We start from the raw sequence: 144179 nt of genomic DNA on the forward strand, positions 1-144179 counted from the left end.
AACTGACATTCGGTCTTTACCTTCATTCCCCAAGTCCTGTTCAAATCTGATTCATGATAAAATAAAAATTACAACCAATGAAATCAAAGGCGAATTAAGAGCCCCCCCCCCCCCCTTGTCTGGAAAAAAAATGGTTGATTATTTAGAGAACCACTGGAGCATGATCAGAGTGGGCCCTCTCTTAGGCAGTCAGTGGGCCCCCACTTATGAAAATTTCTGGATTCGCCACTGGAAATATCCCTCTAATAGACTAGCGTTTAAATCCCAGTTTTCTAATATGGTAGCTAGGTGGAACCTAAAACTAAAAAATTTGAAAAAAATATTTTAAATATATTTCAAATATATTTCAAATGCATGTACATGTGATAATATAAATTCTCCAAATTTCACTGTATTTTCCCTTTTGATGTTTTTCAACTACAGCCAGTTTGGTGTGGGTTGATGTTTGATTGCTGTACATGTTATATAACGACATGAGATTTGTTTATATACATAATACTTATTTCCCTATATATAGCTACATTCAAATAAAATAGATGTGAGAAATTAAAGGAAACCATATGCAAATATTAAAAAAATAATTTGCATTTGTTCTGTTGATTGATAGTGGTACACATATGAAGAAATGGTGAAATCACTTATATATAGTTCTGATCAAAAGTTTCATGATAGACATGCATGGTAAATAAGTAGTAGGTTGTTTGAAGTTTGCAGCATATTCAACTTTGAAAATCTTTTTCAGGTCTACAATCCATATAAAAATCTGAATATATGTGGTATAATTTCCAATGAGACAGCTTTCCAGAGGTTAAAATAACAAAGTAATTATAGTCAACCATACAGCCTTAAAAAGTGAGAAAAAAACAGTCTAGACATGTTAAGTAAGCAACAATTAAATTAAGAAAAGTAATGGCCTGATTTGCAACTTATAAACAACTGGTTTGGAACCCTCCCCCCAAAAAAATCAAAGAGCAGATTGCTCTGAGGGATACGATTGCCGTTGTTTCGTTGACACATGTACATGTATACATGTAGCTGGATAATATTATTTTCAAAACTAATTCAACTGCACATGTAAAATAGTTACAAAATAGCCAATCCCGGATAAAAGTGTATGAACAATGCAATTAGGCCTATTGTGTTTTATTTTTGTACTATCAATTCCAAGTTTACTTTCCACAGCAGTCACTGAGACTCAGAGTGAGAGAAGGTATTTCACTTCTTATCTTATCACCTATTTTCCTACATTAATTCTAGGAGGAACCCAATTCCTAACTCTTTAAATATTTAATTTCCTTTCGGTCAGTGATCATAACTCCTTTCCATACACATTTATCGGTTTAAATTGCGATCGTTTTTAATATAATACACTTTATTGACAGAACGAGCTAATACTCGACGTATTGTTTTAATTCACGGAAGTTACTTCCGGAAGGGAGACAACTTGAAACAATAATATGGAAGACTCCATTTCGCCTGAAGGGGTGTTCTACGATGTGTACTATATTTATTTTAATTTAAATGATGCATATGATTTAAAAGTATGTAACAATAATAACCTTCAATAGCAGACATACATAGAAAAGATCCCATGAGTTAAAAATTAATTAATTGAGTGAAAATCCAGAGCAACCATTCAATCGAAAACCCCTCGAAGTCAAGAAAACTATACCCATGCGCATAATTTCCAAAAAAAACCTGGAGCAAGAACATATATTAAATGTTTATTAAACGACCTAGATAGTTCTCTATTTCTTTATGGAAGTACAATCTCAAAAGGTACCTTCATAAAGGTAAAATATAAGAAAAACTCCACTTCACTTCTTATATGACAGAAATAGATTTATCGGAATTCAGAGAACTCTCGCATTATATCAAAACTGGGAATTCCCTCTAACGTGTTTCTAAATTTAAATACTGCTTAATTCTGATCTTCCGTGTTGTCAAAAACACGCATATAAGTCAAGGGAATTATCAAACATGAAGATTATTTTAGTGTAATTTAGTTTTTAACCTACAGCAGAGAATCTGACATTGTAAACAATAAGGCAATTAAATATCATCTGGTTTCTATCTTTCATACTTTTCTATGTATGTATCTATGAAATAGTTCAGTTTAATAAAATGTAGTTATAGAAGCAGTCACGTTTATTTAGTATAGTTGTGTTATATATATAAGAACCCAAATGCAGTTATAAATACACAACAGTTTGGCGACGAGGATGGCCATTAATTGTCTTTAATTCAAAGGACTTTTCCGAAAATAATTTTCTGTGAAATTACCTTGGTTAATTAGACAATGGCAGGATATATAGGGAAAATAGAGCCGTTTGATGATAGTACAGAAACGTGGAGTTCGTACGTTGAAAGACTGGAACAATATTTTGCAGTGAACGCACTTGAAAATGAGAAGAAGGTTCCAGCTTTATTGACATTATTAGGTGGGAAAACCTATGGACTTCTTAGAAATTTGACTTTACCGGATAAACCCGCAACTAAATCGTATGACGATATTGTAAAGTTATTGAAAGACCATTTAAGTCCGAAACCATTGATTGTCGCAGAGAGATTTCGTTTTTATAAACGTTATCAAATACAAGGAGAAACTGTAAATAAATATGTAGCAGAACTTAGAAAGTTTGCCGAATATTGTGAATTTGGGAACATAAATGAATCTTTAAGAGACCAGTTTGTGGTTGGACTTAAAGATGAACAGACACAAAAGAAACTGTTAACTGTGCCGGACTTAACTTTTGTGAAAGCTATTGGAATTGCTATAGCCGTAGAGACTGCAAACAAAGATGCAATTGAGTTAAGAGGGAAATTCAACACCGAAAGTTCTGTAAACAGGATACAACGACAGCAACGTAGACCGCCACCAAGTACAACAGATAGACAGAAATCGTTCGTATGCTACCGATGTAATGGAAAGAATCACAAAGCAGATACATGTAGATTTAAAGACGCGGTGTGTCACAGCTGTAATAAAAAGGGCACATTCGTAAAGCGTGTAGATCATCCGGTAAACCGAAACAAAGACCGGCGCAAAAGAATGTTAATTCCTTGGATAATCAATCACGGGAATACACAAGTGATGAGGATGATTACTTAGGAATTCACAGTGTTAAAAATTCCAATCAGGATTCAATTTGGATTACGCCAAATGTGCATGGAAAAGAAATTAGAATGGAGCTGGATACAGGTTCAGCCGTGTCAGTAATTTCTGCTCTGGATTACGACAAGTATTTTCAAAATGAAAAACTTGAAAGTGCAAATGTCACCCTGAAAACGTATTCAGGAGAGTTGTTAATTCCAACTGGATATATGAATGTGCAAGTTAAATATAATGGTCAATGTGAAAATCTTAAATTGTATGTAGTGCAAAAAGGTGGCCCTGCATTGTTTGGGCGTGATTGGTTAAGGAAAATCAATTTAGATTGGAAAAATCTCAAGTGGATTAATAAAATTTCAGTGTCAAGAAATTCAAATGAAAAGCTGGATTTATTACTGAAGGAGTATTCAAATGTATTCCGTGAGGGAATAGGGTGTGTTGCAGATATAAAAGCACATCTCACGTTAAAAGAAAATGCTTCACCGAAATTTGTAAAAGCTAGACCGGTGCCATTTTCAGTCAAACCGCAAGTGGAGCGAGAGCTAATAAGGCTTGAAAAGGAAGGAATAATTTCAAAAGTCGACACAAGTGAATGGGCATCACCAATTGTCCCCGTTATGAAATCAAATGGTACAATTCGTATATGTGGAGATTTCAAAACCACCGTGAATCCTATGCTTAATGTGGATCAGTACCCGCTTCCGCGGACCGATGAGATATTCGCTACTCTCGCAGGAGGATAGAAATACACGAAACTGGATCTCCGTAATGCATATTTACATATGGAGGTAGACGATGAGTCAAAACCATTAATGACAATCAATACACACAAAGGACTGTATCGTTATAATAGGATGTTATTCGGAATTGCGTCAGCACCAGCTATATGGCAAAGAACAATGGACCAGGTATTAAATGGACTTGATAGTGTACAATGCATGTTGGACGACATGATTATAACGGGCCCTGATGACGAAACACACTTACAAAACTTGAAAAATGTGTTACAGAGACTTCAGAACTATGGTTTAAGGGCAAACTTGCAGAAATGTTCTTTCCTCAAGGACAAAGTCATATACTGCGGACATGAAATTAGTGCAGATGGACTCAGGAAAACTACAGACAAAGTACAAGCTGTAATGGAAACTCCGACTCCGAAAAATGTAAAGGATGTACGTGCATTCTTAGGACTGATAAACTATTATCACAGATTTATGCCTAATTCAGCAACTGTACTTAAACCATTGAATCAACTGCTAGAAAAAGAGCGAATATGGCGCTGGACAGACGATTGTGAAAAGGCCTTCAAAAAGGCAAAGGAGCTTATTACGCCAGACCAAGTGTTAACACACTACAACCCCGAATTACCAGTCCGTTTAGCGTGTGATGCTTCGCCATTCGGACTTGCAGCAGTGTTATCTCACGTTATGCCAGATGGATCGGAAAGACCAATTTCTTTCGCATCGAGGAGTCTTACAAAATCCGAAAAGAACTATGCACAAATCCAAAAGGAGGCGCTTGGAATAGTGTGGGGAGTGAAGAAATTTAACACATTTCTGTACGGTAGGAAATTTTCTTTAATTACTGATCATCAACCTTTAACAGCAATTTTTAATCCTGAAAAATCAATTCCTGTAACTACCGCCGCTAGGTTACAGCGTTATGCTATTTTTCTCTCTGGATTTACATACAACATCGAATACAAAAATACAAAGAAACACAATAATGCAGACGCATTATCGCGACTACCGATGCAAAGTGACATGAACATTAACAGTGAAGACGCAGATGATCTTTTTCACGTGTTACAAATTGAGGACCTTCCAATTACGAGCGCCGAAATTCAACGTGAAACTCGAAAAGAAAAGGTATTAGCATCAGTTTTGTACCAAGCAATGAACGGATGGGAAATAACGGACGATTCGTTAATGAAACCTTATTTCACTCGCAGAAATGAATTAACTGTTAGTCATGGTTGCCTTCTGTGGGGAATAAGAGTCATAATTCCGATTAAATTCAGGAATCGAATTCTAGAATTACTTCATAGTAGTCACCCGGGAGTGGTGAAAATGAAGGCGTTGGCCAGAGGACATGTCTGGTGGCCCGGTATAGACAGTGACATTGAACATTTAGTCAAAAGCTGCACTGGATGCCAGATAAATCAGCACGCACCAGCACTAACACCGTTACACCCATGGGAATGGCCCGAGACACCATGGTAACGAGTCCATATAGACTACGCAGGACCGTTTATAAACAGAATGTTTTTTGTTATGGTGGACGCGCATAGCAAGTGGCCTGAGGTTTTCGAAATGAAATCGATTACAGCAACAAAAACAATTGACATTATGAGACAAGTATTTGCTAGAAATGGAGTACCTGCTCATATTGTATCGGATAATGGACCAAGTTTTGCATCCGCAGAATTCGCAGAATTCTTGAGACAAAATGGAATAAAACACACGAAGTCAGCACCCTATCATCCAGCAACAAATGGACTTGTTGAGAGATTTATTCAAACATTTAAACAGTCAATGAAAGCAATGAAATGGGAATCTGGTGATGTAAACAAAAAGATCGCAAACTTCTTGCTGACGTATCGCCAGACACCACACACTAGCACCCACGAAACACCATCAAAACTGTTTCTAGGAAGGGACTTAAGATCTAGACTTCATTTGTTAAAACCAAACTTACGAAACACCGTTAGAGTGAGCCAGGAAAAATCTTGCGAAATAAGAATGAATAAGAAGGATAGACAATTTGAAGTAGGCGAAAGAGTTATTGCAAAGGACTATAGAGGAAAAGATCCGTGGGTAGCAGGAATTATAAGCGAGCGTGAAGGACCACTTATGTATAAAGTTTCAACCGACAACGGACACACATGGAGAAGGCATACAGAACAATTAAAGTCTACTCAAATGCCAAAATCGTATGAACAATCAATCGAAAACGATAACATTATAGTTGACAATACGGAGACACGCACACAACAACATGTGGCCGAAAAATCACCGGAGCAAACCAAAAACAATGAAATGTCAATGCCGCGACGAAATCCAATAAGAGAACGAAATCCACCAAAAAGATTAATTGCCGAAATGGAATAGTCAGTGTGCATAAATAGGACTTTTATGGTTACACATTATGAGGCATAATAACCCTCGTGTAATCATAATCAGACCAGGGTCTGATCTTGCATGATATTGAGAAAATATTGTAAACTGCATGACCTATCTTTCTATCTATACTCTTTATATTTGTTTTCAATTTGCTAGGTCAATTTTCATTCATAATTCTTATCACGCGAACACGTGATCACACGTTTGGAATTAGCAGGGAGGAACTATAGTGTTTTGACATTTTATGTGACTGTTTATTTTATCTTCTATTATAAATCACCGGATTATAAATACTACGCAGTTTTTAACCTACAGCAGAGAATCTGACATTGTAAACAATAAGGCAATTAAATATCATCTGGTTTCTATCTTTCATACTTTTCTATGTATGTATCTATGAAATAGTTCAGTTTAATAAAATGTAGTTATAGAAGCAGTCACGTTTATTTAGTATAGTTGTGTTATATATATAAGAACCCAAATGCAGTTATAAATACACAACAATTATGAAAAGAACATTATAGGAAAGTTGTTAAAGTTCAATCCCTTTGTTTGTTTTTACCTTTTAAAGCAAGACAATCATAAGAATCTGAGATGTTCCTTAATGTTTAGAATAAAACGATTGACGTAAGGGCAATGCTCTGAGCCACCAGTATAAGTCTACAGATTGCTTGAAAGCAATCGTATCCCAAAAATTGTTCCAATGAAGATAAAGGCAAGCCTGGAGGGGATTCATTACATTTGGAACAACTTTTCTGAAGGATGGATACGTATAAAAATTAAAATATGCAATAAGACAACTACCCACAAATGTTCAAATGACAAAGCAATTATAGGCAACCATACAGCCTTCAAAAATAAGGGAAACTGTCCCAACATGAAAAGTATGCATTAATACAATTGAGAAAAGTAATGGCCTGATTCACAATTCCACTAATAAACAGGTCGGGAACATCTACCCTTCAAATAAACCAGATGCTCCACATGGCGCAGCTTCATACTACAGCAGAGGCCGAACCCTGAACAGTTGGGGCAAGTATGGACACAACATTAAAGCCTGATACAGCTCTGAATTTGGATTGTGATCAAATAGTCAAAACAGAATACCGGTAGGTTTCTGACACAGAATAAATGTAGTCTAAGAACTTAAAACATTTAATATTAAATTGGACTTTTACCTATTGTGGTCCTTTATCCAAAAATCTTAATACATGGTTTGAGGCACTTGTCGCAGAAAAAAATCCTATATATAGACTTAGGGGTCGACCATTTGATATTCTGGGGGAGGGGGCATGAGGATTTGTTTTTGATCGGTTATTTATTTTTGTAATCTAAGAGGACAAATTATTCATTTTCTGCACTAGTGAAGCAAGATTTTTCATTTTCATTAAAGCAAGGGACTGATTATTCATTTTCACAACTGTATTTATGATATTCAAAAAACATACAATTTTTAAATGATTTGTTTATTATAAACAACATATTTGTGTTTCCTTTAAATTTTTATTTTGACATTATTTTTTTTTGCGTACCGAATGCTATAAATTTTTATTTTGACATTTTTTTTTGCATGCCGAATGCTATAAATTTTTATTTTGATATTTTTTTTGCATGCCGAATTGATATGCACGCAGTTGCGTGTTGGCATATACGGATCTACGCGCCTGGATACAATTTAATTAAATATATTAAATAACTGGGAATCCTCCCCCTTTATAAGTAGAGACAATCCATAACCTCAGAAATATTAATCTTAAATTTATATAAATGAAAAATAAGCTTCCATAAATAAAATTCAACAATGTTTCTTAAAATTGGTAAAAGCGGTATAGTCATACCCCAACATGTTGACCATAGATAGACAAACAATTCACTTGCATTCGATTCGCATTTGAACTATGTGTTTGTTAATGTAAACCGTTTCAAATGTGAATTTAACTAATTCAAATTAGTTAATGTCAATGCAATCCAATTCAAATTAGGTGTGAACCACGGGGGGGGGGGGGGGGGGGGGGGGTAACTTTGATATTTTTTTGGTAGGGGTGTGCCAATTTTGCCTCAAAAAACGTACCCATTTTAATATAACATTCACTGAAATTCAGTACCTATAGTTATATAAATATTTAAGAAAGAATGACCTATACTTATATACAATATTTAAAATATGACCCATTGCTTATATAAGCACTAACTCAGCATCACTCATAATTCATAAATATACCAGCTACCCTTAAGTTTTTATATATGAATTGACATCGTTTGGTGCACATATATTTTATCGTTATATATTGACCATTAATAATGTAAGATTCTCAATAGCATATTTATATATGATATGTAGATCATACCCCAAATCAATATACAGTTATCAAACGTAAATGCATTTTAATATAGGATGTCATTAAAAAGGAGGGTCATTTTTATATAAAATCTCGCAAAATTATGACCCATATTTTTGGCACATCCCGGTATACCCATTAATAGGAAGTTACCCCCCCCCCCCCCCCGTGGTGTGAACTCAGTATGATTGTCAGGTAGTTTCAAACTGAAAGATACTTTTAAGGGAAGGGAAAGAAACGGATAAAACCATGTGTGTTACAAACACTGTTTATTCAAGTCAGAATCCTGGATCTTAATAGTACTTTCATAATGTCAAATAAAAACATGAATATGATGCTACATACAATGCTACATGTATTTAATACCTATTAAATGACATTTATTTTAGTGATTGGTAATTAGGAAAAATCTGAAATTCAGGTGTAAATTGAGACAAACAATATCACTGAATGCAGTTTCTAGTCAAGTGACCAGCAAACATGGAAATCTACCTTTTGAATGAAAGGAGAACTCTTACATTGAAAATGAATGATGTAAATCTAGATTCTAATAATAGCCGAAGGGAGCTCACATTCACAACAGTTAAAGCATTGCTGAATTAGTGAACAAAGCATTTTTCTCATTAACTTGAAAATCCACCTATTATAATGGAAAAAACCCGAATTTTAAGACATAAATTGTAAAATTCCTGAAAAAAAGCGGTGCCGAGCATGCATGTAATTTGCTTGAAACATATTCAAAGAATAAAGTTTTATAACTTCCTAATGTCATTTCCAAAATTTATCAAAACCTAAATCTTACTGTGGATTCCTATATTTTTCGTGGATGTCAATTCTCCTGGATTGTTGAAAACTTGCATATTCATCGATATTTGAATTTGTGGTTTTAACAATCCAGACAGACAAATAGCAATAAGGTGTTTAGGAAAACATGACCTAAAACCTCCTTCATATAAGACAAAAATACATGGGAACTCATACTGAATGGTCAAATGTGTTCAATATGAAAATTGCAGTTAAGATGGTAAAATCACAAATCAGCCGTTACTGTAAATGGACTGACTTTTGAGAAAATTTAAAGGGAAATGACAGGGAAGGGGAGCAAATGCCCTTTCATTTGGTATGCAGGTTTCAAAAATAGAGGGAGAATAAGAGGGAAAGTTGAGTCATCTTTTTAGACTTCAGTTAAACTGCGACTGTAAAGCAAAATTATATCCGGGTGAAATTTGATCCGGAGGAAAAAATGTCACAGTAGTTGTTGTTATTTTGTTATCCGGAGGAAAATATTTCCCTGGGATATTTTTTCCTTTACCGTGAAATTCTATCTGGGTAGTTAACTTATTATAGTTATTAGAAAAAAACTTATCCTTTAAAATACTATGAAATAACAATAGTGTATTTGAAATAAGCGAAATTATTAAAAAAAATGTATTATAATGGTAAATAATTTCACAAATTATCCTTGAAAAAATTTCCTGAAATGTTCAAGTCAATATCATCCTTTTAAAAAGAAAATGATCATGAAACATAGGGAAGAAAAACAGAAGTAATTTCAAAGATCGTAATTGTGAAAATAATATCATGATTAAATAAGGTTAGTGTAATACATGTAAAAGTGAGTTGTTTTCAGATCTCAGTACAAATATAAATTTAAAAGTAAGGTAGAAATATAGTTGCATTACTACTGTTAACAGTACTTAATAAAAGAATTTGATTATGATGATATTTTTAACTATACAAATAGTCTGGGGACAGAGATGTAGCTACTGATTATATGGAAATCAAATAAATCATAGCATAACAATATATTGGAACAAAAGCATGTTTAACAGCTGGATAGTTTTTACCTGTGAAATGTTATCTATCTTATTAAATCAAGTTGTAAGTCATTTTTTTATATAAATGAATATATAAAAAATAAGATTCAACGAAAAATTTCACTATAAAATAGATTCAGAAATATATTATATTAATATCTTTAAAATATAAATTGCTCATAATTACCTCCCTTTGATAAATTATGCAAATTTGGTCTACCTTTGTGAAACATTTTATAATTATAGTCAGGTATATACATGTATTGATTGTGAGTAACTTACATAGTAGTTAATGGGACTCTATTTCACACGGTTCTGTGAAATATAGTACGGCAAATATATACCGGTACATACTATCCGCATAACACAGATAGATTTTCACTCCTCTGGAAAAAATCAACCTGTGAAATACCATGCCTGGAAAAAAATTACCGGGACAGATCATCCTCAGGATAAAATATCACAGAGGAATAAATAAACCGTTACACAATTACTATAATGTGTTAAAGTAGTCTCAGAGTTAAATAATGACTTATGAAGTTATGTAGACTTACCTTCTAATTTAAAAAAAAACAAAACACAATACTCAGAACTATGTCTAATTCACTTTGACTACTGATATGCAAACCTAAAAACAGAATCAAAGAGCAGATTGCTCTGAGGGATACGATTGCCATTGTTTCATTGACACATGTATGCACGGTACATTAGCTGGATAATATTATTTTCAAAACTAATTCAAATGACAAACAGACATGTAAAATAGTTACAAAATAGCCAAACCTGGATAAAAGTGTATGAACAATGTAATTAGGTCTATTGTGTTTTATTTTTGTACTGTCAATACCAAGTTTACTTTCCAGTGGGTCTCATTAGGGTCTAAGCGTGACGCGGGATTGCCGATTTTTTGTAAGCGTGAAACGTGAAAGTCAAATTATTGTGTCGTGAAAACGGGAAATGAGGTCTAGTGAGAGATGTCAGAGAAGGTATTTTATTTCACTCATTGGATCTTATATTTTATTAAGTGTCTGTTAGCGATGCGCCGATGTATAGTCATCAATGTGCTGATGGATCGTCGTATGATGTAGATGTAGATTTCAATTCGTATCTTATCACCTTTTTTCCTACGTTAATTCTAGGAGGAACCCCATTCCTAACTCTTTAAATATTTAATTTCCTTTCGGTCAGTCATCATGGCTCCTTTCCGTACACATTTATCGGTTTAAATTGCATTCGTTTTTAATTTAATACGACGTTTATTGACAGAACGAGCTAATACTCGAAGTCTTGTTTATATTCAGAATTCACGGAAGTTACTGCCGGAAGGGAGACAACTCGAAACGATAATATGGAAGACTCCATTTCGCCTGAAGGGGTGTTCAACGATGTGGAATATATTTATCTGAATATAAATGATGCATATGATTTAAAATTATGCAACAACAATAACCCTCAATAGCAGTCATACATAGAAAAGATCCCATGAGTTATAAATTAATTAATGGAGTGGGGAATCCAGAGCAACCATTCCATCTAAAACCCCTTAAAGTCAAAAAAACTATACGCATGCGCATAATTTCCAAATCAAACCCTGGGAAGATATATTAAATGCTTATTAAACGACCTAGATGGTTCTCAATTTCTTTATGGAAGTACAATCTCAAATATCAGTTTCATAACGGTAACATATAAGAAAAACTCCACTTCAGTTCATATGACAGAAAAAGATTTATCGGTATTCAGAGAACTCTCGCATTTTATCAAAACTGGGAATTCCCTCTAACGTGTTTCTAAATTTATAACTACACTAAATATAAATACTGCTTAATTCTGATTTTCCGTGTTGTTAAAAACACGCATCGAAGTCAAGGGAATTATCAAACATGAAGATTATGAAAAGAACATTATAGGAAAGTTGATTAAGTTCAATCCCTTTGTTTGTTTTTACCTTTTAAAGCAAGACAATCATAAGAATCTGAGATGTTCCTTAATGTTTAGAATAAAACGATTGACGTGAGGGAAATTGCTCTGAGCCACCGGTATAAGTCTACAGATTGCTTGAAAGCAATCGTATCCCAAAAATATATCATAAAATAGTGATTGAAAGATTCATAACACTTTGAAAAGATAATTCAGACACGTGTTACACGGTGAGCATGTTTGTTTACAAATAATAATGTCACGTGATCGCGCAGACCTCACATGTTGCATCGCCCTTACAATCCACATACACAACCCATTATCATGCAAACATGCAACGTGAATGTGATTGGTTATCAAATAATACAGAAATAATGCATGTACAGTTTATGAAGAAATTAGTTAATCAAATAGATCGATTTTCACTTTTGACACGAATAGGTCGGGTTGACATTTTTGTCATCGGGGATAATATTGAGATAAATGGGATAAAACTGACGGTCAAAAAGGTCTAGAGAAGCACATCAGTAGAACCTTAACATTAATAAGTAATACTTACCAAAATTTCTATAATTAATAAACTATATAACTGAAATTTCACAAAGATAACGGTAAATAATTTTGATGGTGGTGGTGATGCTGGTTAAATTGGCGCGAAATAATATTCTTACTCCTATTGCTTTACGTAAAAAAAAATGTATAGAATTGAATTTGACTAAAGTTGAGCATAAAAAAAACGTGAATATGCAAAAGCCTGGTAATATATTAATGATAAAGTGTGTATAAATTTCCGTAAACGAATTTACCCGTATACTTCACTAAGAATTACATTTGAGCGCAAGGAGATCTATTTTGTGAATCGGTTTATATAACCCCGGTTGAACTCAGGGTCGTATTAAGGGAATTTTTTGCGTTGCTTTTAAATCATTGAGGCCATCTATTTTTATTACGGGTTTCCATATCTTTAAATCGGAATTATAGAAAAAATGGAATGTTGTTAGCAGAAACAAAACAGAAATGATGAACACTGCAACATTTTCAGCAAAACATAAATAGGATGGAGGATCTGTGTATTCACATTATTTGTAAAACTCTCCTTATTCCTGTGAAGCGTGTGCTTTACATCGAGGCTTTCTATGCTTATCATCGACGCCACAGTACTTCAACCAATCAGACAACGTTTATTTGGGGCATTCGACCTATTTTAACTCGGATTTTGGAATTTTTTAATCGAAATTATAGAAAAATGGAATGTTGTTTGTACATATAAAATAGAAAAAGATGAATACTATTAGCTAAAGCAAGTTTAGATGGGGTTCTGTGTATTTACATTGTTTGTACAACTCTCCTTACTGATGCCATATTTTGGAATTTCCGTGACCTAAATGGTTCGCGAAAATTAATATTTTTATATATAGTATAGTAACTATCATCAATAAAATATCCTATAGGTAATGTATGATGTTGAAAAATAAGTTCGCCATGTATATTTTTTTAGTAAATTGAATTGTTAAGCCTCGGTCACACCTTACCGGATAGCTCGTACGGACGCCTAACGGATAACTTTTTTTCAATCCGTTCATGTCCGTTAGACGTCCGTTATTATCCGTTTGACGTCCGTCAATATCCGTTGCATCTCCGTTAAGCGTACGTTTTGTCCGTCGACGTCCGTTCTGTCCGGTGGAAAATTTTGAACATGTTCAAAACTTTGAACGGACGTCCAACGGATAAAATGTCCGTTGAACGTCCGTTTTGTACGAAACTCGTCCGTTTCGTTTCCGTTTTGTATCCGTTACATGTCCGTTATACATCCGTTGGAGGTCTGGAAGATAAATTCAAAGCCTCGGTCACATCTTAAAGCCTCGGTCACACCTTACCGGATAGCTCGAACGGACGCCTAACGGATAACTTTTTTTCAATCCGTTCATGTCCGTTAGACGTCCGTTCTTATCCGTTAGACGTTAGATAAATTCACCAAAGGACTTCTACCGGACGTTTAACGGATAAAACGGATGTTGAACGGATGAGAAACGGACTTCTACTGGACGTATAACGGATAAAACGGATTTTTAATGTAACTAAACGGATTTCTTATGACAGGGTTGAAAATAAAGTAGAAACATGCGTGTCATGTGGGGAATATGGGGAGATTATCATACCAGATCTCCAAACTCATTCTTACTTACAGTAATTTAAACAGTGTATATTTTAACGGTTTTTCTAAACGTTACCGCATACGAAAAGAACTATTTATATGGACGGAATTCGAGAAAGAACTACAAAATTCAATAAAGACTAAAATAACGAAAGCACACAAGTATGTTGAAAAAAGAATAGGTGATATAAAGGAAAATAATAACAGTTTAAAAAAATAGACTCTATCTTCTTTAGATTACATCCAGAACATTAAAAAGGGAAAAAAAAGGTCGTCATTTAAGGGCAACCACTCCTATAAAGAGACTACATACTACAATAAAATGTCTTATTTGTTGTTCTTGTCTTGCTGTTCGTTTTTGTTATTATCTACCGTTTATGCAAGGACACCAAACATTTGTAAAAATCATTAAAGAGCAAAAACTCCAATTTTGAACCGTCTAATGATTTCGACCATCGAACAGAGAAAAGCGCTACGGATGCATATAACGTGTTGTTAACCTTTTTATTATAATTAGTTCAACATTCTAAACATCTCTGCTACGTCAGATTTTCATTGTTCCTGGCGGTTTTAAAAAATTATCACCAGCATTTTATCAACGTCATTTACGATACAAATTGACGGCTGTAACGTCAACTTTTATACTTTATCAAATCGTAAAATGCAATGTCAACCAGATTTACACTATAGAAATTTGCCATATACTGATATGACAAAGAAATCGACAGCAGAAAACATGTTTATATCATGCTCCAAAGTTTAAACTGCATAATTGCCAAAACACACTGTAATGGGTCGAACAAAACCTAGATCAGAAGATACAAAACAGAACTTAAAACATGCCCAACAGAATTGGTTGCCCTTTCTGTCAATCATTTAGGCGTTGGACACAAGAGTAGTTGCCTTCAACGATGACACATCCATTGATAAGAGTTAAACCAGAATTTCAGTGCATACCACATGATTTGAACATTAAACATGACGTAATCAATTGAACTTTCAAACTGCAAACTTTGCTTAAGCCTCGGTCACACCTTAACGGATAGCTCGAACGGATGCCTAAAGCCTCGGTCACACCTTACCGGATAGCACAAACGGACGCCTAACGGATGAAAATAAAAGTTGTCCGTTGACAAAATTGTTATCCGTTGGGAGTCCGTTGATGTACTGAACGAATAAAATGGATGTGCAACGGATGCATAACGGACACACATCGGATATGCAACGTACGAGAAACGGAAACGTACCGGACAGAACGGATGTCGAACGTACATCTAACGGACGAGTACCGCATAAAACGGACACCTAACGAAACGGATGAAGAAGATATACGGAAAAATCACTGGCGACAATAATATATTCAAAATGTTTCTGTGTTACTGGTTTTGGTTTTTTCTTCAAAATTCCGCCAAAGGGCAGTGTCTGGCCTGAATAAGAACTGCTTGATTGTGAAGACGTGCCTATACTCAAAGATCGATTATGAATAATAAGAATTCATGAACCTTAAGAAATCTGACATACCAATAATTGGTATTTCTGACGCAAAATTTATCCGTTTCAGATCCGTTCAGCGTCCGTTTCATCCGTTATACGTCTGTTAGAAGTCCGTTTCTCATCCGTTTTATCCGTTAAACATCCGGTAGAAATCCGTTGGTGAATTTATCTTCCAGACCTTCAACGGATGTATAACGGACACGTAACGGATACAAAAAGGAAACGAAACGGACGAGTACCGTACAAAACGGACGCCTAACGGACGTTCAACGGACATTTAATCCATTGGACGTCCGTTCAAAGTTTTGAACATGCTCAAAATTTTCCACCGGACAGAACGGACGTCGACGGATAAATCGTATGTTTAACGGACATGCAACGGATATGGACGGACGTCTAACGGACATGAATGGATTGAGAAAAAAAATTATCCATTAGGCACCCGTTCGAGCTATCCGGTAAGGTGTGACCGAGGCTTTAGGTCAGTACATCAACGGACTCCAAACGGATAACAATTTTGTCAACGGAAAACTTTTATTTTCATCCGTTAGGCGTCCATTCGTCTTATCCGGTAAGGTGTGAATGAAATGATGAACTGATGCTGATACATCTATTTTACAAAAACTCCAGATTGAAAATCAGAATAAAAAAGTGATAAGCTAGAGTTGTGTTTTTAAAGTTAGTCAGTATATAGCTATTCTTCATCTAAACTGATTCCAGCGTTTTATACAAGATCGATATTTACTGGTTATGAATATTGCAAAAATGTTGACATGATACAAAGAGAATATTCCAGATTCCTCTCATACTTATGTACCAAAATATACTTAGGTAATAATGTGACTCTTTAAAGATTTGCGTGTTTAGATGTGACTCCAGTCATTTTACAATTTTGAAATACGTCAATATTTAAATTTTGTTAATTTCACATCACCAAAATAGTTAATTTGTAAACGGTTTCTTCAAAAATTAACGTTTATTTTGTTTACCACATAAAAAAACATACACAAAAATGAAGTGAAAGTATGTTCCAATTACAGCTAGTCAGACGACAAAAAAGAGTACTAAGAAATGATCGGTAATCAGAAAATGAAAGAATAAAATCATAATTAATATAAACTTTTGAATTTGAAATGATCATGTTTTATCCAGTGTCCGGAATATTTGTGTTTCAATGAATGAACAGAAGGGTAATGCATGGTCAGTACAGTAGGTAACATATCGCTGTGTCACTGATGGGTTTTAAAATATGTCTAATTAGACTGCTAGTTATATTGTAAGGGAGCTACCATTTGATTTTTATTGGGGGGGGTGGGGGGCTAGGATGAAATTTGAAAAAAATAGGCAGGACAGGAGTTTTGAGTAAAAAAAAAGGTAGGATGAGACAATTGCCACAAAAAAAGTCAGGACGACAATTTAGGTAAAAAAAGTCAGGATAAACTAAAAAAAAAAAAAGCAGGACCAAACAGAGTGAAAAATAAAAAGGCAGGACAGAGATTACAGCTAAAAAAAAAATGCAGGACGCAAAATCACTGCTTTACTTTATACATAGTCGTACAAGATAATCGCATAGTATGGTATTCACATTTCACCCGTTTCTTAATAACGTCGAATCATGCGAGCAGGAGTTGCCTTTTAGGATATCATATTCGTTACAAAAAGAACAAAATAAAAAAAATACGTATTAAACATGTATGATATAGGGAAAACGGTACTATTTATTCTGTCAAAGGCGACAATACTCACATTTTCTAGATTTACAACTTTTAACAAACTAACCTGTATAAAACAGTTATGTGTGGTGTTACAAAATGTAGTATTCTGTTTTAAAAATTAAAGTCAAATAGTATCATGACCAACTTCCAACGGAGCTTGTTTATGTCATCCATGCCCACCTTCAATTTACACCAAATTTATGAAATTTCTAGAAAACATTTCAATAGGGTTCAAAATTTATATTGTAAAAATACACGCTGCAGTTATTGCTCCTAAGTTGACTTCTTTCATCTGCCTTGGGTCAACAAAAGACCAACCTAATGATGTGGTAAAATGTAATAGTAACGTTTTCCCTATAGAAAGACGGACACGTACCATATCTGTTTTTTTTTTTTTTTATTTGTTCCGTTCACACAATGAACGAAATATACCGTTGCAAGGGATGCGTATACTATCGTTGGTGAATGAACCTATTTTTTTTATTGCACTACACATTAGACGCTAACAGTTCTATAGAATTATGCACTACTTGCATGTCTTTACTTAAAACTTAGTCTAGCTTAAGATTGGCATATAAGTAAGAGCTTAAGATTGGCATACAAGTAAAGACAGTTATCCTGTCTACCTTTGCTGCTGAACGTAGACCTCTAGCTATAGATGTCCTTTGGTTGTGTTTGCAATAGTATAACAAATATCCCATGGGACCAAAAAATAATCCCATTGAATTTTGCCAAAATTCCATGGGGTAATGGGCACTGTTCAGGGATTTTCCCCTTTCACGTGTGATATAAAACATCTTATGTTTTTCTAAATCAAATTGCAAAGTATAATATTTAATAATAACAATAGAAAAGCAATGAATTTATTGAATCCCATGTAATTCTGCACATGTTGGTTATAAACATAAGTCTGTAGCTCTAAGGACAGGCGGCGGCGGATTAGCAAATGAGCGTTTTGCAAATTAAAAGTGTCCAGTGTTTTGTATTAATTGGATGCTGTTTCATTGACGTATACAGTACATTCCTGTTTCCAAAAAGGCTGTCTTTTTTACCCTGCTTTAAGGAGAGGAAAACTGAAGGTATGCTGAGCCTTTGGTGTCTTTCCTTATTACCAGTATATATAATGCATTTCATATATAATTGACAATGCAAAAGACAATTAATAATAAGGCTTTTGTTGAGATACTCAAAATGTCCTCTTGCTTTATAAAAATACCGAGTTTTATTAATTTATAGTTATGTTATTTGATTATCACCAAATGCACTAAGGAAGAACTTATAATTTTTGGTAGGTTATGTCATTATTTTCTAATAACAGTAAGAACAAAATTAAAAAGAAGATTTCATCATGTATCACGTTCTATACATGGCAAGGAAAAAACCTGAAGCGTTTCTTTCATCAAACCGTGAGTACATTGGTATTGGTTGGAGTAAAACAAGTCTTTGTCGTCTCTATTGAGATTTATTTGTTAAACATTTAAAATTATTTATTCATAAAAAAACAAACGATAAAATTCTATATCATAGAACAATTTCTAAGCTTATTTGGAGATAAACTCAATAACCACCACATTTAGCTGTTGGATTATTCCTCTTTGACTAACTTTATGCTAGAAAATATAAACTCAAGTGGTTGATAACGAAAGATTCAGAAACATACAAATTACACAAAATGTAGAAGAATAATCGTTAACTAAAAAAAAAAAAAAAAAAAAAAAAAAAAAAAAAAAAAAAAAAAAAAAAAAAACACACACACAAAAAAAACACAAACTTAATACCGGTAGTGCATATTTTTTTAAGTAACATAATAGTGGTTCGCACACAAATAAACAATTTTAAAGAATGATATTATTCAGGACAAGAGGACACAGTGAGCAAGGTAGTGATAAATATGACTAGACGTGGTTTAAACCATGAGTACTAATTTTATTTAAGAATTGAATGCTTCTTTTTGTAAATTTATTGGGGTGTAAAAGCGTTGACCGAAGTACATTTTGTATGAAGCGCGGAACCGCTTCATTCTAAAAATGTGCGCACGGTCAACGCTTTTACAACCCTATAAAGTTGCAAAAAGAAGCATTCAATACTTATAATTACATTTTTTAGCTATGATCATGAAAACACGAATTTTATATATTTTTTTATTTAATTCACCTGTGCACTTTATTGTTGGACCACGTGTTATCATGAATAAAAAGTTGTATTGAGCAATGCAACTGCTAACGGAATAACACGTGATGTGCAGTTAGCCAATCAGAATAAAGTATTATAATGAACCATACATCTAATGTAATTATATAATAATATAATATAACATAACATAATAGCGGTTCGCACACTAATAAACAATTTTAAAGAATGAAATTATTCAGGACAAGAGGACACACTGAGCAAGGTAGAGATAAATATGACTAGACGTGGTTTAAACCATGAGCACTAATTTTATTTAAGAAGTGAATGCTTCTTTTTGTAAATTTATTGGGGTGTATTGAAATCATAAATAACAATAAATCTTAATATGTATATACCTGTCTTTTTTGTTTGTGTGTGTTTTTATTATCTTTATTTAATTAAGACTATCTTGTACAGTAACAGGGAAATATTGTTTGAAACGTTATATCTGGCAATGATTCTTTGACGTTTTATATAAGACTATAGACAGTTTGATTTAGAAAAAATGCCGACATAGCTAGATAATACAATTAGTTATATAATTCCGATCACAATTCTATGTTTATATTCTTGTTTTTGTTATAAAATGCATCAAATAACATTATTACAAACCTAATCTTGAATTATATAAACATTTTGGACATTTACCTGTGACATCACTTTTGTGGTGTTGATCCAGTCGTGTGACAGACAGTTCGTTGTTCTGTTGTGCTATTTTTGTGTGCTGTCCTAGGTTCTTTTATGTGTTCGTTTTAATTCTGTGGTTAGCATGTTGAAATGTACTATTCTATTGTTTATTTGTGTATTTCTGTGTCCTGAATGTTCTTGCATTTATTTGTACAATATTCCTGTCATGTAATGTTGATATTTTAGTGTTATATTTTACATTGTCATAAAAGCGCGAGGTTTGGTAACAAAACAGTTCAACACACCATGTTTTTCCTAAAATGTCCTTTACCAAGCCAGGAGTATGGCAGCTGTTATCTCATAGTTCGTTTCTCTGTGTGTTGTATTGCCGATTGTTTTTTGTTGCACTTCAGTGTTTCTGTTGTTTCGTTGTTTTTTTCTTATAGTTGATGTGTTTCCCCAAGATTTGTTTTCTCTCAATCGATTTATAGACTTAGACTTTCGAACAGCGGTACTACTGTTGCCTTTATTTATCTATTAAATTTATTTTCAATTTTATAATTTATTTATTTTTTACATTAGAAGACCTTTTGAATTGTTGTTATTTTTTATCACAATTACATGCCGGGGAGAATAAAAACAGCAGTAAATGCGAACGAACAACATGTATACTAGCAATATTTTTTATTCGTTTAGGCCTATACATTTTTCAAGCAGTGCTAATGTAAAAGCTCTGTACTCATTTCTAAAGTGATTTGTGTTTTATGGGAAACTACGTATACGAATCCGCTAATCTAGATATAGACTTCAAACATTGTTTCACAGATACACATAGGAAAGTAAACTTGTAACCATACACCCATTTTGCCTGTACCTTTAGAATTACTTGTTCCAACTACAAGTTGTCACATTTGTTTTTTCCTGGTCCTTTTAGAGCTTGCTATGCGGTATTGGTTTTGAACAAGGCGGTGCGGTGACCTATACTTTCTTATATCCACTAATATGGTCTCTGAGGGAAAGTTGTCTCATTGGCAAGCATACCACATCATTCTCCTTATTTTTCTATGAAGCAATGAAGATAAATGTCTTACATGGTATCACGCATCCTTGTGCATTTAAGTCAAAAGGTCGATACGACTAGACACCATAAATATACAGGAATAGTTGTTGACGCGTTCGTTTTATCTATATATTTCCTCACTTAATAACAATCAAAGCTTATCTTAATTCTATCATCGCTAAATCGAATGGATATATAGTTATCAAAGGTACCAGGATTATTCATTATTTATTATGTCTTTTTGTGTCGGGATGTATAAGTACCCAGCCACGTCAACTTGTATTTTTGTCTATCTGATGAGTTAAGCCTTTTTTAACTGATTTTTATAGTTCGTTCTTATGTTGTACTGTTATACCACTGTCCCAGGTTAGGCGGAGGGTTGGGATCCCGCTAACATGTTTAACCCCGCCACATTATTTATGTATGTGCCTGTCCCAAGTCAGGAGCATGTAATTCAGTGGTTGTCGTTTGTTTATGTGTTACATATTTGTTTTTCGTTCATTTTTGTATATAAATTAGGCCGTTAGTTTTCTCGTTTGAATTGTTTTACATTGTCTTATCGGGGCCTTTTATAGCTGACTATGCGGTATGGGCTTTGCTCATTGTTGAAAGCCGTACGGTGACCTATAGTTGTTAATGTCGGTGTCATTTTGGTCTCTTGTGGACTGTTGTCTCTATCTTCTATTTTATATTATTATTTTTTTTTACACCAGACACCCGTTTCGTTTATAAAAGACTCACCAGTGACGCTTGAATCAAAAATTTTAAATAAAGCTAATTGAAATACGAAGTTGAAGAGCATTGAGGACCCGAAATTCCGAAAGGTTTTACTAACTATTTTTAATAGAATATAAAAGTCAGAATCAGGAAATTGAACAACGGTCGACTCTATGCACGACATTATAGTAGTTGCTTCATTAAAATGGAAACTTTACTCTTAGAAAGTTGAAATAAAAAATGTAACATATATATACATGTAGGAACAATGTTGTAATTAACAAAGAGGGTTCGTTGATGTCAATATACATTCTTTGTCTAAATTGTCCCTGTCATTTGTTTTTTTTTTTTTTTTTTTTTTATCTTCTTCTCTTTTTTTTTTTTTTTTAAGTTTTACAGTGCAAATTTAATATTTGTCGATCTTAAAATGCCATTATCCATCAAAATACAGAAGTAAATATCCAGAACTTTCATATGCCATTCTAACAGTTGTGCACGAACCATCAATATCGCTAAAAATATCACAACACTTGTAATGGCTTCACACATCCATTTAGAGAACCGGCATGGATATTTCTAAAAAAAAAATGTGCACTTATTTAGATCTATCAAATTCAATAAAAATTTGATAACCATCGAGTTGTACAGAATAGCACTTACTAATTTATGTTAGGTGTTATCTTGCTATAGGCAAGCTATTTACCTCTATTCAATAGTATTACCCTCATTTTTAGAGCATTTGGAATGTCGTTAACTTCACCCCTTTCTACTCACTTCGCATAACCTACCTGTTGAATCCATTGTTAATTTGTTGTTTTCCAGGAAATTTATTAAATTGTTGGCGGTGGATCATGCGGTTGACATATTAGTAGAAAACAGGACAAGGTGAGAAAACCTCAGATGAAAACAAATGACGAACAACAGACAAAACTGTGAGGGAAAAAGACGCAAGAAACTAAATCTTTAAAATAGATATAGGAAGATGTGGTGTGAGTGCCAATGAGACAACTCCCCATCTAAATAACAATTTATAAAAGTAAACCATTATAAGTCAATGTACGGCCTTCAACAAGGAGCCTTGGCTCACACCGAACAAAAAGCTATAAAGGGCTCCAAAATTACTAGTGTAAAACCATTCAAACGGGAAAAACCAACAGTCTAATCTATTTAAAAAACGAGAAATAGAAATACACAAATAAACTATCGAAACAGAGATATGTCTCGCCTGTTAGCAGAAATTCCGGCTGAAAAAAACCTCAACAACAATCTGATGGCTAGCAACATTGCTAATTAATTCAAAGTTATTGGTCCATGACCGTATAGACAGGGCCTCGAAAGGATCGACACAATGAGATATCGTGAAAGTAATGCCACTTTACAGAAAATAATGTCATAATATTAAATAATCCCTTTTAAACTGACAAAAGCTGAAAACGTAACTATTGTCACCGGAAAAGAGTCACAGGCGAGACAAAAAACCAACAAGAACAATCATGGTATGTATTTTAAAGCCGAGAGTTATATCAGATAAACATGTCACCATCAAATTTTAATTTGAGTTGGAACTTCACGAGTTCAGGTAGACAGAAAATATACAACAGAAAATGACAGTTAAAGCTACAGAATCCGTCTACGGAAACAAAACCGATTCCGAAATAGCAATCTAGCTAAGACAACTTGAAGGTCACGGGAGTCATTTGGGCGTCCACAAAAAACGTTTAACCCCGCCACATTATATGTGGGCTTGTCCAAAGTTAGGGACCTATAATGCAGAGGTTGTCATTAGATAGGCAGAATAGCACATACTATTTTAATTGATGTGTTCTCTTTTTACAGGGAACTATCTACCTCTAACTTCATCCCACATCGCATAACCTACCTGTAGTATTCATTGTTAATTTGTTGTTTTCCAGAAAATGCATTAAATAGTTGATAGTGGTTGTTGATATAACAAAGAAGACAATTACCGCAGTTAAATCATTGCACCTAAAACTTTAACAAAGCCAAAGAAACTGTATCAGAAACTAAAACATATTGGTAGAAAACAGGACAAGTTGAGAAAACCTCAGATGAACAAATGACGAACAACAGACAAAACTGTAAGGGAAAAAGACGGAAGAAACTAAATCTTTTAAATACATGTTATTAGAAATACACGAATAAACTGTCGAAACAGAGATATGTCTCGCCCGTTAGCAGAAATTCCGGCAGAAAAAAAACCTAATAACAATCTGATGGCCAGCAACATTGCTAATTAATTCAAAATTGTTGGTCCATGACCGTATAGACAGGGCCTTGAAAGGATCGACACACTGAGATATCGTGAAAGTTATGCCACTTTTTAGAAAATAATGTCATAATATTAAATAATGACAAAAGCTGAAAACGTAACTATTGTCACCGGAAAAGAGTCACAGACAAACAACCAACAAGAACAATCATGATATGTATTTTAAAGCCGAGAGTTCTATCAGATAAACATGTCACCATCAAATTTTAATTTGAGTTGGAACTTCACGAGTTCAGGTAGACTGTAGACAGAAAATATACAACAGAAAATGACAGTTAAAGCTACAGAATCCATAAACGCAAACAGAACCGATTCCGAAATAGCAATCTAGCTAAGACAAGGAATGTCACGGGAGTGCCGTTTGGGCGTCAACAAAAAACGTTTAACCCGCCACATAATATGTGGGCTTGTCCAAAGTCAGAGGTCTATAATGCATAAGTTGTCATTTGTTACTGTATAATTAACTGCATATTGTGTTTGTATTTTCGTTTCTTAATTTGTATATAAATCAAGCTGTTAATTTTATCGTTTTAATTGTTTAACATGTACTAGCCATTCCTTAGCCTTATGTTTAGCTAGCTACATATGGATGCGGTATGAGTTTTGCTAATAGTTGACGGCCGTACATTGCCCTATATTTGTTAACTTCTACGTCATTTTGATTTCTAATGAAGAGTTGTCTCATTGGCAAACATACCACATCTTCTAAATTTTACAAGGAAGTCGATATGTTTGAAATGTAACAACTTCCTTGTCTAAGCAAGATTACTGTCTGAAATAATTTAACTTGAGTACTTCAATGATGATTCAATTATAAAATATAAACATCATGCGCATGTGACTGGTACATGACGCAAATTGGAATGAATTCCCTTGTAAACAATTAATTTTTGGTACAGTTATATATTCTTCAAAATTTAATGTACTTTCATATATATTTAGTTTGTAAGTATGAATCCTTGTTTGAAGTAGATTTAGTTTTGTCTGTGGTATTTTAGAATTATGCTCTGTTGATAAAATGTGAGGGTGAATGTGACTGTCAGTGCTTCAGTGCTGGCATAAATTACTAATTATATAGATATATATATATATATATATATCTGAGGTTCACCGTTGATAAATTATGAAATCATGCATCGCACTTAAAAAATTAGGTTCCAACTCCCTCATGCAAAGGTAAATTTATCTGAATTTGGCTTATCTTTAAAGATCCCTTCTGATCATACACCTACTAACATTTCAAATTGTAAGGTTTGAGCGTTCCGTATAAAGGTAAATTCCGAAAAGCGCTTTAGACACTTATTTATGAATTGTTATTTTCATATTAGATGGTAAATACTAAATATCCAGTGACAGTGCACCCTTGTAGCAAGGCAGAAAAGATAGCATTGACGTCATTTTGTTCCCATTGTGCTAAAATAACTCTTTGAAGAAATCTTTTTCATAAGAATATAGAATAAAAGTTAGAAGTAGCGGTGCATAATTTATATTACAGTCGAATTTGGCATAAATGGGCAAATAAAAACAGGATTAAGGCTACTTTTTACGTACGTGGTCGTAAGTAACGAATATATAAACTGCATCGGTTAACAAAGTCATGCTGGTTACCGTAAACTTTTCAAAGTTGTTGCAGTATCATATTTATCATTAAGAACCATAAGCTCCGCACCTTTTTTGTTAAAGAAAGACGAAAGATACCAAAAGGGACATGCAACTTAGTAACTCGGAAATAAACATCCGCATGGAAAAAAAGAAATGGACAAAAAGACCAAAAACAGTTTATAGAACACATCAAAGAAAATAAAACACTGAGAACAAAAAACACCACTAGAAACCGATTGTGATCTTGGGTTATTCGGAATGGTAAGCAGATCCTGCTTGACATATGACAATCGTCGTGTTACTCCTATGCTATAAAATATGTTTATGTTATATAAAGTGATTAAGCATCACGTAATAGCGGATTGGTAATTTACTGTTATCTTACACTAAGACAACTACAAATTCAATAACCATTGGTCATGCAAATTTTCTAACCATATACTCTAACATGCATGTCAAGATTTGAAATTGAAACAACGTTGTCAGTACAAAGGATAGACAATATAAAAAAGAAGATGTGGTATGATTGCCAATGAGACAACTGCCCACAAGAGACCAAAATGACACAGACATTAACAACTATAGGTCATTGTACAGCCTTCAGCAATGAGCAAAGCTCATACCGCATAGTCAGCTATAAAAGGCCCCGATAAGACAATGTAAAACAATTCAAACGAGAAAACTTACGGCCTTATTAATATAAAAAATAGGTTGTTACCGGTGTAAACACCATATATAATGATACATGTAAATAGGAAATAGAATCGTGATTATCGTATCAATGGGAATTATGCAGACGCTGTTGATATAGTTATATGATTAGATTACTGCAGCTGATGTTAATGATTTGTTTTCGCAGCAGAAAAAATTCATTTAAAATAAAACTAACATATTTCGTACTTTGCTCATTCATTGCGTTCGAATCATATATTATTTTTCAATCATGCCAATTAAAAACTCAGTGGCGTCTATCTGGGTCACGCCCCGGTGCGGGATTTTCTTGCTGCATTAAAGACCCATTGGTGGTGGCCTTCGGTTGTATTCCGCTCTTTGGTCCGGTTGTTGTCTCTTTGACACATTCCCCATTTTCATTCCGATTTTATACCTTACCTTTGTCGCTGGTGTTTTGTCTTGTATTCAATCAAGATACAAAATTCTATAGACCAATTACATTGTTAATTGGTATCTTATAAACATTTCGTAGTTAGCGGTGAAGCTCATCAATCTTTTGGTCATTAGTCTGCCAATTTAAGTTTGTTTTAATTCTGATTACGTCTACTTATATCCCGTCTTCTAATTCTAAAGTTGTTTTTTTAAATCTTAAACCTTTTGGGAACAACCATTAATCTGTGGGGTGTGTGGGTATGGTCTTTTGTTCGAGTCAGAATTATTTTTCAACGCAATAAATCAAATTAAATTTTTAAAAATTTAACACTAAGGTAATTCAGAATATTTTTGTTTCCTTTTGCTTGAACAGAATATTTTTTTTCTCTCAACAATTTGGGAATCAGAATATGTTTATGGAACAAAAACATTTTGGGAGAACAGTTACGTGATAAGCATGTTGATTACACATCTAGCACAAACAAATAAATACAATGCTCTATATATGAGGATTTTTTATCAACAAAAAATGTGAAGTATGAACAAATATGTTGGACAAATCTTAGATATGTTATAAGGGAGCTTCCATTTAATTTTTATGGAGGGCTAGGATGAAATTTGAAAAAAATGCAGGACTGGGGTTTTGAGTTAAAAATAAAAGTCAGGATGAGCAACTTGCCAAAGAAAAGGCAGAATTGCAATTTATGTAAAAAAAATCAGGATAAACAAGTAAATAAATGCAGGACCGAATAGAGCGAAAAACAAAAAGGGTAGGACAGAGATTACAACAACAAAAAATGCAGGAGAACATTTTTCATCATTTCCCCCGCCTTAAAAATCAAATGGTAGCTCCTTAACTGATATCTGAAAGACTTTTCTGTCCTTTTTTATTTATTTTGTAGTTTTCATCCGTAACACGATCTTCTTCTTTAATCTTAAAAGCCTTTAAAACAATTTGTCCTCCCTGTAAAAAAAATTACCTTGTCGCAAGTTAGATGTGAGTATTGTATATTTCTTTATTGATAACAATAAACAATAGAGAAGCAATCGCGTTTTTAACAATGTTACAAAGAATTATATCGAGGACTAACATTACTGTTACAAGGTTCGTAGAATGTCGCACAAAACTTAAAGTCGATCAACTCCATTCAAAAATATATCTTTGTATAAAAAATACCACGTACATGAATAACAATCACACTTCTGTTAACAGTTTATCATCATTAGTACATAAATACCAATCACACTTCCGTTAACAGTTTATCATCATTATGTACATACACAACAGTCACACTTTCGTTAACAGTTTATCATTGGTAAATAAATAACAATTACACTTCCGTTAACAGTTATTCAACATTAGTACATATATAACAATCACACTTCTGTTAACAGTTTATCGTCATTAATACTGCGTCGATTTCCATTCATTCTCAAAGAACCTCTAGCAATGAGTGACAGACGTCGAACGTTACTATCTTCTATATAAAATCCTGGAGTTATACAACATGGACAGAATAATTCCTGAAAGTTTCTCCAAAATATTGTGTTAAATATACAATAAATAATAAAATTAACACCGGTATTTATTAACAATAACAAATCTGTGATTTCACGTATGCCGCGAGCTAAATAATTTTCCTCATAATACCCGAGTCCAAGACACGTAGACATAATAGCATCTGGAACTATACAAATAAGAAATACTATAATAATAACAATCAACATCACAGTAATTCGGTGTTTCCGACGACCAAGTCTACACCGTCGTATTCCGTATAAAATGCAAGTATTTAGAATAATGAGAAGGAATAACGGAATGATGGAACGTACAAAGTAATGTAACCAATTAAAGGTTTTAGCAAATGTTTCATTTGCCCATAAATCTGTTAGATGAAGATCGTAACTTATACTCTGCGTAGTATTTTGTAAAACTTCTATTGTTTTATATCGCATAGCGTATGGAACAGAAAATACCATCATTATCACAAAAACTGTTGTTGATATTGTTTTGGCACGTGATATTGAACACAATCTTTTAACTCTAGTCGGATGACACACATAAATGTACCGTTCAAAGGCAACGGATACGGTTAACCAGGCAGAAACACACAATGATGCATTGAATATATAATGAGCGTAAGGATATACAAATCCTAAGGCTTTATTTCCGGTTGACGGATCTACTTCTGAAAGTAGTATAACAAGAAAGTAAAGAACATCACTGAGAATTTTAATGCAATCAGAAATCGCCAATGAAAGTAGATATATATTTGTAGATGAACGCATTTGTTTTTGACACATAACGATTATTCCGAGGATATTTCCAATCATACCTAGAACACATACGGTTGGGAAGAATATCAACCCTGTCACAAATCGGGCTTGATAATAAAATTCCTTGAACTCAATTGGCTGTTCAGGTTGATTGGCCACTACACAGTTTTGACATCCCATTGTTGTGATTGTCAATGCCTCCTCATCTTATAACTGAAATAATAATAAAAAAAAAAATGATATTAAAACATAACTGTACAATCGTTTCAGCATATCCCTATGATAAAATATCATATTTTCTTTTTGATCAAAACGTCTTATATAAATATATGTCTCTTGTAATTTGCAATATATTAGCGCAAAACTAAAAACACAATAGCAATTACGAGTAAACATCGTCAACAAGCAAAACATACAATTACATGTCAAAATGCAACAGACGGCATATTATATGTTATTCAGGTCTCAGACAGGGTATATACTGTGACATTCCCGGCTTAGAGTTTATATCCCCTGAGCCGAAGGCGAAGGGGATATAAGCCCTAAGCCGGGAATGTCACAGTATATACCCTTTCTGAGACCTGAATTACACATATATTACGGATTACCCCTGACTTAATGTTATTTTCCAGTGCAGGTATTTGTTGACAACACATATATATTGAAAAACCCAACCTAATATGTTCGGCATACGTGAAGGATTTTCTAATTTGCTGTGAACATAATTTTATCGTGTATGTAATAATTTATAATAACACTTTTAACATTAAATTTAAGTATTAAAAGTGTAAAATGCGTGATTTTGTATTAAAAATGTATTATTGACTGAAGCACGTCATTATTTTCCCTCTGTGAGCCTCTGACAGTCTGATAGCTTTTGACTACGTCACATAGTAACCGGTGTTATGATGACGTTTTTGAGGTTCCAATTGGGGATAAAAACGTCGTATATACCCCGGCAGTTTCCTGAATATATACTGACATCTCTGTGTTGTTATCCAATCACAAACCTCGACACATTTGTAATCCGTAATATATATATAACCATTTGTGATGACTGAGTGGAGATGAGTAAAATGTTGTCATTCCCTTTAAAAAAAAACATTTTTATATTGCTCACCTTTTTCAAAACTTCTCTCAAACATCATTGGTTTAAAGCAATCATTACAAAATATAGAATCATATATATATATATATATATATATATATATAAATCTAACACATGACGACGAAGTTAAGAGAAAGCAACTGCCTAGCAACGTATATGACCAATTTTGGTATTATTTCAATAAGACTTAGTATTCTTTAAAGATTTTGTCACGTTGGTTTCATATAAAAAATGTGTTCTTAATTCATTATTCATAAATATAAGATTTGGTATGATTGCCGATGAGACAACTCTCCACAAGAGACCAAAATGACAGAAAATAACAACTATAGGTCACCGTATGGCCTTCAACAATGAGCAAAGTGTCTATAGAAATCATGCTACTTTTAAATCAGGTTTAGTTTTCTAAATTAAAAGGACTTATCGAGAAATTTATCTTACGATCATTAATTAAAGGCATTCCTGCTTCAATTATGTCTTTGTTAACATTTCGCCGCAGGTTACAATGTTTCTTCATTTAAGTGACAAGTCAAACGAAGTTTTACTCGGTAAGGTTTCTTCATTATGAAGTATTTAAAGGGGAGACCAAAATACCACCATTTTCTACATTTGAAAATGCCTGTACTAAGTCAGTAACAGGACAGTTCTTGTCCATTCGTTTTTGATGTGTTTTGTTATTTGATTTTGCCATGTGATTTAAGAGATAACTGTATTGTATTTGAAGCTTTAAGGACGTCCATCGGTAGTTTTACTGTCGCAAATTTAGTTTACCTGGCGACGCGGAGCGGAGACAGGTAAACGGGTATTTGCGACAGTAAAACTACCGATGGACGTCCGCAAAGCTTCAAATACAATACAGTTATCTCTATTCTAATGCAAAACAATTTTATTATTAAATTTCAATCATGATTTCAGTGTAAAATCTTCATTAAAGAAAATTCCGCGAAAAGATGTTATCTTCTTTGGTCCCTACACTAGGCGACGTCATGGGTATGCTTCCGGCGTCAAACATAAACACTGGGCGTTTTCTGCCTTCTGTGTCGCTTCAGAATGTAATAAAATTTGATAAAAAGAAGATTTTTAGGTGCAACATGTGAGTTTTTTTGGCTTATTATTGTAGAAATTACATGTCAATATATTCAGCAATTCAAAATGTCGGCTTCCTTAGTTACAGATAAGGAGATAGAGAATTTTACGCTTACTGTCATCCAATCAGAACCATTGTTACAAAATAATTGCATTAGAATATGGACTTTCCGATTGGATTTTCCTCTGAGTTCAGTATTTTTGTGATTTTACTTTTTATTATATATTGATATGATTCTGTTTATATTCAGTGTAGTTAGACAATATCGAAAAACTTATCGAGCCGACGCTTTTACCTATGCCTAGGACGCCAGTTAACCTCTTTGCTATTATGTCATCTCGATGTGAACAAAGAATGACCACATATATAAATAAAATGTTTATTTAAATTATTTTGAAATACTGTAAAACAAAACCATTTTTAATGATTTGTTTACTTTATCGGCTCTGTAAATTAATTCGGAATTTATCGATCTTCATATTGTACTATCGTGTATAAAAGGGGGAAGTGTAAACTAGTCTGGAATATGCAAATACAATTATAAAAACAGGAACATGTAAATTATAACGAAAAATATATTATAGACGATATGTCGCAAATTATACATTAGTGTTTTCACCCGTACAATGGTATTCCGTTTAAAATATTGCATTTCACGTATTTAAAAAAAAATCTGTGTAACTTAAAACATTACCAATACGAAAACTTAACACGAAAAAGAAAAGCCGAATACGTAAAATAATTAAGGAGACGACCATTTAACTTTCATGTAGGAAAAGGGGTCAGCAAAATTTTGAATATTAATACCCTGGACTGGTAATAGAGCTGAAAAAAATAAGCCTGTATGAGACAGAATAAAAATGAATGTTCTGCGACACAAAATGCAATTATCAATCGTGCAAATATAGTCGTTTACGGAAATAATAAACATGCGTGGCAACAAAAGACAACGCATAGTCGATCAGAAAAAAAATCCTGCTGTCCCCTCAATCAGAATATCAAATGGTCGTTCCCTTAGAGCTATGCACGATCGAGTGAGATACATGTACATGGCTTAATTTTAAATGATTTATTGAATTTTATAACAGCAAATTTCAATAAAACAATATCCGTTAAAATTGAAATTTGATTCCAGCGAATGTATGGGTATTTCCGTTTTGAGAAACAATCTGAATCAACAAAAATCACCGGACTTCTTTCTCTTAAAATAACATCATGATAACCAAGCAATGCCTTTGAAAGCTTTAAAATAGTAAATTAAAAAATAAACTGTTAAAACATTTTATAAATCATTTAAAATTAAGCCATGATGTATCTCAATCATGTAAAAATACTTGGCGTACATTTACTATTGTATGATTTGGAAAACTTTGTAACAGCTATATCCGTATTTAAAACCGTTATTTGATTTAAGTAAAATATATGAGTATTTTCATATATTTTTTTTAATAATCAGGAACGCCAAAAGTCATCCTTCTTCATTTTCCTTAAAATTACATCATAACCATTTATTGCGTTTGAAAGCATTTACATGTAAAATTACTATATCGAAGAACCAAAAAACATTACATGAAATATTTTACAGTTGTGCTCTCAACGACCTTGGACAACATATACCGGCAAAATTCCCTAAACAATTCTATCATGCAGAAGCCATTTGCTTCTATTTTTCTTCAAATTTTGCAACTTTTGTTACTTTTACGTCTTTATAATCAGATGGCGACAAATCTGAACAAAACAACTTCAGTGCATCAAACAAAATTACAATTCATTACCGATATGGTATTTAAAAACAGTTACTTTCGATGTTTATAGATTTTAATAATGTATTTTCTGTATGAGGCAATTATGAGTCTTTTGATACTTTTTGATACTGTATTATATTTGCTGTATACTAGTATACAAATTCGTAAAGCATTCCTCGGTACCATGTGTATCGCAACTTTAACATTCACAACCTTTGACTATATTTAAATGTTGACTGTTAAAAGTCTTAAAATACTAAGTTCATTCATCAGAAAAATGCAGAAAGATCGATAAAAAACAATATTTCAATATTTGCTCTAGATTTGTCTTTATGTCATCCAACAGATTCTGTCCATATTTCGTAAAATTCAATGCTATTTTGACAAAGATATATTTATAAAGACGGGAAAAAAACTTTAACCACAGACAACCTAAATGCAACGCCACCGACTGAATATAAGATAGCTATTATGTCGCGCTTCCTTAAAGGGGTCAGCGGAATATGAATTTGTACTGGTAATGAAAATAAAAGTAATCTAAAGACAGAAATTGAGCCTTGTATCATGCCACCAACGGACCACTTCAAGATTTGTTTTTTTTAACGTACAAAAAGCACAGTATTATTACATTACACGGCCATATTCCGACCGGATGTGACTGCATGTTTATACATCTTGAACAGATGAACGGGATGAGTGGTGCTACCTACTGGAAGTCCAGGTACTAGCACTCTTCCCAAGTAAACACTTCATAAAGGGGCGAAAGATACCAGAGGGACAGTCAAACTCATAGATTGAAAATAAACTGACAACGCCATGACTAAAAAAATAAAAAAAAACAAGCAGACAAATAATAGTACACAAATCACAACATAGAAAACTAAAGACTAAGCAACACGAACCCCACCAAAAACCGGTGGTGATCTCAGGTGCTCCGGAAAGGTAAGCAGATCCACGTGTGGCATTAAACTAGTTATTTCGATCCTTTCGCCACATGTTTTTGCATATGTATAACGGCGAGAAAGTATATAAGTATTCGTATTGCTATGCGTTTCTTTATTCTGAAATGACTGGAGGGATAGGAGCAGGGTTGAGATCTTACAAAACATGTTTAACAACGTCGCATCAATACGTCTGTCCCAAGTTAGGAGCATCTGGCCTTTGTTAGTCTTGTACGTTTTTTTTTAATTTTAGTTCATTTATATGTTTTGTAGTATAGTGTGACGTCCATTTTCAATGAACTAGTACACAATTTTATTTAAGTACCTGAGGTCCACCTCCAGGTGCGGGATTTTCTCGCTGCGTTGAAGACCCATTCGTGGCCTCTGGGTGTTATCTGCTCTTTGGTCGGGTTGTTGTCTCTTTGACATATTCCCAATTTCCATTCTCAATTTTATCAAGAACAACTTACTGCTGTCGGACATGGTTTGTCACGGACACGACGGATAACCGGAATACTTTTAGGCTTCCGAATAATCTGTCTGCAACAGAATAAATTTTCAGGTTGACATTCTTTTAAAACAGTATCGTATAAAATAATATTTAAGTATAAGTGCATTATTAATCAAAATAGATTTCCAACGTCATATAAAGTCTCATATATATAAAAAGTCTTGACATTCAATACGAATCAACACTTGTAATACAGTCTGTTAGAGGACAAGCCCTTTGATTTGTAAGATTTCACCAATATATCACTTTAAACCAAAACAGAATGTTATTTCTATTTCCATAATGATTTCTATTCCACTGTAATGAAATTGAAATTTATTAATCGGTGTAATTTTACTCCTATCACGAATACTTTTGTGAATAATTGTACATATCAGGTTTTAACTTCGATATAAGACAAATTGGCATCATTTATATAAATGGAATTTTAAATAGAAGAGTGAATGGTCTGCCTAAAATAACAGTCTCACTGATTACTAAACCATATTACTTTAATTTTTATTCAAAGGAACCGTATATGTAACAAGTGATTATTTTACCGAGATGACGTTGTCTACCGTCACTTGAGCGTTTTGTCTCACCTTAACTCACCTTTCATAATTATGTAAAATACTGAGTTAAACAAAATTACTACTGAGAACGATGATTGTCGTCAATAGAATCTTTTTAAAGAATGAAACGTCACTGTCGTTTTTTAAGGATATTTTTTAAAATTTTCTTTGTAATCCTTTTGTTATTGTGTTGTTTTTTTGTTGTTTTTTTTTTGTATTTTGGCTATTACTTTATTGTCATTTTTTTCTCTCAATCTCGTGTCGTAATCGTATATTGAGTGTGGCAGGTCGTCGGTTAGATTGTCAGTCGGACGGAAACAAAATATAAAAACTTAAAAAAATTATCTTTATTTACAGCTTTTCCATGACAAAATACTGAACGACTCAGAAATGTAATATTGTGTCCTATTTGAGGGACTGTCTTTATCATGTGGGCTTACTAAATCCGTAAAGGTTCTATAAAACATCAAAATTGTTTTTTAAAAGTTTCATCCTTTATATCCCATCATTTATATACTGTGATACAAAGACTGACAGATTTTTACAGATCATAGCTTTTTTTATCAATATTTAAAAAAAAATACCCATAAGTTCTCTAATGCTTAAAAAAATATTTTGTTTACACTCCAATACTTTATCCCAACAGACCAATATAAAGCCTTCTGTGTTGGAATGTTACTACATATGTTTTTGTTAACAAAACATATACATTATGTATGATCAGTTGCCGCCACATTCAATCCATTCACACCATTATCGTTACTTATTTTGAAAACATCTTTTTAATATTTATTAACCAACTAAATATTCAACCACCGAGGGTAAAAATTAATGTTTGTATTGCTTATTGTAATACTATATAATCATACAAAATCGCACTGACTGTACCTTAAAAGCAATAGCATGTACCTTCAAATAGTTATCAAAGGTACCAGGATTATAATTTAGAACGCCAGACGCGCGTTTCGTCTACATAAGACTCAGCAGTGACGTTCATATCAAAATAGTGACATACCCAAACAAGTACAAAGTTGAAGAGCATTGAGGATCAAAAATTCCAAAAGGTTGTGCCAAATACGGCTAAGGTAATCTATTCCTAAAATAAGAAAATCCTTAGTTTTTCGAAAAATTCAAAGTTTTGTAAACAATTCATCAGTGAATGAAACAAACCATGCAACATAAATATAAATAAATAAATAGGATCCAGCAACACACATTATTGTTTATTTCAATCAGTGTTCTACAAATATATACGACATTCAAAGTTAAGAATACTACTTTTAAGCATGCTGTATTATTTGAGTTTTGTATGAAAACATATTAATATAAAATAATGTTTTAAATTACTTAATTTATTTGTTTTTATAATGATTAAGATTGTATGACAATATTGACTGCTGTGTCCATATTCTTGACATTTTAACCTTTTATGTCCGTTTGTTTTGCTCATACAATGTTGTCAATATACTGACAACATTCAATGTTATTGTCATACAAATGAGAGGTTTGTCTAGCTATAAAACTACCATTATGTACAGAAGGAAATGTCTGTACCGAGTCAGGAAAATAAGAATTGTTTTCCATTCGTAAGATGTGTTTGAGCTTTTGATTTTGTCATAATTATGATAAAGGACTTTATATATATAGTACAGAATGCGTCTTCATCAATTTGACGTAGACCTTCTTGTATTCAGGTTCAAAGTAAAAATATGTCTATTACAGTATATAATCATGAAAAGTTATTCAATAGAAAAAAGGGGGGTGGTTATTTGATTATTAGTTCATGTGTTATTTGGGATAAGGTTGCTTTCGAGACTTTTTTTACTCAAATATATAACTATTTCATATGTTCGCCATGAAAGCTCAATGGGCCTCTCTTTGTTGTTTCAAGAGGATAGAGCATCAGTGATGGTTGTTATAAAATTTAAAATTTCTTCCTTCAAAATTTAACTTAATAAATGAAAATTTGATTAAATTGAAATCAGATCAAAAGAAGATGACGTCAACTACTAAACGAGTTTTAGAAATATTTTACCGATGAAAATTAATTTTATTACATTAGGAATCGTTTCATAACACAATCATTTCTGAATTAGAGTGATAATTTATGGTATTCCTAATGAAGTGCATTGCGAACAGAATACCATTAACCTTAGAGACATTAATAAGTCAGTCCTAGCCGAAGCTAAATCGTTTGATTAAGATCCTACAAGCTTTAGATGAAAAATTAAAAATAATAAACTGCATCTGTACTATTTTTATTGTCGTTTCAAAAATTTATTTGAAATGTCACTCGCTAATTTCAAACTTCAATCGACTTACAAGTAACAGATGAAAGCTAATTCGACAGAATACATGCAAACTAAACAGAAATCATTTTTCAACGCGATAAAATCTGTCAGTTTGTATGTCGTTATGTTAAGTGCCGCCAAAAAAAGTAACATCACAAAAATACCGAACGCCAAAGAAATTTCATAACAAAAAGTCCCCAATCTATGATGGCATGTAAGTGACATCGGCTTGTCAAGATAGCAAGATAATTTTTCATGATATTTTAGATAAAAGAGGCACGAAAGATACCAAAGGGACAGTCAAACTCATAAGTCGAAAAAAAACTGACAACGCCATGGCTAAAAATGAAAAAGACAAACAGACAAACAATAGTACACATGATACAACATAGAAAACTAAAGAATAAGCAACACGAACCCCACCAAAAACTAGGGGTGATGTCAGGTGCTCCGACAGGGTATAGATAATTATCACTAATAAAATGACAAAATCAAAATCTCACACACATCAAACAAATGGAAACACTTGTCATATTCCTGACTTGGTAATATGCAATGTGTCGTAAAAAAGGACCAATTTGACAACTCCAGTTAGAGAACACAAGGAGGTAATATCAGGCTCTGATATAACCTTCTTATTCAACTGGTATAGACTTTGGGTTAGTCAGATGTAGCAGGCCCCTGAACTCGAAATACGTGTGTAAAACCAGTAGGCGAATTAAACACTGGAAACTTTTAATTTTCAAATCACTCATTTTCAAATCCCCCACCGCCTTTCTGGCCTGAGAGCTACAGCACCATGCATATAACCAAAATGTGCGGAATTATATGGGATTCAATAAATCCATTGCTTTTTTGCTGTTATTATTATATATATATTGCCATTTGATTAAGAAAAACATGGGATTTTCCATATCCCATTGGACAGTGCAAAATTCCATGGGATTGACCATTATCTCATAGGATTTTGGTTAAATCCCAGTGAATTTTTTAGGGTACCATGGAATGATTGTGGTTCCATTGGATATTTCGGGATGATTGATTACCTTTAAAAACATCAATGATATTAAGTACAGTGTTATTTTGTGTTTTGGTTATCAATCCCATAGTATTGTTTCTCTAGTTGATAAAAGTTGAAAATTTCTTTTTTCCCTTGGAATTATGTTAATGCAATATATTGTTCTAAAAATAATTAAAACATTTAAACAAAAAAAGCAGATAATGTAATTATCAATATATGTTTATTTATGAATTCTAGAATACTTTCTTGAAACACAAATATTTTCAACATTTGAAATCAATAAAAACATCTATAAATATGATCAACGGTCTTAAATTCTATTATTAGGCTAAACATAGCTATTTACATAACTCATTTTTCTCAGGATATCCCTCCCCTAAAAAATTATAGTTTTTTGTAAAAATATACGAAAAATGTTATAATTTGAAAGGACTCAAGATGTACAAAACATAACTATTTCTTATATTTTAATTGTGAATACATTTTCAAAGAGAAAATAAATCGTGATATGATACGAAATTCATTTTTATTGTTTTATCGCCATTCTTTTTGGTACAACTATACAAATTTCCGGCAAATCACGTGCTTTTCGAATGTTTAAAAAACAACTCCTTTTGATATACATGGTGCTTTGTTGTTGCAGCAACAAAACTGCCCACATCGAAAACTACAAAGAATTACTGCGCATTTATACACGCAAGACAGAAAACCAACAGTTCAAGTGGCACATTATTATCGATAGAAATGTCGTATTGCAGCGGATTCGAACAAGGATTTTTAGACCATATGATAAAATTTGTCTTTCTTTTTTCATGATCTATCAATTTTCATCGGCCAGTTTGATTTATATGTGTTGCCTTCTCAAAAGTTTGCCAACATTTCTATAAAGGTTTGGCAAAGAAATTTATTAACACACACTCCAACATCAGAATGAACCAGCACGTTAGCTGCAAAAAAATCCTTAACAATATATTCTAAATAATGGTTAAAATGAAGACTTGTCCAATTTTTTTTTTAATGTTATAAACTTACGTTATGATAAAGTTAATGATGTGAAAAAAATTAACCCCCAAAAAACGCCTTAATGTTGACGTCACCGATGACGAATCATGAGATCGCTATATATGTCTCGCTTCCGCAGCACAAATGTTGCAGACTCGATAAAAAGTGCTTTTCAAATTTATGCGAATTTCGTTCAGCTTTTATACTACGGCAACTAATATACAAATACTCGTAGATGGCTGGTTTCTGCCGCTACTGGTTTTTTAGGCTGGCACTCAATTTTAATATTTTCTATTCTTTTTTTAGCTCACCTGACCTGAAAGGTCAAGTGAGCTTTTCTCATCACTTGGTGTCCGTTGTCCTGCGTCCGTCGTCCGTAAACTTTTACAAAAATCTTCGCCTCTGAAACTACTGTGCCAAATTTATCCAAACTTGGCCACAATCATCCTTTGGGTATCTAGTTTTAAAAATGTGTCCGATGACCTGGCCATCAAACCAAGATGGCCGCCATGTCTAAAAAATAGAACACAGGGGTAAAATGTATATTTTGGCTTATATCTTTAAAACCAAAGCATTTATAGCAAATCTGACAGGCTTAAATTGTTGATCAGGTTAAGATCTATCTGCCCTGAAATTTTCAGACGAATCGGACAACCTGTTGTTGGGTTGCTGCCCCTGAATTGGTAATTTTAAGGACATTTTGCAGTTTTTGGTTATTATCTTGAATACTATTATAGATAGAGATAAACTGTAAACAGCAATAATGTTCAGCAAAATAAGACCTACAAATAAGTCAACATGACCAAAATTGTCAGTTAATCCCTTAATGAGTTTTTGCCCTTTATAGTCAATTTTAACAACCTTATCGTCATTTTTTGTAACTTGTACAAAAATCTTCTTCTCTGAAACTACTGGGCCAAATTTAAACTTACTTGGCCACAATCATAATTGTGGTATATAGTTTAAAAAATGTGTCCGATGACCCCGTCTACAAAACAAAATGGCCGACATGGCTAAAATTAGAACATAGTGGAAAAAATGCAGTTTTTGCTTTATATCTTTGAAACTAAGACATTTAGTGCAAATTTGTCAAGATTTAAATGTCCATCAGAATAAGATCTATCCCCTCACAAATTTTCAGATGAATCCTACAACCCGTTGTTGGGTTTCTGCCCTAAAATTGGTAATTTTAAGGAAATTTTGCAGTTTTTGGTTATTTCTAGTATTATCTTGAATACTATTATAGATAGAGATAAACTGTAAACAGCAATAATGTTCAGCAAAGTAAGATCTACAAATAAGTCAACATGACCAAAATTGTCAGAGAACCCTTTAAGGAGTTATTGTCCTTTATAGTCAATATTGAACAACTTTTCGTCATTTTTGTAATTGTAAAAAAAATGTTCTTTTCTAAAACTATGGGCCAAATTGAACAAAACTTGGCCACAATCATTTCTAGGGTATCTATTTTTAAAAAGTGTCTAATGACCCCGCCTACCAACCAAGATGACCGACATCAGTAAATAAGGTAACAGGTGAGCAACACAGGCACTTGAGAGCCTCTAGTTAGACTTTAAATCTGTGATTGTGCATTAACCCTTGTTTGCTATGAGAGAGTTAATAACTGCTTAAGTTCACAGCAACTATTCATGACAGATAACACCCTTTCATGAAATCTGATAAGTAATTTTGTTAAAGCAACATTCTTTATTCATCAAGTCATTTAATCTAAATGAGATTTTTTTACAAGATCTCACAAGTGGTTAAATTTCTAAGTGGCATTTTGCATATGATATATAAATAAATTGAAAACGACATTATATGTAGCAGTGTCTGTCGCATTATTAACAACCATTCAATTATTGCTGCATTCGTTTGATACCTCAAGTACTGGCATAATTAAATCTAGTTGGTCCTACCAGTGTTAATCAATATCAATGACATGTACTTTTATGTATGATAATTCAATACAACATGAAAATTGATAACGTTTTACATTTGAATTCAACACAAAAACCTGATTAGATCATAGCTAGAAGATTTTACAAAGTACACTTAAGCTATCCAAATCAAATGAAAGCTATTTGTCTTTCTCGTATAACTGTTGACTTAAAAACAATGTTAGTTCCATTGGAACAATTTGGGTTTTATATTGCAATGTACTCAAATTTTGCCATTTGATAATACATAACGACATGTTTTTTTTAAGTCATTGTTATTTTTGTCGTTTGTAATGTTTTATTGAATTAAGCGTCTATACTATATTTTTGTTATTTTTTCATTATTCTAACATTGAGATAAAGTTGATAGATGAAACAGAATACTCATGCATTAAGGCAGCAACCATTTGATTTTCTGGGGGGGGGGGGGGGGGGGGCTATGGTTTTTTTTTCTGTGCAAACTATTTTTTTAGCGACAAACCGAAGACAATTTTTTTCTTTCAATTATAGCATTACATATAGTGGCAACTGAGGGTGAAACAAACAATTTTTTTTACTCAGGATCCAAAACAAATTATTTTTTTCACCAAAACCTGGAAACAAACTTTTTTTTCCAAAAAAAACCATAGCCCCCCCCCCCCCCCCCCCCCAGAAAATCAAATGGTTGCTGCCTAAGTATAATTACACAAATACATTTATTCATATATAATTGACCTTAAACATCTCACTACAGCAGCGGATTCAGGATAAAAACACAAAGGGTTCACATTCAACAGCATTAATCGTTAAAAATTGGGGATTCATACCCCCGAAAACCCTCCCCTGGATCTGCCACTACTTCTTGTAGTTTATCTACGAAATTACAAGTTGACATCTTTGTCGAATCCATTCACAATAAGACCAGTCTCCATATAAAAATGAAAATAAGTCACTGAGGCCAGGTCTAACTGTTTTGTGTTTTTATTCCCCACCTACGATAGTAGAGGGGCATTATGTTTTCTGGTCTGTGGCTCCGTTCGTTCGTCACTCCGTCAGTGCGTCCGTTCAGGTTAATGTTTTTGGTCAAGGTAGTTTTTGATGAAGCTGAAACTTAGTACACTTGTTGCTTATGATATGATCTTTCTAATTTTAAGGCCAAATACGACTTTTGGCCCCAATTTCACGGTCCACTGAACATAGAAAATGAAAGTGGGAGTTTCAGGTAAAAGTTTTTGGTCAAGGTAGTTTTGATGAAGCTGAAGTCCAATCAACTTGAAACTTAGTACACTTGTTGCTTATGATATGATCTTTCTAATTTTAAAGCCAAATTAGACTTTGACCCCAATTTTACGGTCCACTAAACATAGAAAATGAAAGTGGGAGTTTCAGGTTAAAGTTTTGGTCAAGGTAGTTTTTGATGAAGCTGAAGTGCAATCAACTTGAAACTTAGTACACTTGTTGCTTATGATATGGTTTTTCTAATTTAAAGCCAAATTAGACTTTTGATCCCAATTTCACGGTCCACTAAACATAGAAAATGAAAGTGGGAGTTTCAGGTTAAAGTTTTTGGTCAAGGTAGTTTTTGATGAAATTGAAGTCCAATCAACTTGAAACTTAGGACAATATGTTCCCTATAGTATAATCTTTCTTATTTTAATGCCAAATCAGATTATTACCCAATTTCACGGTCCATGGAACATGGAAAAGGATAGTGCGAGTAAGGCATCCGTGTACTTTGGACATATTCTTGTTTTTTTTTATATCTTTTAATCCCTTTAAAAATCATTTCTTTACTTGTTGGTTCCGATCTGCACTGACTTTAAAGTGTTACAGTCTGATTAAACGCCCATAATGGATTCAAGCAACATTATAAAAAGCACATTAATTAAGACACGACGTTTTACAATGCCCAGAGTAAATGTTGTCTATCATGTCTTACTGCAGCTGTAACTGTAGCTCTGTCCTTTTTTGACAACTTTAGTCACCCTAATGATACTGTGTTCGGAAGAGGAAAGAATTCGCGTGCAGATTAGAATTAATAGATTTTTATGTCGTGGGTGCTTTAACCTGTTTTAAAATGTCAAAATAAAGATGCAAAAATATAAAGAGACACATGTTTTACCTCTACAAAAAATATATCGTGATAAAATAATCAACAGAAAGAAATTTGTTTTCCCTTCTTTTTTTTTTTAGTTTCTGCTCATGAAAACTTAAGACAAGATATACGCAATAAAACTTCATTGACCCTACAGTACATTCGGAAACCACTAAATGCAATTAATTTAATTGTATCGAACGGTCTATTGTCACTACATCCGGTGTCGTTATAGTTTGTAACTTGTTATTGGCACATTATCATGTGTATCAGGATATGACTTTTTGTGGTTTCTCCTATAACCAGCAAGTGACAAAATTTGCTGGCAGTCAAACAGTTAATTTTACGGAGAATTAAATAACTGGAATGTAATTGCTGTTTGCTCTTGGCATTTAAATGCTCGCAGATTGAATTACATTTTTTTTTTTGGTTAAAGAATTGAATTGCGACAAATCTTCGTGCAAAATAAGTTATAAGATTGCTTTATGTAAGGTTCCGTTGAGTCAAATCAGCAATTCTCAAATCAGTCAAAAATAACATTCGTCAATTATATATTCTTCGTCTAAATTTTATTTCGCCCGACAATGTTAGATCTACAACTGTGTCCATCCCTCAGCAGTATTAAGTGGCGGATCCAGAAATTCTCATAAAAGGGGGGCGTTTCAGTGATTCCCTACCCTAAATCCGCGTCTGGTATTAAATCATTACTTCTCTAAGATGGCAACTCCTATAAGCATCGCGGCAGTCAAATTCATTACTGAGTCAGATCATGTCAGTTAAATCAAATCTTCACCAGCTCCTTCTATGATTGTCTTCTTTTATGGCGTACGTTGGCATGTCTACTTTGCATATCAACGGGGTTTTTGTTGTTTTTTTGTCAGTAGTCGCATATGACTTTTTTTTAAAGCCAGGATTCGGTTTCACAAAAAAAAACCTTACTTTTAAGATTGATCGCTAGTCATGAACAATTTAGTATACTTAAGATTTATCTTAGTCGTAAGTTTTTTTTGTGAAACCGACTCCTGTTGTTCAGTGGTTTTCGTTTGTTCGTGTGTTTCAAAAATGTTTTCATTTTTGTTTTTTCTATAGATTATACCGTCGGTTTTTCTGTTCCAATAGGTTTTTATACACTCGTCATTTGGAGGGCCCTTATAGCTTACTGTTTGGTATAAGCCAAGGCTCTGTGTTGAACGCCGTCTGACATTGACCTATAATTGTTTTTATTAAAACTTTTTAAACATTGTGACATGGATGGAGAATTGTATCATTTGGCGCTCATATCACATATTCTTATTTATCTTATAACTTCTTTGCAGTTACATTAATGATATGTCTGTATTTGTTACATCTAAATATGAGACAGTCTAGGACAGACATTCTCTATCTGATAACGTGATGTTTTAAGGGTTAATATCACAAGTTGTTGACCGAACCACGTTTTGTATCATATGACGCTCAGATTATGCATATTTTCCAATGTTTCTATCGTCCTTTGTTTAATTTGTCCCATTTGGGTATTTTAAGTTGTTTAAAATATCGCAGCAATCGATCGTTATGATGTCGATAACTATTTGTAGTGACGAAAGCACTAAAACCATTTCACTCAGGTTGTTACACAACAACTGATTTTTGGGGAGATCCAATGTTTATTACGTATCAATCATCTCAGACTGGTCAAAGTTTGATTGGTCAAGATTTAAAAACAAATAAAAGCTAAAACAAGTCCAACGGCAAGATAAATTCAGCATATTTTATGGGAAAGTTACCACAGTAATGTACATTTGCGTTATTTTTACGACCTTTTAAGAAAACCCTACCGAAGATTGTTTTAAGTAATGGTTCAAAATAATTTGGTTATTCCTACATAGTTGATAATCACTTAAATCAAAATAATTGCTCAAAGCGCCACATGCAGCTGCTTAAAGTGGCTGTCAGCTTGAGTCTAGTATGCATTTCCTATAGTACTAAATGATCTTTAAATATTATTTTCCAATGTATTTTTATACGTCTTAAAAGTCTTCCAATTAAGTCTAAATGTATATGTACAGTTTTATAAATTTTATCAATTCTTATGATTTTTCGTTAACTTAGCGAGGTGATGTTGGTTGAGTGTTGACAGTCTTTTGATAAACACAATGAGAATTGTTAATTGTGGTTCATCGTTTCAAATAAGACACCATGCAAGACAAGATACATCTAAAGGCCAGCTTACAGTCTTGAACAATAAGCAAGTGTTAATGTCAGACTTATTACACAATGATCGAAAGAACAAAATACATGCATCAGTTCGTAAAACACTACCTACATGTAGGAAACTAAAGAGTGATTTCAGATGAATGTTTTGAATATACTTTTTCTCGGAAAATTACAATACACATTTGAATCTGATTTAAAAATAGTCACTATTACACTTTGAAAACAAAGCCTCTTTCAAAGAATATATAGCCTGTCCAATAGGATTGCTGTTTACATGTTTATTTATAATCATTTTTAAAGGCTAATGTATTATATCAAGTTTACTTCGTTTTGCTTTGGGTCTTTGTTGTTGTTGGTTACATGCTTATATTCCGTTGTCTTTTTCTCAGTTTTAGTTTGTTACCCGGATTTGTTTTATCTCAATCGATTTATGAATTTCGAACAGTGGTATACTGCTGTTGCCTTTATTTACATTATAGTTTACTAAACTGATTTATATCATCCAATTTGTTAAAATAATATGTGATGATAATGACAGATAAATCATGAATCATAATACACTAGAATTTCCATATAAATGAAGATATAAGTTAATATATATGTTCATTTAATGAGTACTTGTATGTGGAATCACTAGCCAGTTAACACTGGTTTATTTGTCTCTTTCTTATGTTTGTTTGTTTTTGTTGGGGGAACCGGGGGTGATACATGAATCATTTAGAAATAAAACGGTTAATTTATTTTGTCAGTTACTAATAAATTTGCCATGAGGTTTAGCATGGTCATAATTGTATGGTAGATTAATATAAAAAGCTGTTACCTCATCAATATCTGTTACTTGATATCCAAATCATCTGGTATGGGCATGTCCCTGGAAAAAACGAACAATAACAAAATTATGGAGAAAATCGGTCAGTGCTGAAAGCGATAATTGAAAATGTTCTGTTAGTTCTAAAACAATAGAGATGATACCAAGTATGAATATTAACTATAAGATTACACAATACGAAATAGAGAATCTGATGTAATCATGTAGACAATAACACCAATAACCTATAACAAAAAAAAAACAACATTCAATACATTTCCGTTTTTAACATTTAAATACTGGTTTGGCAGAAAGAATACGGCTGGTTGCATTTTTCTTCAAGAATAATTTAATTATCGAACTTGTCCTAATAAATTTATATATTTTTATTTTGTTTTTACGGTCAATTTTGATGGCTTACTCCTGGTTCATTTTTTCTTTTTAAGCGATAACGCCTCCGTCAAAGATTAAATTACTGAGTTAATAGTCCTATTACTGTTATGTTCAATAAGCTATGCGACGTCGTGTCTGGAATTATGGATTATGGTCGTTTTAAATAATTTTCAGCAACAGCGAAGAGCATTTAAAATACACTTTGTTTCAATAAAACTATCTTCTCAAGTTTTAAGATATCTGTCAATTTTTATAAACTAAAATTCCATATTGTTCCATTAGAAAATATATTCTAGAGTATCTAATTTGCCCAATACCCATTAATTAAATATATATTTAAGAAATAATTGATGCAAAATATTATACTTTATTGTAGTTTTAACATGGGTAGGCATAATATTCGTGACTATTTTGACCGAGCGATAGTGAGGGCTAAAATAACACGAAAATAATACCTACCCATGTTAAAACTAAAATAAAGTATAGCTTGCATCAATTATTTCGATTCTTATTAGGACAATTACGTATTCTAATATGACGTCCTTCTTACGCTTTGTAAACAAAGCCGTGTTCTAATGAGCATAGGTTGGTCCCCTCCGTAAAACATTTAGTATGCCTCCGGAATATACAAATATATTTTTACGGTATTTTCGTACGCTTCGACCTATAAAAATACTGTATTTGTTCTATTAGAATCGAAATAATTCCTTCATGTCATACTCTATGCCCATTTTATCATGGGCAGGCATTATATTTGACCACATTTTACACCTCGCTAACGCTCAGTGTAAAATATCGACAAATATAATGCCTATCCATGTTAAAATGAGCATAAAGCATGACATGAAGGAATTATTTCTTAAATTTCTATGTCCGTTTTGTATAAGTGTAGAGCGTTTGTGATAAACCTCACTTTTTTATTTGTAAACAACAGTAAACTTTTGGCTACTATGTGATTTTTAAGAGGAGGCGTTTTGAACAGCCACCATGAACAATTGTCGTATCTACATTTGTATGTCAAATATGTCAATTTCGAATTGCAACACTTTACAGTCATAATAAATGAATAAGTAACAACATGTACATCATTTAAGAGGTTGGAATTTTTTTTTTTAAGTTTGATCAAATACATTAAATGCATGCTAATTAGATAAAATTGATTATTCTGCAGTAGTCAATATACGCATGTGCAATCTAATTTATTGGATTTAGAGCATGTTTTTTTTTTTTTTTTTTCACAAAGCGAATGAAGCACGTCATATTAGAACTATTTTTGATAGTTAACTGAAAATACTTAATCATTTCCCTTAATAGATGCACACCCTTTCTTTCTAAACATGATATGCGACTGAAATCCCAAATTGAAAAATATATGCAGTCATTTGTTTTTCTTTCTCTTTTCTATAAATGTAACTATTTGTTATTGTATGGTGGTTTATAATCCTGGTACCTTTGATAACTATTTACAATGCTTATTAGAGATGACCAGGATATTGACGAACGAACCTATCTCGACGAACGAACGTATTAGGAGCGGTAATTGTATGTTTACAAACGTACTTTAAACCAAAAAGGTGTAGCTATGTTATGGTTAATACGTTTGAATTATATTCGGATGCAATCACGATAATAGAGAGAAATGCATTAAATATACCAATTTTAAATGGTTTATATGATTTATCGATAAAAGACGTATAAAAGTGTTAGTATGTTACGATATCATATAGTTGTTGAACGCATAATGAAATGTACATCACGCACAGGAGTATTCGAGTACACCGACAACTTTTACTATACTCATACAGATATGAATGCATAATTTAGATGCTCTGAAACAATATGTAAATGTGATGCTGTGGGATCGTTTCTTTATATTTCTTTTTAATTGGGTATTCAAGTTTTATATGTAATCTCGTCGATCAGTTTATATATACAAAAAAATGTATCGGTTTTTTAACCCGTTCAAAAATGATTTTTTTTTAAAAGAAGGAGGGGGGTTGAAAGGCTAGTATGAAAAATAATGTCCTGCATTTTATTTAGTGTAATCTCTGTCCTTTTTATTTTTCACTCTATTCGGTCCTGCCTTTCTATATAAGATTGTCCTGACTTTTTTTACATGAATTGTCGATCATTGTAACCGCCTTATTTTTACCCCACACTCATGTCCTGCCTATTTCAAATTTCATCCTAGCCCCCCCCCCCCCCCCCCCTTTAAAATCAAATGGTAGTCTTTTATCATACCTGTCAACCTCTGACGAAGCAATCTATTTAGTGTTAAACTGGTCATCAGATTTCAAACAAGTCTTACTTGCAAGATATAACTTATAAGATAAATGCAAATACTAATATATATATATCAAAATGACCAATAGCGTTTGTAAGGTAGAACCCCCACCCCTTTTTTTTTGTTGTTATTCTATTATTGATTTTTTTTTTTTGAGTAATTCTTATTGATTTAAATATCAGATTTTCCATGTTTTTACAAATTACCTATCACTACTTCGTATGTTACGCTGAACTAATAAGGCTACCAACGTGAACTCTGTTAAAATTTCTGAGTTCACTATTCGTGCTTGGAACAACATTATTATTTCAAAAAAAAATATGAATCTTGATTGTTTTTTATCTCACCAAGCTTAGGACAAAAAAATACATTATAGCCAAGGATCCGTGTTGAAGGCCGTACTTTGACACATAATGGTTTACTATTTACTAATTGTATGGACTTGGATCGAGAGTTATCTAATTGGCACTCATACCACATCCATTACTTGATAGAGAAAATGAAAACTTAATCAACATATTTTATTTTCTTACAATAATTCAATTTGGGTAATTTTCACCAATATTATCAGCTCTCCGTTTTGACAACGCAGCACATAGCTCTACTATAGAGGCCATTTCCCATCTAGGATGCCTGTAAAGAGATCCAATCACCTTAAATGTCTTCAACTCTTTAATGACATGTTCGACGTACACCCTACGTTTCCTATGCATGCAATTGAATTTCCTTCTCCTTCGGCGTTCCTGCTGTGGTTGTCTCAAGATTTCAACTGACTTATAAGGAGTCACTAGCGGAATATTATTTGGGTATATTCTGTCGGCAAGGATGAAACAATTGTTTGAAAATCTAGCTCTAATCCAGGCCCAATGGGCTTAATTTGTTGATATGCAAAGGCGTCATTATCATGTCCTAGAAATCCCCCATGAATGTAACATATATTTTTTTCGTTGTCTATTATAATCTACAAAAAAAATCATAGTAATGGTATTAAAACAGAAACTAACAAGCCAAAAAAAACCATAAAAAAACAAAAAGAAACAAAACGAAAATAAATGAGTTAAAGCGCACCCTTATATTTAAAGGAAGTAAATAATAAATATGTCTTTTTGATATTTTAATTTCTTTCAAATATGAGAAGAAAACATACTTTGGATTTCTACAGGTAACATCCACAGTTTGTCAAAGATTCAGCGTTATATTTGTTCTCCTAATTGTACATATAATTAACATAGAAACAGAGAAGGTATGCTATTTGATTATAACACTGCACATGGGTGTCTTCGTATAGGTCCGCGTGTTAGATCTACGGAAGTAAAATGTAAGACCGTTCGTGATATATAAATATGATAGTTACCTGTGTATGGAAACAATGATATTTGCGATGGCCACTGTAAAATTCTTCTTGAGGTTCCGTGCTAGGAATTAATATTTCATGGTATGTACCATCAATAGAAGCTAACACATTTGGCATTTCTGACCATTTTCCTTTTTTTTGTTGCCAAGAGTTTGCATCAGGCCATACAATCAATGGGCTACATGCTTCCCACAAAATCAGCCACATTGTATTCACAATTGATCCAACTAATGTATTACAAATTCCAAAGATTAGAGAAAGAATTGGATAGGTGGGGTACTGTCTGAGCCATACAAGCGTAAGCAGTAGCCGATTTCGCAAGTTTACATTTCTTTGACGGTTTCGCAATCCTCCAACTCTTGGTAAAATTAACACAAATAGTTCTTCAAACGACTGGACAGTTTCACCAGAAATTCTCCAAAAATCGTACGGACGAGAAATTAATGTACCATAGACATCTTTTATAACCAGTAAATCTTGGTTTTCATTGTCAAGAATTCGTGATCTTATGCTGAAGTTATAAAATGGAAGAGGCATACGAAGTTTTCTACGGTAAAAATCATATTGGGTGACCAAAAGTAAAAATGCAAAGTTTTGTTCATCCAGTAAGTATGGTAACGGTGGTGGTGTTTGCATTTTCAAATGCATAAACAACATTATGATCATAGAAAATAAACTCCTTTGTCGCTGATTCATCGCTATAAATCTTAGAATTACATGTACCTTTTTTAATCACAAGGACACAAAAAAATCACACGATTTTTTACCACGTGAGACTAGTTTGGATTCGCCCATTCCATTTCAGTATTGAATGGGATATATCGCATCAATTTAAAAATCAAGTAAAATAGAAATAACAAAATATATGTCATTATAAAAATAGTGTTCAACTTGCACTCCCCAAACTCAACATACCCCCTCAAAATGTTCACAAATTGCATATGAACAAATTTTCAGTATGATAAATCATTTGTATCGCACCCCTAAAATCTATCTACATATACAAATATACCACGTATATGTATACCACGGGTTTTCTCTCTTTCATTTCACCAACGAAGCGTGTAGGATGGCAGAGAAAACGAGAACTCATGTTGATGTATCTATAACTGAGCAAATTCTAATATTGCAATCATATAGTGCAAATCGGTGCAATTGGCCAGTGGTATTAGCAGATGTAAAAAAGGGGATCGAAATGCTCCCAGAGGCTGCACAAACATTGTACAAAGAAGGGGTATTTCGCAAACTAAAAAGAAGGATGTCTGATCAAGTTAAAAAAATGACAAAAGAAGGAGCTTGTGGAGGAAATGAGGAGCTGGTTGGCCTAGCAGAGGAAATAAAGAACAATGACACCAGATATTCACAAAAGCATCATCCTGCCGTGAACAGACAATTAGCCAAGAAGGTTTGTAAAATAAGCTGTTCTGTCGAAAGGAATTTAATATAAATATCAATATAGCTCCGTGTACATAGGCGGATTAAGGGGGGCAGGGGACCCGCCCCCCCCCTTTTTAAGAAAAAAAAAATGATTGCTTATATAGGGAATCACTGAAGCGTGACTGGAGCAGGCCCCCTCTTATGCAGTCAGTGGGTCCCTACTTAAGACAATTTCTAGATCCGCCAGTGTCTTCATAATTAGATTGTTAAATCTAGTTCATGCTTTATTACAAGCCCGTAACACGTTTGCATTGTAAATCGAACACGCCGTTATATTTTTGATAACTTGCCTATACAGATTATGGATGTCCAAAGTAAACATGTTTTAAACTTTCATATCTATGTATTTATCAAGTTTACACCAAAGTTATACTAATATTTGTAGACATTTGTGAATATTAGAAAGAAATTTAAAACTATATGCATTTACGGGGACGACAATTTGAAAATAAATAGATCATTAAAAAGAAATCCTCTTATCCCCTTCAAAAATTAAATGTGTGTTCCCTAAGGCGTATTTCAGTATTTTCAAGTACCATACGAGTTTTTGTTTTAAATTGAAAAAGTAAGTTTTTCAAAAATTTCAAAATTTAACGAAAACCAAGAACAATACACAAGTTCATACAAGCCGATTTTTATGTCAGGCATTTCAAAAAAAAATCTCAAACAAGCGTAATTTGCAAGTAAGTTAAATTTATATTTTTCATTTTTAAGCTATTAAGGTTTGAAAATTTAACTTATTTTGCTTGGTTTTGTTAAATTTTGAACTTTTTTTAAAATGCATATATTTTTATTTTATAGGCAGGTGCTGTACAACAGGCAGATCCTGTACAACAGGCAGATGCAGTACAACAGGCAGGTGTTGTACAACAGGCTGGTGCTACACCACAGGCAGGTGCAGTACAACAGGCAGATGCAGTACAACAGGCAGGTGTAGTACAACAGGCAGATGCATTACAACAGGCAGGTGTAGCACAACAGGCAGGTGCAGTACAACAGGCAGATGCAGTACAACAGGCAGATGCAGTACAACAGGCAGATGCAGTACAACAGGCAGGTGTTGTACAACAGGCAGGTGTACAACTTGCTGACGTTGACCATAGACAAAATGCAATTATTGTTAATGTTAATGATGGAGAAGAGGAGGCTATACCACCACCGCCAAAAAAAAAGACATCAGATTTGGCAAGGGAGGCGTACATGCATTATTCAGAAAGCATTGAAAGATCTAAGAAGCTAGAAGAAAAGCTTGATCGCTGTATGGACAAAAAAATGCAATACTCCTAGAAATTGTCTTTTACTTTTTCTATCACAAGTACAAATAAAATAAGTCCGTTAGTTGTAAATATTTAAAAGTGTCCTTTAAAATGTTTGCTTGTTTAAAGCGCACATGAGCCGATGTCACCACTGGGCGTCTTTCGTCTGTACGTTTGTTCGTTGTCCGTCCGTCTGTTAATTTTTCACATTTTTATTAAATCATCTGAAGCAATTTAGTCAAACAAATTCAAGCGTTGGTGGAATGGTTCTTGAGGTTTTTCTATGAATTGTCCAAATGTTGAATGACCCTGGTCTCGATCTTATATTACAGTGTGTAGGTAAAGATAGTATGTATGGTTAACTTGCTTGCTAGCTGAACTGTGAAGTCATTATTAGGTAAGGTAAACTCAAGAGTAGACTTGTCCGACAGATCACCAATCTATCTGTCTGTAGGACTAGGCTACTTCGAAAGGAGGGTAGTAAACCTTAAATAATAATGACTTCATTGTTTAACTAACAAGCCAGCTAACCAAAGATTCTACCTTTACCTACACACTCAATGCAATCGGCTGTAATTCTGTTAAATTATCGCAAAAAATAACAATACAAAAAATAATCAAAATGGTCCCTTGAAATAGTAAGCCTTATTGTGATTTCCTGACATATTCTCCTTTCAACATTAGACAAAATCCTGGACCGGTGTTACAAAATGAAATCAGCAAATATAAAAAAGAAGATGTGGTACGATTGCCAATGAGACAACTATCCAGAAAAGACCAAAATGACACAAACATTAACAACTATTTGCCACCGTACGGCCTTCAACAATGAGCAAAGCCCATACCGCACAGTCAGCTATAAAAGGCCCCGATAAGACAATGTAAAATAATTCAAACGAAAAACTAACGGCCTTATTTATGTAAAAAAAATAAACGAAACACCAATATGTAACACAATAACAAACGAGAACCACTGTATTACAGGCTCCTGACTTGGGACAGGCACATACATAAATAATGTGGCGGGGTTACACATGTTAGCGGGATCCCTCCCCTAACCTGGGACAGTGGTATAACAGTACAACATAAGAACGAACTTTAAAATAACTATTTCTAAATAAAATTCAGAATGGAAATGGGGGAATATGTCTAATAGACAACAACCCGACCAAAGAGCAGATAACAGCCGAAGGCCACCAAATGTCTTCAACTTCGCGAGATATCCCGCATTTGGAGGTGGGCCTCAGCTGGCCCCTCTAAAATAATGCACTAGTTCAGTGAAAAAGGACGTCATGCTAGGCTCCAACACATATAAATGAACTACAATTAAAAAATGCATACACGACTAACAAAGTCCAGAAATTTGGGACAGGTGCAATCATGCGGCTAAGTTAAACATGTTTTCTGAGATCTCAACCCTACCTTATACCTCTAGCCAATGTAGAAATTTGGCGGGTGGGAATATTCTCGTTTACACACCTACATGGAGGAATTATATTGCAGTCCATAAATTTTCACAAAGTAACAGGTCTTCACTTAGGAGTTTCGGCGAGAAAACAATGCATTTCGGTTCTTCCCAATGATAAGCCTTACAAGTCCATAGGTCATTTACTGACGTTTGAAATGTGAAAGGATTTACTTTAGTAATATACCCATTGATTTAGTGTAGAAAAATAGGTATAAAATAACTTATAAATTCCGGTAATTAAATGTTAATAAAAAAAAATAGAGCTTTGTCCTAAATTTTGATTTTCACATGAAGCAATAGCAGTTCAAAATGATGTTTTATATTTTTTTTTTATGCCATAATGTGATACTCAGCCAGTTTAAACGTCTTTTAGGTCCATCTGTGTGCGTGGGTTGGATGCTCTGGTCCAATTTTTCTAGGGTTATATCCCTTAGTACTCAAAGATTGGACCCTCACCAGTATGCACCTCCTATGATGTGGTATATTATATAATAGCAGTCTGTTAACTCATTTATGTTCGTATAAATTTGCAATTATAATGAATAAACTAATAAAATGAGCGGGAAATATAATAACAATAAAAGATACAACTGCAATTTGATTATCAAAAGAATCAATATACTACTAGTACTAAACTTCAACATTTATATTTGTGGCATCCCTTTTCTAAAACATGCAAAATATTTAGGAAATTATTTCTTTTATTTGATCAGGGTTCCTTGTAATCAGCCTAATCTTGCTTGTCTGGAGGCATAAGCCAACGAAGATAGATAAATTTCGGAAAAGAAAACAAGATTTAAAATCAAAAATGAATTATATCAATATGGTAAACTTTGATATATATGCTTTCACCCTTTTATACCCCTCCAAAACACTTTCAGGACCTCAAATTTTAAAACAGAATCTTGCATATCGAGTGCACCTTTTTCTATTGTAGCAAACATTTAATTATTAAGTAGGCTAATAAACAGGTAATATCTTTTTAAACTACATGCAGAACCATGCAATTTCTTTCACTTCGGAAATTTTATGTTGGATTAATTCATTAATATGTATAAACTACCGCTCCCGCTTCGTACGATTCGTCAAGTTACGCTTTCGTACGTTCGTTCGTCAATATCCTGGTCATCTCTATTGTGGCAAATCTGACTTCAAGAGGCTAAAGTAGAGTTGACCATTGATAGTACGACTGTACTCTGGCAATGAAGCATGCTTATCTCGCATTTATCAAGATTATTTTCAATTAACCGGAGTATTAAGAGTCATTTGATGATTAATCGTACACCATATTAGAATACAATAAGGTTTATTGAGATTTCTTGTCTGCTCAAATCGGCAAAAAACTACAACAGATTGATTACAATGAAGGAGTAAAAAAAATTATCTACGCAGGGCAGGAAACAAGAAAAAGGCGAGACGAAAAACAATCCACAAAATGCTGCAATTAAAAAATAACATGTAATCCATCAAAACCGGAAAATGATCTCAGGTGCCCTAAAATGTTCTTGTCTCCAATTTGATGAAACAAATATTGTCGTCAAGCAGACGACAAAAAAATATCTGAATCCAGAATTTACCCATATTTTATGGTGTTATCGTTTTAAAATTTTGCGGGGAAATTATTGCGTCGACAAAATAAAAACAATAATCCGCTTGAATACTTTTTTTCATTTATTGTTTTGTATACACCAGGCCGTTAGATTTTTCGCTTTCATTGTTTTTATTTGTCATTTCGAGATAACTATGAGTTATGGGTTTTGTTCATTGTTGAAAGCTGTACAGTGAGCTATTATAGTTCAAAGCCTTTATAAGGCCATCTGGATTAGGCTTTTGAATCGTATATGTTAAATATTAATACGTAGCAAATATGTGTACTCTACAGACACACATGTTTTCTTTCCGGTTTTTTGTTCGAGTAAGATAACAGGGTGGTGGTTGTACGCGTTTAAACTGATGTTTTCCCCACCACAATTTATAAATGCCATGTATTTCGACCTAGACCACGTGTTTGTCTTTGTTGAACTTTTTTTCAGGTATCAGGTGTTGGTGGTTAATGTTTTGTGTTATTCTTTTCTGATTGTCTTGTCAACCTTTTGTATATAAATGACTATTTTAACTCCAATAATTGCCTGTTTGTATATAGACATGTGATATTTGAATTGACTTTCATGTACTAACTTCTTCTATTTATGAACACAAATTAACCGGTTTATATTTTCTCAAGTATAAATTGAAAAGAACTGATTTTCCCCGCTCATATTTCATGATGAAATATCAAGACAATATATACCACATCTTCTTTTTAAAATTTTTAAGATTACAAAATCATTTTTGTCTAGATGTTATTTACTAGATGAGATGATGACTATGTATCTGGGGCCACCTGTTTTTGACTATAAGGAGACCACTGAGCATTGTTAATTGGCTATTTATTCCAATTATTACAACTTCTAAATCAATAAAACATATGTTAGACAAAAAAATCCAATTATTTTCCTGTGTCAATATTACATGATGGGTGAGACATGACCATTTCAATATATTAGTCCTGGTCTTAGACAAGATTAGGTCAATTTGTAATGTCAAAACGATTGTTTTATTTGATTATGATAAGTGAAGATGCACCAATAATGTAAGAATATCCATAGATCAATGTATAAAAATGTGAAAGATGTGGTATGATTGCCAATGAGACAACTCGTCACCGGAGGCCAATTACATAGAAGTTCACAACTACAGGTCACCTTACGGCCTCCAACAATGAGAAAAACTCATGCTGCATAGCCCGCTATAAAATGTCCCCAAATGAATACTTACTATTTATATAGAGGCTGAGATGAAACGATAATTTACTGGTTTTTCGTTCAGTAACCAATACATAGTAGGGACCTTCAAATAGATATATAATAATAGGAAGATGTGGTATAAGTGCCAATGAGACAACTCTCAATCCAAGTAACAATTATAAAAGTAAACCATTATAGGTCAAGGTACGGCCTTCAACACAGAGCCTTGGCTCACACCAAACAGCAAGCTATAACAGGCCTGAGGCTATGGTTATGCTATAATAAGTTGTGTACTACAGGACTCTCTGAGGAGTGCATGACTTGCATATAGAAAAAATAAACATTTCATTCTTTTAAGAACTTCCGTGTAGTATTTACGACATACCACTATCCCATTGTTGGCTGTTTTGTCGACCGGTACCAACACAAATAGCTTAACAAGTACTTGAATATAAAAAGAAGATGTTGTATGATTGCCAATGAAATAACTATCCACAAGAAACCAAATGACATAGTTATTAACAATTATATTGCTCATTGTTGAAGGCCGTACGATGACCTATAGCTGTTGATTTCTTTGTCATTTGGTCTCTTGTGGAGAGTTGTCTTTTTAATAAGTTGGCCAAAAGCTGTAATAATACGCAAAAGTTCATACGAGCATCACTGAAGAGACATGTATTGTCGAAATGCGCATCTGGTGCAAGAAAATTGGTACCGTTAATTTTATTACTAACACTGGGTCGATGCCTCTGCTGGTGGACTATTAGTCCCCGAGGGTATCACCAGCCCAGTAGCCAGTACTTCGGTACTGGCATGAAAATACGGATTTATTGTGTTATTAAAATTTGCTGTTACAAAATGATAGAAATTATTATAAATTAAGGAATGTATCTCCCTCATGCAAAGCTCTGATTCCTGTCACGGATTTGGCTATACTTTTTGGACCTTTTGGATTATAGCTCTTCATCTTTTATATAAGCTTTGGATTTCAAATATTCTGGCCACGAGCATCACTGAAGAGACATGTATTGTCGAAATGTGCATCTGGTGCAGAAAAATTGCTACCGTTAATGTTATTACTACCACTGGGTCGATGCCTCTGCTGGTGAACTGTTAGGGACGACATCAAAAGTTCAATGTAGGATAAAAAACTTAATTCACATAGTTTTTTCCCTGACACCCCCACCCCCCTCTTAACTTAATTTGGGAAAAATTGATTTACCAATAGGGATATATGTAAAAATCGATTTTAGATATACAAAACTTGTAGAATTTTAACCCCCCACCCCCAAACTATTTGATTTAAGTTTTTTATCCTACATCGATCTTTTGATGTCGTCCCTTAGTCCCCGAGGGTATCACCAGCCCAGTAGCCAGTACTCCGCATCTGGTGCAAGAAAATTGGTACCGTTCATTTTATTCATAGAGTGGGCTAATAAACGAAATTCTGTCATCCTCCTTGAAACTATCATGTAACTAACTCATAGGTATTTGATCCAGTTTACATCATAAATGATGACTATCGTTTGTTTTAAAATACAGATGGATGTCCGTAGATCATCCCGTGTATAATTCATACGAGGTTTAATTCGTTGATGTCGAGTGAAATGTTTGCCATGATATCTGTTATTACGTTTTCTTTTATCAATTTATATGCTATCAATATAAGAAGTTTTATTTATGTTCCTTTGTTTCATTATAAAGTCATTTAGACCCAGGGGAAATGGTGTCTGCAGTCGTTTAATCCAAGCAAGTTCGATAATTTTACGAGAATATTCACTAATTATTGTTTATGCGATTGCCCTTGCTTTTTCTGGATTGTTTCGAATGGTATAAATCTTACAGATTTAATATTGTGAAAATGGTATACATCTTAGAGATATAGTCTATTGAGTACAGTATTCTGTTTTACCATATGTGTTGATCTAATAATCTGGAAAATGTCGGACTGTTATTCTTCAACCATTGTTTTTTTTTGGATTCATAAAAATATTTTTTAGTACTTCGAATGATCATTTGCGCATGTGGAGACTCAAATGCATTTCAATTCATTTTACACTTCATTTCAAACACATTTTTTTCTTATTTTGAAAATAAAATGAACAATAGTCTGTTTCGAAACCATTAAAACAGCTATCTCATCTTACAGCCATCCTACTATTATATAATTAAGGCCCGATATATATGGGAATTAGTGTTAAGGCTTCCGATGACATCATATATTACATTGTACTTTAGTGAAAGAAAATCCGAAAGAAAGCTAAAAAACCATAAAAGCAAATAAAAGTTCGAAAAAAGACCATTGTTCATGTGTGTATCAACATGCTTGTCATTAAAAAATAGAGAACAGTAAGAATAAAAGATATTGGTCTTTATATAATGCGATTTGAAACGTTAACTTGTCTAGCTTCATGTGCAGATTTGCCGTCCTTTTATTTACTTTAAGCCAAACCCACCCTGAGAGAAGCCCAAGATAGAAAATAACAAAATCCTTAACGTCATGTAATTGCAATATCAAATAAAGGAAACAGTAGTATATCGCTGTTCAAAACTCATAAATCTATGGACAAAAAGCAAAATAGGGGTAACAAACTAAAACTGAGGGAACGCATTAAATATTAGAGGAGAACAACGACACAACATTAAATGTAACACACACAGCAACGGACTAAGCATTAGACAAAATTCGATGATAATAACTAATACAACATCAAAACCAAATACATGAATTTGGGATAGAAAAGTACCGTGACACGTCTTATAGAAATGTGAATTCACACTCAAATATAGGAGAAAACAAACGACACAACGGAAACACAACGTAAAAATGTTACACACACAGAAACGAACTATGATATAACAATGGCCATTTTCCTGACTTGGTACAGGACATTTTTAAGAAAAAAATGGTGGGTTGAACCTGGTGTTGTGGCATGCCAAACCTCGCACTTTGATGGCATTGTTAAATATAACATTTAAATAACAACATAATAATAATACAGGACTACAATACAAATAAATAGGAGAACGTATTAGGCAAAGAAACACATGAATAACAGTTAACAAAAGGCATCAGGTTTAAAATTCAATACGTCAAAAACGCGCCTCGTCCACACAAGACTTACCAGTGACGCCCAGATATAAAAGTTCGAAAGTCAAAAAAAAGGGTACAAAGTTGTACAGCTCTGAGGATCAAAAGTTGAAAAGGGTTGTGCCAAAAACGGCTAGGGTTTTCTGCTTGTGATAAGAACATCCTTATTATATAGAACAATTTATGCTATTGCAAACAGTAAATTCTATCAAATGAATATAAAAGATTTACATGATAAAACTGACGTCTTAACTAATTACAGAAAACAAAACCCGAATACATAATACATTGAAGACCAACACAGAAAATTTAGTCAGAATTTATTAACATTCAGGTGCAGCAGTTAAAGAAATATAAATAACTGGTTCCTTCCCTCTTGTACTTACTGAAGTATTCATTGTATTATACACGACAGTATATTAAGATTTTCAGAATAATAGGCCATTGAAACAGTCAGAAAATCTACTAAAGCAGCGTTTGGAAGCAATAAGTCTGAAAAGTTCTAACAGTTCGTATGACAGTGGGTTCAGACAATATGGGAGAAGTATTTGCCTCATTAGGATCTTGTTTACTGAAAGTGTAAAAACTGAATCACTATAAAGTACTTATTATTCCTCAACGAATGTTCTTGTATTATGTTATTGAACCTTGTAACCTAAGAAAATTGGTATATCAACATCATTACCGCCTAAAGGCCATTCTTAAATATTTAACGGGATTTTCAAATTGAAAATTTGAAAAAAAGACTCTTGACAATGATGGCCAGACTTGAAGTAAAAGATTTGATTTTTTTAGTATTTGAAGGTTAAGATCAGTTTAGTCCACCCTTCAAATCTGATACGATTTTGTCATTGACAGTCGTCAAAACAGATTTAAATTCTATAAGACGTAAGATGACAAATAAAGAGAGGAAAATACAAAATCATGTACAACGGAATTAAAACAAATCAAGTCAACATAGTAATCTAAAAATAAGTTGAATTAAAGTGGTACCTAACACTTTAACTAAATTTAATTTGGCTCGTTTAATTTTCTTAATATTTTGACAAATTATTTACTTTGACCCTTTGACAAAAATATAAAAAATTCAAAAAATTTGAACCAACCGTTTAATCAAAAAAATTACACTAGTTATATAGCAGTTTGACAAACACTTATTTTGATCATTGAGAAGCTTGATATTCCCTTATGAACACAACGTCATTAAAACATTCTGCTGATTTTACAGAGTTATCTCCCAGTAGTGTTAGGTACCACCTTAAGGCGAAGTGTACGTAATTGCACGCCTCTATCGGAATACGGGATTAAAAACGTTCGTCGTTAGTTACGCAAGTTATCTCCCTTACTCCAAGAAAGGACACACGAAAGAGAAACTACTTTCTGCGGTCTATAATGAATCCAACAAGCACGCCTGTGCTGTCTTAAACCTCATAGAAATTATCTAAATAACTCCAATTAGAAATCACAGCATTCTGTACGTTGTTCTGTGTGCAGCCTGACTTTAAAACACTGTTGTTTTTTTTTTTTTGTTTTAGACGCGTAGGAGAAGGCATTTCGTGTTTATGATATCAACAGAAAAAAAAACGCCTCACAACAAAATTATAAACAAATAAACAAATAAACATGTAACAATTTTTCTTCTATTGATATCAAATTAATTAAAATGAAACCTGAATTGACCGAACAATATCGTTTTAAAAAGCCGTAGTCTTGAACGAAAAACACAGTACTCAACGTAAAGTTTTATAATAGGTTACAAATAATTAATGAAAGACGTGTGAATTTAATTGTTTAATTAAAAAAAACGTTAAAATGTTCGTATTTTGTGCAATTGAAAATTTAAGGACATGATTTATATTCATATATATAAGAAATCAGACGATACCAAGAGAATAATTTGACCACTAGTGCAAAACTTACCAGTCGGAAGAACAAAGACGGAAAACAAACAAAAAATAAACAAATTATGCCGCAAAAATTACTCAGTAACTTAAAAATTGTCTCACTCTAACATTTATCTTAAAATAAGTAAAATTATGTCATTCAACTCCCAGTTTTCAACTTTTTCTACATGTGCAAAAATTAAACAGGTGTCTTCTATTCCGTCCGCAATTTATGGGAAAACTAAATCTAAATTTAGAACTATATTGAAATTGAAAGTACACATGTAAGATAAAATATAACATGTCATTTCTTCTTTCACAAATTCCAATTTCGAAGAGATATATAGCGAAATCTGTTTTCTTTCATTGTGCCTGTGTGTATCATTCAAAATCAAAATTAGAGAATGTAATTTTGAAGTATCAAGTCTCAATTCAAGATTATGAATGAATAAAATTATGGGGGGGGGGAGAGGGGCAGGACCTTTATCGGAACTCCGGGATCGGGTGTTTTTAAGCTCGGGATTTCGGGATTGACCCTTCGGGGTCCGGTAATTCTATTACCGAATTTCGGGTGGTCGGGATTTAAATTTTTTTTAATTTGGGACCTCGCCAGATTTCGTGTTTAAAAGCCCGGGATTTCGGGATCTGGTCCCCTCCTTCCCTCCTCCCTCTATTATTGTTAAAGAAAAGAGGTCAGGGAAGTTTTGTGATACTTGTAACTGCAATTTAATATTTAGTGGAATGAGAGGTGAAATGTGTTCAGACTATTACATTTCGATTTTTTTAAAAAATTTAACCAAAGTTTACTGCAAGGGGTGTTTAACGACCTCGATGATTATCCATGAGGATCTCGCACTCGGTCAGCTCTAGGTTTTCACCTAGTTCATGATCATACAAGAATTGAGAAGCCTGTGGTTTACTAGTCTTATAATATGAGACTTTGGAGTTCATATAATTTACATTCAACATTTTTTATCGAATATTTCAAGGCTTTTTGACTATCAATGTTGACCCCCCTTTTTTCCAATTGATTGGATAAAATGAATGGATTGCCGCCCCTATTTCAAACTGAAGTCCTATAAACTGACTGGTATTCGAATTTGTTAAAAGAAATAATTAGTATCTTTATTGATTCAATACCGTAATGCCGAAAAACAGTCATTTGTTTCCGCGAATTCCGAACAGCTAGAAATATATTCCCGAGTTTCAATTTGAGTAACTCGAATAATTCAAGCCCTTTCCATGTCCGATTTTCTCCCACACGAGAAATGTAGCATTCGTACATCAGCTGAATAATACGACTGAATTATTCGGGTTACAATTTGTGTAAATCGCGAATGCACATAAAAGTTAAGGTCCAGCCCGACTTTCGGAAATGGACTGTTGTAGATTTCAGATTGATTTCCAGAAATAAAAATCGTACAAAAATTTTTCACGCAAATATTCGTCTTCAGACGTGTAAAGTTATACAACGGTTACTAGCCGGTCTGGATTGTGATAAAAAGAAGCGCATGCAATGCATAAAATATATAATGTCGTGGCTCAGGGATGTGTTGAATTATAGAGATGCGTATGCGGCACAAAGATAAGATTAATTTACCCAAATGTACTAAGAATTACCACACAACTTAAATTTACTTAAATATTGATTTGTTATCCTGTGCCAGACAGATGGCTGATATTCTGAGAAGAGACCTTGATGAAATGAAGTTTTATGGGAACAAAGATTTTGAAAACACGTCGCAGTGTTTAGATTTTAACAAAAAATAAGGCACCAAGGTCGAAAATAGTTCTAGTTCATAATGAAGAAAATGTCAACCGTTTTTTTTTCAGTTCAGTTCAGTTTTTTGTATAATCCTCCATTAATTGTGGAGCACTACCCAAAGGGTATAGTTTTAGCAACTATGTACACCTTAAAACATAAGGAAACAATTAATTATATACAGATGACTGAATTTAGTTATAATAATCACTAAATAATAAATATCATAATTAATTCATAGGATTGTCATCATAAAGTTTTAAAAGATATATAATAATTCATATGTGCTGGGTTGTAAGAAAAGGTTAAGAAACAACTGCATATATTTACAAATAAGAATTAAAATGGTCTCAAATTAAAATTACTTATAATTATTAGTTAAGATTGCTATACATACGTGGAGAACTATAATGGAAATTTTATTTTATAAGACTTATGTAAAATGGTTCTAGCTTGTCGATCTCCGCACGCACCCGAATATAATAGACAAAACGTAACATAAAGAACTAAAGACCAAGCAACACGAACTCCTACAAAACGGTATATATTTCATACAAGTAAAGGACTATATGAAGAGTCGTAACTGTTGCGACGACGTCAATAACGTTGTCGTTGTTTTTTTTTTTTTTGTTTTTTTTTTTTACACTCAAGATTCAACTTTAACAGGGTATAGCTTGAAAAGTAGCACGGTTGCTAAGGACTTTCTTTGCACCAATCGATTCCTCCGACATTTTAGAATCGCCTCATAAATTAAAAAAAAAATTGATTGTCTAATAAAATAGAAAATCTTGGAAATGTAACAATTCCTGCCGATTTTCACGATTTTCCCTATATATCCTTTGTGATTTTGGTGTATGATGCTGTTAACTTCAACAGCTCGTATCTCAAAAACGAAAACGGTTACCCCCTTTTTTTATTTCATTTTCCGTTTTATTTTTACAAGCAGAATCTACATGTAAAATTTAAAAAAAATCCATTGTGTAGTTTAATTACGTACACTTCGCCTTAACCTTAGATGCACTTGCAGTCCAGTACGAGTAGTTTCAAAGCTGCACTTATCAACTATAATGGTTCAACCAGTCGTAAAGAAAACAGCAAGCCTATAAATTACCAATATGATTTAGATCTGATAAAAAAGGGTATCGTCTTTTTCCAGCCTCAGTATATCACCCTTCTCAGTCGCTCCCGTAATTTTCGTGTCACGGCATTGAGACGTGAAAAGACATCATCACTGACGTCACAATATATGAGAAGGAGTTATCGGCGATCTCTCAATGTGTGCGGAGACGTTATCAAACTGGTTTTTGTCAAGCGTAAAACTGCCTAATGGAATGGGGAAAAAAACGAGTAATAAAACCAAGAACGATAAACAGATTGTCGGAGTATCGAAACATATCAATGTGTATAAAACCCGGTATTCTATTGTTTTATGTAGCCATGTTAGGCGGTGTTGCCGTAGAAGTGTGAGAAAAAGCTGTGTTTTGTATTACCATTTGATGCACTTAATCATTGTTATATATCTTTATTGACCTCTTGCAATCTATTTTAGTGAATTTTGTTTTGCCGTATCACAGACATTACATTTATAACCTATTATTTTCATTAATTCACATTTAGTTGTGGAATAAAATATGATAAATCTCCATCGGCTGATTAATGGCAATATTTTATGATGAAACAGTAGTATCCGATAGAACTGTTCATCTAGTTTATTGCATATCATATCTGTTAAAATATAAAACATGAAATAGAAGGCAAATATTGATTTTTTTTTTCTTTTTCACAATCATCATTATTGTTATATCAATTTTTATTGTCTTTCAAATCTACTAAAATGTCAAACATTATAAAACAGAAGGGAAATATGAAACATAAAGGTATATCACGAAACACCCACATCTTACATTAATGAAAGGAAAATGACAGAAAACATAAAACAGACGTACAATATCAAATACACAACTAATTTAACAAGCACCACAATCTTTTGTTAGAAACAACAAGTGTGGACACAGATCAGTGTGGATAGTATGTTTGGATGTTTGAAAGTGCAAAAAGAGTTCTCTGGTTTTTCCCATAGGGTTCTGTGTTGAACTGTTGTGCCTAGTGACAGTCAACCAGTACTAAACACTGAAAATAACAGTCTTATGTTCAATATTGTGTTCTACAGTTCAATATATATAAGAAGATGTGTTACGAGTGCCAAAGAGACAACTATCCATCCAGGTCACAAACATTTTCAGGTCAATCAAGACTGTCATGTAGAAGACACTACTTTAAATCAGTGCTGACCATTCATAGATTTTTTTATCAAATCTACATATTTGCCAACGTGCGATGATTGCTTCCTTTATATAGTATATGCTCCAACGCCGGTTAGAGACAAATAATGTATGGAATTTTCTGATGCAAATGTAACGGACTTACTGTAAAACTGTGGCACGATAATGCCCGCGTCACACTGTTCCGATTTTTACGCCAATGGCAACACGATTATGGAAATTTTCAAAATCGGGACTGATCGTATCCAGATCGGGCTATTCGTAGTGCCATCTTTAACCATCGTAGAACCATCGGCCACTTTTTCTAGCCTTCGTGGACAACTTCGGGAAGGGTTCTAAATTTTTTAACCTGTTAAAAAATCCCCGAAGGTGCATCCGATGTTTAGGGTTCGTATTGAGTTCGTATCACCATCCTCACCATCGTAATGTCACCGGGAATGCATCTTTGAACATCGTATTAACGTTGTGCATGATGTTCCTACAACACGACGCTACACTAAAAATGCGGCGTCAAAGAGGGTTTTTGACTTCGATTAATTTTTGCAAGTTTTATTCGGGTTTTTATATGTTGTTGGTTGATTCTGGTTCTGTGTTTTTTGTGATATCATTTTATCATAATTTACCTCAAGTTGTGGAAATCAATTTAATAATGTTTACCCTTTAAGTTATTTCATCTATAAATGCATTTACTTTCGCAAGTAATGTAGGATTGATTGATTGATTGTTGGTTTCTTTACTCCGCATTAGCACAAAAAGGCTATATCGCGGCGAGTAATGTAGGAAGGAAAAATGTGACGGAAGTACATGTACATACGGTTTTCCATAAATAGTTTTTTTAGATGTACAAAACTTTTATCATAGGATGTTTAACTTTCATGTATATCATGTCATTGTAAAATTTCTATATCTTAATTCAACCCAAATACAAATATATCTGACACTCTGCAAGTAAATCGAAACATTTTTACCCTTGGTTAATTTGAATAGAATTGTATTTTCCCTGGCACGTAAGTTGTCGAAATACACCCCTTCAATTACTTGAACCTTGGCTCGAGAATTATTTCCCAAGTCATCTAAAGTTGCTTGCTTAAATTGTTTTACTTCTGATATACATTTTAAAAGATAGAAGTCTACTCCTGAATTGTCCGTAAAAACGGATAATATAATCTCGGGTTTTATTAATTCAATGAAACATTCCTTGGACTTGTATTAAGTCTTCAAATATTGGTGAATGCACCTTACTGAAGTGACGACTTTAAATGATCTAGTTCGTAGTACTTTCGCAACATAAATTAAAATTCGAATTTTACATTTAGAGGACTGTCTTGGTGTCTCCAATTTGTCTTTGCAAAAGTTGAACGAAGTTCATGTAATGAGATTTTTTTTCCCTTTTACCATTCTTTTAAATAAATCGTAAAAAGCTATAAACGATTAATAAAAAATGCAAAATTTAACCTGTGTCAAATCTATGTTTCGGTCAGAGTCTATAGCAACATGCACTATTCTTTTTTTTTTCGACAGCCATAAAGATCTTTTTTCCAAATTTCACCACACGATTTGTGTTAATTATCATGAACATTTAATTCAAACTTTTGCACATGTACGTTGGAAATGAGCGTTTTTCGGATTTTTCGACGTTTTCAGACGTTTGGACAAAATGGCTACCGTTTTGTAATGTGTTGAAGAATTTTATTCCTTTAAGACCCAAATATGTAGTTTATAAGTAAAGAATCTTGGCATTTTGTACTCTTCGTGTATCTAACTTTTGATTTGATCAATTATAAATAACTTATTGGAATGTCAGTTAAAAAATACGCGTAAACTACTTTGAAAAATGAAATATCAACTTGGACAAAATGGCTACCGCTTGAAAAACGACTGTGTAGAGAAGATTTTATAAAATCTGCAATATTTGAACTCACGAACAATGAGGCAAATATTTGTACTTTTGATAGATGTTATTTTTTTCTTACTCTTTTTATTCATTTTCCGCTATATCTACTTATAAAATTCACGTTCAGTCGTTAAGTTCCCGAAAAACGTCGTTGTACATTTTTCTTATTCTTACTTAATATGCAGCCACCAACTCAAATGAAATTTGGCAAAATAACGGCTTTAACGACACAAAGAACCGACATATGTCGTTGTTCATGCCAAGTTTCCGGAAGATCAGAGAATAAAAAATAGGATCACTATACATAAGAGTTAAACCAGTTTTTCATAAATGTAACGTTGGACATCCGTTTTTTTTCACATAGCTTTGGTATTTTAATCCTCAAATATACTGACAGTATATTTGAGGATTAAAATACCAAAGCTATGTGAAAAAAAACGGATGTCTGGTTATTACTTAGTATATGATCAAGAGCTATTAAAACATAATTTAAAACATATATCATGTATATTGAATTTGTTTTAATAGTGGTTCGTGTTTGCTAACATTTTTATTTTGTTTTGCGGAGGAGAAATTTCGAAGATTCTGTTTTAAATCCTAGGGGTTGTAGGAACAGCGTGCTTAACGTTATTGCATTCGTGTTTCCATCGTTTCCATCGGGCAGTTTTGACATTACGATGCCTACACGAATGAATCACGAAGCTACCCGAAGGTCTTACGATGGCTACACGAATGAATCACGAAGCTACCCGAAGGTCTTACGATGGCAACACGACTTCGTAAAGACCTCGTAATCCCGTCGTGTTGCCATCGAATAAAAGTACGAAGGCGACAAGATGGAACTATGACGGCAATAAATTCAGCTAAATGTAAGTTAATTTTCGCGTTAGAATACATTTAAAGTGCCATGCGCGATATGCACTGGTCAGTCTAATACGACAGTTAAGAAAGACGTTCACAAAACATGGAGCTCATATCATATGATTCTATGAGAACAAGAAAGACGACAGCGTTGTTTCTATTAATTCAAATGGAACAAGAAGAGCAGCTATTACAGGCTCAGGATTTACTTTTACAAGTAAAATAATATTTTTTGTCAATTTTTCATATCAAGTAACATAATCAAAATCATAAACGCGCCTCGTACACCAACACTGCAGGTACACGTATATAGGGAAACCAACTTTTTCTTCATTATTCTGATTTTTTATGTATCGTCTGAGTTGTTGTCACACGAATGTTTACTCCATAACCATTTTGTTTTCTATATGTCATATTTTGCCGCATTTGTTGCTTTCCCCACATCCTTCCTTCTGTCTATATTATTATGATATTCTCTTTGAAAGAGCTCTTTATTGTTTATGAATAAAAGGGATCAACGAACCCATTACCTTACCTTTAAGATAGATCAGTAAACATGGGCATAATCATAGGTGATTATTCAGACTAGTACACACATTTTACAGTTCAAACAAGGCAATGCCGAGCGTGGCATCCCCTCGTATGTAACATATTGGGGACAAATATGGACACTATATTTGTATATGACACATGCAAAAAATGGTAAATTGAATATGCATATTTGATAAATAAACTATCTTATTAGAAATCAACCAAAACATTCAGTAACTGGAAATACCTTTAATATTGTCTTTAGAACCAGCAGGTAAACAAATGAGCAACCAATTTCCTGTGTATTATGCTATTTCAAGGAGAAAAAACAAGTTCATCTGCATGACCTTGACCTTTGGCCTTGAATGTAAAAAATGTCAGATCATTACAAGGAGGAACAATATACCAAATGTGGTTAAAATCTTTTGAAGCATATTGGTTTTAGAGTGTCCACAAGGGTGATATTGCCTTGTATTACAACTGCCACGTGCTATGACCTTCACCTTTGAATAGCGTATAAGATATTCTTAACGAGTAACACCATACCTAGTTTTGAGCATTTTGGTTCTGGAGTGACCATAACAATTCTATCTACACGCAACTTACATGTAGTAGGCGAGGGGATAATAAACTGTGACCTTGACCTTTGAACTTAAAAGTCAATAGCGCTTAAGATACTCTTAACGAGTAACCCAATACCTAGTTTTGAGCATTTTGGTTCTGGAGTGTCCATAACAATTCTATCTACACGCAACTTACATGTAATAGGTGAGGGGATAATAAACTTAGTTTTATCAGAATTAGACAAAAAGATCGATTTACCGCCATGCATGGCAGACTTGTACAGAAACGGTTTATTTTAAATGCATCGTAAGCTGTACACGACGTGTTTTAGACATCGTATGGCCATCGCGCCATCATCGTAATCCATCGTGTAGCCTTCGTAATCCTTCGTGTAGCCTTGGTGATCCATCGTGTAGGCTTCGGCTGAAATATGAAGTTTAAACACCCGTCCATCTTTTGCTATCGTATATAATTTCGGCACCATCGTATAGACTTCGTTATTCATCGTTCTTGCTTCGGTCACTTTTTAGTATTTTAACGAGATCGGGACCAACTTCGTACGAACTTTCAATTTTCGCATTCGGGTGTCCATCGTATATAAAAATCGGGACAGTGTGACGCGGGCATAAACTAGTAGCAAGTATTCCCAGTACATCCCAATTTTAAGTAAAATTAAAGCAGTGATTTTTTACGTCAATCTTAATATATAAAGGTGTAGCATATAATTTTAGACATTCACAAACAAGCTTTGAGAGTTCCCGATTCACCACAGTACTAAGAAAAGTGACTGTTAGTAATTGAGGAATTGATAAAACTAAAGTACTATATAATAACCAAACTCTTTGAAAAGTTTAATTCAGTGAATGTTTTAAATATACAGCTGGTATTTTATCAAACATTTAGATTCGTACATATTAAGAGTAAAAGCATATACGAAAACGTACGGATACAGAAGTTAATAAAGGATAAAATGATACTTAGTATGACAACCATGATTGTATTGCCCTTTTAGTATCTTGCTATTTGTGCTACTTAAGATTTTTTGTGAAAAGGGCTACAGGATCTTCAGGGTTAATCTTATTTTACAACGGCACAACACACCGGAATTTCCAAAAAATCAAATATAAAAACCTGCGGTACCTTGCTGTAATTAATTGTATATGAGCTATACCCATTTAGTAGACAATTCTAGCATCCGTATTAAATTCAAGAAAATATAGTTGCTTGAATTGGTCTTTGCTAGCCAATTTCAAATAATTGATTTTTTCATTATTCTCAGTTTAGAATACACTACAAACATTTATATCTCATTTTCCTCTGATCAAAACTCTGCTAGGATTAATGTTGGTGCAATTTGTAATAGAGGAAACGGAAGTTCTTTTCTTCAATAATAATGTATCTCCCAATATTTGTTAACATGAACTTCCGTTGTTTTATATAAGATGAAATTTCAAGGTAATTTTGGATCGATTTCCTATTAAGTTTGGACTTTGCTGGCAATAACTAAAATCAAATGCAGACTTTAATTTTCATAAAACAATTAAATTAAAATCAACACATACTATCAGACATGAATACAATAACCTGTTCTATCCGGTGCAACGCGGCGACAAAACCACAATGCATTAACAATAAGTTGTATTTTATCCCGTTCTTGGCCATGTAAAATCAAATGACATTTTGTCAAATTAAAAGTGTCCAGTACAATGAATTGATATTGTCTCGTCACAATCATACCACATCTCTTTATTCTATAATGATACAAAGCTGTTGTTTGGTTAGGTGACATGTTTTCTTGGGACCTGTAACCTCGTAAAGTAGACGTTGAAAATTTGATCATTCATTGTATCGGCCTATAGCATAAGGCGGGGTTTCATATTTATATAACATTAATATTATTCTGGTTCTTAATATGCATGTAATGGTTTTGACGTTAAGCAACCATACATCGGGCAGCACCTCCGAGGGTGCAACCAGAATTCATAGTAAGTCTAAAGACATACTAAACCTTGAACCTATCTGTATTTGAAAAAATAACATTCCTTCTGATTTACATGCAAAGCTCTTTTTCCAGATGAAATGACACAAATCATAACCTTGGTATGCAAGTTATATATTTATTGCTTCAAAGGAGTCTCTCCGAATATAGTTTGAAGACAAAAATAAAATTACTTTTACTATAAATATGTTTGAGAGAAAACTGCAGACGTTTTGACATAATTATATACAACACAGAACAGATAATTTCGAGGAATAAGCATATTTTAGTACTTAAAAGCCCATTAAGACTATATGGTTTCATGATAAACCTAAGGCCATGATATAACCAGCTTTATATAACAAAATAAGTGGTTTCCTTTCAAGTATCTTAAACAAAATCCGAATTTATGTTATACTTAATACATATTATATATAAAGAGTCAGACATTCGGTGCTAATACTTGGATCTTAACTTCTGTCAAGCTAATGCGTCCACTATTTAACTCGATGTCGCATTTTGTGGACCACCAAAATAGGTCACTGAAGCTCTGATATGTACTTTGATTATATAATAAATAATCACACATAATCTACTACAGGCGTAATAGAAGATTTTTCAGCAGGGGATTTTATTATTGCTTTTATTTAACAATGTTTTTTAGTTCTGACTGCGTTTGTTTTTTTTTTTTTTTTTTTTTGTTGCTTATACACTCAGTTGCAATGCATGTTATGTAAAACGTCGATTGTCACTTTTCAGAAACCTTTTACGTCTAGTTCAACAGTCGATCGAGAGAAGATATCGCACCGTAACTAGAATAATTATTGCAATGTAGCCCTTTTATTGGTTGATTGGTTGATTGATTGATTGATTGACTGATTGCTGCTCTCTTGAATCAAAATGGCAAATATTTCATTGCATCATGTGTGTTCTGCAAGGTATGTCGACCGGGTATGTATTTCGAAAATGACTGAATTTGTTTTAGTGACGTAAAATTCTTGTAACAGGCCACTTCCGGGACCCTCAGTGAGTTGTTACGAAGGTTCTTTAACACACAAAGAGAAGATCGGTCATAGTAAATGAGGCATCGGATTGATTTAATGTCTCCATTCCGACCGATCGTAGCTACTTACATTGTATTTATACATCCCAGTCAGTCAAAAGAGCACGCTACTTAAGAAACAATTTTACTGCCGGATATGAAAAATCCAAGGGTGACCATTTTTTAATACCTCAGTCAACCCTTGTGTATTAATCGAAAAACGACGAACTTCAAATTTCAAATAACTCAGCAACCCACACATGTACATGTACTTCATCGAGTAATAATTTAATTTTGGATGTTACGTTTCTTATGATTGGCTGACAGTGTTTAGTCTATCAGCTCATAAAATGGAATTTAGAATTAAATTATTAGGAATGACTGACGCTACGCTGGTTATTCAGTGTGCACCACATTTTTGATGTTATTTCTTCATAGACAGAAAAAATATTAAGTCATTCCTTAAATAGAAGTTAACTATTTGTGAATTCAGTGATAAAGCGATCATTCGGAAAGTTATCCTCGACAAGAGACCGATACATACTTCGAGAACCTAATGTTTATTACTAATGTATCTGGGTGTCATGTTGAGGGATGGACTAGACTTATTCAAAGACCCTCAAGATTGACCACTTCTGACTAGAAAACAAACAACTGTGTATCCAAGTCAAGATTTCAAATTTAAATATATGGATTTCATCAAGCTATATCTCCCTCAAAACGTAGGAACAAGAGTGCACACGCTGAAATGTCTCGCCTTCTATACTAATCATTGATATTATGTTGATAGTCTTAATTATAAAGCTAAGCTTTATAACAACTGTCACATAAACTTAACATTAACCAAGATAACTAAACAAAGACCAATGAACCTTGAAAATGAGGTCAAGGTCAGATGAACCATGCCAGGTAGACATGTACAGCTAACAATGCTTCTATACAACATATATAGTTGACCCATTACTTATAGTTTGACCCATTACTTATAGTTTAAGAAAAAGAGACCAAAAAACAAAAACTTAACACTGTGCAATGAACCGTGAAAATGAGGTCACGGTCACATAAAACCTGCGCGACTGACATAAAGATCATAAAATATTTCCATACACCAAATATAGTTGACCTATGTCATATAGTATTAGATAAAAAGACCAAATTTAAACACACAAATTTAATTATAACCACTGAACCATGAAAATGAGGTCAAGGTCAGATGACACCTGCCAGTTGGACATGTACACCTTACAGTCCTTCCATGCACCGAATATACTAGCCCTATTGCTTATAGTATCTGAGATATGGACTTAACCACCAAAACTTAACCTTGTTCACTGATCCAAGAAATGAGGTCCAGGTCAAGTGAAAACTGTCTAACAGACATGAGGATCTTGCAAGGTACGCACATGTCAAATATAGGTATCCTATTACTTATAATAAGAGAGAATTCAACATTACAAAAAATTTGAACTTTTTTTCAAATGGTTACTGAACCATGAAAATGAGGTCAAGGACATTGGACATGTAACTGACGGAAACTTCGTAACATGAAGCATCTATATACAAAGTATGAAGCATCCAGGTCTTCCACCTTCTAAAATATAAAGCTTTTAAGAAGTGAGCTAACAACGCCGCCGCCGCCGCCGGATCACTATCCCTATGTCGACGAGCTTTCTGCAACAAAAGTTGCAGGCTCGACAAAAACGTAGAGAAAAGTAACGAATGGGTGTCAAAATCCATTTTTACTTCGCCCAAGCTACATATATTTATTAAGTTGCCAATGCTACACACAGAAAGTATTTCCCGAAAATAGTGATAGAAAGAGCTTCAAAATAAATGTAAGCAATTAGTCAATAACATTACAGAGATGAAACAATCAGAGAACAAAATCGCAGAGGAAAACCGTACAATAACATGTAAAAGAAATACTAAATAAAAAACTAAATGCTAGATTTAAAGGGATAATGAAAATAAGATTTATCATTGTTTTGTCTATATGACAATTGAAATAACAATCACCTTAACACAACCTAATAACAATAGAAATAAGAAGATGTTGTACGAGTGCCAATCAGACAACTCACATTCAAATATAAAAGTAAACAATTATATCATTCTGCAATAATATTTTCAAATATAAAATTGATACTTTATTCGTTAGTCTCAGCTTCAAAAGAAATAATCATCATAAAGCGTTTTATTTAATTCAAAATGGGTTCTGATATTGCCATAAAATATTCTGATATTGCCATAAAATGTTCTGATATTGCAGTAAAAAATTCTGATTTTGCCATAAAATGTTCTGATATTGCAGTAAAAAAGGTTATAATTTCACAAGTTTAATGTGGAAAGCAGAGAGCAAACTTAATTAAATGACTTGTTTTTCTTAAAAGCGTCTTACCAAAATAAAGTAAATGTTTTAAGTATCAAAAACACTGAACTATCATGTCTCATTGCAATACAATTTGTTCATATATTTGATATTTTTTATAGGAAAAACGCAATTTGTTTTTACGATACTTACCTATTTGAGATATTTTATTAACATTTCATATACCTTTATAACTTTTGATGATGTCTTAGTGTCAGTGATATATATAACTGTTCGCCATTTTTTTTTTTTGCAAAATTTGATTTGTTAATGAACTTTTTGAATGTCTCAAATTAGAAATCATTTTTGGCGTGGGTGTTCTATGAATGAGCAGTAAATGATAGTTTTAACTCAGGTAAGGGTTTTGCTCATTGTTCAAGGTGTTATGCAATAAATAATTTGGTTTCCCAAAAGAGCACGTAGGTTTCAGCATCGGACATAAAAATTTAACCATAAATTACCTGTAATTAAAACTCACCTTATTTTGTGTTTTATCAACTGGTGTTCAAGCATTGAGACTCTTCTCTGTATGATATGGAATCTGTAAAGTAAATAGCATATATTCCAATTAAATAATCCATGTGAGGTTACTTAGAGTATTTTCTCAGTCGTTGAAAACCTATCCAATGTTGTATGTTCTTATCCTTGTTACAGGTTAGCGACACGTTCATAAAAGACAAAATTTTTAAATGATTGCCAACAAATACACATTGATGTATTTCTTAAAGTTAAACAAAACATTAAGTTTCTTTTACTGAGATAAATGAAATCGGATACCTCTAAATGTACCTTCTGTTTTGTATTTTTTTAATAAAAATATGTTATGATCAACAAAATGCCATTAATCAATATATACAAAAGCAGGGTTGTCCATTTTACTGATTTATCAATTAACCTCGCTAATAAAGCCTTTCAGATACGTTTACTTAATTACACAATTGGGCGAAGAAATATAATAACTAGAAATTGATATGTGGTAATTCCATCATCCCTTTATAATAAAACTGAGTTCAGTTTCCAGTCATACTCCTGACGATGAAGCATGGTCGTTTTGAACATTGATCCCTCGCTATCACAAACAACTACAGAGTGCGATTACCTTTCTAGACACAAATCGGTAAATAAACTAATAAAAACGTACCATTGCAAAGCATGCGCACGATAAGTTTTTATTATCAAAAGCCCATGAACCCTCGTCAGGTAAACGTTTTGAGAGACAAATACTTTAAAAAAAATTTAAATGTCAAATTCCAAAAGGGGTAAATAGGAATATGCAAACTCATAACCGATTTATTTTACCTATTGTTGTTAAACTAAATTATTTACATGTATGACGTAAATAATGACGTACATGTATTTGTTACCTGATGCACTAAGATAATTGTTAATAATGGTACATTGCATTTGAAAATAACACTTTATAAATGTGTGCATCTGAACCGTTTTTCTGAATCAACCTTTATCAGGGACGCTCAAATCCAAACATTTGAAAGCAAAGTAATTTCTGTGTCATTTTGGTCTTTTGTCTCATTGTCAATCATACCACATCTTCTTTTTTATATTTAATATGAACACGCAACACCTTTAGGTGACTGGCCTGTTGTAATTTTTATTCGGACATTTTTTTTTATGCCAAAAAATAACTTCATTCCCATAACATTATCATTTCATTTAAACACTAGGTTTTAATACAAATTTAGCATAAAATAAGTTTAAAACGGTATTATGAAAACGAATTTGTTCGGTACCCTCTTCCATTAATTTTTCTACAAGCTGGTAAGTACTATAGAATGTCGTAAAAGTTGTAAACTGGACCATTGAAAATATACCAACCAAATATATATGTATGAAAAATATTTGTAAGTCATTGAGTTAAGTGTTGTGGTAGTCAGGGTAAACATTTGTAATAGAAAGAAAGTGCTGGATTATTCTGTACTACATTGACCAGCATCTTATTGTGACAATTATTTTGCAGATGTTTCCGATGACTCTTTTGTTCAGATATCTGCTTGTTAATGGTTTTCATGTTTTTATTTGTCATTAGCCATATCTGTATTTCAATCATGCACATGGTTGCAGATGTTAAACCGCATAGTCAGCTACAAAAGGCCCCAAAATGACAAATATAAAACAATTCAAACGAGGAAACTAACGGAATAAATAATGTACAAAAATTAAAGTAAGAAAAATTCTGTAACACAGCAACATATGACAACCACTGAATTACAGGCTCCTAACTTGGGACAGACACAAACTTACAGAATTTGGCAGGGTTAAACATGTAAGCGGAATCAAAACAATCCCCCTAATCTGGATCGGTGGTGTAAAAGTACAGCATAAGAACGAACTATAAAAATTACTTGAAAAATGCTGAACTTATCAGATGGATATAAATAGAAATACATATAACAAAAACACAAAGAGAACGCAGCCGGACAATTGTACATCCCAACAAAAACAAACCTCAAAGTACATATCCGAGAGTACTCACAGTTACTGACAGCTAAGTCTTTCTGTGTTGATTAATGTATATTGTTCTTCTAAACACCACTCAATTAAATGGGACCTTAAAGGGTTGACTAAATATATATGATCATTTGGCGTAAATCCTTTTCTGCATTAGGTTCTAATTACAGAAATACACAGCCACGTCCGTTCAGAATCGGACCCTTCAAGTTATATTGAATGTGATTCCTCTTGTAGGAAGAGAACTAAGCTCTCTACACGTCAAATAGTCCTTAAAACAACTTGCTTGGGATCCCGTAGGTTAAAAAAATAACCTTTAGTGGTAGTTTGAATATTTACAGAAATATATAATAGCATTTGAACTACACGTAGGAGGATAAAGCACTTACTTTTTTTTTAAACGTGACAAAATCAAGTCGCTTAAATAGTTTAAGATTTCTTCTGTTCAAACTTAAATTCAGTTATGTCCAAAGGTCACTAGAATAGACAAAATACTGTTAAAAGTTCTAATAACAAAAATCCAAAAGATAACCGTACTTTGTAAGAATAATTTATGACATATTTTCATTTAGGAAGTATGAATATAACCAAGAATACACATCTACTTACAGTACTTTAGCAATTAATAACATTATTATACTTGTCTGTTGGTCACCAACCTTACAGTCTGCAGCTCTGGCAGGTGGGTGTTTTAATCAATTAATGACATTAACACGAGACACCAGCTTACAATTTCATAATTTCAGTCAAATAACACAACATTACTAATAAATAGTAGTAAATGAATGAATATATTATACTTATGAATTCAGTCCTAGAGGAAAGTGACCTGTGCAATACTATTATTTAGATTAAACAATCAATTTGACTTCTTTGCAAGCAAGGTAACTGTACTGATGTGAAATTCAAGTTTGGATTGTGCGCAGTTTAATGATTCTTCTGATCCGTTGTGATAAAAGACACTAAATGTCTATCTTGAATAGTCCCGGTGACAGGATTACCATAGAACATACTTTTCGAACGATTTGTTCCTGAGAAAACTTTTAAATATTTTATACACTTTACCACACAAGTGAAACTCGTCTCTATAAAAAGCTCTTTTCAAAGCATTTTTGATGTTCAGCTGCATTTTCAGCTGAAAAAGATCACTCGTAAGCATATATAATGTTTTTTCGTACCGTTACAGATTGTGAAAATGTGAATTACAAATTTTTGTTTATATTTATATAAATTCGATTTTTTAGACGAATGTGGATTGTCCAACACTATTTTTGCTAAAAAAAAATATAAGTTTTCTATGTAGTGTTCCTTAGACTGTTATCCTTTTGTCGTTTTTCGTTTGTTTTTTCGTGTTGATATTAGTTTCTCTTCCATTATGATCTTAATCTTATGATTAATATCCATTTGACTTATCACTGGGTTTGAACTTTCATGTGCAACACGACGGTTGCTACATGTATACGGAGCCGGATCTGCTTACCCGACCTTATTATTGAGATCACCTCCGATTTTTGGTTGAGTTTGTGTTGCTAAGGCTTTAGTTTTTATATTGTGTTTTGTCTACTTTTTTTTGTTTTTTGTTTTGGTCTTTTCTTTTTTGTTTTGCCATGGCGTGGTAAGTTCGTTTTAGACTGGGAGCTTGAATGGAATTTTATGCGACTTTCATACAAGTCAGAGGTTTAGCTAGCTATTAAACCATATTTAATCAACCATTTTCTACTGAAGAAAATGCCTGTACTGAGTCTGGAATCATGATGACAGTTTGATGTGTTAGAGCTTTTGCTTGTGCCTTTCAATTAGGGACTTTCCGTTTTGAATTTTCCTCGGTGTTCAGCATTTTTTGTGATTTTATTTTTTGGTATCTTTATCATCTCTTTATAAACGTTACAACTAATAACCAATGCTTAAGCAGAGTCTCACTTCCTTGTACGTTTTTAACAACGATCTGTAAGTAACATTCTAATTATTTTCACTTCACAAAATGATGATTTTGTCGGAAATTTGTGGTCGAATAAATTAACTGTTTTAACTAAAGATACACAACAATTTCAACTGACAGAAAGCTCACTTTTTTTGGTTTAAAACAGCAATATTTAGTATTCAATTTTTTTAATCTATTTGTATACACTCATGTTAAGAGAAAAAGCTTCACCAAAAGGTAAATAAAATAACATTTTTAACTAATGAAATATACACAACAATTTCAACCGACAGAAAGCACACTTTTTTGGGGGTTTAAAACAGAAGTATTATTATTCCAAATTTTGTAATCTATTTGAGAAAAAAGCTTCACCAAAAGTTAAATTAAATGTTTATAATCATTTATTACTGAGTATTTTATTTCCAGACTTTGGTATAATAGCAAAAATGAAAATTTGATAAAGTTTAAACAAGTCAATTAATCTAAAGTTATTGCTTCGTTCGTTGACATTAATCAATCTATCTAAACACGAATCGCGTTTGACTTCATCTGAACCATAAATATTAAACGGCCTTAAAACTAATAGTATATGCTGTCGACACAATCCGGCTTCCGATAACTTACTAGGATAAGATCCTTCAAATCATCAGATTTTCCTCAACAGCACATCGACATCTACAGATTTCTCCACATAATCAGAAGCATTCACACTTGATTGCATTCGAATAATTTGCCGTGAAATCACAATCCAACATGGCGACATAGAAACCTAAGTATATTCCAGAGACATTCGAATGATTTAATCTGTTGATCCAAAGTTTAAAGAGTAGAATAATATTAATACTGAATCCTTTGTTCTAATATAATAGACAATTAGACGATGTTTTGTATGAAAATTGTATTTGCATTATTGGCTTTTTTTCAAACATCAATGAACAATTATGTTTTTTTTAATAATTACAGAAAACATTATCATTAACTATGTGCACATCTTTTATTCAATTTAACCTAAGAAAATAGCGGAAAAGATAAGCTAATGACAGTGATGACAAAATGCATAAGTTGAGCGATAACGATCATTTGTATATGAATATTCAATATGACAAAGGCGTGCATGCAATATCAATCCAACAAAGAGCTTTTAAATATGAATATACAATATGACAAAGGCGTGCATGCAATATCAATCCAACAAACAGCTTTTAAATATGAATATGCAATATGACGATCGAGTGCAGGCAATACCGACCCAATTAGGATAAGTTAGTTGTGGTCACGGATAAGAAAATCGTGGCCACAAATAAGTAAGACAAGACCACGAATTAGTAATTGGCGTCCGCGAATTAGAAGCTGGTGCCTATGAATTAGTAACTCGTTGCCACGACTTATTAACTCATGGTCACGACTCATATTTTTTTCTAGAGCATAGAATGACACAAATAAGCTTTAATACAAATAAACTTTTATACAAATAAGCTTTCATAGATAGAGGTATCGATTTTATGAATTTGTCTAGTATTTTAATTACTCTACCGATCAAAATTTTATGCCTTAATATTTAGATAAAATAAAATTTGATTTTTCATTCGTTTAAAAAAAAAACAGTAAAAGTTTTAGTTTATACGTCAGTTTAAACAGACGTCAGTATAGAAAATAACGCTCCTTCTACACGAGCAAACTGAAACATCGGAGTTTAGTTGTGATCCCTAGGGCCATGTATTTACAGGGGACCTCTTCATCGTTCAAGACCAAGAGGTTATAAATTTTCTGAAAAAAAAATGATAAGAATATCTCCTAGCTACGTACATCAATTGGAAAGAGTGTCTTCAAGTTATTATAGATGCTCTTTCGTCGTATTGTAGAAATTGTTGAAGACTTACAAAAAGTCGCCTGGTTCCTAGCTGGTGTTCTCATATCACATTTCGAAAATATTGTTGATAATTTATAATAAAATTCTAGGATTAAAAACAAAAGTTTAAAAGCAAACTGCGCTAGCTTCTATTCGAAATTAATCTTGGAAGAACGTTTCTGTGTTTTAGTCAGAGTTATTCTGAAGCGACTGAAACAAATTATCCGGAAGCTTATACAAATGTACGAGTTAATATGTAATTTGCATGAATCCGATGGCTATATAAGTAAGTATTAAATAACTTTATTTAAAGAGGGTGACTCAATTAACATTCACTAATCTACCTTGAGTCCCTCACTAAGAACAAAGTGAAACAATACAAATGTAATTTAGGTAGTTGAATTGTCTATAGATTTCTATCTTTCTTGATGAACTCTTCACAAAGGTCAAATTTAAGTACACCAAAACTTTGCAGACATTGGAAAATATTGTGGAAGGGGAGGGGGGTGTATTCGTCATATAGAACAAAGCTGTGTTAAGAAAAGTTCTTAACTTATTTAAAAGTAGTGGCCGATCATTGCACGCTCTCCAAATTAAACTGCTGCTCAAACTGTTTTGAAGTTGGGATGGAAAAAAAGGTTTCCGAGAGGTATGTACAGTTTAACTGTACACTTGTTAATCTCACACTTCCACAATAAACAATTATTGTCGAGTACCATTATTTGATTAAGTAGAAAATAAAAAAAGAAATCACTGAAAGAGAGACTTAATTTTATGTCTAAATATTATATTGAAACCCTCTGAACAAAAATGCACGGACTACTGTCATGTTTTAATTTAACTCTTTTTTATATATGCTTTAAATTGTAGTACTGAGATCCTTAAATAGGGTTAGTTTCGGTCCTATCATTTAAATTTTAGTTTCAATAATTACATACTTATTTGAACTATATTATAAATGATTTTCTGTTACAAATTGTGACTTGAATGGAGAATTGTCTTATTGGCACTCATACATGTACCACAGTTTTATTTTTATTTGTAATAATTAATCTAACATATAAAAAAGAAGGTGTGGTATGATTGCCAATGATACAACTCTCCACAAGAGACCAAATGACACGGACATTAACAACTATAGATCATCGTACGGCCTTCAACAATGAGCAAAGCCCATACCGCATAGTCAGCATGCCTGTTTTGTACTTGAATCAAAGTATTTAAATACCGATCTTCATACACCGTGTCAATAACTTCATTTACTTTTAAATCTGAAATCACAACTCTTGTAGAGCTTCTCTCATTGCAATTCCAAATTGCAAAAGCATTGTCAACTTTAAAATAATCCGTAAGTGTTCCACTCTTGTAATTACAAAGCATCGATCACACGCGTTGCATTTCTGTACATACTCGCTTGATATATAACGATTGCTGGATGTAACATAAGAAGAATGCCTTTAATATTTTTGTATTCTGAACTTCAAAGCATTTTTCCGCTTACTAATGTAATTATAATTTTTTCCAATAATATTAATCCTTGAAGATTATTTTAACTCTGTGGTAAAGCATCAAGTATCTGTAACCTTAATTATCTATTCGGAAGTGAAATGAGTTTTTAATTAAAATAGAAGTGTCTGATTAAGATTGTTTAGATTCATTCAAATTAACTTTTAAACGTTACAAAGTGTAATGTACTTCATTTATAGAATGAGGAACACCATTTGATTTAATGACGTCAATGCTCTCCTAAATGTCATATATATATATGTTGCCTTTTGTTTTCCTTGTTTATTAGTTCAATGTATTTCAAAAATCCAAAATGGTTGAATCAATTGTTGTACAGGTAGGGAAACCGCCTTGGTGGTCCCGTGTTCGGTTCCTGTGCATAAATAGACTTGGTCAAGCCAACTATTTTGACATATTAAAATAATATTTTGTTGTTAAGTTGATGGAATTAAGGAGTAAGATTTGAGATAGATTGGCTTGGAGTCAATTATAATGTCCAGACAGGATAACGAGAAGGTCATTTGGTGTCTGGTTGATAGTTGTCTCATTAGCATTGTTTAATGTTGACCGATACCGTGTACCACATCATTACAAAGTAAGGTACGTTAAAATATTCAAATGAAAGTAAGATTATCGTACTGATTTTAAACCTCAAATTTGCCGCTTGACGTTTGAGCCTCAATCAGTCAATTTATCTAAAACCTACAATAAGACCTGATTTGTACAGAAATTTATTCCAATTTATGTCGGTTAAAAGCTCATTAGAGCTTATGTTTATCTACATGTATGTTTGTATACCTTGCCGACTCTAAATAAAGCTTATTTATTATTATTATTTATTTATGTTAAAATACTAGTTTCCATTTCTAAACTCAACTTAAATAGATTTCTTATTTCACATATATTTCGCTGAAATCAATGTACAGATGTTTTAAGTGCTCACAGGAATATTTCCCATGTGTTTCATATTTTCTATAATTATAGAATTTTACAAATAATAGATTACATAAAATACGCTCCTCGGCATTTTTATGTTGATTCTCATTCCATTTATAGCGATGGGATCATTAAGAATTTTTACTGAAACAATTCTCGTTATATGTAACCGTTGTTTCAGCTACCAATTTAATCAAGGACTTAAACGTAACTGACTTGTTGTGTTGTTAGGGGGCTGTTTTATTGACGACATCACATATCTCCTTTTATTGACGACATCACATATCTCCTTTTATTGACGACATCACATATCTCCTTTTATTCACATGCATCACATTCCAATTGTTCATACTATTGGACTATTGCTGACCTTCTAACACCCTTTCTGTTATTTCTGTTTTGTTGGGTTGCTTGATACAACAATGTGATGACTTACACCTCACATCTCTTTTTTAGATTTTCTACTTGAGTCATAATGTTGAGAAGTAGGGTATGGGTTCACACTTAAATTATTAACATTGAGCTTGGTGTCGATAAAGATATTCATTAAGCGATCGCGAGTTTACATTATATTATACATTATTTAATTTTTCTACAGATCCAGTCACTTTAGGATATTTTAAGACATATGCTTTATCAAATGAAGCTTGATGACTCTCTTTATATTTGATTCATTACAAAATATATTGTATTTATATAAATAAAGAGAACGATTTTATTGGCTATTTGACAACTTTCCACCAGAGACCACCGAATGCGAATGTGAAAAACTGCAGGTCACCGTAAAGTTTATTGATTTTCTTTTATTCTACATTTGTTATCTCTACAAGTATATATACGCCTTTGACTGTCATATTTTTGGGTTAAACCGTTCTTGCTAGCACTAGATGGATGTCCTTGCTGTTGGATTGTTAGTCCACGAGGTTCAAAAGTCAGTACCAAATCGTAGGCGTGATATTAAACACATACATACAGTAAATGTGGTAAGATTGCCAAATAGACAGCTGTGCACCAGATACCAAATGACATAGAAGTTATTAACTATAATAGGTAACCGTACAGCCTTCAAAAATGAGCAAAACCAAATATGTTCTTTCTCATTTGTTTTTATAGTGATTAAGATTATAACACACTGTTGACTGCTGTATCCCTATTTTTGACATTTTACCTATTATGTCTGTTTAATTTGTTCACACGTCGTTGTCAATACAATGGAATTTCATGCAACTGCCATACATGTGAGAGGTTCAGCTAGCAATAAAACTAGATTCAATCCACCATTTTCTACATAACTTTAGAAAATGTCTGTACAAAGTCAGCAACATGACAGTTGTTATCCATTCGTTTGATGTGTTTGAGCTTTCGAGTTAGCCATTTGATAGGGGACTTGTTTTAGGTATTAACAATTTCAAAGAGAATGTCTTAAAGTTCAAAATAGGGAATGTCTAAATTTCGGGGTATAAACTAAGTCATAGAGAATGTCAAAAGCTCAGGGTATTAACGTAGTCATAGCGAATTTCCAAAGCTCGGGGTATTAACAAAGTCATAGAGAATGTCCATATATCTTGATATTAAAGAAGTTATACAGAATTTCAGATGAAAGATAACAGATTAACAGCTTAGCAGTACACTAAAGCTAAAAGAAGTAAACACGGGCCAATTAATAGTCATACATTTTTGTAAGTCGCAGAACAACAGGTTTCATCATGTTGAAAATAAAAAAAAAACAGACCAAACAGACCAACAAACTAAGGTCTATAAAACACCACACAGATAACAAAGATTGACTACTACTAGCCCACCAAAACCTGAGGGGAAGATAGCAAGATTGTTTTTTTTTTTTAAATCTATTGAGAGACATCAAATGTTTTTTTTTAAAAGCTTAACGGTTCTATTGGCAAGGGACTGTATTTTGGGCAACAGTACAAATAGACCGGTTTCATAACGATGAATATGATTATAGCAGTTCTCTGATTAAAGTCAACAAATGTGAAATATTTCCTCAGCATTGAATATAGAAATGAACAGAAATATCATTGATATATTGGAAGATACAGAAATAATTCCAGTAGGATTATTCTTAGTGTACAGATATACTGCAGACATCATAGGACAATCATAAAAATGCTAGCTTAATGCCACAAGCGGCTTAAAATGTTAAAAATGTTTACAGTGACTAGACTGTTAGTGTTGCTATCCGACTATTGCATCTCATTCAAAAATTTGACCAAATTGCAATTTGTTTTATAAAACCAAACTGTTCAAAAGGTCAAAAGTTTGAACAAACTGCTGTAGAAAATCACAGTCAAGTCGTGAAAGTGAAAGTGGTAAAATAAAAACAGACTTACAATCCTATAAGACTTTTTTTTTTATCTTTATTTATATAAGACTTTAACTCCACATTACTGTTGATGTGTAAATTTATTCTATCAGTTTGTATAGATATTTTATAGTAATTTTCATGCTAAAGGTGAAATGTAATTTTGAATTGCTATAAAAAATGTCCAAACTAAGCTTTCATATAGTTTTTCTTTTCAAAATGTCTTTTATATTCACAAGAATAAGATATTATGTGAATTAAAACATTTCATATTCAGTAAAATATGTGTAAAATCACAATATGTTTGAAGGAAGTTTCCATGGGGAGATAATAATTTTTTCTTTCAAATTTTTTTTATTCAAAAGAATAATGTTTTAGGTTATCTCCCCATGGAAACTTATCAATAAAGTATTGTTATTTCACACATATTTTACCGAATATATGATGTTTTAATTCAAATGATGTCTGATTCTTATGAATATAGAAGACTTTTCAAAAGAAAAATTATATGAAAGCTTAGTTTGGACATTTTTATAGCAATTCAAAATTACATTTCACCTCTTGCATGGTAATGACTATAATATATCTATACAGACTGTTAGACTAATCTTGTTACTTCAACATATAAGTGGAGTTAAAGAATAAAGATAAAAAAGTCTTATAGGATTGTAAGTATATTTTATTTCATCACCTTTTGATTGAACAGTTTGTTTAAAATTCTGACCAGTTGAACAGTTTGGTTTTATAAAACAAATTGCAATTTGGTCAGAATTTTGAATGAGTTGCAATAGTCTGATAGCAACACTAACAGTCAAGTCACTGTAATACGTTCTGTTACATCTCTTTATTCATATTTTCATATAATACGAGATATTTGAATAGATTAACCGAAGAAAAGACATTGAAATTCATTTAATGTGTATCAGTTCAAGAGACAGTTGAAAGGAATTTTGATATATATGTATGAATTTTGATTTCTTTGAATTTATATAGATTTTTTAAATCCTTTTCTTTCATTATTTTTTTCTCTCAATCAGTCGATATATGCTTCCATCCATCTTCCTTAAAGTGAAATAGCTGCTCCATTACAGAGGCGAGGATTATTTTTGCAGATAACGTTTGCTTGAGACTACTGATTTAATCAAGGACATAGAAAGTAAGAATTATTATTAAGATTTACATCAATATCAAATTGTCTCTGTAAGTTCATCAGTTCATGTAGATGATTGCAGGGGTATTATCTACGCACATCAATAGTAAAGGAATAATAAGGAATTCAGAGTCTGAATCGCTTCATTAAGATAGTCATAGCTGGATTAAAATAGAACTACACTACTGCATCAAAATTTAAATGTCATCGACATCTAAATTTTGTACATCAAGTATTTCAATCAAATAGATCAAGATAACAAGGTTCGTCTGATGAATTTCATTATTTTTCCTCGATTCAAATCTTATATAAGATATTGATTAGCACGAAGATAAGTAGTTCCATCTGAATATGTGTTAAGTTAAAATGTATACTAAAATTTAAAGACTGCTTTAATGGACCAAGAATCTACAAGTAATCCAGACGTTTATCACATATATATTTAATTAATATTTAAGAAACTACAAAATGACATTAAGTCACTACTTTTTTTTATAGCAAAATGTAAAATCCCAAACCCGTGTTCGATTTTTTTTTATACTTAAAATGTATCTAGCACCTACACAAGCACCTATACATAAATACATTCAAGATTTGCGGATGCAGCCTAGTATAATTACACGTATAGGTAAAGTATACTGACAAAAAAAAATTAATCTACTTCCTTGTTGTATTTTAGATTGACAATTCCTCACATCTTACTTTTATTTTGGTATCATTTGTAATAATTTTTTAAGACATTAAATTATCCAGAAAGTTTTTGAGTCTAGGGATATCATCTTTGGCAACTTTTGTAATAGAATCTTAGATTGCGGCCCAGGGTTAAAACTTTCATTTATATATTGTGTCCGAAACCGACCGTGCAAGGACTGTATGGCCAGTCAAGGTCGTTAAAAACTTCCATTTGTTGTGTCCGAAAAAATCACAAAAATCATCGTATTTTGACATTGTATTTATATCTAAAATGGACTGTATTTGAAATCTATAATGTATTATTATGAAGAGATTTGTGGCTTTGAAACAGATTTATTTAAGAACCAAGTTATGATCATTTGGTCGTTATACAGTTGAAAAATTGAAATATATTTGGCATAAACAGAACATTGTCCTTTCATTGTTGAGTAAAATTAATGGAAGAAACCTGTGCAAATGAGCGTCAACTGCAATTAGTGTTTTATTTTTTTTTTCTCTGATTATCGACTTATACTTATGATTTAAGGCATTTATATGTATTTTATAAAATGATGAAATGGAAATGACTCTAAGTGGACAGTTTGGGCAGAATATTAATATATGTTTGTGTAGATATAATATATATAAGAGGGTGGTAAATGGTTATTTTCGTGCAACGTTTTTGGCCTTTTTATTTCACGTATTTTCGTGTTTTGACGTTTTATTTGTCGTTTTCTCCTGTTTTACTCAATTTGCGTGCCTCGTGTTTCGTCTTATTTATCTTCCGTGTTTCGTTTCGATGCTTTTAATTTCTCGTGCATGTCCCGCATTTGATTAAAAGTCAGTTTGTTATAATACCTTCTAAAACTTGTGTTATCTACCGGTAATAGAAATTGATGTATATTGGAACAATTCTGCTTTTGCAATATATGGATTGGTATTTATGAAGTCCATGAAATTACCATGAATATATATATTTTGTTTCAAATAAGATGCAAGAAGCGGACGCTAAAAGGCGACAGAAAGGTCTTCATGTCCATTAATATTGGCTGCATGATCTCCAAGAACAGCTGAGCAATAACTTCTGGTACTTTTTCCTTAATATTCACTTAATATTTCTTGTGCTTTGTTTTTCCCGATTTTTGTTTTTCGTGCAACGTTTTTGCGATTTTTGTTTCCGTGTTTAGTGCCCCCCCCCCTCCCCCCCCCCTTTACCACCCTCATATAACCAAGTTGGATAATATTCATCATTATCATAAATTTTAGGACAATAACTTATTTTTTTACAGAATGATAGTGGCATTTAACTGCGTTAATTCCATATTTTTCGAAATTTTGTTTGGCGGACTTATATGAAAAAAATATTAACTGCTTCCGTGTATTCCCGTATCTTTTCGTAATGATGTCGCATGCATGCTGGCAATTCGTCGTCACTCGGCAAATTCCGGAAAATAGACCCCAAATAATTATGATCATGACTATTTCAATGAAAAAAACTTATATTTGGATAAAAGACAAATACTAGGAAGATGAAATTATACATTGAAATTGCAAAACAAATAATACAATAAAATTAATGCATGTATTTATAGTTTTAAAACTTTGGTGTGCTCAAAGAATTGTTTCAATACACTACGATTTCGTCAGTTTTAAAAGCATCAGTGGGAAATCTTCAGTAAAAATTCTAAGGTTTGTTATTTCTTAAATATAATTGATAACTACAATTGTTGTTGTCTTGCAATATATAACATTTTTTAAATCCACATTTTTATAAATTGATATAATTATGTCAAATTGGAAGTATATGATAAAAAGATCATATCACCATGACATTTTTTTCTATATCAGATGTTTCATAAAACTTCGGTCGATATATCAGACATCAAACCTTTGACTCCTTGGGTGGATATATTGGCTATTATTATCTGATATAAAAACTGTCATGAAATAATCTGATCTTTATCTTTTTTGCTTTGCTTTTTACCAGCTTTCTAAACATTTTGATTTGGCCAAATAAAATAGTATGTGTGGTTCCAGTTACATCTGAAAAAAAGTTGGGGTAGGTAGGTAGGGATTTTTTTTATTTTTTTTTTTTTTCATTTTCTGTTTTGTTTTTTTTTTTACATTGAGTCGCGGGAGCATCATTCTGACTTTAACAGTGCTTAATGACAAATGACAATAAAATCTTTAGGGTAGGCTAATTTCAAGACGAAAAGGTGGGAAGGTTGGGTCACTGGAACACACATATATTTTTATTTGGCCTTAAATTTCAAAGTAGATTAATATATTATATATAAAAAGCCAGATCAGCTATTATTTGCTTTTGCTTTAATACCTAGCTTGTCATGCTTATCAAGTTTGCTTAAACGTACCATGCATAATTAAAGTGTTTCATATGTGTTTTATTAAACTTATTGAGTGGTTGTTTGTTGCATTGTTGTGCCTTCTATGTCGGTTACAAGCTAGTTAGAACTTGTAACATTTGTACTTAGTTTTTTAAAACATGCCGACTTTAAATAAAGCTCATGTATTATATTTATTTATAGCCCCCTTGATATTTTATGTCTTAGAATTTCTTTAATAAAAACGTATTAACTGATGACAGAATGTGTTCATAAATAAATAATGCTTTCAAACACATGTGAAAAAACCTATATAATAATGCGCAAGTCCATAAATCAAAGATATCGGCTAAGTCGTGTATTGTTGCACTTTTTAAGTGTATTTTTATACTTTTATTTATAAAATTATATTTAAACACTTATTTGGATTATCTCCGTCAACTGTCAATAAAATTCAGAGGCGGATTTAGGGGGGCCAGAGGGCCCGGCCCCCCCCCCCTTTTTGGGAAAAAATTTGGTTGCTTATATAGGGAATCACTGAAGCGTGACTGGAGCGGGCCCCCTCTTAGGTCAGTCAGTGGGCCCCCACTTATGAAAATTTCTGGATCCGACACTGAAATTCCAACTTATCTCAACATGTTGAAATTGTTTCTCCTAAGCTGTTTATCGAATCCCAATTGGGTGATCACATAAAACAATGCCAATCTAAAGGTTCCAGAAAAAATGATGCCGATCTACATGTTCCAGAAAAAAAATGAGGATACTGACTTATGCTTTTAAATTAGTTAAATATAGGTAAAATGCAAATACGAACGATACGCTGAAGATTTCATAAACGAAAGGGACCACCCTATATATATTTAATCCCTGACAAAGCATCAGATATATGTACAAAGAAGATATATTCCTAAATTGCAATTAATCATCTAAATCTTTTTTCACCACATTTCATAAAAATGCAATTGAAGACCATGCTTATGAAATGTAATAGCTTGCATCAGTTGCAGATCTAGAAATGTTCATCAGAGGGGCCCACTGACTGTTAAAAAGGGGTCCCGCTCCAGTAATGCTTAAGTGATTCCCGATATAATCAACCAAAAGTGTATCACAAAAAGTAGGGTCGGGCACCCTCTGCTCCCCTAAATCCGCATCTGCATTATGATCATCCTTATGCTTGTGTCTTATTTGGTAATTAACTGTCTCATTAGGAATTTTAAAACCTCATATTCTTATTTTCATAATATCCATATGTTCATGTCTGTATAGAAAATAACCCAGCTTCTATCATAGACTACTGTACCCTCAGAGATAAAGTCCAACAGAAGAAGTATATCAACACGATGGTTTTAATAGCATTTAAAGCGGTACCATTTTTTCCCAAACTGTAGAATTATGACATAATCAATTTATAAATTCAAAGTCCAACCCTTTTACACCCAAAACATGTTTCAAATTCTTTCTTTCAGTCTTTTATTTTTTATTAATTTTTTAATCTAGTATAATTATTTATCACTTGACTTAATCAAGATGGTATTGCCTCTGTATGTTTACGTATATTTGTTCCGACTAACAGACGTTCCACTGGAAACTTTGTTTTCTGTATAAATAATGTCAAAATATCTGTTCCTGTTAAACCATTTATTTCGTTAGGAACATTTACTGTAAAATTTATTCCAGTCAGTGGAAATAATATTCCAGAATATTTTTCCCATTTGGAATTTATAGTATGAAGGAACTTCAAATTCGTGACAATTATACCGACATATATGGTCATAAATTTTGAAATTAGAATAACTTACCCAACTTTTGAAATTAATTTCCGAAAATCCCTGCAAAAGATTGTGCCATTCCTCAACATCAAAAGTAATATATAAAAACTAAAATTAAATCCTTTTGCAAGATCATTTATTTGGCTTTCTATTTAATTTTCATCTCAGACAACAAGAGAAACCAATTATAACACAGATCATTAAAATCTTGTTCAGCAAAACTCTTCATAAACTCCTGTTATAGAATAACAAGTCGGTCGTAATCAATATGAATACTATTTATTTGTCACTGAAACTCCGGTAATAACGAACGACCGCTATTCTGACTGGTCATTAAAGATTTGTAATTAGAAATACGTCACTGAAGCGTTTTAATCATTAGCATTTAGTCAAAATATATTACGCTTTTATGTTCTGCCTTTCACTAATAATTATAGGCAAAAAACACAATACGAAAGTTTTTATAATAATATAAAATTGGATTTCAAAGTCATGCGTCGGATTATTGATGTGTTGCATTTAAAGCCATGTAAAAAGAATTATAATACATCGAACATGAATCTATTTCGATAACATATTGAGTAAATGGAAATTGTCCTTTTGTTTGAAGATATCACTCCGCGTGTATACAATTAGAAATAGAAAAAGCAAGACAATGACAGATGACAATACAAAAATAAAACGTACAAAACGCATGTGAGCGTCTTTACTAATGTTTAAATGTATTTTTATCATGGTTTTGTCCGTCAACTTATACTTATGATTAAAGGCATTCAACTTTTAAATTAGTTTACACCAATAAAAACTGGCCGCCACGAAATAGCCCAAAAGCGATGTTTAAAAGTTGAGTTAAAATACAAAACATCAAAAATCAAATCAACTGTAGTTTATAAAGTGGTGAAATACAGACGGTACACAAGCAACACGTACATATATACCAACAAGAATTTCGAGGACATTACACAAGCAACACGCACATATTTACGAACAAAAATACAGAGGACAATATACAAGCAAAACGTACATATATACGTACAAGATTCTAGAGGACAATACACAAGCAACACGGACTTATATACGAACAAGAATTCAGAGGACCATTCACAAGCAACACGCACATATATACGTACAAGATTCTAGAGGACAATACACAAGCAACACGTATATACGAACAAGAATTCAGATGACCATTCACAAGCAACAAGCACACATATACGTACAAAGATTCTAGAGGACATTACACAAGCAACACGTATATACGAACAAAAATACAGAGGACAATACACAAGCAACACGTATATACGAACAAGAATTCAGATGACCATTCACAAACAACACGCACATATATACGTACAAAGATTCTAGTGGACAATACACAACCAACACGGTTATACGAAAAAGAATTCAGAGGACCATTCACAAGCAACACGCACATATATACAAATAAGAATCTAGCGGACAATACACAAGCAACACACACACATATATACGATTACTTAAAAGGGCTTTTGGGTTTCAAATTCCCATTTTAAATGAGCTGATTGTCAATCTTTAGAATATAGTATCTCTGTATGTAAAACTCAATTTAATGTATCATTGCCCTTAGTGATCTTAGCTGAAGATGTGTCGTTGATTAAACTTCTTCCTATTATATAAAATCACAAGAGAAAAATGGTTTGAAATAAAAACAAATCGATGTCTACATTTTCATTTCCATTTTGGCATTTCTTACTTCTTGAGTATAAACTGAGAAAATTTAACTTGTAACTGAGAAATGTGAAATTGGAACTGAGAAATGTCGACTCGGAACTGAAGTATTTCAACTTTGAAGTAAGAATTGTCAAAACGGAAATGAGAAATTAACCGTTAAAAAATCAAATGTCCCTACCTGTCTTTCGTACATAGGCATGGCCACTCATATTTCCTTATTTCATGGAAACGGTATAAATACAATTTGTACGCATGGTATCTGTAATTAAATCGTTTATTTGCTTCTTTTTGTAACTTCATTTGGGGTGTAAAAGCGTTGACCGAAGTACATTTTGTTCTACGCTTCATTCTAAAAATGTGCGCACGGTCAATGCTTTTACAACCCTATGAAGTTACAAAAAGAAGCATTCAATACTTATAATTACATTTTTCTAGCTAGAATCATGAAAACACGAATTTTATCATGTTTTTATTTAATTCACATGTGCACTTTATTGTGGGACCTCGTGTTATCATGAATGAAAAGTTTTATTGAGTAATGCAATTGCTTAAGGAATAACAAATGATGTGCAGTTAGCCAACCAGAATAACGTATTATAGTGAAACATACATCTTATTTAGTTATTCAGTTATAAATCACATGTCTTTTGTGTCAAAATTTAGAGCAAAGTATTAAAAATTTAATTTTATACGATACACATCATTAGATATTGGAAAGAGGTTTCTTATTAAAATATTGTACATTACAATCTTCAGAAAAATATAATGAATAGAGATCCAAAAGTAGACGGGTTTAATTCAAATCAAATCATAATAACACGGATACAACCACTTTTACAAGAATAAACATTTGAAAAAGAAAGATATGAGTAACTACTAAGAGAAAACTGATATGACAGTTTTATGATAAATTAATTGTCTGGAAAACATTATACCAAAGTTACCCAAAGCGAACAAAAATACTGTATCTAGCACTCAATAATAATAAAGGAATATGCAAGGGAAAAAAGAAAGCTTCAAGTTAGACCATTATAAATAATCATGAACTATTTAAAGCAACAATAACAGTATACCGTTCCGGTTCACCCGAGAACACCTCCAGCTTTCAGTAGTTATTTTGGTCTGAACTTACACTTCCTGCTAGACAATGATTGCTTTGTTTTTAGTTGAGAATTTTTATGTATTTATGAATTTTTGTAAAATGTTAAATGATGGCAACTTTAAAACATTGTTTCGATTTTTGTTGGCTTACAAGTCTTTGACTCCTGAAAAGTACTTCGAAGGAGTTGAAGCATTTAATTTGCTATTTATTAATGATAAATAATCGATATGAAAGAGAAAAAAAACTATTATAAATCTTTTTAGAGATGTGTTATTTTCTTACGCTTGATTCTTAGCTTTTTAAACATGTCTTTCGTGACATTTCTTGTAGTGATTCATTAGTCTGTTTACTGCAATGAGTTTACGTCTGAAACTACTTCCTGCTTAAATCGGAGTGATTTGTGTTTAATTGAAAATTTAGATGTAAGGAGAATTTTATCTGAAAGAACATTGAAAGACTTTCAATATATATAAGGGTATATATCTCCCAATTGATACGATATTCCCGTGCTTGCATTTCCTATCATGATTTTCTTGATAGAGGGTTGCTGCTTACAAGGAAGCTATTAAACCAAAAGTTCCAAATGGTGAAGTTGAAATCATCCCTTCGTAAATTTTACGGACGCCATCACGAGTTGGTTGACCGTTATGGAATAACCGTTTCACAAATGATATCGGATATGTTCCTTACGTCGTAACTACAATCCCCTTCCCTTTCATGAATGTGACCTACCGAATTAGACTATTTACCGGATTTGTTATCACATAAGCAACACGACGGGTGCCGCCTGTGGAGCAGGATCTGCTTACCCTTCCGGAGCACCTGAGATCACCCCTTGTTTTTTGGTAGGGTTCGTGTTGTTTATTCTTTAGTTTTCTATGTTGTGTCGTGTGTGCTGTTGTTTGTTTGTCTTTACATTTTTAGCCATGACGTTGTCAGTTTGTTTTAGATTTATGAGTTTGACTGTCCCTTTGGTATCTTTCGTCCCCCCTTTCAAAGCATTTGAGTTTTGGTGCAATACATCCTGATTTTATTTCGATTCTACATAAATGAAAGTCCGAACATTTTAACGAATGTGAAGGTCTCTATGTTTCTCCTCTTAATACTTGCTTTTTTGAAGAAATAATTTAAGAAATTTTAAAAGGACGAATTGGACGATTAAAAATAAGATTCTTGGTAAAAGGACAGTCAAAATTTACGAGAGATGAGAACAATTGTTAAAAAAACGAAATGAAAAACAAAACATAACGAAAAAACAGATGGCAAAAACCTTATACAAAAAAGAGATTTAGTGCAAACTATCAACAAAGAGTTGGCTAATAGTACTAAGGGACTTTACCTTAGATAAGTACCTAAGAGTTACGACAGTACATTTGTTATTTATTAATGAAAGATAATCGATATAAACAAAAACAATAGATCTTTTGAAAGATGGATTATTTTCTTAATCTTGGTTATTAACTTTTTTGTACTTGTTCTTAGCGGCATTCTTGTAATGTTTCAATAATGTTTACTATACAATGGATTTAGGTCTGGTTTTACTTCCTGCTTTGCTAAATTGATTTTTGTCCAATTGAGGGGGAAACAGGTGTAAAGAAAGCTTTAACTGATGAAACCTTCAAAGACTAAGAAAGAAGACGAGATTTGGCTTTATAAAAGCTGATTTCACCGAAATTCTACGATTTTCAACATGAAGAAAAATCTAAATCAAGTAAGGAATATAATGGTCACATATTCATCGATTCTAAAGGGCAAACGAGACCACAACAAATAAGAAGATTCTGGAGAAATAAAAAAAGAGCATAGTACTAAGATAAGACAGATAAGACCATAGCTTAACAAAAGACTAAATGAAATACAAAACGTTACTCTGAAAAGTACAGAATGAACAAACAACCATTCAAGAACTGGAGTCAAATTAAATGATGAGTAAGCAGATTTGTTCTAGTACTGGCATTAGTGTTCACATCGGTTTTGGTTTTTTTTTTTATGTTTTTTTTTTTTTAGAGTTAATTTGAACTTAAAAATATCACCTCGGAGTGATTGCAGCAATCTTGGTATAATTTTTATACTTAAAAATAAATTACCAATAGGTAATAAAAAATATAAGAATTGTGAGACCTGAAAAGAATTGATAGGAAGGCGAAAGGTACCGAAAGGACATTCAAACTCATAGTCGATAATAGACTGACAACACCATGTTAAAACTTAGAAGAACAAAATACTAAAAGACAAACAAAAGTATACAATATACAGCATAGAAAACTTAAGACTGAGCACCACGAACCCCGCGAAAAAAACGCGAGGGAAGGGGTCATGGACGATCCAGAAGGAACAGAAGATCCTGCTCCACAAGTGGCACCCGTTGTGAAGAAGCGATGAATATCATTTAGAAACACTGATATACACATTAAAAAGATTCCAACTGGATAAACAGCAAAATGCAAAACGTGACCAATCAACATCTGTACAATGATTTTTGTTAACATTAGGCTTATGTAATAACTTCCTCTTATTGTATACAACTGTATTATAATGACTGGTTAATGTTAGTTGTAAATGTTACTTAGTCTGGGGATAAGCAAAATATCATATCAAAACCTATTAGTATTTTTAAATGGTTATTCAACGCATAGGTACATGCTACAACGTGATCTTTCAAAACCACTTTTTATGTATTTATTAACTCATTTGTTATATAAGATCTTAAGTACATCTCTATTTGTAGGCTTCAGACAAAGGCTAATTTACACATGGAACTCTAAATTCAATCTGAAATACCTATTATTCAGGCAATTTTCAATGCAATTTTGCAGGATCTGCTCAATTATCAACAACAAAAAAAAACAGTTAGGTCTGAATCATAGCTTGACTTGCACCTGTAAATTAGAAATGAGTTTTAGGTCAAAACCAAACTTAAATACATAAGGAATGGTTTCAATTTCATATAAAAACATTACGTTCCTTTGAAGCAACATTCCAGCAGCGCCTGAATATGTGGGTTATTTCTCCTAGTTGACACGATGGATATGTCAGCGCTAGCATTGCTACAAAGAAACCTTATGAACCAAGGTTACTTACCGGTAAAGTTGGAGTCATCTCTTCTAAAGGTTTACGTACACCATAAGGATTTGATTGACCGTTAAGCCTCGGTCACACCTTACCGGATAGCACGAACGGACGCCTAACGGATAAAAATAAAAGTTGTCCGTTGACAAAATTGTTATCCGTTGGGAGTCCGTTGATGTACTGACCGAATAAAACGGACGTGTAACGGATGCATAACGGACACACACCGGATATGCAACGTACGAGAAACGGACACGTACCGGACAGAACGGATGTCGAACGTACATCAAACGGACGAGTAACGCATAAAACGGACACCTAACGGAAGTGTACCGGATAAAACGGATGAAAAAGATATACGGAAAAATCAAAGGCGACAATAATAATACATGTAAATCGCTTTAATATTCAAAATGTTTCTGTGTAACTGGTTTTGGTTTGTTCTTCAAAATTCCGCCAAAGGGCAGTGTCTGGCCTGAATAAGAACTGCTTGATTGTGAAGACGTGCCTAATACTCTAAGATCGATTATGAATACTAAGAATTCATGAACTTTAAGAAATCTGACATACCAATAATTGTCATTTCTGACGCGAAATTTTCAATTGGCATTTTTCCGTTTCAGATCCGTTCATCATCCGTTTTATCCGTTATACGTCCGGTAGAAGTCCGTTTCTCATCTGTTGAACATCCATTTTATCCGTTAAACGTCCGGTAGAAGTCCGTTGGTGAATTTATCTTCCAGACCTCCAACGGATGTATAACGGACACGTAACGGATACAAAACGGAAACGAAACGGACGAGTACCGTACAAAACGGACGCCTAACGGACGTTCAACGGACATTTTATCCGTTGGACGTCCGTTCAAAGTTTTGAACATGCTCAAAATTTTCCACCGGACAGAACGGACGTCGACGGATAAAACGTACGCTTAACGGACATGCAACGGATATGGACGGACGTCTAACGGACATGAACGGATTGAAAAAAAGTTATCCGTTAGGCGTCCGTTCGAGCTATCCGGTAAGGTGTGACCGAGGCTTTATAGGTATCTCTGTCACAGAAGGCCAATATTATGTTCCATTTGTCGTCTATGATCCCGTCCTCTTTTCTTCGTATATAACATGCGAAAATCAACCGTTTCGTTTAAGGGCATACGATACAGTTTTGATCCTGTATTTACAAGTTCGTGAAAATTTGCAGATAGGCTATTTTTTACCTGATTAAATCAAATATGTAATAAAAAATATACCTTCATGTGCTACTTTTTGAGTAAAATGAGGTCGAAATTTTGTATATTTGCTCAAAATTCAGATTTGTGGTCGTAATTTCTTTTTCGAAAGAAAGACATAACTTTTTTGTTATAAAAGATAAACACAAATTGTTTTTTGTTAAATAATCGGTAATTTCTGTATTTTATAACTATCCTAAAAAATTATGCATTTTTTATTCAAAAATAACTCATATTTATCAAATGTTCATGAATTGAGGAAAATACATCATTTTTTGCTGCATGTTTATCAAAATTAAAAAAAATCCTCTATTTACAGTTTTATAAAATTTGGGTCACATAATCTCCCTGCAAAATGAAACAAATTGCTGTTTTGAAAAATAGGGATCCATGAACTCGTTTTCAAATTAAATCAGTTTGAATGATAAAAATCAGTCGAAAAATGCATCTTTCCCGATATGTCACAGTTTGACGTCGCGAAAATAACATTTTACGTTAGCAACGTCATTACCTTCCCTGTAACTGTATCGTATGCCCTTAAGTGCAATGAACAACATGGCGGGTGTCATAAGTGGAAAAGAAACTGCTTCCAGAACACCAGAGGCATTAAAGGTGTTCGCGATTTCTGCTTTAGTTTTCTATGCTGTTTAGTGTTATATTTTTTTTTTTAATATTTGTGTTGCTCCGATATCGGTTACGCTTTTGAGTATCTTTTGTAAGCTGTTTCTATTGCAATCTTTTATATTAGTTCATTTATTATAAGTAGTAAGAGTTAGATAATTAACATGTTCTGATGTTTCATAAATCTTAAATTTTCTGATGGTAAGCAAAAGTTAATCTATTGCAATCATTTTAATGCAGGTGTACTGAAACGTTCGATAATTTAAGTGCAGTAGAGGTAATGCTACATGCTTTAAAAATTAACAATTAAATTAAAACTTCAAAACTATTTACAATATGTAATTGACATAAATCAAACAAATTTAGCCATAACAAAACATTGTGACAAATCTTTCTACCGCTTGACTCCTTAGGACATCACAAAAATTCTCTTCTGTCTCTTAAAAACACCTGCTTGCCTATGTTCTATAAAATTTGAAAATCTAAAGAGAGACAGCAATTAACTATAAGGAGATTCACAGACATAAGTCAGACATTTAATCAAAGAAAAATAGTATATAACATGGCACACATTCCATATGACCGCTTTAAATGGTTTGATTTAAGAGAGCAACATATACCCCGAGGTGCATATACATTCTGTTAAATTAAGTTAAAGACTACGTACTATATGATTTAAATTCTTACTGGAATAGAATTGATAACGCAATTGAAATAAAGATTTAGGAAAAAATCAAATCTGTGCAAAACTTCGATGTGCATAGATCAACCCATTGAAAAGACAACATACTACAACCATGACAACAGATCAAGATGGCGTCAAATACAATTAAACTCAAAAAGTCGGGTAAATCAAATAGTCGTAATAGTGTATTTTTCAAAAGTAAAAAACGTGTTCAGTTTTATTTTGTATATTTTATTTAGATATGTTCAGACCAGTCATAGCTTCTTGTCTGTATATGAAAATGTTAGACTGTAAAGTGCGTTGAAATGCAGACCTTTATTTAATTTTCAATATTACAAATAATGTACACACTTGAAAGCGCTTACCATGTTGATTTTCAGCATAATTTTCATTTCCAAGAGGAATTAGTCCCCAAAAGTAATCCATTATACTGGTTTTGGGACCCCTCCAAAGCATTGCTGACATACATTTGATATAAACAATCGGACAAGAAATGTTGCATGTAGGTCAACAGACAGATGATCGAGCACCGGGTATATGAAATCCCCCTGGCCTGTGTTGATGCAGAGTACATTAGATTACAAATATTTGAATAAAATTCGTCTGCAAAAAGTCGATTTTGAAAAGAAATTGTACCACATCATTGTATCATTGTTATAACGTTAATGTAAATAATGAAGTGGCTATTTCGATGGATTGATTTTTTGTTATCTAAACGCTCAGAGGCAAATATATATGCATATTCAGAAATAGAAAAAATAACAACCAGTTAAGTGTGCAAATCGACCTGTATGTATTGCAGAAGTTCTGATGCAAATGGAAAAAGGTTATGTTTTAACATAAACCAAATTGGCAAAAGTCCTTAATGCTTTTCCACTTCGAACTTTACTAGTCCCTTTTACTTTTTTTTTTATTCGGGCGTCACTAATGAGTCCTGTCTGACATACATAATCTTAATCTATACATCTATGATGATAGATATAATGAGAGGGGAAGAAAAAAAGGACACGCCAAAACAAATTGGAGAAGAACAGTTGAAGCTGAAATGAAAGAATTTGGAATCAGCTGAGGCAAAACAGAAGAGAAAGCACAGAACAGAGATGAGTGAAAAGGTCTAGTTCTTGCTCTATGTGCCCCTTGGTATATTAAGTACTAGGTAGGTAGGTAGATATAATAAGATTGGGTATAAGTGCCAATGAGACAACTCTTCATCCAAGTCACAATTTGGAAAAGTAAACCATTATGGGTCAAAATAAGGTGACCAACACGGAGCCTTGACACACACCGAACAGCAAGCTTAAAGGACCCCAAAATGACAAGTGTAAAACCATTCATACAGGAAACACAACGGTCTAATATTATGTATAAACAAGAGGCTGTCACAACGACAGCAAACCGGATTTATTAACATTTATTTGTGTCCTGGCAATATCACAAGAACCATTACTGATGAATGGTGAAAGTGAAAATCGTCAATATCAAATTTGACCTCCATTTTGTCATCAGTATCAACATATTAAAATTTGAAAAGCTTAGATTGAATGGTTCATGAGTAAATGCAACAACGTGAATGGAAACGCCATTTTACGATCTTTCAAGAACCATAACTCCTGAACGGTAAAAGTCAAAATCGTCATATTGAACTTGACCTCTATTTTATCATCAGTAACAGCATATTAAAATTTCAAAAACTTTGGTTGAATGGTTCATGAGAAAATGCACGGACACGACGGGAAACACCATTTTTCAATCTTTCAAGAACCATAACTCCTGAACGGTAAAAGTCAAAATCGTCATTATTGAACTTGACCTCCATTTTGTCATCAGTAACAGCATATTAAAATTTCGGAAGCTTTGGTAGAACAGTTCATGCATAAATGCACGGACACGATTGGAAACTCCATTTTTCAATCTTTCAAGAACCATAACTCCTGAACGGTAAAAGTCAAAATCGTCATTATTGAACTTGACCTCCATTCTGTCATCAGTAACAACATATTAAAATTTGGGAAGCTTTAGTAGAACAGTTCATGCGTAAATGCACGGACACGACTGGAAACTCCATTTTTCAATCTTTCAAGAACCATAACTCCTGAACGGTAAAAGTCAAAATCGCCATTATTGAACTTGACCTTCGTATAGTTGTCAGTAAAACATATTAAAATTTTAAAAGCTTTGGTTGAACGGTTCATGTGTTAATGCACGGACAACATTTGCCCGGCCGCCCGCCGTACATCCCCAAATCAATAACCGACATTTTTGTCACAAAAATCCGGTTAAAAACGAAAAACGATAAACTCTTATGAACCACATCAACAAACGACAACCACTGAACAACAGGTTCATGACTTAGGACAATTCCAAACAAATGCAGCGGGTTTAGAAGTTTTAACAGGCACAAACCTTCACCTTAACCTGAAACAGTAGTATAACCTCTTTAATTCAGTTTTCTTAATATGGGCGCAAATGTTTTTTTTTTTTTTTTTGCCATGGTGTTGGTAGTCCATTTTGTATCTTTCGTCTCATTTTTTCAAGAGTTCTTCAATATGCAGAAAGTGAGGCACTATACCCAAGCACGGGAGCAGGGATTCAATGTGGTTACCATGTTTATATATCACAGTTCACTCCTTGGTTTCAAGTCGATTTCTGTCAACAAAATTTCAATCAGCAATGTGTTAAATCAAATTTACATATTAAAGAGTACTTCTGAATAAAGCAGATGTGGATGACCAAAACAAAAGTTTGACCTCAACATGCGGTCTGCAATTATCAATTATCATGTGCTTTAATAATAATTATGTCAAATGAATCTACAAAGATTGAAAATGTTGTTATCCATATATTTTAGGTCATCCTCTTATTTACCTTAAGTCAAGAAAATTGATAAAAGAATTCAATAGACTGCCAATGACCTGCTAACAATCTGCAATTTCTTTGTTGGAATGGAATGTTTAAATTTACTTTTATTCATACCATAAATAACAGTTGAGTAACTTACGACATTCAACTTTTGTAATATTAATAAAAAACGATCTTTAAAATATAAAAAGTCCTCACCAAAGTGCATTCAGACCAATTTCAAATTCACCCACGTGTTTAAATCTGATTATAGTTCTGTAGTGGAATTTTCGTCTATTAACCGAAAAACAGCAGTAAACAAGGAAGATAAATTTTGTTTGTCTGACAGTAAATGTATGTTTAATATGTACTTCAATAACTATTTTAATGAACGTTAGAACACAATTGTCTATAAGATATTTCAAAAATACCATTTGAATGATGCCGATAAGTCATTTTGAATTTCAAATTTCACAATTGTTATAATATCAGCTTAAATCTTTTTCTATGTATTATTTTTTTATCTTAAATTTTAGTTTACGTAACCGTATTATTTCCTCAAGATGTAAAGTGATGCACATCAACAATTAGTATTGAAAGAGAATATATGGAAGCGCTAGTTGTTCAGAAAATAGATATTGAGTGCTTTATTTATCCTACAAGTAAACTGCACGGCATATGAAGAAAAGAAGATGTCGGGTCCACATCTTTGAGATAGTAATTAATCAACAATAGACAATTCAACAAACTTTAAATTGGTCAGAATCTAGAAATGACAAAATAAGATCCTCTTGGTATGAAGATTACCATTGTCATGTCTAAAAACGAACAACACACACTTTTAATGTTGGAGTTTGTGGATAAAGTAAGTTGATTTAAAAAAAAAATATTTATATGTCATTGTAAATTAACTGTTACGAAACTTGGAAGATCTTTCGAAATTAAGGACTGCAATAGCCTTATGATATGCATAGGTCTAATGGTCCAGTTTTGACTATATTTTTTGTCCTTTTCAATTATATCTGTTTTAATTTTTAAGCCTGGTACCTTTAATAACTATTAGTATGTCATGATGCTCTATTGTATTATTTATTTGTGTATTTCTATGTCAGGAAAATGTATTGTTATCTTAGAGTCCGTTTCTGTGTGTGCTGCACCATTTTCGTTTGTTTTTTTGTTGCACTTTCGTGTTTCTGTTGTGTTTCGCTCAGTTTTAGTTTGTAACCCGGATTTGTTGTCTCAATATCGATTTATGACTTTCGAACAGCGGTATACTACTGTTGCCATTTTTTAAGAGTTAATTTTCATATATATTTTTACTCGAGCACCACAGAGTTGACATTAATTGTCGAGTTGTGCATCTAGTGCAGTATAATGAGCACTTTTAATGTTGTAAAAAAACATTTAGAAAATTATATTTCTTTACAGCCAAGAGTCATTTAAATTGTCTAATGTGTTTAATCTGAAAAAAAATAGTTTATTAACAATGAAAATATATATAATATACCTTTAAATACTTCATACTGTTTTTTCCTGAATGAAACCTAAATGAAACCTAACCAATCGCTATCCTTGAAACTTTTCTGGAACTGAAAAAATGTGGGCAACGTATTCTGGAATTACCAGTATTGCAACAATGCTGAAACATGATGCGATTCCAATATTTAGGATATAATTTGTGAAATTCAAGATTAAATTAGAAGTTTTAGTGTTTCAAACAATTCTGGAATTACTAGAATTATATTTGATCTTTCTAAAATTACCATATTTGTTTTTGGTCTCTAATAATCAACAGTTACTACATTACGCCTTGCTTCAGTTATGAAACATCATTAATGCGAAGTATGTTCTAGCCTTCAAACCTGACAATACAAGAAACTAACTGAGTTTTCCTGTATTCTTAACAGAAATACCCAAAAAATAAATAATCACAGTATTCCGCAATTTATAAGAATGATCTCACCGTGATATATTTTTTGATGACACACATATTCTGATCAAGTCTAACGGCAATTTATCTTCTATTTCCCTTGTAATAAATCATAAATACCACCAGAAAAGACAGGCATGACAATGCATAGACCAGCCAGTATTATCATCATCATGGGTCAGAGGAATAATTTACCATAATCATGCAAGACAGCATTTGTCAGCAGTCATTCCAAACAACGATTTTGATGAACGAGTTGTTTGTTTTAGACTTTCTATAAGAAAATGTTTTATTGGAAACGCTATATTAAGTCAGTCCAAAATAGAATTCAATTAACTGAAAGTTTAAAGGATAGCGTCTTCTACTTATATATTAAATAGAATGACGACTCTGACCACGGTGATACCGTTATAACCAAAATAAAGCTTTTATTATTACATCATATTATTCAATTTGCACTTGAACAAGTAATAGAGAATTAAATGATGACCACTCTAACTACAAGCTTAAAAAACTATATTCCGTTCTAGTATGAGAAAATAATTAAGCTGCAACATTGATTATCAATGTAATTTGCAAGCTATGTATAGAACACATCACGATCATTATAAAATTTGGGTTTATTTAGAGCAAAAAGATGACCGTATAAAAACAAAAAATAAAGAACCTACGAGTTCACTGACCATTTCCATGATGAAGGAGTAAAAGTCCTAAGTAGAACATCGGTAAGAACAATGGATAAATAACATAGTAACCAAATAAAAAACAAAATACTATTTTAAGCGTCATTTGATCTGTTACTATATACCAACACGTCTTTCCCATTTAAGGAATTTGTCTCGGAATGTATATCTGATACTAGAATTCTAAATAATATTGTCTGTCAATAACACAGTATCTGATAAAAAAAAGACATAAATATACATCAAACAAAGAAACAGACCATTCCAGACAATGATGTTTTCTTCTTGTAATGGAAGGTATTCCATCGTGACCCTTCTTATTGAAATAAGTGAAAATCAAAATAAAATCTTTTATGAATATCTTTTTTTGTAAGGACCAAACAAAATAATTAGAAAGGGTAACCATTATTTTTCATTCTGAATAAAAATCAACTTTAGAAACCAAAACCAGAAAATACTTTTGAAGTTCTACATATGAACATATGATCTTCTTAAATAGACTGGTGTACCAGTATACATTACTCTTATGTCTACATGGTCTAGTTACTGAAGCATATTCATGACATTTTTTTTATCGTGCTTCTCATGGGAAAGCATCTTGCTTCAATTTGTTATATTATATTATGTATGCTTTCAATAATAAAACGATAAAAAAAGGTCGTGTTAATTCTTCCATCCATATGTTTATCTCTTATTCAGCTAAGAGACGACCAACCGAGCTTAAAATGGTACATTTTTTTATGAAGTTTTTCACTTTTTATTATTTGTTTTGAAATTTATGTCAGGACTGGTTTGAATTATGCTAATCTAGTCTTGACATTCTCTACTGTTTTCTATTGTTAAAAAATAATCTTTTGCAGTTATGTTATTGCTTTACTTGTAATCCTTAGATTTTTATGTCATTTAAATCTGAGAGATTATAAAAGAAATGTCAACCAAGTCTTACCAGTGTCTATAAGTAAAGTTCTATTTAAAACGCAATCATCTAATACTAATTTTACAAACAAATTAACATAGAAATTAATATAAACATCTTATTTGTATTACCTTGGAAATATGCACTTTTAGAGAGGATGTATATAGTTATTTTCTAAAAAAAAAGAAGATATATTTGAATAAATGAATAAAGAATAAAAATTTGCACTGGAAAGTAACTCTATAATTTTATTTTCTTCAGATTTTAAAGATTATTACAAAACTTCTAATGAGTTCTTGTCAGTCGACTTGATAACGGCCTTACCTTAAAAGATTTAATAGAAGTGTGTTGCTTATTTAGTACACGGAATTTTCTGATTGTCCATGCATGCATTAACACCCAGTCTCTTAATTACTTTATCGGTATGAGCTTCCATTCCGGAACTACTTAGAGATACTCACCCGACCGAACAAACCTTTATAAAAATGTTAAAGTTCAGTCTATCCAAATAGTAAAGGAAAAATAATAATATCCTTTGGGTGCCAGTCGTGTGCTACAACTCCAATTTCCGGTGCATGTCAAAACATTCAGCCTTTTTTTTTTTGGACTCAGTATTTAGTTTAACATATTTACTTAGTGGATTGGGAAACAAGTAATGGCAAATTATATTACTCCCTCTCTCACTTTGCAGGTGCTGTCTTGTATAGCGGCATTAGCCTGCTCTTTTTGGACTGTGTGTTATCTGTATTAGTAAAAGTTAATGCTTAATTGAAACATCTTTCTCGTTTTGGGGGGACATAAAACAATGATAAGGAAAGAATATCATGTTTACTGGGAGAAATAAGTAAAACAGCAAACAGAAATCAGAAAAAGTGATTTTTACTTCAAGGTTTTTCTTTTAGTTCAATGTTTCAAACTTGTATTTCTTTGTGGCATATTGCACTTTTTCCTCATCAATCACATTTTAACATACCTACATACATTATATATACATCGAAAAAAATGTCCATGTAGCATTTCATTCTTAAATTTGTTTTTAAAGATCAGATGATTTTATGTAAGACTACAGAGGAGTTAAATTACACCATTGCAACCTTTAGTGTTTCCTTTGGTTGTGTTATTATAAACGATTAACACAAATAATTGAAAATTCATGTAACAGTTCCGAAAATACCTAATTGTTTATTTTGTCATTTTTTAGCTCAGCTTCTGAAACAATCACAAGCATTTGAACATGTTTTCCCCTTTAGATTGATTATCCTTTCTGTAGCCACGTACCCCCAATCAATTCACACGTTATAGTCAATTAAGATGTTTCAAAGCGAACTTACAGCATGTAAAGAGCTGACTTTAAAGTGTCAGATTCTTTACTTGTTTTTATTCACTAACATATGGCGAGACAAATGTACATAATAGCCTTTTTACCTCATCCATCATTATAATGGATGAATATTTAATATAATGTTAAAGTACAATATCATTGTAACTTAAACGAAGATGCCATAGTAGTTTGGATAATATTGTATTCACACATAACATAGAATCAGCGAAACCCCAGGAAGGTTATAGAAAGTAAAGACAAATATTTTTAACAAAAATAGCAGAAATAATCGATTTAACATTTCAAAATCATGAAATTAGTGTTTAAAGAAGTCTTGTGATACGTTAATCGGTACATTTCATGTTTGCAAGGACATGTTTCCTTCCCTAAGGTACCGGTTACTTCAAGTATGGTTTTATTCATTTTATCGGAATCATACAGTGGTTAACTGCTTTTCTTGCTTTTGTTGTTTAATAAACCTTCGTCAATTAAAGAGAAAGTGTCGTTTTTGTTTTGCTAAACGTACTGTGCACTTTTTAATCACCATCATGAGGAACGTGCTCAAAGGAAGGTTTCAGAGCAAAAACAACAAAGACAAGAATAGAAAAAGAAAATTATAAGTTTATACAAATGCAAATTTAATTGTAACACCAAACGTTTTAAAGCGACCAAACGTCTTGAAAATATTCTATAACGCAAACTTCTGATACATAATTAATAAGTTCACGCTATATGCTAAAAACTTGATATTCAATGAATAATAACAATTAAAAGTATTTCTAATGCAATTATTTTGTATCAATGGTTCTGATTGGATGACAGTTAGCGTAAAATTCTATATCTCCTTGTCTGTAACTAAGGAAGCCGACATTTTGAATTGCTGAATGTATTGACATGTAATTTCTACAATGATAAGCCAAAAAACTCACTTGTTGTAGCTAAAAATCTTCTTTTTATCAAACTTCATTACATTTTGAAGCGGCACAAAAGCCAGCAAACACCCGGTGTTTATGTTTGACGCCGAAGGCATACCTATGACGTCACCTAGTGTAGGGACCAAAGAAGAGAACATATTTTCGCGGAATTTTCTTAAATGAAGATTTTACACTAAAATAATGATTTAAATTTAATTATGAACTTGTTTTGTATTAGAATAGAGATAACTGTATTGTATTTAAAGCTATACGGACGTCCATCGGTAGTTTTACTGTCGCAAATACCCGTTTACCTGTCTCCGCTCCGCGTCGCCAGGTAAACTAAATTTGCGACAGTAAAACTACCGATGGACGTCCTTAAAACTTCAAATACAATACAGTTATCTCTTAAATATATAGAGAACTAGAACACACCCGTGATATCACGGGTCCGTGACTTAATTAAAGTATATAACTATGCGCAAGCCTTATTTTAGTATTAGTATTGTCATCTGATAAAGTCATGCCGATTATAAGATACACAGTTTTTCTCTGCTTTCAAGTCTTTCTGTTTGAACCCGTCGAACTGAAACAGTAATATTAATTATTTGGAAAACAAAAGGTCCTGGAATGGAGTATTTTTTAATCAACAGCATTGTCCTATATAAGTTATAAATAAAGTTGAATTCTTTGCTTCGCTGTTTTACGTCATAACCACTAACAAATTGAAAACTGTACCTATACGCCTTATTTTTAGTCCAGATTTTTAGTATTCGTATTGTTATCTTAGAAAGTCTTACTGATTAAAATAAATTTTAATACAATAGGTAACAATTTGACAATTTAGTAGTGTCAACCCTGTGGTTATGACCCGTGTATATAGCATATTAATCCTGAATACAACGTTTGGTGGTGCGCCTGTCAGATGCGGAACGTACAGATAAGGTAATAGGTAACAGGTGAATATACTATTGGTATCGGTAGCGGACTCGACCCGGAACTTCTTAATTATTGGCAATATTAATTACGTGGAAAACAAAAGGGCCTGGAGTGGTGTAATTTTTAATCTACACCTTTGTACTATATTAGTTATATATAAAGTTGAATTCTGTGATTCGTCGTTTTTACGTGATGACGGCTGACAAATTGGACCTCGTAATTTTAGTATTATAGATATCAGAGCTCTTGGGATTATATTGGTGTCTCGGGTTGATACGGATGCGATATTGAAAAAGCTATATCATATACACTCTATTATATACATTTACCTCAAGTAGATGTTTTTATGTGACATGACGTCATACAGATAAGGAGTTTTGAAATGACGTCATACAGATTATAAGGTTTGACATGACGTCATACAGATTGGGGATTTGATAAAGCTTTGCAACAGTGACTGCAATCGATGACGTGACGTCATACAGATTAAAGGTGTGATAAAGCTTTTGCAACCGGGCTGATATTGATATCATCACGGGTGGTGATAAAGCACGCTTGCCATTGATTGTATAACACATACAATTTATCTGTATTTAATAGTAAGTATATAATAAATATATATATACAAGTCTAAATTGAAAACTACGTTCAAACCTATGATTGCGTTGGATAAAAGCCGCAATTTTTATACGTGTGCATGTAAAACAAATTTCGTTGTAGAAGGGTCTAAATACAGCACAAACAACATTTTCCAAAAGACCAAAAGAGTGAAAAAGTATATTTAAACAAAACACATTTGACTAACAGGTCGAACAACTGATGTTCTTAAACCCTTCTGACTTCCATTGACGATTGCCAAATAAAATTGATCACGAGATGTAACAAAATGGATCTAATATATATATATATATATATATATATATATATATATATATATATATATATATATATATATATATATTCCAGCCCCGCTCGGGGAGGAAGTTACGAATCAGATCTACTCCAACATCGTTAGGTTGATTTTCTAGGCACTTTTTACTTTTAATTGTCATATATTTATATTTTAGATATATAACAATACTAGGGAGTGGTAATAAAATCTCACTTTATATAATGTGTAATGCCAATATAAGACTCACTAGAGTGCTCAACTCAAAACTGGTAAAAGGTCAATTAAAATACGCAGTTGAAGAGTAACTAATTTTAGTGCTTTATTTGATCTTTAACTGTTATTTGAGTGTCACTAGCGAGTCTTTTGTAGACAGAACGCACATCTGGTATATACCATCATCAGCCTGGTAATACTATCTTTTTTTACAACTGCACTGGTTCGATGTTAGTGCTGATGGAGGTATCTTCTCCGAGTGTATTACCAGTCCAGTAGTCAGCACTTCTGCGATGACAGGAATTACATGTATGAACAGGAAAGATTTTCTACCCAAAGAATATACCGATATTACCTGAGCTGTGACATTTGATTTTTTAATACATAAGATAAAGTTGATTCATGGAGGAACATTATCTTATGATTTCCTCTTTCTCTATTTCTTCATTTTTGTAACATGAAACTAAATTTGTAATTTAAATTGTCACGAATCAATATTTCATTTAAAAGTTAGAAAAGACTTCTTATGCAATGTTGGTATATTTCTATTCATCAAACAGAATTCTTTTTATTGTTGTAATAATATTTGACTATTAAGCCCTTTGTCTTTATTATTAAATTGGTCTTTTCTTTTGAAGGTTTGTTTCTGAAAATCGTATCGGTGTTATTTCTGACTGGCCTTTTTATTTCAATGATTTTGATTATAATTTTGATTATTTCCGAAACTACATCCCTTGGCATTCTAGTAATAAAATAAATTTTGCTTTAGCATGCCAATTACTGTCGAAACTACTTAATAATATCTTCGTCAAGTCCATTTTTTGTTAAAAATTGCTGATTCTGCAGTATTATAAATCTTTTCCAAAACGAAAGTGATGCAAATAAGAATCCTTGGATGAATCTAATTAATATAGTTATACTTTTTTATTTTGACTTATCTTCAATGATGCTTCCTTGTTGGAATATTGAATGTTTTCTGAGAAGAAAATTAACAATAAGTTCTAAGACTTGTAATAATGTACATTTTTCATATATGGTGTAACGATATATAAATATGAAGTATGATTGCCAATGAGAAAACCTCTATTGCATAGCAAGCTATAACAGCCCAAAAATGACAGGTACACACAGAATGTAGCGGGGTTAAACATGTTTGCTTGCGTCAAACCCTTTCCAAAGAAAAACAGACTTTAAAAATCAGTTGGAACAGGAGTAACTCATACGATTGATACAAAAGATACGAAGTACATATATATCAGTACTCACAGTTACTGAAAGCTAGTTTTAAGCCAAGAACAACTAATAAAAAGAGCAAGTATCTAAAACTATAATATCAATAAGTGCACATTTAAATTATTGATTTTAGCATTTGCAATACGAAAGGTTTAGAAATATACCAAAATATAGTCAGATATGTCGGTAACATGAAAGAATCTTGAGTAACAGGACAACGGTAACAGAACAGAGTTGGTAACAGAAAGGATTTTTTTCTCAAGAAAATGCTTTATTTCATAGTTTAAGAAAAATACATCATTTCAGATTGGTCACAATTGGAAGATAACAGCAAACAATGTCATTTATCCTTTGAAACTGTATTTGCAAGATGAAAAATCTGCCTAGGTAATGCAAAATTCTAAAATAAATTCCTTTCTGTCACTATCTACTATACTAGAATTGCACAAATGTTCTCTGCTGTTATTAAAAGCAAAAAACTTATTTTTTCATTCAATATACTGTATATTATTTTGAAATTTATTTAATATGGTGATGATAACTTATATTAAATGAAATGGTTGGCATATAGTAGATTAACTTTTTGATTCATCAGTAAAATTGTCTTTAACATCCTTCCTGTTATGGTTATTCTGTTACTTTTTATCGGGTAACATGACGGAACGTAACAGAAAGGAATTACGCAGTACTTTTTGTTCATTTACTGGAATTGTGTAGAAGTTTACTTACATCTACATATCAATTTGATAAGATACTATAAAAACATATGTAATGTTACAGACTGTAACAGGAGAGAACAACAAAATTATTATTCTCCAAATTCTGATCTTTGAGGAGTTCAGATTTTTCAAACTGGCTGCTATTCACTTTTACATGTGGAGTCATACATTCAGAAAATGATGCTCTTCACATTGCATCAAAAGAAATAAAGTTTAGGTCTTTTAAACGTGTCCACAGTTGGAAAAACAACCGGTAACAGGTAAAAATGCAAAATTGTCTTACATGCTTTAGTTATAACAAAATCAAACCAGTAATGGAGAAGTGTTTTATATAGTTATGTCAACGGTTAACCGGTTAACCGGTCGAACGACCGAATATAGAATACCAAAATCGCAACCCGGTTAACCGGACTTTTTTTCAATTTTGATAGATTTGATATAAATTTGTATTAAATCAATAAATAGTTATGTTTTATTTAAAAAAATGTCGTTGTGGTAATTAATTTGACAGATCAATTGTCCAGTATATTGATTGCTATTGTTAATGTTAAAAACATAAAATTAGTTAGAGCTCGGGGCTGGATCTTTAAGAAACATAATTAAAACTGAGAAAGGAAATGGTGAATGTGTCATAGCGACAACAACCCGACAATAGAGCAGACAACAGCCGAAGTCCACCAATGGGTCTTCAATGTAGCGAGAAACTCCTTCACCTTAGTATACATGTTTTTTTAACAGTAACTTTAAATCAGTAATGCGATTAAATTTTACTAATTACTTCATTATTTCGCTTTTGATCTAACATTGTGTAAACCTACATCTAAATGTGCAGAAAATAACAGGGGACAGTATGATTTGGAGAGGGGGTGACCCTTTAAATTATATTTTTTTTTTATTACAAACAATATTAAAAAGAATGCAGTTGGTGCATTATATACTCTAGTTAAAACTGAAACTTAAAATTTTCCAAAAAGATGCCTGAATAAAAAAAAAAATGACTGGTGAAAGATGGGACATGGAAATTAGACTTTTTCAGATATTGTCTCATATATAGATTACGTTCATTTAAATATAAAACGTCACTACAGACACGGACATTGTAAACAAGTCGGTATATATAAACAACGTAAGATTGTGCCTTACCAACAGCGTCCAAAAAAAGGGAAATTGAAAGAGGGACGAAAGATACCAAAGGGACAGTCAAACTCATAAATCTAAAACAAACTGACAACGCCATGGCTAAAAATGAAAAAGTCAAACAAACAACATCACACATGACACAACATAGAAAACTAAAGAATAAACAACACGAACCCCACCAAAAAACTAGGGGTGATCTCAGGTGTTCCGGAAGGATAAGCAGATCCTGCTCCACATGTGGCAACCGTCGTGTTGCTATGAAAATAGAAAACGTAGAATCGTCCCTTTCGTCGTAAATGTTTGTTTAGAATTTTTCGTGTAAAACTGAAATATTTAAATTTAGGAAATCACATGATGCTTATATTTGATTCATTAAGAGCAAGTTCCTTTGGTCCTTTAAATGGTCTCAATCTTGAACAATACTGAGGTCCCTCGTTATAACATGGGCATAGGAATCATATCCAAAATTCGATGATGTACAGACTCAAGTTAAAATATTTTCTATATTGGCATCTGATGATATGTTGTTTCGTACGTTCGAAGTGGCAAATGGTAGAGTCATAAGGTAAAATAGATATGTGAAAACCACTGTTGCTAAATGTATATTAATTTTCAGAAAAGGCTGTTATTGATCTTCAGGTTTGTCAATACACAGGGACATCCTATTCAATCTAATTAAAATATTGATCTCTGATTACGTTATACTACATATGTAGTATAACGTAATCAGAGATCAATATTTTAATTAGATTGCATCCTATTATGATGTCAGAAAGCTTTACTTATATACGTACATTCTTACAGAGTGGGTAACACTGTCTCACATTCCTTGGAATATCATTTTATTCACTAATTGGTATTTGACCAAGTTTTTAACTAGATTATATTCTAGACCTTCAATTTTTTCGCATGTAGATAGATCGTAAAGTGTATCATTTATACGATTTCTATTTCGTTGATTCCTATTGATACGTTTACGCTCAGGAATATAATTATGTAAGTGAATTTTTGTATAGTAAGTAGTCATATAAGAGTCTTTATTCGTTTTTTTTTCATCATTTTGCCCCTACCAAATCAGAAACGTGACAGTTATTTTCCACATTTTTTTTTATGTGTTTGAGTTTTTTGTAATTTTTTGTATTATACAAACTTGTGCTTTTATATTATAATAATTACATAATAGAAATTAAGTGGATGAGTTATATTCAAAATATTTTTTGATAACTGTGATTTGTCAAATATATGGAATGTTTAGTTTGCTGATAAATTGGTATGTAGAATTAATGAGTAGAAGCTCAAAAACCAACAAGGATGATTTTCTTTTCTTGCAGAATCGAATTAAACCATCGTATTCATTTTTTTAAGGTTTACAATTTGAAAAATATTTTCATTTCTTCCTAGCAAGTTCATGTATACGTTGTATAAAAATAAATGCTGAATTCACCACATGCCGATTGGATCTGGAAGGTTGAAGGATTCACCGGGAAATGATCGTCTCTGCAACATTGGTGACGTTACATTACGAAATGTAGAATACTTGAGTCAGACAGAAAGATTTTAAGTCCACAGTTGAGTTGGTCATAAACTCATATTTGTAAGTTTGATCAACTATTTATCTGAACAAATATGGTACATGTAATATTAGAAAAAAAATCTAGATTTATCAAAATTATATAAATGTGAAAGTCAGTCCTCCAAGTTAATTTTATTGTATTGTTCGCACATGCATGTGATAATTGTACCTGATAGTTGTATTTAGATATACGTTCTTTATAACTATGTAACTGTAGTTTCATGGTAAATTAGCGCTTGTGGTTGTTTACCCCATTCTTAATAGTCGTATTTATTTCGGTTGGACGTAACTTTATTAAAACTAGCATTAGTAATTGGATAATAATGATTTTTTAAGTTCAAGTGGAAACATCCACCATCAAAATGTTTTATTTTCAAATAATTCCATTGATTTTTACTGCGTATGATTATATATATATACACATGATACAGCTGTAAACACAATTATTTCTAACTGACAGCAAACATTGTTATGACGTCGAAATTGTTATAGTATTAATTTATTGTTTCGATGTTGTTCTTTATATAATGTCTTTTAAATGTTTTACATAACAACGTATGTAGTTTAGCATAATAAATCATGGTTACACACCTGCTTTTATGCATTTTATTCATTTTACATTATTATAATAGCAGTTTCCTGAATAATGAAAATATAACACAGACATATTGAAGTATATATAATCAGAACTTTATACCAAGTTAAAGATAATAAAGGATGGACGCGACCAAGTTTTTCTAATCTGTAAAATAACATAAGAAATCTTCTAAACAAGGTATGATGCTGAATCGATACCACAGAAACAAAAAGATCTAGCCTATAATATCATTAAACCTAAATAAAGGCAACAGCAGTATACCGATGTTCAAAAGTCATGAATCGATTGAGAGAAAACAAATCTGGGTTACAAACTATAACCGAAGGAAAAATATATACTAAAAGATGAAAAAGATAAACAACAGAAACACTTAAGTGCAACAAAAACAAACGCCAACATACATAGTAACAAATTATTTGATACTACCTGCCATATTCCTGACTTTGTACAGGACATTTTAAGAAAAATAATGGTTGGTTGAACCTGGTTTAATGGCTAGCTAAGCCTATGGTTTTATTTGACAATGTTAAAACAAATCGCTAAAATGACAACACTACGGTCTAGATATACAACACATACACACGTAATAGCACTCGATACAGGGAAATGCACAAAATTGTCGACACAACATGCATAACGCAAAACAATAACGAACATCTTCCATCAACGACACCACAGTGCATTTCTAACATTGACGCATTTATGTTACGAACATTTAATGTCGAATCTTTCCAATTATATTAACATAAAAAGTCCAAACAATTCCCATGACAATGATGGTCGGTAAATTTCTCATTTCAAATGTTGTACATTTGTAATTTTAAATCATTATAAAGCTTGCTATGCGGTATGAGTTTTGGTCATGTATGTTGAAGGCCATACTTTAATCTATAGTTGATAACATTTGTTTTATTTTGTCTCTGGTTAAAGTAAACTCATTGTAAACAATACAGCATCTTCCAAATTCTATAAACAACCGGACTAAAGACTTGTACAATTAAGGATTGAAAAGTGTACCCACTGGGTACACTTTTCAATCCTTAATTGTACAAGGCCACATTTGCAGTTCAGTGTAAACTGGGCAAAACTTATGTGCAGTATAATCAAAAACGACATTGGTATCATCCCTTGACTTGAAAAACATGGTCACACAATGATACCCGGGCCTATATCGAAAAGTCATGTCTCAACCTGTATACATAGGATGTTCGTCATAATTCCACCCTGAAGCAAATATTGTAGTCCTAATTATACTGCATATAGTTTCTTCTTCTTCTCATAAACCTATTTTTGTCATTTCGGTTGATTCAGCTTTACATTTTAACGTTCATTCATATTATATTTTCTTTGATCAAATTTGTTTTCCACAATACAAATGATTATTGATCATTTAAATAGAATGCATTTTTTTGTGTCAATTTAGTTGATATATTCAGTCTTGATAACTGATTTAATTTGTATCATGAGATTGAAAAAATCGTATCACACTTATATTCCATTATGTGAGACATGATATAGTTATTTAAAAATGTTGTTTCAGATTGTTACTGTGTTGGTCATGAATTAACGGATACCAAACAGGAAGAAACTCTAAATAATAGTGTCAATGCGACATAAACGAACGGTTTTATTACTTTATTATATGTGATATATAGGACTGTGCTCTTCCTCTTGATAACTTAATGCTTGTTTTTTCTTTCAGTCAATAGAAAATCACACTACGGATGCGTATTAGGAACATAGTAAAAATAAGGTAATCATTGAACCTAATCAAGGCAAAATCTAAACTCTGAATTTCATTTTTTTAAATTTCAAAATTTCGACGTTAGAAATTGCAAATATTTCGACTTTTAAATCGTAGAGGGTTCAATTTTGTATCTCACAATTTTGATTTTCAATCCCAAATGCCGACTGTTAAAACCTCAAACTTACAATTTTTGACTTTAATATCCTAATTTCGACTTTTAATATCTCAAAATATCATCAAAAACTCAAAACTTCAAAAACATACATAGAGACGGAATATTTGATAATAACTGCCATATTCCTGGCTTGGTACATTCCATTTCAACTAAAAATATTGGGTCAAACCGGGTTTTATTGCTAGCCAAACCTCCTGCTTATATGGCAATGGTAAAATACCGCTAAAATGACAACAATACGTGAGTGAAAGTCTGTACATATGAACATAGATACACAGGACAGAGAAATACAAAAAGAATTAATATAACAGTACATTACCACATGTTAATCCTGAAATTAAATGGGCACCTCCCATGAGTTCAGTACACCACAAACGATGTATAAACTAGGCGTCACACAAATGTATCAATCCCACAAGTATCACAAGTAAATTTCTATAAATAGAATAGATTTATTTCATTGAAGACACGAACAAGGATATAAAATTGGGCTTGAGTTCGGTGTTATTTTAAAAAAAATTGTAAACTTGTATTTCATCTTTGCTTATGTGCTTTACATTTTGTGTTTCTTTGTTACATTTGACGTACGTGACTCTGAACTTACCCATTCCGTCATTGTGTTATTTTGCTATGGTATATTTTTCTATTTTTGTCTTTTATTTTTGTTATGTGCTTTGTCTATAAGCCTTTTTGTGTTTCTTTGTTACATATTTGTTGGTTTTTACAGTGATTAAGATTATAACACAATGTTGATTGCTATACCCTTTTTTCACTTTTTTACCTATTTTGTCTTTTGTTTTGTTCACACATCGTTGTCAATATAATGGAATTTAATGCGACTGTCTTTCAAATGAAAGGTTGAGGTATCGTTAAAACCAGGTTTATTCCAGCATTTTCTACATAAAAAATGCCTGTACAAAGTTGCAGGAAGCCAGGAATATGACAGCTGTTATCCATCCGTTTGATATGTTTGAGCTTTTGATTTTCCCATTTGAATACGGACTTTCTGTTTTGAATTTTCCTGGGAGTTAAGTATTTTTGTTATTATGTTTTAATGTATTTTGAGTAATTTTATGTATTATGTGTACTTCATTTGTTTTATGTGAAAGAAAAGCGCGCCTGATATACAAAATAAAATAAACATTGTATCTTTGATTATTCTTCTTCTCTTTCTTGAATTTGTAACCTAACAGTGAATGAAGCAAAAACAAATTCTGTGGATTAATCATTAATCGTTGAATACCAATTTTTCAGAATTTTTGTGGGTACAGGTGAACCACTAAATCAAATGTTCAACGAATTGCACATTTTCTATAGGGTTAGTAGGTGACCTTCTCCTGTTGTCTTCTTTATGGTCGGATTGTTGTCTCTTTGACACATTCCCCATTTCCATTCTAAATTTTATTTTAAAGATTGGGAAAACCAGTAAATTGTATACCAACGAAAATGTAAGTTTCCCTCAATCAACGAAAATTGAAACCCACAGAATTGAATTCATCTGTCAATTAATGTGATACTAAATGAGGATTCAAAAAAGAAATAAAAGAAATATAAAGCAGTTCTTGAAAATAAATATTTGACATTAACGGTGCTCGAGCAAGATTATTAAGTATTATGTGTATTTTTTCAGTATCATAATATATGTTCTGCTTTATAGAAATGTCAGTGTACATTTATTCAAGATACTTTGCTAAAACGACAAGCATGTGTTGTATATTATTCTTGAGAACATGTAACCATTTGATTTATTATGTTATTCCCCGAACGGAAGGTTACATTATATTTGAATTGCAAAATGTATCTCTGAAGGCACGAACAAAGCAATAAATCTATACCTTCTGATTCATAGAATATCATGAGTAGATACTATCTCTATCAACCTTGTTGTTAAATGTAGGTTGAATGAGTATTTTGACTTCTAATTTAAGAAATATATCATGAATTTGACATATCTACCATGTTTTGATACTGAACGATTCATATATTTGACATATAAACACCTACAGTGAGACCAAAACGACTATCAAAAAAATTTCATGATATGATTATATAACTTAAGCAGTAAACATAAATCAGAGTAAACTGTCTAATCTTTACAAGTGTATTCACATAATCAGTTCAAACAACTTTCATGACAATACTGTTCGTTAATTTTCTCATTTCAAATGTTTTACATTTGATTTGTTATTCAGGGTATAATAAAGCTAGCTATGCGGTATGAGTTTAAGTCATGATTGTTAAAGACCATACTTTGAATTATAGTTGGTAACGTTTGCTTCATTTCGTCCCTGGGGAGAATAGCCTCATTGTAAACAATACAACATCTTCCAAATTTTATAGACAACCAGACTTAAGACTAGTATAATTAAGGGTTGAAAAGGTTCAGTAAGAACTAGGCAATACTAATGTGCAGTATAATCAAAGTCGCATTGGTATCATCCCTCGACTTCAAAAAAGTTGTCGCAAGATGATTCCTGGGCCTATATTGAAAAGTCATGTATCTGTATACATGGGACTTCTTCATAATTCGACCCCGAAACAAACATTACAGTCCCAATTATACTGCATATAGTTTTTTCTTCCTCTCATAAACCATATTTCTTGTCATTTGGCTTACTATTATTGATTATAACGTTCTCTTATATTATCTGTTCTTTTATAAAAACAATTGTCCACAATATAAATGATTATTGATCTGTTCAATAGAATGCAATTTTTTGTGTCAATTAAGTTGATATATTTAGTCCTGAAAACTGATTTAATTTGTGTCATGAGATGAAAAAATCGTGTCACACTTATATTCCATTATGTGCTATATATATCTAAAAATGTTGTTTCAGGTTGTTACTATATTGATTTTGTCCAGTGTTGGTCATGAATTAACGGATACCAAACAGGAAGGAACTCTAAATAATAGTGTCATTGCGACCTAAACGAACGGTTTTATTACTTTATTATATGTGATATATAGGACTGTGCTCTTCCTCTCAGAATTTAAATGCTTGTTTTGTTTTATTCAGTCAATAGAAAATCTCAATATAAATACATATTAGGAATGTAGTAAAAACAGGATTTTAATTGAACCTCTGTTTTCATGTCAAAGTTTAAACTTTGAATTTCAAATTTTTAAATCTCAAAACTTCGACGATTCAAATCATGAAAGTTTCAGAATTTAACCTTTAGACTAAAATCAATCTCATAATTTCGACTAAAACTCAAATTTTCAACCTTTATTCCTGCAGTCAAAATACTACTTTTGTCAACCCGAAATGTAACTGAAAATAGACTGCTGCAAGTCTTTGCACAATTTCTTTTTTCAAATCATATATCATTTTCATGTTTTAGCTTAAATAAATTCTTTATCTTACTATCACCTCGGCTTTCTATGATCAAAATCACGACATAGCTTATATTCCATTATGTGAGACGTGATATAGTTATTTAAAAATGTTGTTTCAGATTGTTACTGTATTGATTATGTCCAGTGTTGGTCATGAATTAACGGATACCAAACAGGAAGAAACTCTAAATAATAGTGTCAATGCGACATAAACGAACGGTTTTATTACTTTATTATATGTGATATATAGGACTGTGCTCTTCCTCTTGATAACTTAATGCTTGTTTTTTTCTTTCAGTCAATAGAAAATCACACTACGGATGCGTATTAGGAACATAGTAAAAATAAGGTAATCATTGAACCTAATCAAGGCAAAATCTAAACTCTGAATTTCATTTTATTAAATTTCAAAATTTCGACGTTAGAAATTGCAAATATTTCGACTTTTAAATCGTAGAGGGTTCAATTTTGTATCTCATAATTTTGATTTTCAATCCCAAATGCCGACTGTTAAAACCTCAAACTTACAATTTTTGACTTTAATATCCTAATTTCGACTTTTAATATCTCAAAATATCATCAAAAACTCAAAACTTCAAAAACATACATAGAGACGGAATATTTGATAATAACTGACATATTCCTGGCTTGGTACATTCCATTTCAACTAAAAATATTGGGTAAAACCTGGTTTTATTGCTAGCCAAACCTCCTGCTTATATGGCAATGGTAAAATACCGCTAAAATGACAACAATACGTGAGCGGACGTCTGTACGTGTGAACCTAGATACAGAGGACAGAGAAATACAAAAAGAATTAATATAACAGTACATTACCACATGTTAATCCTGAAATAAAATGGGCACCTCCCATGAGTTCAGTACACCACAAATGATGTATAAACTAGGCGTCACACAAATGTATCAATCCCACAAGTATCACAGGTAAATTTCTATAAATAAAATAGATTTATTTCATTCAAGACACGAACAAGGATATAAAATTGGGCTTAAGAACGGTGTTATTTTAAAAAAAAGTTGTATACTTTTATTTCATCTTTGCTGATGTGCTTTGCATTTTGTGTTTCTTTGTTACATATGACGTGGCTCTGAACTTACACATCCCGTCATTGTGTTATTGTGCTATGGTATATTTATCTATTCTTTCATTTTTGTTATGTGCTTTGTCTATAAGCTATTTTGTGTTTCTTTGTCACATATTTGTTGGTTTTTACAGTGATTAAGATTATAACACAATGTTGATTGCTTTACCCTTTTTTTCACTTTTTACCTATTATGTCTTTTGTTTCTTTTTACACATCGTTGTCAATATAATGGAATTTAATGCGACTGTCTTTCAAGTGAGAGGTTTAAGTATCGTTAAAACCAGGTTTATTCCAGCCTTTTCTACATAAAAAAGCCTGTACAAAGTAAGGAAGTCAGGAATATGACAGCTGTTATCCATCTGTTTGATATGTTTGAGCTTTTGATTTTGCCATTTGAATACGGACTTTCTGTTTTGAATTTTCCTGGGAGTTAAGTATTTTTGTTATTTGGTTTTAATGTATTTTGAGTACTTTTACGTATTATGTGTACTTCATTTGTCTTGTGTAAAAGAAAAGCGCGCCTGATATACAAAATAAAATAAACATTGTATCTTTGATTATTCTTCTTCTCTTTCTTGAAATTGTAACCTAACAGTGAATGTAGCAAAAACAAATTCTGTGGATTAATCATGAATCGTTGAATACCAATTTTTAGAATTTTTGTGGGTACAGGTGAACCACTAAATCAAATGTTCAACGAATTGCACATTTTCTATAGGGTTAGTAGGTGACCTTCTCCTGTTGTCTTCTCTATGGTCGAATTGTTGTCTCTTTGACACATTCCCTATTTCCATTCTAAATTTTATTTTAAAGATTGGCAAAACCAGTAAATTGTATACCAACGAAAATGTAAGTTTCCCTCAATCCCCGAAAATTGAAACCCACAGAATTGAATTAATCTGTCACTTAATGTGATACTTAATGAGGATTTAAAAAAGAAATACAAGAACTATAAAGTATTTCTTGAAAAGAAGTACGTGACATTAACGGTGCTCGAGCAAGATTATTAAGTATTATGTTTATCTTTTCAGTATCATAATATATGTTTTGCTTTATAGAAATGTCAGTGTACATTTATTCAAGATACTTTGCTAAAACGACAAGCATGACTTTTTGTGTTGTATATTATTCTTGAGAACATGTATCTGTTTGATTTATCATGTTATTCCCCGAACGGAAGGTTACATTATATTTGAATCGCAAAATATATCTCTGAAGGCACGAACAAAGCAATAAATCTATACCTTCTGATTCATAGAATATCATGAGTAGATACTATCTCTATCAACCTTGTTGTTAAATGTAGGTTGAATGAGTATTTTGACTTCTAATTTAAGAAATATATCATGAATTTGAAATATCCACCATGTTTTGATACTGAACGATTCATATATTTGACATATAAACACCGACAGTGAGACCAAAACGACTATCAATAAAACAAATTTTATGATATGATTATATAACTTAAGCAGTAAACATAAATCAGAGTAAACTTTCTAATCTTTACAAGTGTATTCACATAACCAGTTCAAACAACTTTCATGACAATACTGTTCGTTAATTTTCTCATTCAAATGTTTAACATTTGATTTGTTATTCAGGGTATAATAAAGCTAGCTATGCGGTATGAGTTTAAGTCATAATTGTTGAAGACATTACTTTGAATTATAGTTGGTAACGTTTGCTTCATTTCGTCTCTGGGGAGAATTACCTCATTGTAAACAATACAACATCTTCCAAATTTGATAGACAACCAGACTTAAGACTAGTATCATTAAGGGTTGAAAAGGTTCAGTAAGAACTAGGCAATACTAATGTGCAGTATTATCAAAATCGCATTGGTATCATCCCTCGACTTGAAAAAAGTTGTCGCAAGATGATACCTAGGCCTATATTAAAAAGTCATGTATAAATCTGTATACATGGGACTTCTTCATAACCCCGAAACAAACATTACAGTCCCAATTATACTGCATATAGTTTTTTTCTTCCTCTCTTAAACCTTATTTCTTGTCATTTGGGTTACTATTATTCATTATAACGTTCTCTTTATATTATCTGTTCTTTTATAAAACAATTATCCACAATATAAATGATTATTGATCTGTTGAATAGAATGCATTTTTTTGTGTCAATTAAGTTGATATATTTAGTCCTGAAAACTGATTTAATTTTTGTCATGAGATGAAAAAATGGTGTCACACTTATATTCCATTATGTGCTATATATATCTAAAAATGTTGTTTCAGGTTGTTACTATATTGATTTTGTCCAGTGTTGGTCATGAATTAACGGATACCAAACAGGAAGAAACTCTATATAATAGTGTCATTGCGACCTAAACGAACGGTTTTTATTACTTTAGTATATGTGATATATAGGACTGTGCTCTTCCTCATAGAAATTAAATGCTTGGTTTGTATTATTCAGTCAATAGAAAATCTCACTGTAAATACATATTAGGAATGTAGTAAAAACAGGATTTTAATTGAACCTCTGTTTTCATGTCAAAGTTTAAACTTTGAATTTCAAATTTTTAAATCTCAAAACTTCGACGATTCAAATCATGAAAGTTTCAGAATTTAACCTTTAGACTAAAATCAATCTCATAATTTTGACTTAAACTCAAATTTTCAACAGTTTTTCCTGAAGTCAAAATACTACTTTTGTCAACTCGAAATGTAACTGAAAATAGACTGCTGCAAGTCTTTGCACAATTTCTTTTTTCAAATCATATATTATTTTCATGTTTTAGCTTAAATGAATTCTTTATCTTAATATCACCTCGGCTTTCTATGATCAAAATCACGACATAACTAAATCACGTTTAACACATTTTAGATTAAATCGTGGTCAAAACGTCCTTTAAATATACATTGTCATCCAGTGTCTTTAGTTTTCTATGCTATGTTTTTACTTGACGCTGTCATATTCTCTTGTACTTTATGCTTATTGTCTATTAAAGGGGCACTAGCTAAGAGATGTATAAAAAATGTAATACATTATTATTTTTTTTGCTCAATCATTAATAAAAAGAAATGAATGAAAATAAATGTATTTATTCTGTAGTCAGTCACCACTTCGGTGCTATCATGAATATCTATTATATAGTCATTTTTATCTAAGCGTCACTGGTTAGTCTTGTGTAGACGGAACGAGCTTCTGACGTATTAAATTATAAACCTGGTAGCTATTATTCGTGTATTTCTCTATCCTATATGTTCTCCCATTTATATGTATTGTAGTCGTGTTATGCAATGTTGTCATTTTAATGATATATTTAATATTGCCATAAAAGCGGGAGGTCTGGCTAACCACAAAACCAGGTTCAACACCCCATTTGTTTCTTTAAATATCTTGTACCAAGTCAGGAACATGGCCATTGTTATCTTATAGTTTGTTTCTTTGTGTGTTACATTTTAGTGTTGTGTTTCTGTTGTGTCGCAGTGTTTTTATGGCAATGTTAAATGGCAACATTAAAATGACAAGACTGAACACTGATAACCGTCTGTATCATTAACATATCTTTGGCCAAAAACAACATTAATAATCGTCTAAAAATAATTGGACATTAAGAGGGATGAAAACGATTACTGTCAATAGTAATCAATTACTTTGTGTAATCGATTAACACTCTAGCTTTTTGGTATGCAATTAATCTATAAATTTTAATATAAAAATAAGACGATGTTTTATGATTTCCAATTAGACAACTCTCTCTCTCTCGATTTGTGACAAAATGACATAAAAAGAGGAACTATAGGTCTTGTACGTACGGCCTTTGAATGACAAAGCTAATCATGGTTAATGTTATTTATAATCGATTACTCTGATTTTTGTATGAAGTCGATAATACTTGATTATTTTATCAAGAGTAAGAACATTAATTTTCGATTCACGATAATTACATGTACATGTTGAATTATGTAAAAAAAAAAACAATAACTACATTTAATAAGAAACGTCAGGCGTACAAGGGTTTAGTACTTGTATATATAATGGATTTATTTGAACACGATTAGGCTGTTTAAATGTTTATCGTGGAAATTTAAAAGTAAAACTTTATGAATGCGTCACTGAACTGTTTTCTGCTGTAATATACGTTGAAGACCCATTGTTGGTCGTCGGCTGTTTCTGCTCTTTGGTCGGGTTGTTTTCTCTTTGACATATTCCCCATTTTAATTCTCAATGCGCTTATGTTTAAAATAACTGATTTATACGAATAATAGAAAGATTATTCAGAGGTAACATTGGGGTAAAAATATGCATGCTTATTTTAAAACGCAGACAAATTTAATTTATCTTATCTAAGAATGATATAGATAATATTCTTTGAAAAAAACAAACATCCAAAGAAATAAAAAGTGTCCGTATCTGATTAACGGTAATATTGTACAAAAAGCGCAGAAATTACAATGTGTTTCGTGTAACCGTATACAACCTTTAAACAAACTTATTAGTAATAACATTAACGGTACCAATTTTCCTGCACCAGATGCGCATTTCGATAATACATGTCTCTTCTGTGATGCTCGTGGCCAAAATATTTGAAATTCAAAGCTTATATAAAAGATGAAGAGCTATAATCCAAAAGTTCTAAAAAGTATAGCCAAATCCGTGAAGTGAATCAGAGCTTTGCATGAGGGTGATGCATTCCTTAATTTATTATAATTTTTAACACTTTGCATTGTAACAGCAAATTTTAATAACACAAAAAATCCGTGTTTTCATGCCAGTACCGAAGTACTGGCTACTGGGCTGGTGATACCCTCGGGGACTAACAGTCCACCAGCAGAGGCATCGACCCAGTGGTAGTAATAACATTAACGGTAAAATTGAGAATGGAAATGGGAAATGTACCATAGAGACAACAACCCGACCATAGAGCAGACAAAGCAGAAGGTCACCAACAGGTCTTAAAAGCAACGAGAAACTCTCGCTCCCGGAGGCGTCCTTCAGCTGGCCCCTTAACAAATATTTACTAGTTCAGGGATAATGAACACCATACTAAACTCCAAATTGTACACAAGAAACTAAAATTAAAATAATACAAGACTAACAAAGGCCAGAGGCTCCTGACTTGGGACAGGCGCAAAAATGCGGCGGGGTTAAACATGTTTGTGAGATCATTTGTCCTGCTCCAGATGCGCATTCCGACAATACAAGTCTCTTCAGTAATGCTCGTAGCCAAAATATTTGAAATCCAAAGCTTATATAAAAGATGAAGAGCTATAATCCAAAATGTCCAAAAAGTATAGCCAAATCCGTGAAGGGAATCAGAGCTTTGCATGAGGGTGATGCATTCCTTAATTTATTATAATTTCTAACATTTTGTAACAGCAAATTTTAATAACACAAAAAAATCGTATTTTCATGCCAGTACCGAAGTACTGGCTACTGGGCTGGTGATACCCTCGGGGACTAACAGTCCACCAGCAGAGGCATCGACCCAGTGGTAGTAATGACATTAACGGTAAAATTGAGAATGGAAATGCGGAATGTACCAAAGAGACAACAACCCGACCATAGAGCAGACAATAGCAGAAGGTCACCAACAGGTCTTAAATGCAACGAGAAACTCTCGCACCCGGAGGCGTCCTTCAGCTGGCCCCTTAACAAATATTTACTAGTTCAGTGAAAATGAACACCATACTAAACTCCAAATTGTACACAAGAAACTAAAAGTTAAAATATTACAAGATTAACAAAGGCCAGAGGCTCCTGACTTGGGATAAAATATGAGAGATTGTAAAGGTGGTTGATCATAAAGTTTCGAAGTATTCACAGAATATATAGTAGTTACAGCATAATGTAATGTATATTTTACACAATAAAGTTTAGCAATGACATATCATACAATTGGTTGACCAAACAAATTACTAATTTCACATAACAAAGAAATGCCGTGTCAGGAAATAAAGGCATCTGCACATAACATAAAGAAGAAATGACAGGACGTAAAGGCATATCGACAAAACACATTAAAAATTTACACTATAAGACAGTTCCGGCGTTCCATACGGCGGGGTTAAACATATTTGTGAGATCATTTTTCCTTCTCCAGATGCGCATTTCGACAATACATGTCTCTTCAGTGATGCTCGTTGCCAAAATATTTGAAATCCAAAGCTTATATAAAAGATGAAAAGCTATAATCCAAAATGTCCAAAAAGTATAGCCAAATCCGTGAAGGGAAGCAGAGCTTTGCATGAGGGAGATGCATTCCTTAATCTATAATAATTTCTAACATTTTGTAACAGCAAATTTTAATAACACAAAAAAATTCGTATTTTCATGCCAGTACCGAAGTACTATCTAATGGGCTGGTGATACCCTTGGGGGACTAACAGTCCACCAGCAGAGGCATCGACCCAGTGGTAGTGATTAAACGTTATTTTAAAACGTTTACTGTTTACTCATTTAGTGTTTCGTTTCTCTATTTTTAATCAAAACCAGCTTTGATATGTGTTTGGTAGGACTATAAATTTTCACTTCAGTTCTTGTACTATACCTTAAAACAAAATTATTTTCATTTACCTGTGTGTATATTATATTATTTGGTGGCAAATGTATGGTTGTCTTTCTGTTATTGTCTAAGATATCATCACTTATTTCATGGATTTTGTTTTACATTGTTTCAAAGATCACTTGTTTTGGTTGATTTGTCTTTTTATTTCAATTAATATTTTGAAGTGTGTCTTTCTTTTTTACGATTTTACACAATTGTTTCTGGTAAGAGTAAAGGTTGGTGCCAATTAAAACGTTTAAACCCTCTGCGTTTGTTTGCACCTGTCCAGATCCTGGTGTCCGTTGGTTGTCGTTTGTTGATGTGGTTCATGGGTGTTTTTCGTTTCGTTTTTTTTAATATAGATTAGACGGTTGGTTTTCCCGTTTGAATGTTTTACATTAGTTATTCTTGGGGCCCTTTGTAATTTTATGTTCGGCGTGAAACAGGGCTCCGTATTGAAGACTGTTCTTTGACATATAATGATTTACTTTAACAAATTGTAGGTTTGAGAGTTGTCTCAATGGCACTCATACCACATCATGAATATCTGTTTGTCAATTCTAAAATAATTCCTAAATTTGATAGATGGGTCATCGCCTTGGAGGTCTTGAAAAAGAGTGTTGAAATTACCTCTTTACTTTGGTCCCTTTTTCTTCGTTATGGTACGATTTCGAACTCACTTTCTCAAAAATGGCAATACACTGAATACACTGTAAAGTGCAATGTAGTAATCTATGAGAAGTTGTCTACAACCAGTTTTCCCTTTGTTAAACTCCCGTTTAATTCTTTGACAAAAACGTTGATGAAAAACTTTGATAGTGACAATATAGTTTTCTTGTTTAACGTTTTCAATGACCAAGTATTTAAAGGGACACTAGCTTTCAAATTCATGTTAACCGAACTATTAAAAGTATAAAATAAACAATTAACCGGACACGGGCATGACAATGCATAGCTTCGTTTCGTATGTATTTTAGTCTAGACGCCATCTAATTAATTTTCGAGTTGACCTCTAAAGTCATCTGATGACCATACATAAAGGCATCAACATGGCCATTGTTATACTATAGTTCGTTTCTGTATGTGTTACATTCAAATGTTGTGTTTCTGTTGTGTCGTAGTTCTCCTCTTATATTTGATGAGTTTCCCTCAGTTTTTGTTTGTAACCCGGATTTTTTTTTCTCAATCGATTTATGAGTTTCGAACAGCGGTATACTACTGTTATTATTATTATTGTTCCGCCAGTGTCCATGTGCATTCTGTTAGCTGTCAATAAACTGGACTTTACCGGTCACTGATCGGTAAATAAAAAGTTTCAAATCAAACCAAGAACACATCATTTGCAATAGTAAATAATTAAATTTTTCAGGGATTCAAAAAGAATTTGCCGAAGAGATTCCCCGAACAGTTATATGAAACAGTTTATAATAAAAACAAGGGTTTCTTCAGTGCATTTTTAGAGGCTACAAAACTGTGCATTTTTAACGCAATCAAAATGTTTTATGTTTTCCTGAAGAAGAGAAAATGGAAATATCATTACAACACTATACTTGAAGGAATGTCATTTTTTTCTAGGTTCCTTTTTGCTTAGCTTTTGTCACTTTCAGAAAGCCTAATGATATTATTTGGATATATAATTTCAATGCAAAGACCGTTTTACAATGATTTTCTTTCGATTGTTTTAAATGAGTATCAATACATTATACTTATAGTTTATTGTAGATTAATGCAAAGCAGAGCAAAGTTATTTCCAATCTAAAAGACAAATTCAAATATTTGGTCCTGCTTTGTTTCAATTTTTTTTTCAAACGTATGTACAACTATCTTGTCTTAAGGGCATACGATACAGTTTTGATCCTGTATTTACAAGTTCATGAAAATTTGCATATAGGCTATTCTTTACCTGATTAAATCAAATATGTAATAAAAAATATACCTTCATGTGCTACTTTTTGAGTAAAATTAGGTCGAAATTTTGTATATTTGCTCAAAATTCAGATTTGTGGCCGTAATTTCTTTTTCGAAAGAAAGACATAACTTTTTTGTTATAAAAGATAAACACAAAGTATTTTTTGTTAAATAATCGGTAATTTCTGTATTTTATAAGTATCCTAAAAAAAATATGCAATTTTTTATTCAGAAATAACTCATATTTATCAAATGTTTATGAATTGAGGAAAAAACGTCATTTTTTACTGCATGTTTATCAAAATTTTAAAAAATCCTCTATTTACAGTTTTATAAAATTTGGATCACATAATCTCCCTGCAAAATGAAACAAATTGCTGTTTTGAAAAATAGGGGTCCATGAACTCGTTTTCAAATTAAATCAGTTTGAATGCTAAAAATCAGTCGAAAAATACATCTTTTCCCGATATGTCACAGTTTGACGTCGCGAAAATAACATTTTACGTTAGCAACGTCATTACCTCCCCTGTAACTGTATCGTATGCCCTTAATGAAGAATGAACAACCCTGATTTAAATAAAGAAAATCATAATGCTAGTTGTTTAAATCATTGTCATTTGGTCCTTAGTAGATAGTTGTTTCATTTGAAACAATCTTACGTTCTTACAACCTAAAAATACTTCGTTGAATAACTTTACTCTCAAGTAAAAGTTTGAAATTAGAATTTGGATAAAATGGAATTGAATTTAAATATTTTTTTTGTTGTCAAACTTCCTCTATAGAAAGATTAATATATAATAGCTGTAGCGGATCACATCATTCAGGCATCAAATTATAAATAAGGCGATAACTCGAGTATGCGGTCTATAAGTATCTTTTATTTCTTCAAAATTACATTTAATTTTGGCTTCTTATACTTTATATCATATCAACCGATTCTCTACAATAGAATACAAATACACATAAACATACATCGTAAGTAAAAATATAACTTAAAACACTAAAATCATAATACTAAACAAACAATAAGAAACACTTTCTTTCACGCTTAATGAATAACTTGTTAAATTAAAAGTTAATTGAATAAATATTACTTTATAAATACTTTTACAATTCTTCATATTTCTTCCTTAAATAAATATTGTTCTTAAAAATGTACATAAATTATCTCTTACCGATTATGATCTCTCTATAAAAATAACGATGTGTCTCCGAATATCAAATAATTTGTAATGAATAAAAACTAGACAACGTAACTAACGTACGTAAAAGGCTAAACGTCATAAAACTTTAAAAAAGGGAAATATAACAATTCATAAGAGCGCAACGTTACATGTATGCGCAAATACCCAAAAATCGTATCTACAAGTATTACAAATAAAATAAATAACTTCAGTAATAATAAATGAAGTAACCCAACAATTTGGAATTACATTTCAAATCTAACACTCCCCACCATGACATTTCTTAAAATTGTCATCACACAAAAAACTAATAAAATATCAATTAATTATTGTAAATTCTATTGAGAACATTCAAGTATGCATAATTTAGTTACTGGTCTTAAAAATTTTGACTCTTTTGTTTTGATCACACAACTACGTATAAGACTATCGCGGCTCCTAATGACCTCAATTACTCGGCCCAATGGCCACTGTCCTCTCGATGTATGGTCATCTGCAACGATTACAATGTCGTCAATCTTTACATCTCGTTGTTCTCTTTGCCATTTATTTCTCTGTTGTAAAGTTGGCAAATATTCACGTAACCAACGTCTCCAGAATACATTGGCTAAGTATTGTATCTGCTTCCACCACCTTTTAGCATACACATCTTTCTCGTCAAATACCCCTTGCGGTATTGAAGTGTTGTTTTTCATTAGTAATAACATATTCGGTGTGAGAACTGGCAAATCTCGAGAATCATTACTGACTGCTGTTATCGGTCTATCATTGACGATTCTTTCGGCTTCAGCCATAAAGGTTAGTAACTGTTCATCGGTAAGCAGTTGTTCATTTGCAAGAGCTCTGAGAATTTTGCGTGTCGTACGAATCATTCTTTCCCATACACCACCACGATGACTAGCGTTTGGCGGATTGAAAGTCCAATTAATATCCTTGTGTGACATGTAACTGGATATTTTTGTTTTGTTCCATTGATCAATATATTTCCGAAGTTCCGATTCTCCACTGACAAGATTTGTCCCGTTATCACTATACACCTTTTCAGGTATGCCTCGCCTGCTCGTAAAACGTTGGAAAGCAGAAATAAAGGAATCTGTAGTCAAACTATGAGCTACTTCTATGTGAACAGCTCTTGTTGTCAGACATGTAAAAAGGCAACCGTATCTTTTAACGACTGAACGTCCAACTTTAACATTTAATGGACCAAAGTAGTCTATTCCAACAAAGGTAAATGGTGGTTTATCAGGAGTTTTCTGATCGTCTATAACAGAAGCCATCTTCTGAAAACAAAGCGGTGCTTGATATCGTCTACATCTTACACACCTGTTCAAAACTGTTCGGACAGTACTAGGTCCTTTTAAAATCCAATACTTTTCCCGTAATGATGCTAGCACTTGTGCCATTCCTGTATGACCATTTTGTTCATGAAACGACCTGATTATCAAAGTGGTCACGTGATGAGAATTTGGTATAATGACCGGACATTTGCTTAGTGACAAGTTGAGACGTCCCTTGACGCGCAATAACCCATCATGCATAACAGGATTTAAAGATGCTAAACGACTATCTTTCTTAACAGGATTTTGCTTTTCAATCATTTTGATTTCATTTAAGAATGATTCTTGTTGTACATGTATCAATATATACCTTGTTGCTTCCTGTAATTCATCAGCATTTAAGCTGTCTGTCTTTATTTCGTCGTCTCGTTTTAAGAAACGACGTATACAATATTTCTTGAAACGGATTAGCCATGCTACAGTCCGTTGTAATACTTGCCAGTTTGAAAAGTATGTAATTATATCGCGTATCGAATCAGTTGTAGTTGAGTTAATCATAACGACCCTTTTGATCTCAATGTCTTGCTCGTCTACCGTTGATACAGCTTTTGGTTTCGGCCATTCATACGAGTCTTTCAACAAGAATTCTGGTCCATGGAGCCAAAATTTGATCTGTTTATTTTCTGTTGCAAGAATGCCTCTAGATGCTATGTCGGCAGGATTTGATCTTGTATCTACATATCGCCACTGACCTGGTGATGTCAACTCGTGAATGCTGCTTAATCTGTTTGCAACAAATGTTTTAAAACGACGAGATTCATTCTTAATGTATCCAAGTACTATCATAGAATCGGTCCAAAATACTACGCTGTCAATCTTAATCTCTAATTCGTCTCTAATTATTTCGTAAAGTTTGCAAGCAACAACGGCACCTGATAACTCTAGTCTGGGAATCGTTGTCTGTTTTAATGGCGCTAAACGAGATTTTCCCAGAATAAGTGAACAGTTCACTTTTCCATTAGTGTCTACTAGACGTAAGTAAGCGCATGCTCCATAACCAATTTCAGAACCATCGCTAAATATATGAAGTTGAGCATCAGATATTTCTTTCATGTCTTTTGTCTTGAAGCATCTAGGTATTGATATATTTTCAATTTCTGGCAGTGTCGATTTCCATTTTATCCATTCTTCTTCTTTTTCTTTTGGTATAGGATCGTCCCATCCAAGCTTAATTGGCTGTTTACTTAGATCTTGTAATATAATCTTCCCTTTTAAAATGATTGGCGCTATGAGTCCCAGTGGATCAAATATCGAACTTACCGTAGAAGTTATTCCGCGTCTTGTCAGCGGCTTCTCCTCGAGTTTGACTTTATATTTGATGGCATCATCATTTACGTCCCATATTACGCCTAGTGCGCGATCGGTCGGCAAAGCTGTGTTTGACTTCAAAATTTCAACTGAAGGTGCTCGTTCCGAATTCGGTATTTCGTTTATAACGACTTTACTGTTACTTAACCACTTCGTTAATCGGAATCCACCACGGTTCATAATTTCTCGTAAATCCGTTGCAAGCTGAACGGCCCTTTCTTCCGTGTCCACTGACTTCAAGAGGTCGTCTACATAAAAGTTTCTCTCTACGGTTGATGCTATCTCTGTTTCAAATAACTCACCGTTGTCAATAGCTGTCTTTTTCAATGCGTATGCGGCACAACTGGGCGATGATGTTGCACCAAACAGATGAACCTGCATCTGGTAACATTTTGGCTGTACTTTTAAGTTTCCATTAGGCCACCATAAAAATCGTAAAGCATCACAGTCATCGTCTTTCACGCGGACTTGATGAAACATAGCCTCTATATCAGCAGCTAATGCAATGTGGTCTTGTCTAAATCTCATTAGAACTCCTACCAAGCTGTTCATAAAGTCTGGACCTTGTAATAATCGGCTATTGAGCGAAACATCTTTAAATTTGGCTGCACAGTCGAAGACTACTCTCACCTTTCCGGGTTTATGTTCATTTGTGACAGGGTGGTGTGGAAGGTACCATATGTGACTTGACTCATTACTTACATCAGTAACTTCCTTTGCATATCCTTTTTGTATATAATCACTTACCGTTGCTGTGTACATCTCATGCAGCTTCGGATCATGTGACAATTTGCGGTGTAATTGATTTAATCGAGCATGTGCTAAAGGCAAATTATTCGGCAATTTTACATTTTCATCCCGCCACGGTAATCCGAGTTTATAGTGTCCATCTTCATAGGCTATTGTTGACTCCATTGTTTTCAAGGCGCGTTTATCCTCCAGAGACATGCATACTTTCTCCATGCTAGGCTGATCGAGAAAATCAGTGGTCCAAAGTCGCTCTAACTGCTGCTGCAAAAGTACATTATCTGCATGCTCAAAATTGATGTTAACTACATCACTGGTGCTTGTGTTGTTGATTGGTCCTCTAACGATCCATCCTAAGCGTGTTCGTACGGCATATGGCTCATGACTACTTCCTGAACGCACTTCTATGGGAATATGTGCTTCTGGTGTATCGGTGCCTATTAGAAGCAGAACTTTATTGCTGCTTATTTCTGGTATATAAATATCTGACAAGTGTTTAATACTCTTAATATCTTTATTATTTGCGGCTGAGTGTGTCGATATCGGTAGATTTTTAACTGACCATACCTTACTAAGTGTTATCGGACAGTTGCTGCCAACTGATTGTACATGTAAGTCAACCTCTTGACCTTCATGTCGGACTCGCTGTGCTGTTGCTGTTGTCATTTTAAATGTAACCGGTCTACTTTCGGTTTCTAGCATTTTTATCAAACGCTCGTCACATAACGTTTTATCCGCTCCATCATCAATCAAGGCATAAGTTTGACAAGTTTTTCCATTTGACCCTTTAACCTCGACGGGTATAATTCCTAGACAATTCTTAATAACTGTCCCGGCGGATGAACAATGGATGCCTACCTTTGTAGCCGTGTGATCAGTGTTGTTATTTTTACCCCAACTATGCATTAAAATGTGATGTTTAGAGCTACAATTTTCTACAGTACACATTTTAGCTTTTCTACAGTCCCTTGAAAAATGTTTACCCTTTAAACAATTAAAACATAGCTTAGCAGTTCTTACAAAATTGACTCTATCGATTAAACTCATAGACTTGAATTTTACACACAATTCTAAATTATTACATGTACCATTACAACAAATACATTTATGATCTTGTGTCGTAGCCTTGCTGTCATACATATTATTAGAAGCAAATGTAGATACCTTTTCTCTTGTATTCATATCAGTACGTTTGTCTATATCTTTTCTATATGTATTTGAGTTTTCTCTTACGAGATCTAGACCAAACATTGACGAAGCTAGACGAGACTTTTTATCAATAAAATTTGCTAAATCAGAAAATCTAGGTTCTCTACCATTTTCAGTAATGGAATGAGCAATATCAACCCATTTTACCCTTAAATGCATAGGTAAACGCTTTACAATCTTTCTAAGATTATCAGTATTATCTATATCAGAAACATATCCTAATTGTGATAAAGTTATCTCACACTTTTGCATTTCAAGAGCTAATTTTGAAAGTGACTCAAAATCTGACGCCTTTATCGGGGCACCATATACAAGATTTTCTATATAAGACCTAACTATCATGTGTGACCTGCCATAACGTGAGTGTAAAATAGACCTAGCACGTTCATAACCCTTTTTCTCTAACAATACACAATCTTCAATCGAAGATTTAGCCTCACCTTTACAATACTGTATTAAATAACTTAACTTTAACTGATCATCTGTAACTCTACATTCAACATTCGTTTCAAAGTTCTTTATAAATTTGCAGTAATCTGTGGGTTTTCCATCAAAAGTCAAAAGTTCAGGTTTAGGTAGATTGAATCCTTCTTGTAGTGTTGATGCTAATCTTTGGAATGCAGTATCGATGCTGCTGCTTGACTGTAAACTTCCGGCAGTGGTGCACTCTATCCTTGAAACGACATTTTCTGTACTCTTTGTTGTAACATGTTCCTTATTATTAAGTGTCTTATTTTCTGTGTTAAATGGCACGTTTATGTTTTGCTGGTTCTTAAATGTTACCTCATTATCTTCTTCTTCTTCTTCTTGCCACACAGATTCTTCTAACTTTGCTTCTTCTAGCTGACTTTTTCTTTCTAACATCTGTTCTTTCATTTCTATTTCTCGACGAGCGCGTTCTAGTTCTTGTTTTTCTTCCATTTTCTTCACTTGAACCTCGGCCTTTAAGCGGTTGGCCCTCGCTAGCTTCAGCCTATACTGTGTTGACGATGAAGTCCGGGACACCGACGTGACACGGCTATTCTTGTCTTCTTCATCTTTTGCAATTTCTGGTTCGCGCATCCACTCATTGAATCTTTCACGAAATTCTGTAAAGTTTTTCTGTGAACTATCAAAGTTCATTTCTAGTGTTTCAAAAATATCCGAGTTTGTACACAAATCCAAACATTCCAGATGTGCAGTTTTAAATTGTTCATATCGGTCGCACAATTTTGTGAATAATGTTTTTACAGTTTTCATATTATCCCGTGAAATCATCTTTGTTTCTAATTCATTGTATAACTTAGTTAGCTGAGACAAATTAACTGTTCTTCTCTTCCGAGATTCTTCATACGCTTCTTCGCTATCCATCTTATTGGAGGAATCGAGAATTGTAGCGGATCACATCATTCAGGCATCAAATTATAAATAAGGCGATAACTCGAGTATGCGGTCTATAAGTATCTTTTATTTCTTCAAAATTACATTTAATTTTGGCTTCTTATACTTTATATCATATCAACCGATTCTCTACAATAGAATACAAATACACATAAACATACATCGTAAGTAAAAATATAACTTAAAACACTAAAATCATAATACTAAACAAACAATAAGAAACACTTTCTTTCACGCTTAATGAATAACTTGTTAAATTAAAAGTTAATTGAATAAATATTACTTTATAAATACTTTTACAATTCTTCATATTTCTTCCTTAAATAAATATTGTTCTTAAAAATGTACATAAATTATCTCTTACCGATTATGATCTCTCTATAAAAATAACGATGTGTCTCCGAATATCAAATAATTTGTAATGAATAAAAACTAGACAACGTAACTAACGTACGTAAAAGGCTAAACGTCATAAAACTTTAAAAAAGGGAAATATAACAATTCATAAGAGCGCAACGTTACATGTATGCGCAAATACCCAAAAATCGTATCTACAAGTATTACAAATAAAATAAATAACTTCAGTAATAATAAATGAAGTAACCCAACAATTTGGAATTACATTTCAAATCTAACAATAGCTAATTTAGAATTTGACACGAACATTGTTGATGTCTCATTATTGTAAATCCCGCATCTCCTTTTGTCCGTATTCAAAATTATTTCTGTATGAAGTGAAGATTAAATAAAGAAAAAGTCATACAACTACAGAAGCACATGACATAATGATGTTATTTGAATGTAAAAAAATACAATAATTCACAGACATAATAAAATGAAAAATCGTCCAAAAATAGCTGTTCTTATTTTCAATTAATCAGACGTTAACCACAATCGCGGCGAAGACATGGTCATCTCGTAAACTTCCTTGTCCTCTCGTACTCCCCCTGAGGCCTATAATAGATCTATATGATATATAATGTCAATGGTATTTTGATCTATATAGTCTGTGATAAAAAGAAAAAAAAACCAAGGAAGCTTTATTTACAAAAAGAACGAATTTAAATCGGAAGTTTACTGGGTACTCATCCACTATATAATTCATACTCAGCAATACAAGTTAAATGGTGGAAAAAGTCCAAATGTTTCTAATGACAACATTTGACTTTGAATAATTACAACCATAATGACAGCATTCTTCTATCTAATTCTAAATTGTACAAATTTGATTGAATACTCATAAATGGCTGATAATATATATTGCCAAGTGTATCAATTAAGATTTACAGGGAACCATGTGTCGCAGCGTATTTTACGAAGATTGTTAATTATATTTTTATAGAAAGGTTACGTACGACAAAAAAATACTTAAGGAAGGCACGCGTGATACAACGATACCGTAAATATCGCGAGATGTAAGGATTCTCATAGCTTTGATCCGTAGTTTCTCTGAAACATTTTTTTTTATTCAAGTAAAAAATGACAAAGTTTGGCCAATATTAACATGGAGGTTCCTGCATGGAAGGTAGTACTTCCTTTTAATCATTTGGAAAGCATAACATTTTCTTTGTTTTTCATCATGTCTATGATAACATTTTCAAAAGTTAAAAAGGCAGTATGAGGTATAGTCTAAAATTACTTTCTCGACCAACCATGTAAAGCTTTGGTATTAAAAAAAGTGAAACAATAAAATAAGGTTACCCAACTTTGTTTTAAAAAGAGAGCGCAAACACCAAATTGCGTTTGGAAATCATAGTACATGTATCAATAAAAACATACAATACCCTAGAAAATAATAAAAACGACGAAGGATAATAACAAATTATCACATATAGTAATTTAACAGACTAAACAACAGGAACCCCTACTCAAACAGGACTGAACGCCGGTGCTCCTGAAGGGTAAGCAATGTCTGTTCCCAATGTTGGAATTGTTGAATTGCTCTACCAAGTAAAAGTCCGGTTACAGTCCAATTTCGATAATGTCACGTTAAAACAAAGAGGACGGGATTGTGGCTGCTATGAGTGGAACAAATCTGTAGTCACACGGTAGGTATAGTGTCCGGCTAGGATCGTGGTTTTTCGAGTGATTTGATCGGGCTTTTTCGATTGTGACCACTTTTTTTCGAGTGAATATGAACAAAAATTTAAACAAACAGACTTCATCTCTAACACGACGTGATATAGACGCTTTTGTTAAATATACAAAGTTCTATTATGTATGATAGTATTTGATATAGAAAGATATTACTAACCCGACATCATTTTTCGTAAAAAAAAGTTAAAATAAGCTTTAAAATGCATTAATTCCAAAATAAAGCCATTTTTATACACATAACACTGATAATGTTGAAGGAAACGCATTTATTTATGTTCGGTTTTTTTCGAGAGAAGTCCGGGTTTTTTGAGTGTGTGCAATTTGTTCCGAGTGATTATACAAATTGCCTATAGTTTAAAATGTTATTTGTCAGTGTATTTACGATTAAAAAAATAAACAAAGTTTCCAATTAAGTACTTTTTCAGACATGAACGAATGCATTCGTCAGTTTCATGATGGTGTTCTAACAATTCATGTTATAAACATTCGTTCATTCGTATATATTTTGCTGTTTGTCATATTTTATAACTTTCATGTACAGTTCATATTCGTGATGTCAACAATATAATGTACACATAAATATTTTGGATTGAGACGTACATACAGATGTTTGTATTCCTGATAAGCTATTCATTTTATTGTTTATTATGTATAAAATCTAATTCAAATGTTTTTGTCAATTGGATTAAAAGTCGGGCGGATTAATTGTGCCTGTGTTTTTTTGTTTTTTGGTTTTTTTTTTAATTTTTCATTCATGTTTTTTCTGTGTTAGGCGGGGGTCGGGCCTCCATTAGATGGAATATCGCTTGATATCAAATTTCATTATTTAATTCAAATAGTAATAATAAACCCGCCAAAGGATCGTTTATTATTAATATTTTGATATGAGCGTAACTGATGAGTCTTATGTAGACGAAACGCGCGTCTGGCGTACTAAATTATAATCCTGGTACCTTTGATAACTCTTTGCACCACTGGGTCGATGCCACTGCTGGTGGACGTTTCGTCCCCGAGGGTATCACCAGCCCAGAAGTCAACACTTCGGTGTTGACATGAATATCAATGATGTGGTCATTTGTATGAATTTCCTGTTTATAAAACTTTGAATTTTTCGAAAAACTAAGGATTTTCTTTCCCCAGGCATAGATTACCTTAGCCGTATTTAGCACAACTTTTTGGAATTTTGAATCCTCAATGCTCTTCAACTTTGTACTTGTTTGGCATTATAAATATTTTGATATGAGCGTCACTGATGATTCTTATGTAGACGAAACGCGCGTCTGGCGTACTAAATTATAATCATGGTACCTTTGATAACTATTATTATATTGAAATTAAATAACTCGAGTTGATAAAAAGCTATATCTATTCTCACTCGTTACGACACCTATAAATATTTTCTCAATGTCAAAAACTTAACTTTTACAAAAATCTTCTCGTCTAAAACTACTTGATCAAATTCATTATGGATAGAGATAACTGTAAACAGCAAGAATGTTCAGTAAAATAAGATCTACAAACAATTCACCATCACCAAAACAGATAATTTTGCCATGAATATATTCTTGTCTTTAATGTTGAAGAGTGCCCTTTGATTGACATGCACTGTAGCAAATAGACTAAGGTGAGTGACACAGGCTCTTAAGAAACTCTATAATGTTTAATAAAATTCCATAACTCGGAAACGTAAAATCAATCATTTCTAAAAAATCGAAAGGGAAGATACCTGAATAGACAATTCACCAAATTTTCGTGTAAATTGGTTACAGCGTTTTTGAGTTTTTGTCCAAAATTGACGATGGACGAATGGACAACGGGGTACATTAATACGTCCCGTATAAAAGAAAAACTCCATGGATCACCACGAAATTTCTATGACAACAAAAGTACCAAAATGGAAAGGGATTAATATAAGTTGCAATAGGTTGTTTCCCAATCAACTATTAAGAAACAAGTTTAAACTAACAAAAAGTACCATGAAATGAAGTTTAAAAGATTATGATTCTCCTGTACTTTTGATCTAAATACCTTTTTTAAAGGATCTAATAATTTCTAATTTAATACTGGAAAGTTGTGGTAGAACGATTTCCGAACAGAAAACTTGCATTAAATTCAAAAAGGTAAGCTTTGTATTATGTTTTTATGATTTATTGAGAATAAGTAATATTTTCATTCATTAAATCACAGGTATATACTAGAAAAGTCATTTTTTAAAGTCAAGAATACCTTTTTTCTTATTCAAATTTTCTGTAAAAAAAAAAAATGGACCATTTGTCTAAAAACCCGGACGATTTTACAGTTGCTCTCGAAAAAACCCGGACAATAATAAACACTGAATTTTTGGTTTAAATACAAGGAAATTGTGCTTCTTTGTTGATCAAAATATGAAAAGTATTCGATATAAGATGGGTAGTAATGTAAAAAACTATTATAATTACGAAAAGGCAGTTAATTGAACTTATCGCATGTGTTATCACTCGAAAAAGCCAGAACTACATTCGAAAAAAAATGGACCGAATCACTCGAAAAGCCTCGATCCTAGTCGGACACTATACCTACCGTGAGTCATGTGTGATACACTTTGTCGAAATGCGCATCTGGTGCAAGAAAATTGGTACGGTTAATTTTATTACGTCATCTGTGAATTGGATAGTCCGTAACGCTCTTTAAACACTTGATTCAATAGCTTTCTTGTAAGCAGCAATCATCTATCAAGGAATCAACGAATGGAGATTCAAGTTTTGGAATATCGTATTAAATTCGAGATTAATTCATATTACAATTGCAGGCGCCGCTGGAATGTTGCTTCATCCATATTAGTCCATATGCCATGTTGTGTC

At 32.7% G+C, this 144179-nt stretch overlaps 1 protein-coding gene across 3 annotated transcripts; it reads right to left on the reverse strand.

Annotated features, from left to right (window-relative positions):
• Window positions 1-27764: 27764 nt before the first annotated feature.
• LOC143062340 (FMRFamide receptor-like) lies at window positions 27765-93142 on the reverse strand. 3 transcript variants are annotated; one of them, XM_076234054.1, is made up of 4 exons: window positions 92994-93142; window positions 76511-76573; window positions 46811-46861; window positions 27767-29736 (listed from the first exon to the last, which is right to left on the reverse strand). In XM_076234054.1, exon 4 carries the CDS (start codon window positions 29701-29703, stop codon window positions 28624-28626), a length of 1080 nt encoding a protein of 359 aa, XP_076090169.1. In that variant the 5' UTR covers window positions 29704-29736; window positions 46811-46861; window positions 76511-76573; window positions 92994-93142; the 3' UTR covers window positions 27767-28623. The 3 variants fall into 3 exon arrangements, with proteins under 3 accessions (XP_076090172.1, XP_076090169.1, XP_076090168.1); XM_076234053.1 differs by lacking the exon at window positions 92994-93142 and having other exon boundaries at window positions 76511-76680; XM_076234057.1 differs by lacking the exons at window positions 46811-46861; window positions 76511-76573; window positions 92994-93142 and adding an exon at window positions 34730-34936 and having other exon boundaries at window positions 27765-29736.
• Between the last annotated feature and the right edge of the window lie 51037 nt (window positions 93143-144179).

Source organism: Mytilus galloprovincialis, chromosome 2, assembly GCF_965363235.1.
Source record: "Mytilus galloprovincialis chromosome 2, xbMytGall1.hap1.1, whole genome shotgun sequence".
In the NCBI taxonomy this organism is placed as follows: Eukaryota; Metazoa; Mollusca; class Bivalvia; order Mytilida; family Mytilidae; genus Mytilus; species Mytilus galloprovincialis.

Bases quoted from the DNA above. Each gene is read 5' to 3' on its own strand.
- LOC143062340 (XM_076234057.1), bottom strand. From the start codon at position 29,703: ATGGGATGTCAAAACTGTGTAGTGGCCAATCAACCTGAACAGCCAATT.